At 48.0% G+C, this 121,896-nt stretch overlaps 1 protein-coding gene across 3 annotated transcripts; it reads left to right on the top strand.

The window, feature by feature from the left end:
- The first annotated feature begins 592 nt into the window (after window positions 1-592).
- LOC144773668 (uncharacterized) lies at window positions 593-106,757 on the top strand. Of its 3 annotated transcripts, none has more exons than XM_078658816.1 (6): window positions 593-765; window positions 24,660-24,777; window positions 26,177-26,381; window positions 40,590-40,721; window positions 69,362-69,551; window positions 104,757-106,757. In XM_078658816.1, the coding sequence occupies exons 2-6, from the start codon at window positions 24,689-24,691 to the stop codon at window positions 105,938-105,940; spliced, it is 1,800 nt and encodes a 599-aa protein (XP_078514942.1). In that variant the 5' UTR covers window positions 593-765; window positions 24,660-24,688; the 3' UTR covers window positions 105,941-106,757. The 3 variants fall into 3 exon arrangements, with proteins under 3 accessions (XP_078514942.1, XP_078514941.1, XP_078514943.1); XM_078658815.1 differs by having other exon boundaries at window positions 595-765; window positions 24,624-24,777; XM_078658817.1 differs by lacking the exon at window positions 40,590-40,721 and having other exon boundaries at window positions 595-765; window positions 24,624-24,777.
- The last annotated feature ends 15,139 nt before the right edge of the window (window positions 106,758-121,896 follow it).

Genomic DNA, 121,896 nt, shown 5'->3' with positions numbered 1-121,896 from the left:
CTCTTCATTGCATGATTTTTTCTTTGGCACAGAGTGCCTTTCTGAGAGGTTGTAATGTCAGTCAGTGTTGCAGTGACGTCATGCAGCTGCCTCTCATGGCCTCTGGGCCTCAGCAGGGAGCAGGCTGGAAGGGTCTGTGTGGAGTCAAACAACATCTGATGCAGCCTCTGTGTGGTGAGGATCAGAGGGACAATCAGTTCCTGTCCTCCTGGCCCCTAGGGCCAGCGGCCCCCCCTCAGGGACTCCTGCACTTTAAAGTCACTTGTCTGATTGACATGGTGGCACTGCCCACGGACTACAATTCCCGGCACGCCCCGCGCCTCGTCATGACGCAGGCGTGCGCGAGACGTCAGGCGCTCGGCGGTACTGGAAGAAGAAGCCTCGGAGCAACGGCCTTCACCTCCCGGCAGCCCCCCCCCACACCGCGTCATGACGCTAGAAACGGCCTACACATCCCGGCAGCCCCCGTTCCGCGTCATGACGCAGTCCTACGCGTGACGTCATGCGTTTACCGGTGCTGGAAGAGGAAGCCTCGGAGCAACGGCCTACACTTCCCAGCAGGCCCCGCGCCGCGTCATTACGCTGATCTACGCGTGACGTCATGCGTTTACCGGTCCAGTGGAAGAGGAAGCAACGGAGCTGGAGCCCGCGTCCTTCGAGAGGAGCCCGAGCCGAGCCGAGCCGAGCCGAGGAGGGAGGAGACCGGGGGAGGAGCGAGGGCACCGGCAGAGGGGGCTGGAGGGGCCCTGGACTCCACTGGCGGCGGTGAGCGCCGGGGGGGGGGGGGGTATTTACTGTTATGACCTGTGTGTCTATCCATGCAAGGGGGGTGGGGGGGCTGACCAGCCCCTCACAGACAGAGGGAGGAGTCCTCTCAGTGCCCCCCCCCTGTCCCTGCGGGGTTCCCCTCAGTGTGTGTGTATATAGGGTTTTGTGTGACGTCACATGCCCTTACCACTCACACTTCATCAGGGAGCGTGCCCTCACCACGCATGCCTCTGCAATGACACTCATTGGTGAAAGCATGGCTGTGGTAAAGGTGTCTCTATCCGCGGGTCCTTCCACACCCCCCCCTCTGAGAGCAGCCGCGCGCCCCAGGGATCCTCCTTGAGCCCGACGCTGTTCAATATCCATGCGTCACACCCGGCGCAGTCATTGAGGCCCGCGGGATGGAGCTGACGTCACATGCCCTCACCACTCACACTTCATCGACGAGCATGTCCTTACCACGCATGCCTCTGCAGTGACGCTCGTTGAAGCATGGATGTGGTAAAGGTGTCTCCACCCGCGCCCCCTCTGAGAGCAGCAGCAGTCACGCCCCAAGGATCTTCCTTGATCCCGACGCTGTTCAATATCCATGCGTCGCACCCGGCGCGGTCATCGAGGCCCGCAGGATGGGGCTGACGTCACACGCCGATGACCCACAGCCGCTGCTCGCGGTTCACAGCGATGGACGAGCACTCGCGGCCGTTTCCAGACGGGAACACTCGCCATCCGCTCCTGGACGGCTGAGGAGGTCTCCTGGGAGACAAAAGATCCCCTGCCCAGCTATGGCGCACCCTCCCCCAGCAAAGCCGGCCCGACACTACCTGCTTTCAAAAAACTTATAGAACCGGGCTTTTCAACCAACAAGCTCCATACTATCCGACCACTTCCTCTTTCAGTCCTCCGCGCCGAGACACCCACGGGTGTTTGCGCGCTCTACAAATTGCCTAAATAAAATAAATGCGTGGTAAAAAATGCGGAGTAAAGTCTACACGCTATAACGATTCATGCATTGTAAGGGCATGCGTGAAAACACCGCGTTGTAATGGCTGTTTCCCCTTCAGTGAGTATGTCTGTACAGGGGGCGGTGTGTATCCGGTCAGTGGCATTAACATTGATCCTAAAGCCAAACCATTCTCTGAATGTCACTATTTCTCAGCAATGGTGTTCAAGTTCATTCCTGGGTCTCTCGCCATTTGCACCTTTTCATCTCCATGCGTGGAAATTCCACTTTTCTTTCTGATACAAACTAAGTTCCCCAGTGGAGATGGAATTCCTTAAAATACTTGCTAAGGGTTCGATCACCAGTACGATGGGGGACAGCTCTGCTGTCTAATTCTTTTGCTGATGGAAATTAGCTGTGGCAGCAAGTTATTGCTTTTATTCTTGCAGTGGATTTAGTATATCAAAGTAGAAACCTACTTTTCTAATGCCTCAGCCATCCTCTCGAACACCCATGGGGAAAGGGCCATTCTATACAGTTAAGTACATTTATTAATGACAGTGGCTGGTGAGACTTTAATAGATCAATCAATCAAGTATTTATAAAGCGCACTACACACCCGTGAGGGTCTCAAGGCGCTAAGTGGAGAGGGGAGTGCTGCTACTGGTTGAAGAGCCAGGTCTTGAGGAGTCTTCTGAAGGTGAATATGTCTTGGGTCTGTCATAGGTGGGTGGGAAGGGTGTTACAGGTCTTGGCGGCGAGTAAGGAGAAGGATATGCCGCCGGAGGTTGTTCGTTGGATGCGGGGGACAGCGGCATTGGCGAGGCTGGCGGATTAGAGCTGGCGGGTTGGGGTGTAGAAGCTGAGTCTGCTGTTGAGGTAGGCTGGTCCGGCGTTGTCGAGTGCTTTGTGTTCATGGGTGAGCAACTTAAAGGTGATCCTCTTGTTGACGGGAAGCCAGTTTAGGTCTCTCAGGTTGGGGGGTGATGTGGCTGCGGTGAGGGATGTTGAGGATCAGTCAGGCAGAGGCGTTTTGGATGCGTTGCATGCGTCGCAGGTGTTTGGTCGGGATGCCTGCGTAGAGTGCGTTGCCGTAGTCCAGTCTACTGCTGACGAGGGCCTGTGTCACCGTCACTCTTGTTTCGGTGGGGATCCACTTGTAGAGTCTGCGAAGCATGCGGAGGGTGTTGCAGCAGGAGGAGGAGACAGAGTTGACCTGCTTTGACATGGAGAGGGCGGAGTCTATGATGAATCCTAGGTTGCGTGTGTGGTCGGTGAGTGCCGGTGCTGTTGTCAGTGATGTTGGCCACCAGGAGTTGTCCCAGGCTGAGGGGGTGGGTCCGAGGATGAGGACCTCCTTCTTGTCCGATGGACAAGACGGAGATTGTTAGATGTGGCGGTTTCCCAGGTTTCAGGAGAGTTATAACCGCAACCTCTCTTAATGTCAGAGGGAACTCGCTGTGCTTGACCACCTTACATACAACTAGGGGAGACGTGGGACCAGCTCTTCTGAATATTCTCTATAGACTTCAACAGGTAATCCACCTCCCCCCCCCCCCCACCCACCCAAAACTCAGGAGCTGAGACACGAACTCATTGAGATCCATGTTGAGGAGGCCAGAGGCACAATTTGGGCCATTTAAATCTGGTCTTACTTTCCTGAAAAGAGGCTTAGTGTCAATAATACCAGCTTAAGAACAAGAAGGGGCCTCACTAGTCTTATGCTCATATCTACTTAGGGTGACAGCTTTTTATGAAAGAATTTGCCTAATTTTGAGAAATAAATATCTGTGACTTGCCCGAAAGTTGCCTTTTAATCTGACAGAATAAAGCGTTGTGTATTTTTTTTTGTTGTTGAAAGTTTTATATAGTGCTAGCTCCACCCGAGGGTATCAGAGCACTTTACATTTGCATGGTTATAAACAAGAAAGAGCAACAATTGTTATAAGCGAAACAAATTATACAAGGTGGTCAAAAAGAGTAAAAAGAAAAATTTAGAGTATGTAGTGAGATGGGGAAGTAGAGGAAACACAAAACCAATTAAAAGAACAAATATGTTGTTACGTAATAACAATTTTACAGTATACCAAGGAGGGCTCGGCTGACATAGTAGGGCATGGGGAATTTAGGAAGGTGAAGAGTGGAGGGATGGAAAAAATGGGCTGGTAAGGGAGGGGAGAGGGGTGTGCAGGATGTCAAGAGCGGGGTGTGTGAGTGCAAAAGGTAGGGGAAGTTGCATAAGGAAGGACGAAGGAAAGACGTCAGAACAGAGAGCAAGGAATTAAGTTAAGTCTCCCAATATTTAGTGAGAAGGTGTTTTTTTAGGTCTCTTTTGAGCGGACATAAGAGGTGTTACATCGAAGGTCTTTGGGGAGGGCGTTCCAGATGTTGGGGACCTTGCTAGAGAAGGTGCGTGATTAGGAGGCATTTTTTTTAAGTAGTGGGGGTATGAGGAGAAGAGTTGGTGCTTCTCATCATTCGGGCGCAGCCAGCTTTTAATGAGTTTGGTTGAGAGGTAGAGTGGAGTCTTTTGGTAGAGGGCCTTGTGCGTAATGCAGGCAATTTTATAAGAGGATCTGCCTGCGATGGGGAGCCGTTTAAGATCCTTGAGGGCAGGTGAGATATGGTCAAAACTTTTACTGTTATTTGGATTACCATCCCCGCAAATTCTTCTTGGCAGGATTACGTTTCCTAATCTGACTTGGTAAACTCAGAAAAGAAAGAGGTTGAGATGCCCTCATGTTGTATTCCAGTTTTGTCTTTTGCCATTCAGAGTAATTTATCTGGATCTCTGTAATTTTGTAATGTCTGGACAAGGCGGAGCCCTGGGGACTGGTTGAGGCCCCTGTGAGCGGTGCGCTCGTTCAGTAATAAACACAACAATAGATTTTTTTGGCGAAAAACGCCAATTAGTAGATTTTCAACAGTCTCCCACTCGTTTTCTGGTTGACTCAGTGGTTCATAGGTTACACCTTCCTGAACAAACTTTTGTTTATGGCATAAGATTAGTTAGGCTAGGCTTATTTTACTAGAAGTGTTGATTTTCTTTTCTTGCAATGTGGCAGCGCACATTTTGGACTATTGCAATTGTGTGCTGTTTGGTCTTTTGAGTCTCTTATCAGATTTGTCTTGCATGTTCTTACAGTAGATTCAACTTCTGGTGCACAGGGGTAGGCTAGTGGTAACTTGAATTAGCTTTAACTTTTTCCCCTTTAAAGGTGTTTGATGTCTAACAATTTCATCTGTTGGTATAATGGAGCAGAGGACTCCAGGTTAGATGTTGGTAAAAGAGGTTTCTGTTGGACTAAGGCCCATAACTCAGAAGGAGGCTCTTTGCTCAGCAAAAGTTTAAAAACTGTCAACAATTTGCCTGTAGCTGGATTAGGGCAGGGATTTGGTGTTGTAATATCCATGTTTGAATGCGAGCGTTTCTGAACCTCTTGTTCTATTTTGGTGATTGCTTTGAAAGGATCACTTCATGATAACTGAGTTAATTTGTGCTATTTCCTTACAATTTCTTGGAGGGGTGGGCTATATGAGGGTAACAAGCGGTACAATTGGTTCTATTTCTGGAGGATTATTGTATAAAAACTTTATGGTGAGCCTGTTAACAAGATGTTTGCTGCCCCATATAACTGTGTATCCCTGTAAGTGAAGCTGTAACTAAGTTATAGCTACTCGTAGAGTTTGTATTTTGAACGTTTGGCCTCATGACTCTAGATTGTTCCAATGTTTGTTAAACTATGGCCACTGCTTAATGCTTTTACTTCTTCCCCAGATCATGTAAGACATTCGTAAGGGTTTGTAGTTTAATTGGGGAACATTTGCAGGTCTTATTGTAAGGAACTCTCTCTTTTTTTTTGCCCAAGGTATAGGATTGTTCTGATGTTCTAACTTTGTATTGATTCCAGCAAAGTACTTGTCATTAATATGTAACAGAGTGGAAGCTTACAGATGTTATCGTGGTGTTGTGTGTACGCCACAGGGAGTTCAATTCGTGGGATTAGTCCATCGGATCTGAGGCTCCCAAACGCTGCGTCTGCTGACCTTCGAGTGGGAGGGGTCAATAAAGGTGTTGACAGGAAAGCTGTAGTTTGTCAATAGATCTATAATGACTAGATTGTATTCACTCGTTCCAACAATTGCATACTATTTAATTGAATACCATATATGCAGGCCCAACAATGATAATAGCAACAAGCATTGGCATAGCCAATAGGTCTCGCCTTTGGGACATTACAAGTGTTGAGCCATGCAACAGTTGATGTTGTTGCACCAACTATATTGTGCTGGATAACCAAACACTTACAAGGTCTCAAAAGCAAGACCTATTGGCTATGCCAATGCTTGCTGAAGGATAGGCAGAGCGTAGTCCATGAACCTGGGATGGATGAAATCCTCAGTTAGCCCCCTCGACATGACAAACCACCAGCCTCACGCCGCATGCTGAGTTGTGTAGCATTTGTATTAACCCAGTGGTCTGTGTTGGATAACGGGGCTGGGGTTGGGCCAAATTAGCAGACATTTTAAGTTCACGCTGACAGATTTATGTGGTATTAGTGAAAGTGAAGCACTGTGCCTGACCTTCGTTCAGTTGCCTCCCAGGCAGTCTTGCCTTTGCAGTGCTAGGTGTCGTGGCTGTCGCTACTGCAGTGCGTGTTTGGCCCCAAACTTTGCCCACAGCAGGTAATTTTGCTTCTCATAAGCTACGCACGCTATACTAGTTATATGCCTTCTGAAAAATTTAAAAAACTAACCCCGCCGGAGTAAATGTGCACCAATATTAATGTGAATATTTAGTATTCCAGACAAAAACAAGCATGTAAAAAAACCCAGATAATCCTGTATTAATGATGACCAATCAGTACTCGACCTTGTCACATCACAAATCCGGTGCAAAGCAGAAGGTGATGGAGCGCACTCCTGCAACATCAAACCAGACGTTTCCTACACATTTGGTACCACACCAAAAGCAGCGAAGATATGAAAAATGCAGGAAATGCCATATCTATATATATTTTTTTAAATATTTACAAAATAGCGCAGACTTCAAAATAAGATACATACAATGGCAAAAGCAGATGTATATTTTGCGTATTATTAAAACATTCAATAGAATAAAATATGTCTAGTCAACAAAACCGGCTGAGGAAACGTCACCCGTCACATAACATCTGACCACTAGTGACACATTTGCGTTTCTCCACAGAAGGTAGCTGTATGTCTCTGGCCCTGGCCAGCTCTCCCACTACTTGTTGTCTCTTTAGGTCTCGTCTATTTATCCCGGAAGGGATAATAGACGAGAGTATAGAGAGCAAACCAAGGTCTTAAACCATCGCGTATTTCATACAGTTCCTGTGGTGCACTCGTGCGGAAAGCGCGTCCACATCAAAACCATCAGCCCCCCTCCCACAGGCATCTGAAGCTTCCCCCCCAGCGTGCGCTCGGCCTCAGGCATTCAAGCCTGAAGCTTCCCCAGCACGCGCTCTGTCTCACTTCTCCCCCCTAATTCACCCCTGCTGTTGCTTCCCAGCCGCTTGTTTGTTTAGTTTTCCTGCACTTTTTTAACAAGATTCTTTTTTAATCTGTAGATTAGGCAAAAGAAGGTTGGTTATGTGAATAATATGTGACAAATCGCTGTTGCTTCCCGGCCGCTTGAATGTTTACACGGGCTGCCACGTTTTAGCAACTTTTGATCAGTTTTAACTAGATTTTTTTTTAAATCTGTAGATTAGGCAAAAGAAGGTTGGCTATGTGACAAATCCGGCAAAGCTGTAATTATGCGGAAAAACCACGCCCGTCTGCTTTAGCTGAGCTTCAAGGACGTCAACCTCGGGTCAGTTTTAGGTCTCATCAAACACACAAAAGGCAGGGGATGCTTGTCTTTCACAGGGTCCCATCTCTCTCCTGTCCCTCCTCTCTCCTGTCCCTCCTCTCTCCTGTCCCCCTCAGCCCCCCTCTTCTGCCTCTCGTGACCCCAGCTGTGCAGCAGATGTTTTCACCGCTCTGCCTTCAGTGATGATGCATTTCTACCACCCTGTAATCTAAGCCGTGCCGTTTGGGGGTCTCTCCCTGCAGGCACCATCACAGGGCGCCCTCCCTCCCCCGCAGCGATTCACAGGCCCCAAGTGACGCGAGATGGAAAACAACGAAAAGACAAGAAAAGGAAATGAAAGTTTAATCATCAACAGTGTGGAGCACGGAGACTGACACAAGGCTCCGCCATTGCACCTCCATCTTGAGCTCCAGGCAAAGATAGCTGAGGTCCGGGGGGGGGACATGCACTACTTTCTCTTCTAATAGTGAGAATGCCTGGAGTGATGGGGTGGGGCGGCACACCTGCGTGGTTGCCTCTGCTGCACTCTGCCCCCTCCACCATCGGCCCAACCTCTCTTGTAGCAGCCGCTTCTCACTTTCAACAGACGAGGTGCTAAATGCCCGAGGGGCAGCTAATCCAGAGGAAACCAGCTCTTCCGGGGGTGGGTTGGGGTCAATAGATATGAGTGTCTAAACTGATATGGACTGGGAGGCTGGTGCGAGCTTTAGCCGCAGCTGTCTCTGCCCATTTCTCTTCTGATCCAGACAGTCCAGGGCAGGTGAAAGATAGATTTTTTCATTCTCTGGAGTTCTCGTTCAATCCATAAGAAACTGCTTGTTTTTACTTGATCTGCACATCGCCCATTACTCTGTTATTACTGCCTGATAGAGTTAGGAGATTGCAGTGGACACAGATAAAAACGTCATCTGTACATTTGCATTTCCTGACCCCTAATGGGGAGTGACATATGGGTCCCTGAAGGGACGACATTGATGAGTGATGCAAAGACTGAGCCCTAAAACCCAGCTTGCACGTTTCAGCGCAGTTTTTCTGAAGCCTTTGTATTTTACCACCCACACACAACCAACCACACCCATCCACACCCAACTACATCCACACCCACACCACACCACACCCAACCCAACCACACCCAACCACACCCACAGCCACACCATCAGTGCACACTTTCACCAGGCACAGACACCATCAGTTGTCCGTGCACACTTTCACCGGGCACAAACACCACCAGCTGTCAGTGCACGCTACCACCAGACGTTCGTTCACGCTTCCATCAGGCACACACACACCACCAGCCATCAGTGCACGCTTCCACCAGGCACACACACCACCAGCCGTCAGTGCACACATTAATTGTTAACGCATGCACAATTAACTATTGTAGCAATCGCAGTATGGCGCACTTTACTTTTAAACATATTCATCTAAAGCGCAGCATGCCACCATTGCTACAAAAATAAGTACAGATTTATTTGGCCTACAATTTATAGACTTTTGTTGCAATTAGTGTTGCAATATTTAACAATGCCAATAGCTCAAACGTGATTAATGCAAGACCGATTGCATTGCAAATGCTTGTTTTATTTTACTGAATAGAGATGGTTTCTCAGCACGTGATTATACTGATGAGGGTGGATCATGACCTGCCTGTGTTCTAGGTGCCTGCTTTCAACTTCAAGAAGTTTGGTCTCTCACTAGTCTAGTATGTGCATTTAGGGCATGTTGTGTGGTTGTGCAGGAAGGGAAGTGCAATGCCCTGACTAAGTAGGTGTTGCTTTTGGAGTGACATGAGAAGATATTTGTATTTTACGCGTATTATGTCAGTGCTCCTCGTGCAAGTCAGTCTCCCTACTATGATGATATACTAGCTCAGTAAAACAGAACACCAAAAGGTTCTGTTTTGATTGGCTGTGAGCACCTCCGAAAGCCATATTTATTTATTCAATTATTTGATTTATTTATTTGAAAGTTTTATAGAGCGCGTACAAGACCCTTGCAGGTATCAGAGCGCTTTACAGTAGAGAAGTGTATAGGCATACAAACAATAAAAATAAGCCGGAACATAAGTATAGCATCAAAAGCAAGGGACAAATCGAACATTTTAGCATAATCCGGACCAAAAGGGTGGCAGAAGAGAACAATCAATAGTTAGAAGGGAAAGTCAGGTAAGGTGCAACACCGTACCGATTGGGTTTGATGGACGATGACAATACATTGAAGGTAAAAATGCCAAAAATAAGTGGAGCAAGGCTGTACATGTAAGATCCAAGCATTAAATGGGTGGGAAAGAAGAATGGATGGATGATGATAATACATTGATGGTAAAAACAATACGTGGAGCAAGGCTGTACATGTAAGATCCACTGTCATGTGAGGCAAAGTTTATGTGAATTTAGCCATAAGGATGCGTTTTACTTCCAGTTTGAAGGAAGAGGAGGAGGGGTTCAGTCTTATTTCTGGTGGCAGGGCATTCCAGATCCTAGGTGCCATTCCTGAATAGGAGCGATTATAGGTTTTTTTTCTTTTTGAATTTTTGTGGTTTCAGAAGGAGGTTGTCCGCACTTCTTGTTGATCTTGAACCTCCAGATATTGTGAGTTTTTGTGTGAGATAGCTGGGCACATTGAGATGTAGATCCCTGTGGGTCATGCAAGCTATTTTCAGGTGGACTCTGGCTTCAAATGGCAGCCAGTTTAAAGATTTTAGATCCGGGGAGATGTGGGCCAGTACTTGACCCAAGCCTCGTTCTAGACACAAACCACACATCACACAAAGAAATGCCCACAACAATTTCTGAAGATCAGAGATCCAACGATGAACTTGAGTGCCGGCACTGCTCACAGAATAAACCAGCACAGGGAAATGTACAGCTTTGTGTAAAATCTTTGTACTTAACAGTTGAGAAGAAGTACTCGCTGCATTTTAGATAAACTCTTACTCTTGATAAGCACATATGGAAAAAAGGCAGTAGTTTTAAAAACGATCCCCTTATTGTTTGTTTCAAGAAGCAAGATTTCCCTTTGGTGGCTAGGTTCAACATTTAACAAATTGGGCAACTGGTATTAGGGCAAATGAAAACTAGGCGGCATCAACCATTCCAATAGAGAAACCTCTTTAGTGTTTTTTCTCAAGGATCTGAGAGGCAACAAGACCAACATAAACTGGATTAACAGCAAAATTGCCAGGTACAAACAGATGAATTGAGAGGTGTGATATCTTTGAATATTTGATCCTTTAGTTCATGACAAAGAGGGAAACTTGAATACAGCCAACGCGTTTCACTAGTACACACACTCGCACCGAGGGGTGGATCAACAGCCGCTGCGTGTCGAAAACATCACGTGACCCGCCGCCTCCCTGTGTCACGCAGACACCTCCAGGGCCTCCAAACTGCGGGGAGGGCAGGGTGTGCTGGCGACAGACGAAGGACGAACGTGACGCGCCTGGACACAATGGCTGTCTCCTGTCTCGGACCTTGTCTGCGCCATGGCAGGCAGAGGGATTCGTTTCTCAGCCAGGGATTAGAAAAATACAGTGGGGAGATATTCAGAGAACCTGAAATCTTTTTTTGTGCACTCCGCAGATAAGTGCACCGTTAGTCTAGGCATCTATCTTATTAAATGTGTTCAAACATATTTGAATGTACACGCCCAAGAAAGCACGGTCTCGAAATTGTTACTCTTTCTTTTACTGACTCTTTCACTGGTCTGTCATAATGAAAAATTCATTCGAGTGTTTGCAGTCTTTGCTTGAATATGGCTTCCTGGCAGGCTCAAGGTCCACCGTCTCCATTTTTACGTCTTCTTTCTTCGTCTAAAGTAGGTGGAGAATGGGCAAGGCATTCCAACTAGAGGCCACAATGTACTGGCTACCCGGGGAACCAATAACAAAATAAAAACTGCCCGACCAGCAGTGCCCGCCTTCTCAGTGAGACCAACAACCCCCCTAAACGGGAATGAACCCAGTCTCATTTTCAGCAAACTCAGTGGGACAATCCCATGTTTGCAGAAGAAGGGGTGGGATTTGATTGAAAAATACGCTACAAAACGTTTCCTGTGGTCTATTCATTTTATTAAAAAACAATTCACTGCACAAATTGATTAATGAAGCACAATTGTACATAAAAACGAATCCCGTTGTATACCTACTTAAAAACACTGCTGGTCATAACTAGAAATGGTGTATTTTTATTTGTTGATTAAGGATCTCTTTCACCACAAGATATTTGTTACGGTGGTGAAGAAAATGTATTGTGTTTTTAAGTAGGTATACAACGGGATTCGTTTTTATGTACAATTGTGCTTCATTAATCAATTTGTGTTTTTATGTTTTGAATAAATGTACCAACTGAAAAAGTGAATCGTGTAAAACAGAAATTGTTCATTTCTCTTTTTTTAAGTGTTAGTTTGACTACTTGTTATCACACTGTATTCTGGCCAAGGGAATTGTTTATTAGTAAGGTTTGTACCTCATTTCCCTTGACAATACTAAGGGGTCCCGCTCATATTTTCTAAGTCTATTCATTTTATAACAGGATACCTGAATCCCGCTCCATGATTGGCTGCTTGTGAAAAGAAGGGACTCTCATACTCAACTTATTTTTTCCAGTTATAAACAAGAAGCACAGTGCTATCTCCCCCTCCCATAAAATAGCGCATTGTGTCATGCCGCCAGTGAAGCCTCTAGTCTGCGTGCACATCTTCTGTCCCACCGCGTATTGATTCCAAAAGGCCCTCGTATGGCGAGAGCAGCGCTTGCGCACTGCTAACGCCAAGCAAGACCTAAAAAAACTGAACACTTTAATCTCGCAGCAAAAGTGACGCCTACTTGAATGTGGTTACAATTACAGGATTTGGAGCGCATCCACCAGTTCTCGTGAAGGGCCACACCAACCACAGTGGTTTTTTGTTGCTCTAGGAAGATTTACAATATCAACGGTAATTTATGACATAAGCCTTGTTTTAGCACAGTAGTAGATGACTTGGCTGGGTAGTTCCTAGGTCAGTACAACTCTTCTTTAAGTTAACCGAGTTAGAAATGGCAAAGGTTTGGATTCTAACAGCAGGTTCACCTTTGCACAATTAGGACACAGTCTTTGTAACTCAAGGTCCTGTGTTAAATACTCAGCGAAGATGTGGCTCTTGCGGTGTTTGATGATGCAGTCGGCAATCCGGTTACCTTCAGGGTCTGCTCTGGCACTGTACAACCACGGGCCCTGGTCTCATTTTTCACTTGTCCAAAGGGGTTCAATAACTGGACAGGCCTTCTCAGCAGGTTCCCGTCTAAGCAGTTGCAGCCTCTGGGCCTGGTGCAGATGGGTGCTCGTCGTGGGCAGTTTTGGCCTCCAGGCTTTAAACAGACTCCCACTCCTTAAGTTCCCCTAGTACACTTCCAAGGGTGCCAGACGGTATGAAGCCTTTCTGACTCGTACCTATTTCAAGCAGTTCACTGTAAACCTCTCTGGGAGCCCGAAGGACCCATCACGACTTGGGCCAACAGTGGCTTGGCTCCTGTTGGCTGCTATGCCTGGAGTCCGACACTCTCCATCATGCAGGGCTTCCTCTTTGAACACACTCTTTCCCTGCCTGCAGGATCAGGCACTATCCTTCCCTCTCTGAGCTGACAGGCAAGAAGGCTTTTAAGCACCAGCCCGCCCCTCAGCAAGATGCAATGACTCCAGGGGTTGTTCACCAGCCGTGGTCACAAAACCGCTCCTGGATACTCTGGAGCACTCCCTTCCTTGGTCAGGAAGAACGTGCAGCTGAAACAATGTGGGGTCGTTTTGGTCCCACTTTTATACTAATATTCCAGACAAGGTATAGGAAAGGGTTTAAGGCGGTTGATTTTCAAATATCCTCTGGCTGAGGCACAGACACATCGTTTGTAAAAGGGGCGACTCGCACAAAAGTGTGATGATGGCAGCTTCAAGCAGGAGAATCCAAAACATGTGCACCATGAGGTGTGGAGACTCTGGACCCGGTTGTCGTCTGCCTTCTTGAAGAGGCAAATCTGGACAAACAAAAAAGAAGGCCCCTAACTAGAAACGTCCCCAACCTTTTCAAATCTGACTCGCCCCCTTCTCTCCTACCATCCACCAGATGGCAGTGCTCAGAACTATTGAACCATCAATCCTGCTGAAAGGGAATTTCTCAGAGTAGCCATTTCTCCAGCCTCCCCTCACTTCTGGGTCTCCACCCTCCATCTTGTTCAGACTTAGGAGACATCCAAACTGGATCTCGCTGGTCTCAGTAAAGATAATACATTGCACATTGTTCAACTTGGACCTTTTTGCAGGGTCATCCCTGAACTTGTTGCCTTCCTCCTGAATTTTGTCTGACCTGTTTTTGTTGGTTTTATGACTGAGCACTTTACCTCTGCTGATCAGTGCTGAAGTGCATATGCCCTCCCTATGGTAAATTGATGTATGGATTAGTGATTCCATGTTTGGCTGGTTTGGTATATTTGTCAGACCCTAGTACACTGCAGTGCGTGTGCCCAGGGCTTGTAAATGAAATGCTGCTGGTGGGCTTGCAGCATTGGTTGTGCCTCCCACAGAAGCAGCAATGTGAAGTGTGTATCCGGTCTACCATTGCAGAGCCTGTGTGCAGTCTGGTACTGCCATGCTGACTGGGCAAGTGCACACACTTGCCAGTCCCTAAACCTTACCTTTTCTTCATATCAGACACCCCTATGGTAGGCTCAGGTAACTAGGTAGAAATGAGAGTTTAGTATGCCTGAACTCAAAATGATAAAATACATCTTTTAGTGAAGTTGGTTTTAACATTGTGTTTGAAAATCCACTTTTAGAAAGTAGGTATTTTCTCGTCTAACCATCCAAGCCTGCCTCTGCTAGGTTGTGCATTCCTTGTCTGGAGTTTGAGTGACAGGGGCTGGGGGATTCCAGGAGACAGGGCGAGTCAGCACAGGGCTGACTAGAGCGATCTACATGCAGATGGGAGGGAGGAGTTGCACCTGGGACCTGAAAAGGGCTGTGCCTTCCCTCCACAATGCTGGCCCAACCTCCTGTGGTGCGTCTGATGTCTCTGCCCTGCACTGTGAAAGGAAAGGAGACAAGTAAACAGAGTGCTCCAGGACTGACCAGAATAATAATAATCCACATTTGTAAAGCGCAAACAATCACCCGTAAGGGTCTCTAGGCGCTGGAGGCCATCGGGAAGATTAAGCAAGCTTCACATGGTGCTGAGCTAATATGCTGCCGGCGAGGGGATGAAACCGTGATCCCCAGATTCCAACGTCAGTCGCCCTGGCCGCGGCGCCACACCTCTCCCCCGAACCGGTGTGGACTAGGAAAAGGCCTCTCTGCCTTCAGAGAAAAAACAAACTGTGTATATAAAGGGGGCCCAGAGAATTAGATCACTTTTGGGAAACAAGAAGAAACCTTTGCTGAGGAGAGGAACCAGCGATACTGATGAGACTATCCCTAAGCTGAAGTACTGCTTGGGGGATTGGCCTGCAGTGGTTGCCTAACTGCCGGAGAGAGGAGCTTTGTGTGTACTTTCATCAAGGGCTTGAGAAAGAGCTTGCCTCCTGCTGAAGTCTCAGGGACAACAGACTTAACCCACCAGCTCGCCAAGAGTTCTTTGGAAGTACCTGCAGTTGTGTTGGCTTTCTGAGGGACTGTGTGTCGCAAGTAGCTGGAAGCGCGACTCTTGAAGAAGAAACGCGTTGCTGCCACAGCTGCTGTCGTGGCATCAGCGGAGAAGATCGACAGTGCATCAGACGCCGCCGCATCAACTGAGAAGCGTGTCGCCGCCACTGCATCTGTTGCATCATCGCTGAAGTGCCTCGCATCGCCGGAGAAGAGGATCGACGTTGCACCAGATGCCACTGCTTCACCGGGAAGCGTATCGCTGGGCCTGTCGCAGCTCAGAAGAATCGCTGAGTCGCCGCACGGCCGTCTGGCGTGCACGCATAGTGTTGCATCAAGAAGGAGGCACCATCTTTGTTTCTTTGCACTGGATCTTCATCACAGCGCTACTGGTCACATCGCCACAGACGCATCACCTCCTCTCGCAGAGAAGATCCGACGCATCCCCTATGCATCAGTAGGGACCTGGCGCAACACCGTTCTTGTGTGTAAGGAACCGATGCATCACCTTCCCTGCAACACTTTCGTTGTATAGCGTTACCCATACTAAGGTCCATTGAACTCAGTGTCGCATTTTTACATCTTAAGAGAACTAAGCTAATTCTACCATTTCTGAAGTACAGTATTGCGGATTTTTGTCGTTTGGGGTCTTGTGTTAAATCTATATAAAGAATACTTATTTTTAACATATAACTGGTGTGGTCTCCATCTATAGTGTTGTCGCTGGGTTACTGTATGTGGTCACAAATGCTTTAGACACTGCCTTTGAGATAAGCCTGTCTGCTCGTGCCAAGCTACCAAGGGGGTGAGCAGGGATTATTTTAGGAGTGTACCTACTTACCCTAACTATAAGCAAGGGTCCCCATTTGGTCAAAGGTACCTACCTCTGCCAACTAGAGGCTCCCAAATCTAATACACATAAAGTATATATGGGACACATGCTCAATAAACACATGTGCAATACGCTCAATCTATTGAGCCTAGCTCCGCATTTCCTACTGTTGCAACAGAAGCATTTGGCTGCGCTAGTGCCTTCTCCAGTTTATTCACCCAGGGGGCCGGCGGAATTCAGTGATGGCGCTCACCAAAATAGCAATTAACTGAGCCATATCACTCGGCTAATGCTGCTCCTCGTGCATTAACAAAACACACAAACTGAGCCTGAGCACACCTCTTAACAATAATGTACAACTTCGATAAATCTGTCGGTATCTATAGCGAACTGTTGAAAATTAGTACGTTTTGGTGAACATTATCTGCGCCATCTTGCCTCTTCCCCTGATGCCACACTTTTGTCGTGCGCGCCCGCCATTTTCTAAGATGCCCCGATCAGAACGAACCCTTTTGCATGCCGCTGGCCCCTGACATAGCCCTTCGCCTTCACTAAGCCTGCACGCTATCCACCCCCTGCTTGCACCTGCCTTGAGTCATAAACCCCTCTTCGGCGCTGCTCTGCCCCAGGCCCTCATCCTGTTCCCAGCGCGACACCTCCCTGCTTTCCTTTCATGATCTCCGGCCCTTAGATGCAAACCCCTTTTTCCCCGTGTGCCCGTTTTGTCCTCCCCGTTCCCAAGCCGACACCCAGCTCTGCCGATACCATCCTTGCCCCTCCCCGTACAATAGAAAGCTTCCCCCATCAAAGAATCCCCGGGTTGATCAAAGCCCCCACCCCATGAGATCCGATCAAACCCCCCACATTCCGTGAATCGGCGGATTATCCAGCTGCGCGATGCTCATCACCTGTTGTGACTAGGGTGGGGACTTCAACTGTAAATGTGTGTGGGAACGGGCCCAAAGGGGAGTTCCGAGAATGTCTTTTCCGTACATCAAAGCTTTAACATGTATGTGTAATCTACAATAAAGTCATAAATGTGTGTATAAGAGGCCAGGCCTCAGGAATACAGTTAGAGCACCTCAGAACGATACCTTCTGTCCGTTTCGTTGTGTTCTCCTCCGGAGAGAATAAAAACCCTTGTTTCCTGCTTTCCAGTCTCCAGCGCCTGCCTCTTCATTGATTTAAATAACTAGAGGGTCACAGAGGCAATACTGCCGGGCAAATATCGATTGTCCCCGACCCGATTGAACTTTTTACAATTGGCGTCCCAAGCGTGGGGCCCATCAGCGACTCGTGGATCCAGTGGGAGAGGTCCCGACGACAGAGTGAACGACTGCAACGATCGGGAGAGCTCTTGCCCAATAGACCCTCGTCTGGCAGCCGATCATCCGAACTTCACTAGTTCCGAACAGACCTCTCTCGAGTGATCTACGGTCCTGACTGGGAACCATCAGGAGTGCCGTGAGAAATACGAGAAAAAGAGGACGATCGGGCGCTGGATTCGGAAGACAAGAAACTGTCCATGCGGTCCGGGTAAGGTCGTGTTACCACGACAAGTTGCGAAAAATTTGCTTGTTTGTTTGTTCAAAAATACTAGTATTGCTCTGTTTATTTTTATTTGGAGATTCACTGTCTGCAAACGGAGAAACAACAGGCTCTCTCTCTCTTTGCAAACAGTGGAGGATAGGTAGGGTAGCAGCCGTGCTTATTTTTTTCTCCCCCACTCAATAATTGCTTGAAACTGAACTGTTGTTCGCAAACTATTGTTTCCTGGAGATTCCCTGTCTGCAAGCAGGGAAGAGACCACCCTTTTTGCAGATAGTGAAAAGGGTAGGTAACGCAGATCTTTGCGGACCTACTCATTCTCCCCATTGTTATTTATTGGTCGTTTGGTTTTATATTTTTTTTTGATCCATGAGGTATTCACTGCCTGCAAACAACGTTGAATAGAAATATTCTGTACGGTCTTTGCACCTAGTGATAAGATAGGCAGTGCTGACTTTTTAGTCCCTCGTTACGAGCCGTCATGTCTGTCTTCTCCCCACTGATAAATAGCCTGTTTAGTCCGGACCGCGTATTAGAGGTGGACCATATAGCTCCATTAGAAGGCACCCCTAATAAGGACATGTTCATAAACTATGGGTTAGTCACCATAGCCTATAATAAATTATGGCACAGGTATACCGAAGAGAGTCAAGACAAACAGTGGCCACTGGCAGGATCCTTTGACCTTGATAAAATAGAAACGTTAGAAATAGCCCTTCGAAATAATAAGACAACGCCAATTATGCTCGACAGTCTCGGTATGTGGCGCAGAGAGGCTACGAAACGACAGAGAAAAGACGAGGATAAACCAAGTAGGGAAATATACCGACAGGACAACCCCAGGACACCGCTACCCACAACTTATCCCCCGACACTATGCAAAGGACGACCAGACTTAGGGTCAGACCAATGCGCTTTTTGTAGGTATGTCGGACACTGGAAAGCCCAATGCCCGACTCTACTGAGCGTGAGTAAAGGCAAAGGGCCGACAAGAACGACAGACCGACAGTACGAGAAAAGGCGCGAGACAAAGAAGAACCCGACTTACATAGACAGACCAGACAGAACCACCACGTTTGATTATGCCCGATGGCACAGATTTCGCCAGGAAAATCTCAGCGGCATGCTCACGTTCTCCTAGGTCGGGCAATGTCAAGACGGGAACCCAGCCTTGTTTAAAATTCACAGACGGAAAGAGATAATTATGACCAATAACTGTTTTTATATTTGTCTTGGGTCTTTGTATGTCGTACTTGTACTGTCCCCCGTCTGAGTTTGTGTGTATGTAATGTGCAAATCTGCGTCATCCCTCTACACGTGTTTCCGTGTTACTCGACCTCTGTTAGCAGAAGCTTAGCATAAAAGCAACCTGGAAAGAAAGAAATGGTAAAACAAAATCCGTAGACCATTAATGAACTTGAACTTTTAATTTAACACAACAAACAAGGAATAATAACGATAAACTGTAGAAAATGAGTCAAACAGAACATTCGCCCCCCCCCCCATTCTGGAACCTTCCAAAGTAGGGCAGGGTTACGGCTACGCCCAACCAACGGCAACCCATATAAGGCGAGCCCGGCCGCCAACTCTTGGTCAGGAAATCTTAACGTATGGGGGAGCCGGAGGAGAGGCAGGAGCCCGCAGCCTGGGCATTTGCAGGTAGTCCCGCCACATGTCTCCTTGGCCGGCCGCAACGGGCCTGGAAAGACTAAGGTAGTCCCGCCACATGTCCAGAGGAGAACGAGGCACCTCTTCCTTTTCTCTTCCGTCACAGCCGCAGCAGTCCTGGACGGCGGGATGTCCTGCACGTACCTCCACAACAATTTGTCCAAGTTGGGCTGGGAGGGAGAGGCGACGCGGACGAGCCTCTCCCACCTCCACCGGTAGGAGGTTTCCCAGCCCCCAGCCCGACGCCGAACACCCCCAGTCAGGCGATGGTGCCAATACTTCCACAGCACCGAACGTACAATGGTGGCACCCCAGTACTTGCGCAGCACCGAACGTACAATGGTGGCACCCCAGTACTTGCGCAGCACCGAACGTACAATGGTGGCACTTGGGGAACACCGGATGTGGAGAGGCCTTCATGCGGGGCGATGAAAAGGAGCGGCATGGAGTACACCGGGAGAAGGAGACGATGCGAACGAGTCTCCCTTGCCCCCAGGTGGGGGCATCACAGCCGCACCCCAGCCGAACGTCCCGCTTTCACAAAACAGGGACCTCTTCCTTTCACTCCGAAGGGTCTCTTCCACTCTTGCAAACTCGACGAGAGTGGCCCCGGTAGGGCCTCAAAATGGCGTCTGGGTCCGCTGGAAGGTGGGCCCCGGCCACTAGAGTAACTTTGACCAGCAATATAACTCGAACATTTGCCCTCTGGAGCACGAGCCCCCATCTCCGACAGCATCTCCGCAGCCTTGAAGATCCTACAAGGGTCCCCGGCGGAACCTTCGGCCTTTGCAGGTTTCCGGTAAGGGACGGCTGCCTTGATCGCCAACGAAACAAACATGACATTGCCACACCTTCTGTTAGCGTGAATTCTAGAACTGCCGAAAAGGACTCTGGTCCAAACTGCCAGTAATGGAAACATTTCCCCCTGATGCTGCTTCCGGACTGAGCCGGCCCCGCCCAAAATGGCGCTGGTATCAATCGGAACTTACGAACACCTCGTGGTGTTCCTTCGCACCAATATAAACTTGATGTTCTGAGATTTTATATGATCCTTTGTACACTTGGCTAGAAAAGACAAGGAGAACTCACTCGACGAACAGTATGAAAGGATCCCCGTTACAAATGTTGATCACAAATGTACAATGTATTATATTTTTATAACTGATGTAAACCCCATTTACGACGCACACGTACGGTATGCATATAGGAAATCTGATTACAACTGTTATGATTATGCTTCTAAATTATGAAAATATATGCCCCCGAACCCCCAGCCAATTAATAGACGTTTTAGTCTCTTACAAATGAATGAGTAAAACTTTCCGATGTTTTTATTGCTGCAAACGACACCCCCCACTGTACGCACTTTAGCCATTGCCACGACCGGCCAAATACGACCGCACCCTCATAATCCATATGCTGAAATGATTTTGCAAAATAAAGTCTTTGAAACTATGGACGGGTATTGCATGCTTTATTTTAAAAAAATATGGGATGGGTGGGAAAGTTCTTTTCTGTGCACCCTACTCTGCTCTCTCTTTAAGGTTAAAAGAAGATGGTTGCCCAGCCCTGGAGGACGGATCGGATCGACAACACGACACTCCGCCTTCAAGGTACGCGACTGACTCATGAACTCTCGCGTAGAGGAAGACCTTGACTTCCAAGGATGGGTAAAACGAATGGTGTAAATGAGGGAATGTAAAAGGAGGGTGAAATTAAATAATGTAAATATTATAAAGTACAACGTTCCAAAGTAGCAGGGACCCAAGAACCGAAGAACCTTAGAACGCCACAGCGTTGAAAGAGGTTTAAGGACCCCGATAGTGAGATACATCCTTTGACTAGATACCTCGCACTAGGCACCTCTGGTTTCCTTTTTATGTTTCCCCGCACACGCCCTACATGAACACACTACCCCCCCCGACTCCAGAAACCATATCCCCGGGGACCCTGCCCCAAGGAGGAAAGACGAGTAAGAGGTAAGTAAAGGACTTATGAATCCATGTATTTGAATGCGCGCGAATGCTGTCTCCCCCACCCCCCCCCTTTTTTCCTCCTTCTGCAGGTTACATCAGAGATTACAGCCGAGGTGTGGCGAAGATCTGAAGCCTTGCCACGTCTAATACACGAAGCGGACTAGCGCCGCAAGGTGGTGTCTAAGCACGCCTGCAGACTACTCACGTACCGAACAAACCCGAAAAATTAGCACAACCTGATAAAAAGTGATCACCCTTAAACCAGACCGGACGAATGAACCCATGTCACGTATGATGCGAAACTATGAAGGAATGTGTGTGTGTGTGACTGAGGCGTTGGCCCAACTGGTCGAAGGACCGAGAATGCGAGAAAGTGCGACAACATGGTACCTCCTTTCTTCTTTCCTTTTTCTCAAGGCACGTCCCCTCTACCCTGTCTAATGCTCAAACTGCATGATTACAAGATTCTAACGCAGACTCGTGAATGCCCTTTACTGTGTAATGCACTAAATAGCCTTTCTTGAATACACTGCCACCCTCTCTGTTGCACGTGTACTATTTAGCCTGCCGTTGCACTCTCTCTCTCTCTCTCTCTCCCTCTATTTTTGCACTCCCACTCTTCCGAGTGGTTAGCCCCGAAATTGGCAGACTGCCACCCCTAGCACCCCACCTAATTGGCTTCAAATACCGTCAGTATTTGCACAAAAACTTGTCTTTAATACAATCACCCTGAGACCGCGTCATTACCTCTCCTTTTCCGCTAGAAGTCAATGAACCCAGGTTGGGCCGTAAGGGAAAGGACAGGTAAAACGACAGAGGTTCCCTAATCTGACCCGAAAATAAGGGAACTACATGTCAACGGCTCCTATAGTATAAGACAAGGACCTCAGAATACGCGACCCTCCCCTCCCCGAATTGTCGCAATACCCAAACCGGAAAAATGACCACCCCCGTTACCTCCCCTGTATATGTCCCTGGTTGTTTCCCATAAAACCCCTGTCCTTCCTAATTAAGTAATCGGGCTGTAAAAGGTTACGTAGGACCCAGAATGATGTTTTACAAGGTTAACAGACTAGTTCAAGGTAAAGAAATCATCGAAATGAACCCCGCAGTAGTTGCAAAACAGGATGCACCGATAGAAAGGAAATGTTTAGCCATGTTCGTCTCTCAGCAAAATACCTGTGTAGTACCATGTTGACGACTCACTGCACCCTTTTGTAAATGTAAAACTCTAGAGAACGGCATATCTTCGCCAGATTTGTCTCACAAGGGTGGGTTACCATCAGATGAACTGCCATGCCTGTAATAAATAATTATGAAGGAAAGTCATAGTAAATCCAACAGAACCCGTCACCAGTCATTCATATGCCAGTTGTGAACACTAAAATAACGGGCATTTTTCATTCTTTGCCTGGAGCTGGGAGAGAAATAGACTGTCTTTTCAAACTTGTTTAAGGGTACTGCTGTTGGAGGAGAAAAGGACCGGATGTGGGAGCACGAGGCCCGACTGCAGACTAAGGAACACCTGCGACATTAGCCAAGGCGAGACCACGACTGAAAAGAGCTGCAGGACGAGGCACTGTTTTCGACAACATGAGAAGAAAGGGTCGACCTGATGCCCCTGCTCGATGTCCAATGCCTGTCGACAAGTCCCCGCTCTCTGAATTCGGTCACACGCCCGCCTATTTGAAGTCTCTCGTTCCCCTAGTTTGTTCCTAATTTGGCCTTGCTCCATCCCCCTTTCCCTCTGACCTACCCTATGGACTGTTTTGTACGCTCTTCTTCCATCCGAACTTTCTGACAATCACCTCAAAGGACACAGGGCGAAAAGGACCTTTCCGACCAGAAACGCGAGGAAAGGGTCGTGCCCTGCAACGCAGAACTTAGAACAGAGCTGGACTTGTAGCTCCACCGCCGGTGCTCAACAGCGCCAACGAAAGACCACAAAGAACAATGAGAACTCGTAAAACTTCGAACATTTGACATCCTCAATCACCGTTTTTTATGCCTCATTTCTCTCCCAGCCGCCATTGTATTGATCCTGCTCCAATCCGAATCTGAAATATGTATTAACCTGCCAGTTCACGTTATGATATGTACTTGCTGCTCGCCGTTTTTGTATTACATTCCTATGACTTTCCTGCTGAACAAGTTTATCAAAGTTTATCAAATAGGCCCGCCTCCTGAAAACTAGAAAAGTTAAAATGTATCGTTTACAACTCTTTTTATCTAGGGTTCCTACCATTTTCCTTCTCATGCCCACCACAATAGAACCGAGTAGAAAATGAACCAGCAAGATGTCTTGAATATGTTAAAGGGAGGACTGTTGAAAATTAGTACGTTTTGGTGAACATTATCTGCGCCATCTTGCCTCTTCCCCTGATGCCACACTTTTGTCGTGCGCGCCCGCCATTTTCTAAGATGCCCCGATCAGAACGAACCCTTTTGCATGCCGCTGGCCCCTGACATAGCCCTTCGCCTTCACTAAGCCTGCACGCTATCCACCCCCTGCTTGCACCTGCCTTGAGTCATAAACCCCTCTTCGGCGCTGCTCTGCCCCAGGCCCTCATCCTGTTCCCAGCGCGACACCTCCCTGCTTTCCTTTCATGATCTCCGGCCCTTAGATGCAAACCCCTTTTTCCCCGTGTGCCCGTTTTGTCCTCCCCGTTCCCAAGCCGACACCCAGCTCTGCCGATACCATCCTTGCCCCTCCCCGTACAATAGAAAGCTTCCCCCATCAAAGAATCCCCGGGTTGATCAAAGCCCCCACCCCATGAGATCCGATCAAACCCCCCACATTCCGTGAATCGGCGGATTATCCAGCTGCGCGATGCTCATCACCTGTTGTGACTAGGGTGGGGACTTCAACTGTAAATGTGTGTGGGAACGGGCCCAAAGGGGAGTTCCGAGAATGTCTTTTCCGTACATCAAAGCTTTAACATGTATGTGTAATCTACAATAAAGTCATAAATGTGTGTATAAGAGGCCAGGCCTCAGGAATACAGTTAGAGCACCTCAGAACGATACCTTCTGTCCGTTTCGTTGTGTTCTCCTCCGGAGAGAATAAAAACCCTTGTTTCCTGCTTTCCAGTCTCCAGCGCCTGCCTCTTCATTGATTTAAATAACTAGAGGGTCACAGAGGCAATACTGCCGGGCAAATATCGATTGTCCCCGACCCGATTGAACTTTTTACAGAACGTTCATTCCTTGAATGTGTTTCGAATGCCTTTTGAATGTCATTAACAAAAACTGAAATTGAATGGCATGGTAAGCATAAAGAAAATATGTCAATTATATTATCGTTTTTAGGATGACTTCTCAAACATGCATACGTCAAATGCGTAGTGCAAACAGCTTTGCCAGTGATATGTTTCTTCATGCAACAAAGACATGCTGTATTGTATTCTATTGCTGATGTAGTGTGGAACTGTTTGCTTTTTATCCTCAGTGCTGTGACCGCTGTGGTGCTACGTTTTATCCTCAGTGATGTGACCGCTGTTGCAGTGCGGAGGGATGCCTACGTGCTGCGTTGCTGTGAACTGCAAGAATGAGAGTAACTCGTCAGCGGTGGATGAACAAGGCAGACCCGTCACGTTGCACCCGTGAGTTTATGAAGTTCATATCTGCAGCACAGTGGGACTGAATCATTGGTTCATTAAATCTAGGGTTGGTGCTGTAGCTAGAACGTGGTACGAGATGTCCGTCTGGTGACTGACCTTTAGCTCAGTCTTTGGGTCCGGTGCAGCACTTGCGAACTGTCAGGATGTCGTTTGCCAGTGCTACAATTGTGGAATCTCTGGATGTAGGCCCCGGCTGCACTTGTGAGCACTCACAACAAGTGACAAATACTGCATTTGTGAGCTCAGGATGTAGGTCGGGGGCTGTGATTATTAGCTTCCAGGATGTGGCTGACAGGTGTATTTGCTTTGAATTCTTAGGATCTAGAGTTGGGCGTTACATGTGAAATCCCAAGATGTAGGTCCTCTGCAGCTCCTCTGAGCTCTCAGGATGTGGATCTGGTATTAGAGCTCTCATGTTTCAGGATCTATCGCCACAGGTGTGCCCTTGTTCCCTGTAGCGTTGTCTGCTGTGACCGGTGTGGGGTTTTGACATTCATGGCCACATTGACATCTGTTGCCTTAGCTGTGCCTTGGAGACCTCTAGAGGTGTCCTAGCGCCTGAAATGTGGTGTTGCTGTTTACGGGCTTGACCCTGCATTCAAGGCACTGGACTCGGTGCCTGGAGCAGGACTGTGATGTGACCTTTGATGCTACAAACGGAGAAAATGAAATATGATGGATGGCGATGCTTGAATGAATCTTACCCACTTGTAATTTCTCTAACCCATTCCTTGAATGCATTTCTTGGTCTTTATACCATCAGAGATGATGGGCACCTGCCATATGCAAAGATTGTTTGACACCTCTCAGCAGGGTCCATTCAGCCTGAAGTGCGGGGCCAGTTCCCCTCAGAATAGGAACTCCAGCAGCCCCAGATTTACCCGGCCTTATTGGGCTTCGAATTATGGGACCCAAGTCTGGACATTCCTACTCCCTTGGGGCGACTCACCGCTGGCAGTTACTGCAAATTGCATCAAGTTCCATTGGTTGTGCTCTGTGACATTCTAGCAAGAAGTTAACGTTTTGCTTATGACTGCTCCCTTCCTGTAATGGCCCAGACTGTCTAAAATTGACAGAATGGGATGTGCACTGACTTGCGGACAGCAGTCCAGTCTTTTTCAAGTCTCTGCACCCTCCACTTTTGTGTTGCCAAGTGCTTCACTTAAAGTGGGTGATCCCGGACATGGGTTCGTGCTGTGCTGTAGAATCTTGCGCTACTCCCCAGAGGCAAGGCCCCAAAACTTCTTACATTTTCCTGGGCTCTGTGTGTTCTCGTTCAGAGGGGAGATGGCCGAGCAGTTTCGTCTTCACTAGTGTGCTGTCATCTGTCTGCTCATTCTCCCTCACGAGGATTCATCCTGTTTCTCTGTCTTTCTCTCAGATTCCCGAAGGACCCTGAGTGGCGGGAGCAGTGGACCCTGGCGCTGCATCGGAAGGGTCCTGGTGGCATTCCCTGGAGACCCTCTCGTTTTAGCAGGCTGTGCTCGGCACACTTCACGGAAGAATGCATGGACCGGGCGGGGCCTGCTGTACGCATACGGAAGGGCGCTGTCCCAACACTGTTCACTCTGCGGAAACGCCTGAAGGTCAGTACGGTCTGTGACAAATGGGATGTTAATGGGTAATTGATAAAGGACAACGACTTGGACCCCAAAGGCAGATAGGTGAAGAGGGTTGTTCTAATGCTAAATGCATGAAGGTCACTGTCTCCGTCACAAATGTGCTAATGTCTGTGTGAGTTTTAAATACCCTTCAGCCTGGAAGATTAGCGGTACTATTGTAAAAGAAGAGCTGCATGTTCTGGTCCTCGCTTACTCTTATGTGTGTGCACAGCGCTCCTTTGGTCGTATCCTATCGTCAGGGTTCCCACCAGTTGTTTCCACGGGTGACCTCTTTCCATAGACCGGAGAGGCTTTTTCCATGTGTGGATTTTTTGCGGTCTGTGGCTTTTATTAACTCTGTTTCTCCCTTCTTAGGGTAGAGGTGTCTGTGGTGCCTGTCTGTTTCTCAGTTCTCTGGCTCCTTACTGGGTCGTGTGAGCAGGTACCACCCACACTGATTCTTTTCCAACCTCGTACATGATTTTTATTCACAAGACGCCTAGCACAGCCACACAGCAAGCGTTCCCTTCAACATACGTAGGAACTCTGTCTTCTACAAAGGATTGAGCTTTTCTACCCCTCCTCGCCACCACTTTTGAGGTCCAGAAACATGAGTCTGTGTTCCTTTCTTGCTAGGACCCTAGCAGCTGTACAGTCTACCCTTCTGCTGGTTCCTGCGCTAGCCGCTGCTCGCATGGGCCCTAGCAGTCGTGCAGTCTATCCTTCTGCGAGTGCCTGCTCTAGCCCCTGCTCGCATGGGCCCTAGCAGTCGTACAGTCTATCCTTCTGCGAGTCCCTCTGCTAGCACCTGCTCGCATGGGCCCTAGCAGTCGTACAGTCTATCCTTCTGCGAGTGCCTCCTCTAGCACCTGCTCGCATGGGCCCTAGCAGTCGTACAGTCTATCCTTCTGCGAGTGCCTCCTCTAGCACCTGCTCGCATGGGCCCTAGCAGTCGTACAGTCTATCCTTCTGCGAGTGCCTCCTCTAGCACCTGCTCGCATGGGCCCTAGCAGTCGTACAGTCTATCCTTCTGCGAGTGCCTCCTCTAGCACCTGCACGCATGGGCCCTAGCAGTCGTACAGTCTATCCTTCTGCGAGTGCCTCCTCTAGCCCCTGCTCGCGTGGGCCCTGGGTCGTATAGTCTATCCTTCTGCGAGTGCCTCCACTAGCCCCTGCTCGCATGGGCCCTAGCAGTCGTACAGTCTATCCTTCTGCGAGTGCCTCCTGTAGCACCTGCACGCATGGGCCCTAGCAGTCGTACAGTCTATCCTTCTGCGAGTGCCTCCTCTAGTCCCTGCTCGCATGGGCCCTAGCAGTTGTACAGTCTATCCTTCTGCGAGTGCCTCCTCTAGCACCTGCTCGCATGGGCCTTAGCAGTCGTACAGTCTCCTTCTGCGAGGGCCTCCTCTAGCCCCTGCTCGCATGGGCCATAGCAGTCGAACAGTCTTATTCTTCTGCGAGTGCCTCCTCTAGCACCTGCTCGCATGGGCCCTAGCAGTCGTTCTGTCTATCCTTCTGCGAGTGCCTCCTCTAGCACCTGCTCGCATGGGCCCTAGCAGTCGTACAGTCTATCCTTCTGCGAGTGCCTCCTCTAGTCCCTGCTCACATGGGCCCTAGCAGTCGTACAGTTTATCCTTCTGCGAGTGCCTCCTCTAGCCCTTGCTCACATGGGCCCTGGGTCGTATAGTCTATCCTTCTGCGAGTGCCTCCTCTAGCACCTGCTCGCGTGGGCCCTGGGTCGTATAGTCTATCCTTCTGCGAGTGCCTCCTCTAGCCCCTGCTCGCATGGGCCCTAGCAGTCGTACAGTCTATCCTTCTGCCAGTGCCTCCTCTAGCCCCTGCTCGCATGGGCCCTAGCAGTCGTACAGTCTATCCTTCTGCAAGTGCCTCCTCTAGCCCCTGCTTGCATGGGCCCTAGCAGTCGTACAGTCTATCCTTTTGCGAGTGCCTCCTCTAGCCCCTGCTCGCATGGGCCCTAGCAGTCGTACAGTCTATCCTTCTGTGAGTGCCTCCTCTAGCCCCTGCTCGTATGGGCCCTAGCAGTCGTACAGTCTATCCTTCTATTATATGAAACTTGTAACGCGCTCAGCTTACCCGGGGGCATCCCGGCGCGACAGACCAAGAAGAAGGAAAGACTCGATTACTCACTACTGTGGAAACAAGTAGGTCTTAAGAAGTTTCCTGAATAGTAGGATCTTGGGCTCTGAGCGGATCTTAAGGGGCAGAGAGTTCCACAGAGATGCCACCTGTACCGAGAAACGCCTGCCCCCAGTCCGAGCTCTCTTAACTCTCGCAGATCGCAAAAGATGTTGCTGGTCCGAGCGCAGAAGACGTGGAGGTTTATAAGGACGGGCCATATTAAAAAGGATGGGGGGGCCTTTGCCATGTAGAATTTTATGGGCCGTACACAGCGCCTTAAATTTCACCCGCTCCTTAACAGGGAGCCAGTGAAGCGCTTTGAGGGCCGGGACAGCAGACTGCCTTCTAGGGATCTCCATCACGATTCTGGCAGCTGCGTTTTGCACCTGTTGGAGAGTTTTAAAGGTCGCTTCGGGGGCACCAAGAAACAGGGCATTTCCATAGTCAAGCCTCGAAAGGATTAAACCACGCATCAAAAGCTTCTTAGCTGGATCCGGAAGCAGTGGTAGCACCTTTCGGGCTGACTTCAGTAGACCGAAGCAAACCCCTGCAGTCTTCCTGGCGTGAGTCCTGAAGGACAGATCTTCCTCCAACCATACTCCCAAGGACTTGATCTCTTTCTTGGGGGATGGTGGGTCGCCAAGAGACCGGGGCCAACAGCTGGCAATAATGGAGGGACTGGAGTTACCCAGGAGCATCAGCTCAGTTTTTCCTCCATTGAGCTTAAGAGCCGAGTTGGACATCCACTGATAGACATTGGCCAGGCAGTCATGTAATACATTGGGTTGCTCCGCCAGCTGAGTGAGCCCCACCACCAGCTGAGTATCATCAGCATAGCTGATGATCTTCAGCCCCGAAGGGGCTACCACTCGTTCAAGTGGAGTCATGTATGCATTGAACAAAGTAGGGCTCAACGATGAGCCCTGCGGGACTCCACATTGAAGAGGGAATAGGGAAGACTGCTCTGCCCCTTCCCAGACCTGGTAGAAACGGTTGGAGAGGAAAGATCCCAACCATTTCAGGGCCGTCCCTGAGACACCTACCTCTGACAGGCGTTGGAGGAGCACCTGATGACTCACGGTGTCAAAGGCAGCACTCAGGTCAAGGAGGATCACTGCCACTGATCCTCCAGAATCAAGAGTGCTCCTTGCTTCCTCCACTACCGCCAGCAGGACTGTGTCCGTTCCCTGGCCGGGACGGAAACCAGTCTGGGAGTCTCCCAACAGGTGGTTGGACTCAAGATGGTAGGACAGCTGGCGGTTAACCAGCTTCTCGGTGATTTTAGAAAACCCCGGCAGAAGCTAAATTGGCCTGAAGTTGGTCAAGTTGGCAGGATCTAAGCCTGTTTTTTTCAGTAAGGCTTTTACTACAGCCCTTTTCCATCTCTGAGGGACTATGCCATGCGAGAGAGAAAGATTAATAAGGTCGGTCAGCGGAGCTGACAGAGTGCTAGCCACAAGTTTTAGATGTTTCATAGGCACTGGATCACTCGGAGATCCACTCTTCATCTCCAACAAGACCTTTATGACCTCCTCTTCCGAGAAGGGGCCAAAGGAGACCAGTTCGGTCGGACAGCTTATTGGGCCGGCAGCCGGCTCAGAGATTTGAGGCATAGCGGGCAGAGAGGATAGGATAGTATCTATTTTTGAATGAAAGAAACTAGCCAGTTCCTCACATTTATCTTTAGGATTAGCATGCACGACTGGCGGGACAGGGGCTTTCAAGAGTTCTTTAAAAATTTTAAACGATTCTCTTGGAGAATTGCTTGCCCTCTCAATCCTATCACTAAAGAACTTCTTTTTGGCATCCTTCAGTGCACTTTTATATTTCCTCATCTCTCTTTTATAGTTAGCCCGGCTTTCTTCCGTCTGCTCTCTTCTCCATGCACGTTCAAGCCTTTTGCAAGAAGTTCTACAACTCCTAAGTTCCGGGGTGTACCAGGGGGCAGAGGCGATTCTTCTCTCCCTGATAAACCTCCTTTTTTTAGGAATCGGTAGATCAAGAGAGTTAGTGAGCCAATTGGCCAGGTGTTGATCAGCAATATTAGGGTCATCTACAGGGTCAGGGCGAGAAATAGCTAGCTCTTCAACCCACCTATCAACCGGCAGCCTCGACCAGAGTCGTTCCACAGTATGTTGTCTAGGCACGGGATCACCCTGGTTCTTCAACAACCAGCTAAAAGGAATAAGGTGGTGATCCGTCCAGGGAAGGGCCAACATCTGGAGGGCTTGCAGGTTGATAGTGTTGGCCAGAACAGCATCAAGCTGGTGACCTCTGTTATGAGTGGATCCCGAATGAGCGAGGTGAAGATCAAGTGCACCAAGCGAGCTCAGTAAATCTCTTGCTACAACATCATTGGGGTCCTCAAAGTGAAGATTAAAATCCCCAAGAAGTACAAAATTGCACGAAGCAGCAGCTATTGGTATAATGGCCTCAATGAGAGAATCAACAAAGTTCCCCAGCGTGGCAGGAGGCCGATACAAAAGGAGGCCGGAGATGGAGGCGGAAGAAGATATGCCGAGGGAGAAATGACAGCTTTCAGAGTTGGTAATACCGCAGTCTACAGCCTTGCACACGAATGTGTCTCTATACACGATGGCCACTCCACCCCCTCTCCCATCCGGTCTATCAAGATGGAAGATGAGATATCCCGGCGGGAGAGCACTGACAATGTCGGGACCCGAACACGCGGTCAACCACGTTTCCGTCAGGAATAACACATCCAGACAGTGGTCCAAAAGGAGGGAGTGTATTTCCATCGCGTGACAAGGCAGTGATCTGCAATTAAGCAGAGCCATAGTGAGTGAATTTGAAATCACACAACTATCCAAGACAATGTCTGAAAGCAGTACCCTCAACCCAGTAGTAACGGCAACTAGGCAGTTTAGGTGCGCGAAGCGAGAGCAGTGAGTCCCGTGAATACCTGTGGGGAGGGGCCAGAAGTCTAGATGGATTGAGCAGAGTGGCATGCACTGAGCCCGTCTGTGCCCGGACGGGCACAGACGGGCTTGACTCTGGCGAAACTCCGGCGATATTCCGGCATCCCCGCTGCACGTCTCCGCTGCGCGTGGACATGGCTGATTATAAACCCTAGTCGCCTCCTAGAGAGAGAGGACTAGCACGTACAACCTCTTACCCAACCTAAGATGGCCGCCGGCAAAAAACGGGGACGAAGGGACCCGCAAAGAGCGGTGGTTCCACCAATTAGAGTGCGAGTGAGGGGATATTATTGCAGGTAGGCGAAGGCCAAGGCCAACTAAGTTAAAAGCAGGGTAAACAATTTAAACAAAATTAACACAAATACCAAAAACGGGCTTTTAAAAACGCTAAGAAAGCAGCAATCAAGAGCGCGCTGAGAGTAGGAGCGCTGCTAATGGTGCGCTGATGGTCAAGCGCACCATTAGCTTCTCCTCTAGCACCTGCTCGCATGGGCCTTAGCAGTCGTACAGTCTCCTTCTGCGAGGGCCTCCTCTAGCACCTGCACGCATGGGCCATAGCAGTCGAACAGTCTTATTCTTCTGCGAGTGCCTCCTCTAGCACCTGCTCGCATGGGCCCTAGCAGTCGTACAGTCTATCCTTCTGCGAGTGCCTCCTCTAGCACCTGCACGCGTGGGCCCTGGGTCGTATAGTCTATCCTTCTGCGAGTGCCTCCTCTAGCACCTGCTCGCTTGGGCCCTAGCAGTCGTACAGTCTATCCTTCTGCGAGTGCCTCCTCTAGCCCCTGCTCGCGTGGGCCCTGGGTCGTATAGTCTATCCTTCTGCGAGTGCCTCCACTAGCCCCTGCTCGCATGGGCCCTAGCAGTCGTACAGTCTATCCTTCTGCGAGTGCCTCCTCTAGTCCCTGCTCGCATGGGCCCTAGCAGTTGTACAGTCTATCCTTCTGCGAGTGCCTCCTCTAGCACCTGCTCGCATGGGCCTTAGCAGTCGTACAGTCTCCTTCTGCGAGGGCCTCCTCTAGCCCCTGCTCGCATGGGCCATAGCAGTCGAACAGTCTTATTCTTCTGCGAGTGCCTCCTCTAGCACCTGCTCGCATGGGCCCTAGCAGTCGTTCTGTCTATCCTTCTGCGAGTGCCTCCTCTAGCACCTGCTCGCATGGGCCCTAGCAGTCGTACAGTCTATCCTTCTGCGAGTGCCTCCTCTAGTCCCTGCTCACATGGGCCCTAGCAGTCGTACAGTTTATCCTTCTGCGAGTGCCTCCTCTAGCCCTTGCTCACATGGGCCCTGGGTCGTATAGTCTATCCTTCTGCGAGTGCCTCCTCTAGCACCTGCTCGCGTGGGCCCTGGGTCGTATAGTCTATCCTTCTGCGAGTGCCTCCTCTAGCCCCTGCTCGCATGGGCCCTAGCAGTCGTACAGTCTATCCTTCTGCCAGTGCCTCCTCTAGCCCCTGCTCGCATGGGCCCTAGCAGTCGTACAGTCTATCCTTCTGCAAGTGCCTCCTCTAGCCCCTGCTTGCATGGGCCCTAGCAGTCGTACAGTCTATCCTTTTGCGAGTGCCTCCTCTAGCCCCTGCTCGCATGGGCCCTAGCAGTCGTACAGTCTATCCTTCTGTGAGTGCCTCCTCTAGCCCCTGCTCGTATGGGCCCTAGCAGTCGTACAGTCTATCCTTCTGCAAGTGCCTCCTCTAGCCCCTGCTTGCATGGGCCCTAGCAGTCGTACAGTCTATCCTTTTGCGAGTGCCTCCTCTAGCCCCTGCTCGCATGGGCCCTAGCAGTCGTACAGTCTATCCTTCTGCGAGTGCCTCCTCTAGCACCTGCTCGCATTGGCCTTAGCAGTCGTACAGTCTCCTTCTGCGAGGGCCTCCTCTAGCACCTGCACGCATGGGCCATAGCAGTCGAACAGTCTTATTCTTCTGCGAGTGCCTCCTCTAGCACCTGCTCGCATGGGCCCTAGCAGTCGTACAGTCTATCCTTCTGCGAGTGCCTCCTCTAGCACCTGCACGCGTGGGCCCTGGGTCGTATAGTCTATCCTTCTGCGAGTGCCTCCTCTAGCCCCTGCTCGCATGGGCCCTAGCAGTCGTACAGTCTATCCTTCTGCGAGTGCCTCCTCTAGCACCTGCTCGCATGGGCCCTAGCAGTCGTACAGTCTATCCTTCTGCGAGTGCCTCCTCTAGCCCCTGCTCGCATGGGCCCTAGCAGTCGTACAGTCTATCCTTCTGCGAGTGCCTCCTCTAGCACCTGCTCGCATGGGCCCTAGCAGTCGTACAGTCTATCCTTCTGCGAGTGCCTCCTCTAGCACCTGCACGCATGGGCCCTAGCAGTCGTACAGTCTATCCTTCTGCGAGTGCCTCCTCTAGCACCTGCTCGCATGGGCCCTAGCAGTCGTACAGTCTATCCTTCTGCGAGTGCCTCCTCTAGCACCTGCTCGCATGGGCCCTAGCAGTCGTACAGTCTATCCTTCTGCGAGTGCCTCCTCTAGTCCCTGCTCGCATTGGACCCCAGCAGTCGTACAGTCTATCCTGCTGAGAGTGCCTCCTCTAGCACCTGCTCGCATGGGCCCTAGCAGTCGTACAGTCTATCCTTCTGCGAGTGCCTCCTCTAGCACCTGCTCGCATGGGCCCTAGCAGTCGTACAGTCTATCCTTCTGCGAGTGCCTCCTCTAGCACCTGCACGCATGGGCCCTAGCAGTCGTACAGTCTATCCTTCTGCGAGTGCCTCCTCTAGCACCTGCTCGCATGGGCCCTAGCAGTCGTACAGTCTATCCTTCTGCGAGTGCCTCCTCTAGCACCTGCTCGCATGGGCCCTAGCAGTCGTACAGTCTATCCTTCTGCGAGTGCCTCCTCTAGCCCCTGCTCGCATGGGCCCTAGCAGTCGTCCAGTCTATCCTTCTGCTAGGGCCTCCTCTAGCACCTGCTCGCATGGGCCCTAGCAGTCTGACAGTCTATCCTTCTGCGAGTGCCTCCTCTAGCCCCTGCTCGCATGGGCCTTAGCAGTCGTACAGTCTATCCTTCTGCGAGTGCCTCCTCTAGCCCCTACTCGCATGGGCCCTAGCAGTCGTCCAGTCTATCCTTCTGAGAGTGCCTCCTCTAGCCCCTGCTCGCATGGGCCCTAGCAGTCGTACAGTCTATCCTTCTGCGAGTGCCTCCTCTAGCCCCTGCTCGCATGGGCCCTAGCAGTCGTACAGTCTCCTTCTGCGAGGGCCTCCTCTAGCACCTGCTCGCATGGGCCCTAGCAGTCGTACAGTCTATCCTTCTGCGAGTGCCTCCTCTAGCCCCTGCTCGCATGGGCCCTAGCAGTCGTCCAGTCTATCCTTCTGCTAGGGCCTCCTCTAGCCCCTGCTCGCATGGGCCCTAGCAGTCGTACAGTCTATCCTTCTGCGAGTGCCTCCTCTAGCCCTAGGTCGCATGGGCCCTAGCAGTCTTACAGTCTATCCTTCTGCGAGTGCCTCCTCTAGCCCCTGCTCGCATGGGCCCTAGCAGTCGTACAGTCTATCCTTCTGCGAGTGCCTCCTCTAGCCCTGCTCGCATGAGCCCTAGCAGTCGTACAGTCTATCCTTCTGCGAGTGCCTCCTCTAGCCCCTGCTCGCATGGGCCCTAGCAGTCGTACAGTCTATCCTTCTGCGAGTGCCTCCTCTAGCCCCTGCTTGCATGGGCCCTAGCAGTCGTACAGTCTATCCTTCTGCGAGTGCATCCTCTAGCACCTGCTCGCATGGGCCCTAGCAGTCGTACAGTCTATCCTTCTGCGAGGGCCTCGTCTAGCACCTGCTCGCATGGGCCATAGCAGTCGTACAGTCTATCCTTCTGCGAGGGCCTCCTCTAGCACCTGCTCGCATGGGCCCTAGCAGTCTATCCTTCTGCGAGGGCCTCCTCTAGCCCCTGCTCGCATGGGCCCTAGCAGTCATACTGTCTATCCTTCTGCGAGTGCCTCCTCTAGCCCTGCTCGCATGGGCCCTAGCAGTCGTACAGTCTATCCTTCTGCGAGTGCCTCCTCTAGCCCCTGCTCGCATGGGCCTTAGCAGTCGTACAGTCTATCCTTCTGCGAGTGCCTCCTCTAGCCCCTACTCGCATGGGCCCTAGCAGTCGTACAGTCTATCCTTCTGCGAGTGCCTCCTCTAGCCCTGCTCGCATGGGCCTTAGCAGTCGTACAGTCTATCCTTCTGCGAGTGCCTCCTCTAGCCCCTGCTCGCGTGGGCCCTGGGTCGTATAGTCTATCCTTCTGCGAGTGCCTCCTTTAGCCCTGCTCGCATGGGCCCTAGCAGTCGTACAGTCTATCCTTCTGCGAGTGCCTCCTTTAGCCCTGCTCGCATGGGCCTTAGCAGTCGTACAGTCTATCCTTCTGCGAGTGCCTCCTCTAGCCCCTGCTCGCGTGGGCCCTGGGTCGTATAGTCTATCCTTCTGCGAGTGCCTCCTTTAGCCCTGCTCGCATGGGCCCTAGCAGTCGTACAGTCTATCCTTCTGCGAGTGCCTCCTCTAGCCCTGCTCGCATGGGCCTTAGCAGTCGTACAGTCTATCCTTCTGCGAGTGCCTCCTTTAGCCCTGCTCGCATGGGCCTTAGCAGTCGTACAGTCTATCCTTCTGCGAGTGCCCCTCTAGCCCCTGCTCGCGTGGGCCCTGGGTCGTATAGTCTATCCTTCTGCGAGTGCCTCCACTAGCCCCTGCTCGCATGGGCCCTAGCAGTCGTACAGTCTATCCTGCTGCGAGTGCCTCCTCTAGCCCCTGCTCGCATGGGCCCATAGCAGTCGTACAGTCTATCCTTCTGCGAGTGCCTCCTCTAGCACCTGCTCGCATGGGCCCTAGCAGTCGTACAGTCTATCCTTCTGCGAGTGCCTCCTCTAGCCGCTGCTCGCATGGGCCCTAGCAGTCGTCCAGTCTATCCTTCTGCGAGTGCCTCCTCTAGCCCCTGCTCGCATGGGCCCTAGCAGTCGTACAGTCTATCCTTCTGCGAGTGCCTCCTCTAGCCCCTGCTCGCATGGGCCTTAGCAGTTGTACAGTCTATCCTTCTGCGAGTGCCTCCTCTAGCACCTGCTCGCATGGGCCTTAGCAGTCGTACAGTCTATCCTTCTGCGAGTGCCTCCTCTAGCACCTGCTCGCTTGGGCCCTAGCAGTCTTACAGTCTATCCTTCTGCGAGTGCCTCCTCTAGCTTGTCCTAAATTAGGAGGGGCGAACTGAGCATACAGTCTCCGTGAGAGGGGACTACGGTCTGTCGCCGGTTTCATGCATCGAGCATGCTGGGGACGAATGTATGACATAATATCGACAGACAGAATATCTACATACAAAAATATCGACACAAATATCAATCAAAAATATCGGAGTCATATCTTCATAAAGGTAAGTACAAAAATATCGAAATTAAAAATATCGTTTTTTTAAATGTATTAATAATAATGTAAAAATAATTTTAAAATACATATAATTTAACAAATATTAAATAAAAACATTAAAACATAATTAAAACGAATACATTTACATTTAAAATAAATTAAAAACTTAATAATTTAATGTAATTTTATTTTTTTAATTGCATTTAATTGATTTAAATTAAATTTACATTTATTTTATTTTTACCCTGTACGCCTGTACCCCAAAAAACCCAAACTGACCCTGAACCCTAAAAATACCCCTGTACCCCAAAAACCCCAAACTGACCCTGAACCCTAAAAATACCCCTGTACCCCAAAAACCCCAAACTGACCCTGAACCCTAAAAATACCCCTGTACCCCAAAAACCCAAAACTGACCCTGAACCCTAAAAATACCCCTTTACCCAAAAACTGAAAACTGACCCTGAACCCTAAAAATACCCCTTTACCCAAGAACTGAAAACTGACCCTGAACCCTAAAAATACCCCTTTACCCAAAAACTGAAAACTGACCCTGAACCCTAAAAATACCCCTTTACCCAAAAACTGACCCTGAACCCTAAAAATACCCCTTTACCCAAAAACTGAAAACTGACCCTGAACCCAAAAAATACCCCTTTACCCAAGAACTGAAAACTGACCCTCAACCCTAAAAATACTCCTTTACCCAAAATTAACATTATTTAATTACCAATTAATTATTAATTAACAATAACAATAAAGTAAATATATTAGCACATTAGCTATAATTAATTTAATTTACTAATTAATATTAATTTTCCCCAAATAATTAACAATAACAAAAAATTATATATATTAAAAAATGACTCTAATTAATGTAATTAACTAATAATTACCAATTAATTATTAATTAAAAATATGTGCAAAATTATATTCACTAATTAATATTAATTAATTACTGATTAATTATAAATGTGTACAAAATTATATTAATTAATTAACTAATTAATATTAATTAATTACCAATTAACTTTTAATTAAAACTATTTACAAAACATATATTAATTAATTAACTAATTAATATTAATTAATTACCAATTAATTATTAATTAAAAATGTGTACAAAATTATATTAATTAATTAACTAATATTAAATTACTTCCCACCCTATTCCCCTATAAACCCACAACCCGCTCTAATACTAAAACGCAAAATGTTAACAAAATTACTAATTTTCAAACATACATTTCTAAACATATTTAGCAAACATATAAACAACAAAATAAAATACATAACACTAAACAACAAAATTTCGATATTACTAACATACCTTAATCTCGATATTCTGTCTGTCGATATTATGGCACATCGATATACTATACCATCGATATTAAAACATCGATATTATTGTATATCGATATTTTAATTTCGATATTTTGTCTGACTACCGCTGGGGACAGCGAACCATGGTTGCTTATAGTAATAGGCTTTTTCCGGTGAGACATTAATTCACACTAAAGGACACCTTAATCTGCGGTTTTGCTGCTCACAATGAACCCAGAATCCTGAATTCAGACATCCCGTTTGCTTTATATGTGCGAGGATTGATCGCGTGCCATGCAAAAGTGATACAGTCCTGGAAGCCGACGGCCTGAACCAGAGTAAAAAATGGGGGAGGGTTGCGTCCTCTGGACAGCAGAGGAGCATTGCTGGTGTCACCTAGATGGAGAGCGGGAACACAGACGCTATAGTGAGGTAAGAGGAGACTGTATTTCCTTACAAGTGTCCGGGTCCTTCTGGATGCATTGGGCTGTAAGTTACTATGAATGCAGTTGCCGTAGATGGCAGACTGGTGCCGGCCAAGGCCTGCAGTATCTGTTAGGGAAAAAAATCCTGTAAAGCGCCACAGATAACTCATTTTGCAGTTGACTCCAGCAAAGGTGGGCAGTCGAGGTTTATTCCAGGTGGTAGAGGGGGTTCTAAACATAGATTCGATTTGGTGCTTAAAATAAGTCTTGATAACATCCATGTCCAGTAGTCTACTTTAGAAAAAAAAATTACATTAGTAAACACTTAAAAAGTTCAGATAAAAATAAGACCTACAAAGAATGCCAAAAGGAGTCATGTGCACAAGTGTAGAAGAGAAAGCTAGAGGCACAGACTTCTCTCCTACCAGAAGGTGCATTCAACAAAGTCTGTAGAGTTTCCCAGTTGCCTGGACTGGTGGAGAGCAGGAGAGTTTAGGAGCTAGCTCGAGAAGCCGAACTGCACCTACCAGAATGAACCCGCCTTATCCGCAAGAAGGCGTATCGCACTCAAAGACGCATGTGGAAGACATTGACCGATCGTACCGGAGCCACTAGTTCCCCACAGGTCTGCTGGCCAGGAAGTGACTGTCACCAAGAGCATCATATGGGGCAGAAAGCTGCTCCCAATGTCTCCTCTCTTTGAAGGGGAGTCTACGCTGTTGCTTGTGGACTTCTGATCTCCCTCGGTTCCACCCCAGAAGTAGCTGGTGGCAGTCGATTTTGTTCGGTTTTGGTAGAAGGGTCATGTGCAGTACACTTTATGCCTCAGACACCAGTTGATTGAGTGCAGTATGTGGTCCTCTCCAACCCCCCACCCGCACCATATGCCTTTGTGAGCCAAAGCTTGAGCGTTCACACCATGTGTGGAATGTAGGAGTTAAAGCAAACCCTTAAAGTCTTTTGCTCAAGAATACCCAAGTACAAATATGCTCTTTGCTGTGCTTCTACAGATGGGGGAGGGAGAGATGGTGGGGGGTGGCGCAGTGTGAGGACGGTGATTTGAGGGCAGTAAATCGGCACACAAGTTAGAGCGCTAGAAAACCATATGCACTGTTGTGGAATGTTAAAAGAAAAACATAAGAGCAGTTCAGCAAACGTGAGCAGTGGAAAGATACAAGTCAGCCAATCAAAAGGTTTGTGAAGATGCTATGCTCAAGGGGCGGGACAAACGCAAGAAGAGGAAGGTAAGCCATTGAATAAGAAACCAGGGAATGTTAGTGCAATAAAGCCAACCAATGGAAAGCCACGGGTGGGTGTAAGCCCACTGTAAGTTCACAGCGGTCCTTTTGCAGCCAGATGGCTTGAGATGTTCAGCAGGGGAGACGTAAAAAAGACTAAGCAGGACTGCTCCCTGCCTTCATGCCTCGTTCAGCACGATTCTCTCCAGCAGTTTACCATGAATGTTTGTGCAAAATGTCTTGGGTGGCTTGAATGAAAATAGTCCTTATTTGTAACTCTCCCTCTTGACCAGTCTGCACAAACCCTTTCAGGATCAGTCTTGGTCGTATGTTTTCTTTAATTAAAATGATTTGCAGATTTTTCAAAAAGGGTCATAGTAGTGGTCCCAATAATAACTGCAGCGGATGTAAATTAACCTCCACTGGCTCTGTTTTTCATTGTGTTTCAACTTAACTGTTTATTTTCCTTTTTTTTTATTGTATTTGAAATTCAATGAATTGGTGTGTTATAATCATTTGAGGCCAATCAAGGGTGGTAAGCCAGTTGCACTTTAGAAAAACCCCAAATAAAATAAATATACAAAATCTAAATTGCATCAAAAATCTGAAGCCTTGCGTTGCATAAGCCAAGGGGTGCATAGTGCCATTGGTTTTTTGTTTGTACCGCCAGCCCAGCTTTACATGGCCCCACAGGAGAGGCTTACGTACGCCTTACAGCGCGGGCTGTTTATCTGGGGAGTTGCCGATCGTGTCACTCTTGCTGAAATCATTCTGTATTTCTGTCTTCCTCCTCTTTGTTTAACGTAGAGACGTGTGATCAAACACGATCATGCCGCTAATGCTCACAGTGAGGATTCAGAATCCCAGGGTGAATTTTCGCTGACCACGGTGGAGGAAATGTCCCAGTCCATAAGCGACATTAAGGAGGCCCTTGACAAGGTATGCTTTGTTGGTTTCATCATGCTGATCCTGGTTTTAGTTGACATTTACAGAGAGTGAGGCAGGATACTTGCGCGTCCACCTTTCTCCTGTTATAGGATGTTCACAAACACAGGGAAGAGGAGGGGGGGGGATTATATATCCAAACTTGCATGTTACGGATCCACCTATTTTCTTAAAGATCAACATTTTGTTTCAGAAAGTACATTTGAACTGATGCTTGTCTACGAGCAACGTTTTTAGTGTTTTTTTTAATTAAATTTTTCCAAATTCAATTTAAAGCTTTTCCCACAATCCGGTCCGTTTTAGGCCTCAGCGAGACCGTGCATGCGCTGCCGCTTTAAGTCATTGTTGTTCACAGTTAGTGGGTACAGCCCGCCCGCAGGCTTACCATTTATTCGCTTCCACGTTGCTCTCGAATCCTTCATTCGCACTTGTCCAACCGCTGCTCCTTTTTAAAATTTTCACTCTCCTTTTCCTTCTCCTCCCCATCTGTTTTTTCTTTACCTCCAACTCCCGCCACCCTTTGATTGTGTTTAAGCTCGCTGAGTGCTTGCCGCACAGGTTCCGTTCCTATTTCTTTTGCAATAACCAGCAAATTTCACGGACTCCAAATTCCATGTTGCTTCCCCAACCCACCACACTCTCCTTTGCAGTCGCTGTTGTTGCTTCTCCTTCGCACTTGGAAGCAAAGTTTTCCCAGAAGAATGTGAGCGGCAGCAAAAAAACGCTCACTGTAAAAAGCCCTGATCTGAAAAGATTTTAAAGTGAGAGCAACTTTAAAAACCAGGACTCACTGCCCGTGCACTCTGCGCTATCTACTGGCAAATTTGAAACCTATCGCTTGTGTGGCTAAATGACAATTAAAAAAGAGGAAGCCGCTTAGATCGGCAATTGGCCCATGGTAGTATTGGCATGCAAAGGAAACCTGGACCGGCTTTCTCGGTTTTGCAGTTACAGACTAAGGAATGAAGCGGCTATCCAGTTAAACACAATTGTTCAATATCGCAGTATTTTGCCTGGAGCAACACACATTTCAGTCTACCGCACTCCTACCCCCCCACCCCCCCTACCCATCTCCACAACAATCTACACAACTCCAATTTACCCTGCCTAATCTATCCCAATATTCCGCAATTCAATCTACCCCACCCAAATTTACACCAATCTCCCCACTTGCATCCATTGCACTCAATCTACCACCCTCTCCCCCACTCAGTCTTCTCAATGACAGTCTAGCCCAATACAATCTACCCCAATTGACCACACTCCAACCTACCCACACCAATCTATCCCACTGTAGGAAAGTAGGATATGCTTCTTATGGTTAACCCCGTTTTTTTGTCTGATGCAATGTTGTTGTTTTTTTGTGTCGTAATTCTTTATTGAGAGATTAAAGGTATATACATTCATAAAAGTAGAATACATTATAGTAGACCCATAAAAGTCTAGGTATTGAAGATATTTAGTATATATAATATTGTGAAAAGCAGCAACTCTCCTAAGACCACCAATGCTGCTCGGCACAAAACACCTTTAATTCACTTCTAGTTCTTTCTTAAAATAAAGAGGCAGGCGCTGGCAACTGGAAGGCAAGAAAAAGGTTTATTACTCCAGAGGAGAACACATTCCCTCAGACACCGGGATGTCTCAGGGAGGTGCTCTAACTGTGCATCTCCATGGCTCGGCTTTTTATACAGTTCTTTGGTATGTTGCATAAGTTTATTAGCATGGTTACACATCCTTGAAATCCCCGCCAGATTCCCACACAAACCCAGCAGACATCGTCCCCCACCCAGATCTAACAGATAATCGCTATCTCGCAGCTGGACATTCCGACAGGATCTAAAAACACGTGGGATCGGTCACATCTAAGGGTTTGCGCCATTGATTAAATCGGGTCCCTTTGTTCAGCGAAACAAGTCCTGCCGTTTGTGGGTAATAAACCATGTCCGCAAGGGTCGGCTAGTACCTGGGACCGGATTGAGTAGCCAGGTGCGGTGAGGGAGGTTATCAAAAGGACTTGTCCGTGCACGGAGATGAAAGGACTAACCAGTTTGGGGCGGGAAGTGGCACCGGCGCCTTGTCATGATGATAAGGTTTTACAGCCCCCAGCACATCAGTCCGGTTTAGTCAGAGCGTTTGGGGATGATAACGAGGTCAGAGTGAAACATAGGTGACCAGCAGAGTACGAAATAGCCGCGATGTCTAAAATGGTTGCCGCATATGCGCACGCAGAGGCTCTCGCTAAGCAAGATGGCGCAGGCAATGTTCATGTTTGTCGTTTTATGTGTAACAGTCGCCCCTTTGAACATAACTTAGCCAGCTTGTCAATTTATTTCAATGTCCATAATGTCCTGTATCTCTTTATCGTACATCATTCTTATTTTTGTGATTTGAGAGTCCATAGTCTTAGGGCGCAACAAGTTTAGACAAAGAGAACACAAAGGTGGTATAAAGTGTATCCCCAAACAGCCACATATTGCAAATATTGGAACCAAGAGGATCATTGCTATTTTCCAACCCCATTCTTTCAAAATGCCCCAAAACCAGCTTCCAAGTGTCCAAGTCTCTGATCCTTGATGGATTTCTGACGCCAGTCTGTGGAGATGTTCGATTGCTTTGTAAACCGAAGGTGAATTATCAGGAATGTAAATGCAGCAACTGTCACTGATGATGCGGCATGCTCCTCCAGGGTCCGCTAGTACTACTTCCAGTACCATGCGGTTGTGTAAAGCCACCAGGCGGACCGCCTGGAGCTCAGTAGTGTTGTTGGTGAGGATGCCAGCTGTGACATTCAAGGCTGTTTCCACTGCTTGAGACAAATGTCTGATAGCTCGGCTAGTTGCCATCGGACCCCATAGCGGCACAAGCCCTTTTGCTGCATCAAGGAATTGTGATGCGGCAGAGTCCGCTTGGTCTGTGTCTTTGGAACGCCTTTCTTGATGGTACTCTGCAGGCGCTGTGTAGGTTGGAGGTAGAACAAAGGCGATGAAGCACTTGCCCCCCCCCAGCCTTTTGGGAGCCAGGCGTATTCTTTGGTACCACAGATAAAGTAAATGTTGAGTGATGCAACAAATGTAGGGGGGTCAGCAGTGTTCAGATTCCATGTGATATGACAAATGCTGTGACCCACAATCTTAGTCCCGTGGCCCTCAATGCATACAAGACCAGAGACATTCACCACAGATAGGGCCACAGTCAGAGCTGCAGCAGTTCTTTTCTTCAGATAGGAAAAGGTAGGTCTGGCTGGGTTGTTGAAAACTTGCATTTCTACTCGTTCTTTGGAGGGGATGTTCATTGGGAAGGTGGCAGTGAGGTGTGAGGGCAAAAGGGAGCTGTTCTTCCTGTTGTGTTCAGCCAGAACTCGTTGTAGAATTGTTTGATTGTCCCATCGGATGTGGCATTGTCTTTGTAGCCCTCTTGTAGGAGCATCAACGAGGCGAGGCAGGATCCATGAACGGAAAAGGGTGAAGGGATGAAGGGAATGGAATGTTCAGAGGCATGTGGTAGCAGGCCACAGATCCAACAGTTGGTGGCATTTGCGGCAAGATTGTGCTGGTGCAGTAGCTGTACGAAAGAATTATTCCAGAATTCTTTGCGTCGTTCTCGGAGACGTGATGACCGTGACACCAGGTAGTGTTCTTTCTTGGTGGTGGGTTGCATGGTGGGTGACATTGTTCTGTATGCCGGAGCACTCTCTTCAATGATCCAGACTGTGACCATTAGCAAGAGACAGGTGAGAGATGCTGCTACAAGTGCGATTGTATTTATGCTGTGCAATTAGGCGGTTTTGAAGTCTTTGCTGTTATTCTTCAGGCGTCCGTTTTCTTCCATCATCTTCAAGGGGCTCAATGACTGGCAGGACCACATACTTTTGTCTAGCGCTTTTCCTGGTAGCATTTGTAGATTTAGCTACCGATCTGAGACTTTGTCTCCGTTAGTGGCCTGGTCGTCGGAGCACCCTCCTTTCGTCGATCTCAAGTTGTACCCCTTCTTGGATGGTACTGTGGGGTCTGGAAACTACCAGTTCAAGTCTCTATTTGCGGGTAGCAACTCTGGGCTGGTCGATCTTTTTTCAGCAGTTCTTCTTGCACTTCCACTTCTTCGCAGGTTGTCAGTGTTTGGGAGATTTTCTTACAGTTATGAGCGTGCAGCCAGTTTCGTTTTCCTCCCACTCAAAGGGCAGTTTGTGTGGTGATCAAGACTTGCCAGGGACCCGTCAACCTGGGTTCCAGACTCTTCATCCTCTGGAAATTATTTGTCAGCACGAAATCTCCAGGCCTGATATCATGTCCCGGGCCCCTGGATACGTCTGGTACGGCTTGCTGCACCTGTTGGTGGATAAGTGTTAGTTCGTTCGTCAGTTTATACAAATTATCGGACATTAATATGTCCGGGACATTATTAATGGAGGTTGGTTTTGGTGCTGCCCAAATGTTCAGAGGCCTGCCGAAGACCACCTCCTACTGGGTCAGTCGGTGTTTGGTTGGAGCTCATTGATAGCAATGCCAAAGGGAGGGCATCGGGCCATTTCAGCCCAGTTGTGGCTACTATTTTGGCTAGTTTCAGCTTCAGTGTGGCATTGTCTTTCTACCAGGCCGGCTCATTGGGGTGGAAGACGGCATGCAACTTTTGTTTTAACCTCCACCCCTTTAGTATGTTTGTATCACTTCTGCTACGAAGTGGGGGCCGTTGTTGCTCCATAAAATTCTACAATCGAGGGAAGAATTCTTTCAATAATACCTTTGCAGTGGCTAAGGCGGTATTGTCGCAGTTGGGGTATGCCTCCATCCATTTGCTAAAGGCGCACACGATCACTAGAACATATTTTAGACCATGGCACCGCTCTAGTTGGATGTAATCCATTTGAAGGACTTCAAAGGGGTGGTCGGGGACTCCAAACCCTCCCCGTGGTACTACTGTCCCTTTCCCTGGGTTGTGTTGCAGGCAGACTGCATTGTTGCACTAGACGTTTTGCCAAAGAATAAATCCATGTCGGCGAGTGTCATGATGGCTGATCCCAGAGCGGTACCTAGTTTGCTGTAAAAGTCGGTGGGATTCTTTCGTAAATCCGGTAAAGATTTACGGAACGTCAAAATGTCCTGTCTGTCCCATGGCTGATATACCCAATTGTAAACCACCCTTCCTTTAGCGTCCTGATGGTTTATATCGTCATTAGTACCTTGTCCTCTAGGGGGGGGGGCCCAATAAGGGGCAGCTTCCTTTATCGGCATCATGTTATCTGGTTTTTCTATCGGGGGGCCTTGCTGTTTAGATGTCTTATCCTTAACTACCCGTCCGTGTTCTATGAGCTGGCGGAATACCTCTAGTGTGTACGAGAAGAGTTCTGCCACATCAGTCATTCTCATCTCCCGTATCTACTTTCCTATAAAGAGCCATTAGTCGTTCGGGCCCTACATCTTTGTACTTCTCTTCGTAAGCAGTGAGAGTGTTGTAACAGAGACGTACAATAAAGTGTTGTTTGTGGTTCTCGACATAGGAGTTGCATATGTCGGTTATGTACTCTTCTGTCTCCTTCCTATCTATGAGGGTTTTAACTATTTTTTCGATGCCTGCTCGTTCATTTTTACTCAATCGTGGGACCCTAGGCAGACCTTTCTCTTTTGATTCTACTCCTACTATCGTATCTTTTGATGAGGCATTTGGCACAAGAGACTCTGTCCGTGCAGAGGAAGTGGAGACAGAGGCAATGGTGCTATCTCCAGCTATGCTTTGGGATTCCTGGCGTTGTACTACAGGATGAGAAATGGGGCATAAGGAGGTGGCATGTATATGATCGGTGGACCTAATAACAAATCATCGTCTATTCTTTGTTTCGCCGGTAACTCTGGGTAAAGAGTCGAGGGCGTTCTAACAGGGTATTGACCTGAAATCTTTGACTCTTGTTCCTTTCTATCGGTTTCTCTTTCTTTTATCTCTTCTTCTAACTTTTTACAGGCTTGGTAAGCTGATTTTCGCATTTCTTTATCTAATCTAGCTTCGTCTCTTTTCTTTCGTTGAGCTGCTTCTTTCTGCCACAAACCAAAACTGTCAAGCATGGCTGGCACAGTTTTCTTTTTGTGGAGAGCTATTTCTAGCGCTTCCATTTTAGCAGGGTCGAAAGATTCAGTCAGTGTCCACTGATTTACCCGGTCCTTCCTAGTGCCTTTATGCCATAGTTTGCTATAAGCTACGGTGGCTAATCCATATTTTACGTACATGTCCTTGTGAGGGGTGCCTTACGGTGGTGCCTGATGACTGACCTCTAAAAAACAGTCCGGTCCAAAACAATTACAAAACAATCTACATAACGGGCATGACGTATTTATCGGTCAACATGAATATCTCAAATAAGTTTAGACAAAAGTCTGCACTACCTGTCCTTCGCTGTCTGCAAAGAGAGAGTATATTCCTATTCTCTGTTTGCAAGCAGGGAATGTCTCAAATAACTTCAAAGAGGAATACTAGTATTCGATCAAACAATTCCAAATCAATCAATAACCGTTGTTTTTCACGACCTTACCCGGACCATATGGACAGTTCTTCGCCTTCCCCTTCCAGTGCCCGATCTTCCTCTTACTCCAATTTACTGCGGCACTCCTGTGAGGTCCCAGTCAGGACCGTAGGTCACTCGAGAGGTCCGTTCGGAACTGGTGAAGTTCAGTTGATCGGCAGCTAGACGAGGGTCTTTTTCGGGCGGGTACACTCCAATCGTTTAGATGTTCACTCTGTCGTTAGGACCTCTCTTACCGGACCCACGTGTCGCTGAAGGGCCCCGCGTTGGGACACCAATTGTGAAAAGCAGCAACTCTCCTAAGCCCACCAATGCTGCTCGGTGCAAAACACCTTTAATTCACTTCTAGTTCTTTCTTAAAATAAAGAGGCAGGCGCTGGCAACTGGAAGGCAAGAAAAAGGTTTATTACTCCTGAGGAGAACCCATCGAGTCAGACACCGGGATATCTCAGGGAGGTGCTCTAACTACATCTCCGTGGCTCGGCTTGTTATACAGTTCTTTGTTATGTTGCATAAGTTTATTAGCATGGTTACAAATCCTTGGAATCCCCGCCCCCGGCAGATTCCCACACAAACCCAACAGCAATCGTCCCCCACCCAGATCTAACAGATAATCGCTATCTCGCAGCTAGACATTCCAACAGGATCTAAAAACACGTGGGATCGGTCAGATCTATGGGTTTGTGCCATTGATTAAATCAGGTCCCTTTGTTCAGCGGAACAAGTCCTGCCGTTTGTGGGTAATAAACCATGTCCGCAAGGGTCGGCTAGTGCCTGGGACCGGATTGAGTAGCCAGGTGCGGTGAGGGAGGTTATCAAAAGGACTTGTCCGTGCACGGAGATGAAAGGACTAACCAGTTTGGGGCGGGAAGTGGCACCGGGGCCTTGTCATGATGATAAGGTTTTACAGCCCCCAGCACATCAGTCCGGTTTAGTCTGAGCGTTGGGGGATGATAGCGAGGTCAGGGTGAAATATAGGTGACCAGCAGAGTACGAAATGGCCGTGATGTCTAAAATGGTTGCCGCTTACGTGCATGCAGAGGCTCTTGCTAAGCAAGATGGCGCAGGCAATGTTCATATTTGTCGTTTTATGTCTAACAATATGAAGAAGAAAAAATGTGCATTTAATCAAGGAAAGGGGAGGAAATAGGAGAAATGAAATAAAAGACAAAGTTTAAAGAAGAGAAAAGGGGAATAGTGGACATTGTATGTTAGGAAATCTAACTAAGGCTAGATAGAATCATGGGAAAAAGTTAGACAAATTAAATAATGGGGTGGGTAAATATAATTTAGAAATTGTAAAATATGTTGTGTATATATTATGAAGAATGATATATGTATACATATGAGTGATGGAAGTTCATGAAAGGTATAAAAAATCGAAATAAGTTAAGTAGATGAATAATGGGTAAATAAACGGATAAATAAATAAGTGAATAAATATTTGAGAGAGTAGATGAGCAATAAAGTGAATAAGGAAATGGAAGAATGAATAGAGAAAAAAAAGACAGTAGTGAGACCTCCTTACCCGGAAAGAAAAGGAAGATAGAAATGGGACTTGAGGAGTAAAAAAGGAAATGGGCAGGGAAGAAAACAATGAGAGGGAATTATTTAAGGACCTCTGAGAAAAGGAGTCCATACTTGTTAAAATATTTGTGCTTGGTCTTGTAATTTGTATATTATATGCTCCTGTGATGCTGTCTGGGTCAGTGCAGCCATCCAGTCCTCCTTAGATGGAGGTCAGGTGATTGCCACATCCTTAGAATGCAAATTCTGGCTGCGGAGAGTGCAGTATGTAAGAGTCTGCGCTTAGGACGTGTGACATATGTTGAACTTCCAAGAGCATGCAATAAAATAGTGGAGGCTGTAAGAGGAAGCTTAAGAGGTATAGTTTCACTTATTAGGTCTCCTATTTGTGTCCAGGAATCTTGTATAGAAGGACATTCACAAAGTATATGTGCTTCACGGGTGCCCTTGTCCAAGGCTTCCAGAATGTCGGGCCATGTGTTTTCGTCAGAGATATGTAAGCGTTCTTGCCATTTCCCGTAAAGAGTTTTAAGAAGTGGTTGTGAGTATAGATGATTAGTTAGAGTATGATATAACCCTGACATTACTCCTTTAGCAATGCTGTTTTTGACTAGTCTGACTGGGATCCTGCTAATCGGGCACCCCAGTCAAACTGCTTTTTCCCTGAACTTTTACGACATGTACTTGGGTACACGCCAGATTGGATACTGGGGTACCCTGATCAGTCCCTACCATATGGTACCCATGTACCCAGGGTATAGGTACCCCAGAAGCCTCTCGGGGGCTGAAGCATGTATTTTTCCACCCATGAGAGACAATGAAAAATGGAACTACGTGCCTACCATTGCAGCCTGTGTAAGCTGGTGCCTGCACCTCTTACTAAAGATATAGGTTTACTATATCCGCCTCCGCCTGACCCAGGACCACCTCGCCTTCAGGAAGCAGCTCAAGACCTGGCTGTTCGAGCAGTAGCGGTCCCCCCCTCCCCCCCCCCCCCCCCAGCGCCTTGAGACCCTCCGGGTGAGTAGTGCGCTATACAAATGTTCTGATTGATTGATTGACTATATCTAAGGGTCACTGCACTTAAAACCTATAAGTCATCCCTATAGCAGACCTTGACAATCCTGACGGCAGGGTGCTGGGTTCTAAGTGAGAGTGTGCCACTGCATGAGCAGGACCCCCCGCAGCCTATGGTGTCCATTCTCCCAGGTTCAGTGTAGCAGCCATATACTAATTTAGAGGAGCATTACGAGACCGCTTGATGACCAGCTCTAAAACAGCTGCAACAAACCCTGTCGTGTTTGGGATCCAACATCTTGGAATCATATATGATTCCACCCCTCAGAAGTGTCCTTCGTGGGGTCCCTGGTATTCCCGGTACCAGCCTTCTAGCTCCCGGCAGCACAAAATGGTTGCTGCCGACCAGAGACATTTCTGCCCTCCTGCTGCTGAACCAAGCTCGTACAATAGGCATCCTGTCACAGGGAGGTGTGACCACCTCTCAGTCAGGATTTTGTGTATTGGCGCTGGGTGGGTGTGCTTGCCAGCGCCAGAAAGTCTGCATAAGGGGCACATTTGGGGTCACTGTGCATTGTCCAGCTCAAGCCAGTTCTGGGAGCCGTTGGCTCCTGCTCTGGCGCGAAACTGGACAAAGGACATGGGAGTAATATCCCCACTGGCCAGACCCTCCCCTGGGAGGGACCCCTGAATCTGTCCAACCTTTTCCTTAGGGGTGACTCACCAACCTTCTGTCCTCCAAGGGGTTTCTTTGAAATCCAGTGGGAAAGATCCAAAAACTTTACAATTCCAACCGCAACTTGCACATAGACTTGTATGGAGCACGCAGTCTTGTTCCCACACTGCACCCGTCCTTCGTGGGGTCCCTGCTTACTCACCGTGGGTGGTTCCTTGGGGTCTCAGCAATTCTCCTCTTGACATCGTTCTGTCTCGAGTCATGGTTCGTATACCACTTTCTTGATATATGGTTTGGTCTCCCACCTGCGTCTCTTTGTGTAGAAGTGATATTTACTATAATTTCTGTACTTAAGTATTGTGTGCTTTATGATTATCTCTGTGTAGGAGATACTGTGTCGTAGTAGATGGTGTTATTTTAATAAATACATATTTTTATAACTACTGTGCGGTTCTCCTTTCCTTTAACCAATACTATAAGGTTGCATTCTGGTAAAACAAGCTGCTTTACATTCCTTCAAGACTCAGCCTGAAGGCTGCTCTCCCCAGCTACCACTAGGATAGCTTTCTATAAAAGTTAGCTTTAACCTAATCATAAAAAAGGACTGGTGCAAGGTGCCCACTTCAATTGGTGGACCGCATATACCAGGCCAACTTCTCACACCCCTCTACCCCACTGCAACTACTCCAATCTACACCACTCTAGTCCACCTCAATTTACCATATCCAATAGACTCAACTCCAATTTACCCAAATCTACTCCACCTCAATCTGCCTCACCAACCCTACCCCAGGCCACCCAACTCCAATTTACCACAGCCTACCCAACTCTAATCCACCACGGTCAATCTACTGCAATATACCACACTCCCCACTCCAATGTACCTTGCCCCATCTACCCCCACCTTGCCCAAATTTACCGAATCGGCCCCAATCTTCCAGTATGAGCGCTTGGATCTTGCTCACACACCTCCGGGAAGTGTCTGCAACCAGGAATATTACTTTCCAAGACACAAATTGGAGAGTGTTGAATTGAGGGGCTCAAAAGGGGACACCAAAAGCTTAGTGAGGACTACATTGAGGTTTCAGGATGGGAGTGTGGGGTTTCTTGCGAGGGATAATCCTCTTAAGTCCCTCCATAAACGCTTTGATAACTTGGACTCTGGTTAGTGAAGAGTGTTCCCTGTTTTGTTAGGATGCCGCAACTGCAGCTAAATGTAAGTGAATGGAAGTGTAAGACAGGCCCAAGCATTGCAAGGGCAGCAGGTAACATACAATGCCCTGCACTGTTGGCTTTAGTGGATCAATGTGTTTGGCAGGCAGTAGTGAAGGTTTTTTCCCCACGGTCTCTCATATCAGGCTCACATCATTGGACGGCAATCCTCCTTGGGCATGGACATACATTTAGAAGGCAAATTAAGATAACCGAAATCTAGAACCTCAAGAGCCAGATCGCCTGGTCGGGCTGCCTGGTATTGGGATGCCGGTGCCCTGGGGCGGAGCGAGAGGGTCCCATCCTATTGGGGAGGTTTGCATGAGGGACTACAGACCATTCGAGGACGGGTGTGAACCACAGCTGCCGGGCCCACGTGGGCGCGCCACTAGGCACACACACAATGAATGAAGTTGAGACCAAATTAGAAAAATAGTACTTCTTTTTATTAAAATATTAGATCAAAAACTTAAGGTACAGGAAAAAATACTTTTCGCAATACGTGAAAATTACAATAAAAGTAATGTCTACTGTTGTGCGCAATTACACATAATCGATTTCCTAAGGGAGGAAAAAGGCAAGTAGAAAAGTCAATGCAATACAATTGTGTGTGTGTGGATCACCCTCTGTAATGCCCACCGCCTTGGGGAGGGAGATGTAGACCTCGCCCTGATTGGGGGAAGTCCTGCCGTCTTCAAGATGGCAGGCTTCACCTCGCCTCCAGCACCTGTGGGGTGGAGTTGGCTGAGGGGGCACGCCTCCTATTCTAGCTTTGTTTTCCCACCTGTCTTTCTTCCAAAGGGGTAAGGACAGGAAGGGGGTCCTGCTCTTTCTAACCGGAGAGGCTGGGGTCGCATTTCAAAGGTGACGGGCGTGTGAAGCTTCCCGCCACAGAGGGCTCTTCTGACCGCGCTGAGCCCTGAGCAGTCCTTGTTCTCGACCTCTGATCCCGGAGGCGCTCACCCTATGGGGTCCAAACTCTGTCTGTTGGTAGCAGGCTCGCTTAGACCAGTCGGAGAACTCACGAAGGGTTGGTAGGATTTCGGGGGGGCCTCTAAGGTGTCCACTGTGCGCAATTTTTAATGAATCGGACATTGGAATCAGTGCAGGTTTATTAAGATGAGATGTTTGTTATCAAACATACCATTATACAGTGAAGCCATCTTGGATCTGGGGAACTCGTAAGGACGAGTGTCCAGCCCATGCACTACTTATTGCTCCGCTGTTCACTTGCAATATCCACGAATCAACATAGATACACAAGCTGTACGCAAAGACGGCTCTGGCTGTATCGGACACTGCCGAACTGTTGACAACATAAGCACTAGATGCGGAGACGGCATTTGACGGCCACGTGGGACTTCCTAAAGAGGGTAAGGAAGGCTTACAATGGTGATGGGGAGGACTGGCTCCAGATGGCAGGGGCTCCCGACCGTTCACCCTTGGCCGACATAGCAATCGACAGCATTATGTCAGGAGCACGTATGTCCCGCTGCTCTTTGCAGTAGCTATAGAACCGCTGGTGCAACTTCTTTGCTCACACGCGAGGAACGGGAAAATAGAGTTCAACAGCAGACAGCGGGATTTTATGCATAGTTCCTGCGATGTGCTTTTATATATTACACACCCAGTGACCTCCATTACAAACTTAATGGCAAGTCTACGAGGTTACTGGAGGTCATTGGGATGGAAAATAAGCTCTGATGAATCAGAACTGCAATTGGAGGAAGAATAGAATACAGGGATGTTTCAAGGACACTCCCACACTCATCTTGCCCCAAAAAAAGGGTAAACACCAGCCACATAACGGTACATGTTGGATATATGACTCCATAGCAACATGGTACCCCCTGACATCCTTTCTGTCACCATACCCTGCCACAGAAAACCATGTAGAATTCTCTCCGGCCCGGATAGGCACCTCCGCAAGGCATGGTTGGATGAGCACTGCAAAATGTTAGGAGATCTGTTGGAAAACGGGAACATAACCTATTCGAAGACTAAAAAGACATACTAGCTAGACGAATCAATGAGATTTGGATATCAGCCACTGCGGATCGTGCGGCCTACCGCCTCACACACAAGCTGCAACAGGAGAACTGACAGAATTTGGGAAAAAGTGTCAAGAGTCCAGAGAGTGCACAGGGTGCTGTCTCCAAGATTTAAAAAATCTTTTTGAAGTATATTGTGACCCAAAAATCTGAAGCAATGGAGTGAAACTCGACGAATAAAGATAAATACGCAACACGTTTTAACAAGTCTTTCCTGCACAGAGAGGCTCGACTTAAAATGATGTTCTTGCACCGTAGCACAGATACACCGAGTAAATGCTACAGCAATGTGTGGACGCCTGTTGGAGAAAATGCGGGTCCTGTTCATATCTGGTGCTTGTGTCCTACTCAGGCAGTGTCTTTGGAGGCGCTGGCAGCCATCAAAGGCTCACTGGGACTTCTATCCCTGTAAACCCCCAATGGACAGTTTAAGAAACGAGACCAGCGCACTGGAAGAAAGTACAGGACAAGCATTTGCAACGCGATAGGTCTCGCATTTTAGAAACTTTGACCTGTTAGTATCGTAAGTGACAATGCCTTTTATTATTGTAGGTGTTTTGTAAATGGCATTGTCATTTACAATGCAATGAGGTCAATATCTCGCATTTGTAAGACCTATTGCTTTGCAAATGCTTGTTTTTCCAAGAGCCAATGTGCGGGGAAGGAGAAAGAAGAGACCGGACATGAAACCACTCTTGGGCTTTTGAAGGGGCAGGGCGGAGAGAGAACGGGAGCAGGCTGCTGACTTTCAGTATGCTTGCAGTGCCGTAAACAGTAAGCCTGCTGCACACGCACTGGGAGAGACTGCGACATACTGCACACAAACCACCTGCCGCAACTGGATGTCCTGCTATATTCAGACTCCATCTGAGACACGTATCTTATATTCTGCAAATGAATGAGCCTCGGGTGCACTGCAAACAGAGACCTTTGGGCATTCTGTACTCAGTGTGATGTGTGTTCAAACAGCACAAAGACCGCTCCACGCGTACTGAGTCTTAAGCCTGCTCCTAGACAGCAAATAAATGGAACCCAAGACGTGACACTTTTGCCCCTGTATGTCTGTAGTTAAAGGTTTACCCTACTGGACGAACCGATAAGTAAAAAAATTATAAAATGCAGTGCTTCAGCCAGTTATTAATTTGAGAAATGAGTCACTAAGTCTGGGATACAAAAAAAAATGTGTATCTGGTGCACACAATGAGTTTTTTTTTTATTTAATCAGGTTTAGACTAAGTTAATAAAAATGTGCATATAAATATTTGCATAGCCAATAATTCCCCAAAAACTGATTTAAAAAGTATACAGGTTATCTTTATTTCGGAGTTGATTATTTTAATGATTTTAAATTCTACAAGACAATTTTTCAAAACCTGTTTTTTTTTTCTTTTTTTTTTTGTATTGAGTAGCAGCTCGGGCCTAAACAATGCTTGTGTCGGAAGGAGATAGAATGGTGTGTAGAATTTTAAAGTTATTGCAAATGTGGGAAAAACTGTGTTTTGTTCGTAAAGCACAAGCAAAGCAGGGGAGACAGCCTAGTTTCTGCAGCCCGACAACAAAATCTATAAGCCTCGAAGCAAAATACCAATTGCGGTCATATTTACCAGGATACTGCACAGGCGTGACCAAAGCTGCTCCAAATGATAGCACGAGCACCCCTACGCATTGAGTGCAATCAGAGCAAGGCAGTTGGTGTCTAAAAAGTGGCCTCCTCAAGGGAGCTTAGCTTAAGGGGAGACCTGCCATTCACAAGATTTTATTCTTTTTTTTAAAGTTCAAAATCAAGTTTATTAAAGAATAACATGTTAATAATACAAATCTGGAACAATACTAATAAGGAAGCAATGATGGAGAAATAATAAGGAGGGAATGGGGGGGGAGGGGAAATAAAAATGTACAATGATGATACAATAAATAAGAAGAACAATTCAATGCAATAGAATCATTACAATAACAAAATAGAGAAGTGAATCATAATAAGGAATGCACAAAAATGAAGGATATAGTAAATAAAGAATATAATAAAATGCAAATACGGCAATGCAGTAACATAGAATGGTTAAACAAAAAGTAACGTGAAGGGCATCACGGAGGTTTAGAGACCTCCTGCTGCGCAGGTCGAGGGCGAAAGGAATTTAGTGCACACTTATCTAAAAACAATGTAATAGGAAGCCATAATTCAGCACGCTTAGTAGCCAGCTGCGGAGGAAAAACAAAAGCAGTATCGAGTCTATGGTTATGGCAGACATTATACCACCAAGCTTTAAAAGTAATACTGGATGTAGACTTCCAATTGATTGTGATCTGTTGAAAAGCAACTGCTAATAATAAGTCAACAATTCGAACACTAAGGTCAGTATGATCCCAACAAGGGGATAGGCTACCTAAAAAAACATGAGCATTCGAAAAGGGAATATTAGTGGAAAAAATGACATTGATTTGACCCCAAACTTGCAACCAGAAGGCATGAACATTCTTGCAAAGGAACAACATGTGAAATAGGGTGGCGTGTGGGGAAGCACATGACCAACAAGTATCGGGTGTGTCGGGAAAACGTTTGTGAAGGGTGGAAGGAGTGTGTAATAATCGGTTATAAATGAAGAATAGGGATTGGACCAAGGAAGCAGCCCTGGAGGATTTACGAATCTTTAACCAGAGCCTATCCCAAAGGGGGATCGGCCAGGAGAGGGAAAAGTCAGTCTCCCACTGCTCCTCAACTTTGCTTTTAAGTCTGGGAATAGTGTGTACATGGAGCTGTTTATAAAGAACAGAAGCCTTTGGAAGGGTAAGTAAAGTGGAGTGAAGGTGTGCGACAGGGTCTGGAGTAGGTGTAGGAGGAGGAGAGGCAGGAAGTGTAACATACACGTCCATAACTGATGCCTTGAGGAGAAGATACTGGGGAAGACAGGAGAGGGGTAAGTGAAAGGTGAGACGGAGAGTGGAAAAGGGTATAAAAGTGGAGTGGGAAAATAATTGGAAAACCCAAAGCAGTCCTTTGGATCTCCAAGACTTCCATAGGATGGGTTTACCTCGGATCAGAAGGTATCGATTATTCCAGATAGTTGTGGAGAGGAAGTCAGCAATACAAGTAGGAGCCGGAGGATGAGAAGAAAGGAGGAGTTTGAGGGTGAACTTATGAATAGGGGTAAGGAGCGAGGCAGGCTTGCGGGAAAAGGAGATGCATTCAGCAAAAGAAAAAGGGGAAAGGAAGAGGCGCTCTACCTTCGTCCATAAAGGACATGGAGACTCAGGATCTTGCAACCAGAAGGAAGATTGACGTAGCAAAAAGGCCTTATGATAAGCAGAGAAATTTGGAAAGTTTACTCCACCTTCGGAGGTGGGACGACTAAGTCTAGCTAAAGACATTCTAGGTTTGTTTTTATGCCAAAGAAAGGAAGATAAAACCGAATGTATTTTTTTGATGAGTTTGGCTGGAATAGGAACAGGAATGTTGGACAAGGTATAAAGAATAATAGGGGTGAGCATCATCTTGATGGTATCAAGGCGACCCCACCAGGATAAGTAAAGGGGATGCCATCTAGCCGTGAGATCAGCTATTTTCTGGATGCACTTGGTTAAACAAAGGGAGATGGTGTCACGAATGGAGGGGGTAATATGTAAACCAAGGTATTTAATATTGGAAGGGCTCCAGGTGAAGTTTGAAGCAATGAAATCATGTTTAAAAGTAAACTTTGTTAAAGGTAAAATTTCGCATTTGTCATTATTAAGTTTATAACCAGAGACTGAGGAATAATGTTGTACTTCTGTTAAAAAAGCAGGGATGGAAACAGTAGGGTTTGAAACAAATAACAAAATGTCGTCCGCGTAAGCAGCCAGTTTTATGGAGAGCTCAGTAGTACTGAAACCAGTAATATTAGGGTTTTGACGAAGTTTGGATAAAAAGGGTTCGAGGGCCAGGTTAAAAAGGAAGGGAGAAAGGGGACAACCTTGACGGACACCTCTACCAAGATTAAAATAAGGAGAAATTTGGCCATTAGCGAAAACTGCAGCTCGGGGATGAGAGTATAACAATGAGACTAGGGAGATAAACTTAGGACCGAATCCAAACCAAGTTAGGGTGTGAAAAAGGTATGGCCACTCGACCCTGTCGAATGCCTTTTCAGCATCTAATGCTATGGCTGCAAGGGGAGATTGGAGACGAGAAGATTTCGTTAAGATGTTGAATAGGAGCCGTGTATTATCTGTAATGTAACGGCCTTTAACAAAACCTGATTGTTCATCTCCAAGCAGGTCAGGAAGCAAATGATCCAGTCTGATTGCCAATAATTTAGCAAAAATTTTGTAATCTATATTAACTAATGAAATAGGTCTGTAATTTTTACAATATTGGACGTCTTTTCCGGGTTTGGGAATTAGACAAATATGGGCGTCAGAAAAAGTACCAGAAGAAGTGCCCATGTCAGTAAAGGAGGATATAAGGGAGTGAAGTTTTGGAATAAGAAGCTTCGAAAAGTGAAGATAGAACTCAACAGTGAACCCGTCAGGGCCAGGGGCTTTGTTCAATTTCAAACGATGGAGAGCAGCAAATAATTCCGTTGGTGATGCTTCAGATTCTAAGGAGGAGAGGTCAAGAGGGAAGGAAGGGGGAGCTCGAATAGTGGAAAAAAAGTGAGTAAGAGACTGAGGAGAAGAGGGTGTATCTGAAGTGTATAAAGACTCATAAAAACGTGAGAAAGTAGCAAGAATGTCAGCATCTTTATGTTGTAAATGGGCATTATCATCATAGATTGATTCAATATTGACCTTATTCTGTTTGATCTTTAAGTAATTAGCAAGAATCTTCCCGGCCTTGTTCCTACCACCATAAAATTTGGCACTAGATTTAAGCAAGTACAAAGAAGCATCTTCAGTGGACCGTTCATTAAATTTAATCTTGGCAGCAACCAGAGATGTCAGACTATCTGAGGAATGAGAAGTGAAGTAGGCGTGTTCCAATCTTTTAATGTCATGAAGAAGGGTTTTGGTAAATTGGCGGGCAGATTTACGTTTTTTAGCAACATAAGTAATAATAAAATCGCGAGCCGCTGCTTTAAAGGTATCCCAGAGGGTATGTTTCGAAACGAGTGGGGTATCATTGAAGAGGAAAAACTCATCAAAAAAGGCAGAGAAAGAAGCGGAGAAATTGGGATCCAAAAGAAGGGCATTGTTGAAACGCCATCTTTTAGGACCGTCAGTTTTGGGTAAAACTTCGAGACTGACCAATACAGGGGCGTGATCGGAAAGTAAAATCGGGCCGATTTCTGCTGCGTGGAGGGTTTGAGTGAGTGCGTGGGAAACAAAAATGTAATCGAGCCGTGATTGGGACCGATGGTGGGGGGAGTAAAAAGTGAATTCTTGTAAAGTTGGGTTGCATAAACGCCAGGAGTCCACAAGCTTATGTTGTGAGATAGCTTGGGTGAACAATTTGTGTGATTTCGTAGGAATATAATTGGCATCAGACTTCCTGTCCAAAAAAGGATCATAAGGGTGATTGCAATCACCCGCAAGGATGAAGTTATCGTCCATGAATTGGGTGATGCGGGGAGAAAGATCTGCCCAAAAAAGGGGTTCACCGGCTGTGGGACCATAGACATTAAGGAGAGAGATTGGAACACCTCTAAGTGATAGTCTGACATGAATCCATCTGCCATTGGTATCTGACTCTTGGGAGATAACCGTTAGAGGAAGTGACCTGCGACATAAAATGGCAACACCATTACGTTTCCCATCACCCTGTGAGAAAAAGACGTCACCCACCCAACCTCTCTTAAGTTTGTCAGATTCTAGGTCCGAAAGGTGAGTTTCTTGGAGAAACGCAATGTCGATATTCAATTTAGCTAAGTGAGATAAAATGCGTTGACGCTTAATTGGGGAGTTAATACCCTTAACATTCCATGAAACCAAATTCAGAGACATAGTATATACATAAAAGCCATATAGTTCTTGAGCAATGATTCAAAAAAGTAATGAGAAATAGAAAAAAAGAAGGTAAAAGAAAATGAAAAAACGAGGAAAAAGACGAAAAAAGAAGACAGGAAGCTGTGGAGGATGGGAGAGATATGCGTAGAAATAGAAATGAGAGAGAGGGAAGAGATCAAAGAGTGATGAGGAGTAAGTGAGAGGCAGAGGAGGAGTACAGAAGCATTGAGATAGGGGTAAGAAGTAAATAGAAAAAGAAAGGAAAGATGTAATATAACCGGAGGTGAAAAAAATCATCATCATAAAGCAAAACATGTAGTCATTGTTAAAGAAAGGGGAAATAAGGAGGAATAAAAAACAAGGAAGGTACATAGGACATGAAAACGACATACTTACAAAGGGGAGGTACGAGAAGAGGTTGGGGGGGGAGGAGCCAGGTGGGAGAGGCAACACAACCGAGGGCTTCCGGCAGGGAACCAGGGAGACGACATCGTACGATGGGGAGTTCCTGCAGAAACAAAGACGGATTAAAACTGAGAACAATAACACAAAGAGCAATAGCAAAAAATGAAGAGAGGGAAATGAAACTAAGTAAAAGCATTACTGTAGTAAAAAGGAATAGGATAAACAAGCAATCAGAAATTTCCAAAAAAAAGGGAAAAACACGTTAACTGAACCTAGGAGGAAAAAGAACTATGCCAGCAGAACCAGGTAATCAGCCAAAAACAAGAGGCAAACAACAACATAGCATTAAAAGAACTGTAATGTGAGAACAAGTATGTGATGCGAAAAGTCAACCAGGAGAGGAAGACGAAGGACCAGAGGTATCCATGGTAGAAGTACGGTGTGCATTGATGAAGCTCTGCAATCGCACAGGATCCTCGTAAGTGGTGGTCTTATTATTGTAGGTGACCTTAAACAGACACGGGTGATACAGGCCATATCGGGCACCCATGACTCGGAGGGACTCTCTCATGCTGAGGAAGGCTTTTCTACGATTAGCAGTTGCTTTGGCATAATCCTGGGCAAAGAACAATGGAGAATCGAGCCAAGACAATTTGGGAATAGCCTTGGCAGCTGCTAGAACTTTCAGGAGGTCCGTGTATTCCAGGAAATAAAGAATAACCCCTCTTGGCTTTTGTGACATGGAGAGGGAAGTAGGCAGACGACCTAGACGATGCGCCCGTTGAATGTTGAGAGAAGTATCCTGTGGCATATGTAGCAATTTGGGAAGGAAGGACTTGAAAAAGGCAGGCGGGTCAGACCCTTCAAGATTTTCCGCCAGGCCGTAAATGCGAAGATTATTACGTCTGCCTCTATTTTCCAACTCCTCCACCTGCTTCTGAAGGGCACCTACTTGTGAGGACAGGTGCGTAACTTTAGCTTGAGATTCTTGAAAAGATGCGACAGAGTGTTCTACCGTAGAGACTCTCGTTTCAATTTGAGACCAATTTTCTGTCAGAACTTGGAGTTTGGTGTTAGTTTCCTCCATGAAGGGGCGTAGGGTCCCAATTTCCTCAAGGAAAGGACGAAAAGAGCGGATTTCTTCCAATAAAAGTTCCATGGATACAGGTGACGATGATTTAGGTGGAGACGGAGGATGTTTTTTGAGCCGTTTGGCAGTGACTTTTGCTGAAGAAGTGGGAGAAGGCGCTTCCATGAGTGACTCCGAGTCTGAGGGTGGAAGGGAGTCTTCCAGTTGGGATAAAGCCGAAAAAACTTTAGAGTTCTTAACAAAAGCCACTTTGGCAGGTACCTTCGGTGAGAAGCGAGACATTTGTTGTTGTTTGCCCATGTAGAGGAGCCCAAACGAAGAGTGGCAAACACTTGGTGATAGCGCTCAAGAACACTAGCCACAGACTTTGTAGAAGCACTAGACCACCTCTCCAATTATGAGGAATAAAGCCTGAGGAAACGAAAGAGGTAAAATGGATAAATACATGCGATGGAGGCAATAAGGAGTTGAGTCATTGAAGAAAATACTGCAGACAGGGAACATGCACCATTCGAGGAGGAAAACACCCAGCCATTTGCATCGCGTTGAACAGTAAAACCTTCACTGAGAAACAGGGAGCATGAAATTGTAAATGAAGGAAGAAAATTGTCCAACTCAAAAAATATACATTGAGAAGTGTAGCATCATGGCAGTGCTAAGAGTAGAAGCAGGCATGTGAGGAGTGGCTGCAGCATAGATTCAAATCTTAGGGAGAGAAATGTCACTGTTGAAATGAGTCTCGAGGTAAGACATTAGCTGGCAGGGATAATAAGTAATCAACTACCCCTGCTGAAAAATAGCTATAATTAAGGCAGAAAAAAACAAAAAAAAAAAAACAAACGTTGTAGCAGGCAACCAGACAAGAATGCGTCATGTAGAGATTAAGCCTGGAGGCGGAGTTGAAGCAGAAAAGACATACTGCTGTTTAAGGTGAAATAATCCAGAGCGCACAAAATGGCGGTTGCGCTGTGAGGAGAAACAAAGAGAACTGCCGGCATGAAGTAGCAATTAAGCAGAATAGCAGGCTTGTACCTCAGGAAGGCTGGAGAAGCATTCCATAAATATCGCAGCACACGCTCTGGTGCTGGGCAGGCGAACCGCTCACATCGCCGTCAGGGGCCGCTTCAGGACGGGACTCGCGGAATGGCGTCTGTGGACGCTGGAGCGCCCTCGCAAGTAAAACGGTGATTACTTGCTTCTCCGACGTCAGGAATGAAGATGCAGCATCACCGCCTCATGCCAAAGTTAGTCCGACGGCTACACAGGGACGCAGGGCAGGAACTGCGCGCTGACAGAAGAAGGTCTCCCGGTGCCGCTTCGGAGCCTCACGGAGTCGCCGCCATCTTCCACGGCGCCAAGCCACGCCCCCCACAAGATTTTATTCTTAAATGGACTCAAGTGAGCCACCAGTCCGTCCATTCCCAGAACATGAGTTTCAGAAAACTAAGGTAGCTACAGCTGAACCCCAAGGACCCACCACCCTTTATTATCAAACGTGTCATCAGTGGAGTTACAGAGGCAGCCTCTGCAGGTAGCCAAGCCCCAAATAAGCTAGGCCACGACCTCCGAACGAGCAGTCCGAAATTACAAAACCTCCTAACACAGTAGTCCTCAGCCTGTCGGTCGGGGTGCGTTCGCATCAAAAAAGGTTGGTAAACACTCAAGTAAAGAGTTGGGTAAAAGAACTGGTCAATGAAGCAAAGAAATGAAACGCTTAAAACAGGCCCTTAAGCCCTAAGTGACCTCTGACTTGGAAGTAGAAGGCATAAACAGTGACAGAACCGGTGGGGAAGTTGTATGTACTGGTTTTCAAATGCGTTGCACTTAACTTGGCTAATAAAACAAGCGCCCCTTTTCACTTGCACATCATTTAGAATTGTAAGCCCTGAACAGGTGAAGTGTTCACTGCGGGCACACAGTGATGCTGCGTACACACCCAAATTAACCTCAGTGTTTAGTGAATGTACATTACAGCCTATAGGTTGTGACCACATTAATAACAGTACACTGGTAATGGGCATATCAAAATTGTGCTCACGATTGTGAAAACCGCAGTGGGGCTTGCACGGAGCTAATAACTATGCCTTCTGAGCAGCGCATATGCCGATGACTCCTTTTACGTTTTCTCAAACCTACATAATCTATTTTACTCTTCCACATGCTGCTAAAGCGAGTTTACAGTGCAGTGTTGTGCACAGACTTAGTTATTAAACAGCAACACTGTCCACCATCTTGGAATGTTCCGGTCGAACCACAGCTCCCTAAACATTTCTACTTACTCGTGTAAGTGAAATCCGACTCCGAATGTGATCCCGTGGAAACCAGCAGCAGCGAGCAGATGCCTTCTTCCGGTTCCGAAGATGGGTGGGGGGGGGTCAAAGAGAGAGATTGTTGAAAAAGCGTCTGGTATAATAGCGTGACTTGATTACAAAATAAAAAATAAAATACCAAACTTTAAAAGGAGCAAGTTCCTCAGTAATTAAAGGTGCGTGACTGCTTGAAAGCGGACTGCGCCGTAAAATAAATAAATAAGCACGGCTGCTATAGTTGAAGCGGACCGCTCTCTAAAGTAAATAAATACATTAAAGGTGCTGCAATGTCATGGGTGCAATAGGGGAAGCTCATTAAAGAAAATAGTGCTCACCAACTTAAAGAGCAGACCGTGTAACACCACCATTAAAAGATCCAGTCCTTATGGACGGTTACAAATGGAGACAAGGCGGTACCAGGAAGGGATTAAGAAGCCTCATAATGAATCGGAAGCCAGCGTTAATGAAGGACAAGCCAATTATAAATATGGGCGGAGAGTGGGCTGGGCTTCTAGTGCATACCCTAATACAGTATGCCTCGCAGAGTTGGCAGAGCATGCGCGCTGACGCTAGGCTCGACCTAAAAATGAACGCACCTTGATAAAGTAATTGCTGCTCACGGCTAAGATTGTGATAGCATGACTATGGAAACACACGTGCCTCAACTTTAAACGTGGGGTATCATAAGATCTGGGAAACTGTAGTGATGGGGTGACTGCCTAGACATCTAATTATAGACTGTAGAGATGGCGGAGTACGTCCTACTATATTTTAAAATTATTCTTTGTCAATTTATCAATTTTAGTAGCTTTGCGTTGTAGTATACAGAGAGACACGTATCTTATTTTATTTGTGGAATTGCTTTTTAATTCTCAAGATCGTGATTTTCATCATGTTCATAATATCAGCATCAAGGTGGTCATCTTTAACACCCAACACGTGGTTCGCCCACTCTTAGCCATGTTGCCTGGGGCTTTCTCAAAGCGCTTAAACATTTAGCACATCTTATTTTTTGACCAATGCATTCAGGGTCATTAACCACATGTTTTGCGGCAGAAAAGTGAACTGAAGATGTTTTTAGAGTCGCTCATTCGAGTTGATCAAGAAATAAGATGTGTTAAATATTTTGAAGAGCCTTGAGAAAGCCCCGGGCAACCCGGCTAATAGTGGGCGAAATGCGTGTCGGCTGCAAAAAATTATCCCCTTGTTGTTAATATGAACATGACGAAAATCGCTATCTTGAGAATTCAAAAGCTATACCACAAATAATATAAGATGCATGTCTCCCCTTATACTAAAATTGAAAACAAGTAAAATTGATCCAAAATATTTTAAGAGAACATACTCTGCCATCTCTACAGTTACTAATAATAGGGGTGAGGAAGGTCCAAACCCGAGCCACGTTCTACCTTGCTCATAAAAGAAAGGGCATTATGTACCCAGTGAGCGAGTACTTGGACCTTAACAATCAATCACTGTCATCTAATCAAAGACAGTGGAGTTCCTTGTGCTAAGGCACCCTTTATTGCATTATGTGGACAAAGGGAGCAGAGAAGGAACTTGTCCTTGAAACTACCAGCCCAATGCTTGATTGAAAACCTATAGAGAGACGCTGCTGAACTTTGACCCACAGGGAGTGGAGGGAGGGGGAAGTGAAAGTTATTGCTGCTGTCCATGTGATTTGATAAAAATGTGTAAAACGCTGTTAAAAAAAAATAATAATCTCTGCCTCTGAAACCCCAGACATCTTGCTGACTCCTTGACGCGCAGAGAAGAGTTATATGGTGGTGAATCATAGCGTGATGTTTTCTAGACCTGTAGCCACCATTATTTATTTATTTATTTATTTATTTATTTATTCAAAGTTTTATATAGCGCGAACAAGATCCTTACAGATATCAGAGCGCTTCACAGATACAGGGGTAGGGGCAACAGGAATGAACAAGATAATGGGAGCAGCATAGTAATCACTAACATAGTAGGATAACAATAATGTACAGAAACATATCAAAATACAATCAGGTAAACAAGTAATATAAGACGTCACAAGTCATTGCTCCCACTACAGAAGGGTTTAGGTAAAGCCTTGGATGTGTGGATGGCTTATACCAATTTCTTAGGATAGAGAAAGCACTGGGTGGGGGCATCGGGAGGGTGAGACAATACACCAAAGTGTCACATATATTGGTCGGTAGTAAGAGAGTAGCGTAGTAGTGACATCATAAAGTAGGAGTATAGTGCCAAAGAACAAGGTGATCAGTGATACAGAGCGATGCAGAGTCTCAGATCCAGTATCTATAAAGTTCAGGAGATCTTGGCCAGAAGGATTGTTTTCACCTCTTTCTTGAAGAGTGCAGTGGAGGAGATAAGCCTGGTTTCCGGAGGGAGCGCATTCCAGATCCTGGGTGCCATTCCTGAGAAGGAGCGCTTGTATGTTTTTTCTTTCCGGAATCTGCGAGGTTTCAGGAGTAGATTTTTTGTACTACGATTGGATCTCGACCCTCCTGATATAGACAACTTTTGCGCGAGGTAGTTGGGTGCCTTGTGGTGCACGGGCGAGTGTGTCATTACTGCAATTTTTAGCTGTATTCTGGCTTCAAAAGGCAGCCATTTTAGAGATTTTAAGTCTGGGGATATATGCGAATGTTTTCTTGAGCCAGTAATGAGTCTCGCGGCAGCGTTCAGGGAGGCTCTTAGGGGTGCTGTTGTGGATAGCGGGAGTCCGCTGAGGGCCACAATTCCGTAGTCTATGCAAGGGATGACTAAAGCTTGTACAGCAGTTTGGAAGTCTTTGGCAGGGAGGAAGGGTTTAAGTTTCCTCAGTGTGTTGATTTGAAAATTAGCCCCTTTTGTGGCTTTGCTAACGTGCTGTTGCATGTTAAGCTTGGCGTCGACGGTGATGCCTAGGGATTTCGCTGAGTCCACGATAGTAGGTTGGACATTGAGTGCTGTTAGGTTATTGAGCCAAGTTTGGGTGGTGGAAGTTTTCGCCGGGGGTGAGATGAGTAGGAACTCAGTTTTCAGCGCATTTAGTTTGAGGTGATTATCGGCCAACCAAGATTGAGTGTTGCTAAGTGTGGAATTCAGAAGTTTGATATCTTCCGGGGATTGTAGCTTTAGGTAAAGTTGTGTGTCATCGGCGTACATATGGAATTGAACATTGGATGCTTGGAGCAAGGTGGCGAGCGGTTCCATGACGAGGTTGAACAGTGTGGGGGAGAGGGAAGATCCTTGTGGAACACCTAGATCTGCAGGCACAGGTGTGGATAGCACATTGTCGATCTTGAACTTCTGCGACCGGTTATGAAGGAAGGAAGAAAACCATTTGAGAACAGTTCCCGATAAACCCATTCTAGTGCTTAGCAGCTCCAATAAGTTCTCATGTTTGACCGTGTCAAATGCTGAAGAGAGGTCAAGAAGGATGAGGAGGCAGGACTCATTGCGGTCAAGGATTTGGAGGGTGTCATCAATTATGTGTGTCATAGCTGTTTCCGTGCTATGTTTCTCTCGGAAGCCTGATTGGTGAGGGTTGAGGAGGTCAAATTGGTCAATGTGTTTTGTTAGTTGGAGTTGGACACATTTCTCCAGCAGTTTGGCCAGGGTGGGGATATTGGTGATGGGCCGGTAATTGTTCAGGTCCGACGGGTCAGCTGTGGGTTTCTTGAGTATAGGTGTGACTTGCCCCACCTTGAGGGAGTCTGGGATGAGACCTTGTTGAAGGGAGCTGTTGATGATTTTGGTCCAAAGAGGGAGGAGCAAGGGGATGAAGTCTTTTACTGCATTAGCAGGTAGGGGGTCTGTGAGGTGATTAGAGGGCTTCAAGGTGCAGAGTAGTTTGTGTATTGCTTCTTCCGAGTAGGTGTCGAAGTACAGCCAGGATGCCTTGTTTTTAGGTTGAATGTTAGACATTCTGGTGTGGTTGGGGAATCTGCTTAGATCCATGACGAGGTCGTTTCTTATGTTGTCGGTCTTTAGCTTAAAGAAAGCAGAGAAGGCTTCACAGTGTGGGGTGTCGCTTGTTGCGTTGTTTGATTGTAAGGGTTGTGTCTTTGTTTGAGTCTTAATTAGTTCAAACAGTTTTCTTGGCCTGTTTTTTGCTTGGTCCAGCTGGCGGCTAAAGAAGTCCGACTTTGTGCGCTTTATTTTCCTAAAGTAGGCATTTCTCTTGTTTTTAAGCGTTTTTAGATGCAGTGATGAGGGGTCAGATCTCCAGGTACGCTCTGCCATTCGCATAGTACGCCTGTCGTCATTGAGTCTGCCATCATACCAGGGGTTAGAAATTTTGTTGGAGACTCTTCAGTTGCAATGGAGCGACTTCATTGACTATTGATTTCATAGAGTCAAGGTAGTGGTCGGTCCGTAATTGAACATCCGAGACACCTGAAGGGGGAAGGAGGAGACTGCCGATATGGGGAGGCAGGGTAGTGGGGTTAAGATTCTTCATGTCCCTTTTCCAGGTTTTGGATTTGGTGGGTTGAACCGGGTTAGGTTTAACTTTTTCGTTAATAAAGAAGGTGATAATGTGGTGATCTGACCAGTCGCAGGGTTGGATCGCCTCCAGTTGGGTAGAGTCCTCTTTGGCGATGATGAGATCGAGTATCGAGCCTTTGTCGTGTGTTGGTCTATCGCATATTTGGGTGAGGTCAAGCGCATTAAGGAAAGTTTTGAGACTATTCACCTCTGTGTCTTTCTGATCATTCCAGTGGAGGTTAAAGTCACCCAGGTAGACTTGGGTGATCTGCCGACCGGCATTGGATGTGATCGTGTCCATGATTTGTTGGGTGAATATGAAGTTGTCACCAGGCGGGTGATAGATGAGATGTAAAGCACAAACTTGTTTGCCCTCGCTGGTGATATCGAGGCAGAGGAGTTCACAGGAGCTAAGGGAGGGGGAGGCGGCTTTAGTAACGGAGAGGTTGCTCCTAAAAATGCATGCAATTCCCCCGCCCGTCTTGACAGGCCTGTCCAGTCTAATGATGTGATAATTGGGGGGGACTAATATGTCCATTATCGGGGTAGAGGCTTCAGTAAGCCAAGTTTCAGTCAGAATGGCTAGGTCCAGATCCATTGCTGAGACGAGATGAGCGATGTCGGAGGAGTGTCTCTGGGCCGATCTGCAGTTGAGTAGGATGCATTTGAGTTTGGGAGTGAGAAGGGTGGTCGAGCCTTCTAGAGAGAGGGGGACTTTTCTGAGGTTGTCGCCATGATCTGAACACTCAGACATAACTATTGTGTTTGCTAGGAACATTTGTATGCCTCATTATTTAGAATAAGAAATATTTTAAATAGTTTTTTATTTGGAAGTCAAGGTCTGTGTCCTGAATGTAGGTCATGTGCAGACGTGTAAGCTTTTGTGTGTGAGAATGGTATGAGCATGTGTGTGTGGTCTATGTGGGGGCTTGCATCGCGTTGAAATCCAGCTGCTGTCATGTGTTGTATCTACTGTTCGTTTTGTGGTGGAAGGTAGGTGGTTGTAACTGGTAAACGCAGGATAACTACGAGTATGGACCTGATTTAGGCCCATGTGGGGAGGCCGGGATAAACAGGTGCTTGACTTATTACTCTTCCGTGGGAGTTGTCTTGTTAGCAGTGGATCTGTAGGTGCATGCATAAACATGACTTTACAAACTTAGCAAAATGTTTCTAATGGCATGTAGGAGATGGTGGTGGTGCATTGGGACACCAGGTGCCCTGAAAACCGCCTCACTGAACTTGGTTTCACCCTGAGCACTGAAGGGGCATGTAGTCAGAGGCTGAGTAAATTATGGTGGAGTTGAATTCACTTAATTTGATAATTGGTAATTAAATTCTTTATTTAGGAAACAGTAGTGTTAAGTTCAAAGCTACAACTGTGTCCGAGTGTCCCGGCTCTTCACAGAGCTGCTAGCGAGCTCACTCAATTATGCTTTTCTTTCAGGATCACAATTACTACTGTGCGAGTGACTCCAAGGCATTGAAGATGGTCCTGGACACCTTTCTGCAAACGGAGGAGAAGCTGTTGAAGAGGCTGCGGAACGTCAAGAAACGGGAGAGCCGACTGAGTGATCGGGTGTGCTGGCTCATGATGCAGCTGGAGAAGAAGCAGCTGCAGGACCAGCTGTTCCCAGGTGAGCACCTTCCTGCAGAACTCATAGGTGTGTGTGGGAGAGGCCTGCTTTCATGGAGGGCTGGGTGTGAGAGGCATGCTTTCGTGGAGGCCTGTGGGAGAGGTGTGCTTTCATGGAGGGCAGTGTGGGAGAGGCGTGCTTTCACGAAGGGCTGTTTGGGGCTGTGTGGGAGAGGCGTGCTTTCATGAAGGGCTGTGTGGGAGAAGCGTGCTGTCACGAATGGCTGTGTGGGAGAGGCGTGCTTTCATGAAGGGCTGTGTGGGAGAGGCGTGCTTTCATGAAGGGCTGTGTGGAATAGGCGTGCTTTCATGAAGGGCTGTGTGGGAGAGGCGTGCTTTCACGAAGGGCTGTTTGGGGCTGTGTGGGAGAGGCGTGCTTTCACGAAGGGCTGTTTGGGGCCGTGTGGGAGAGGCGTGGTTTCATGAAGGGCTGTGTGGGAGAGGTGTGCTTTCATGAAGGACTGTGTGGGGGAGGCGTGCTGTCACGAATGGCTGTGTGGGGAGGCGTGCTGTCACGAATGGCTGTGTGGGAGAGGCGTGCTGTCACGAATGGCTGTGTGGGAAAGGCGTGCTGTCACGAATGGCTGTGTGGGAGAGGCGTGCTTTCATGAAGGGCTGTGTGGGAGAGGCATGCTGTCACGAATGGCTGTGTGGGAGAGGCGTGCTTTTATGAAGGGCTGTGTGGTAGAGGCGTGCTGTCACGAATGGCTGTGTGGGAGAGGCGTGCTTTCATGGAGGGCAGTGTGGTAGAGGCGTGCTGTCACGAATGGCTGTGTGGTAGAGGTGTGCTGTCACGAATGGCTGTGTGGGAGAGGCGTGCTTTCATGAAGGGCCGTGTGGGAGAGGCGTGGTTTCATAAAGGGCTGTGTGGGAGAGGCGTGCTGTCACGAATGGCTGTGTGGGAGAGGCGTGCTTTCATGAAGGGCTGTGTGGTAGAGGCGTGCTTTCATGAAGGGCCGTGTGGGAGAGGCGTGGTTTCATAAAGGGCTGTGTGGGAGAGGCGTGCTGTCACGAATGGCTGTGTGGGAGAGGCGTGCTTTCATGAAGGGCCGTGTGGGAGAGGCGTGGTTTCATAAAGGGCTGTGTGGGAGAGGCGTGCTGTCACGAATGGCTGTGTGGGAGAGGCGTGCTGTCACGAATGGCTGTGTGGGAGAGGCGTGCTGTCACGAATGGCTGTGTGGGAGAGGCGTGCTTTCATGAAGGGCAGTGTGGGAGAGGCGTGGTTTCACGAATGGCTGTGTGGGAGAGGCGTGCTTTCACGAATGGCTGTGTGGGAGAGGCGTGCTTTCACGAATGGCTGTGTGGGAGAGGCGTGCTTTCACGAATGGCTGTGTGGGAGAGGCGTGCTTTCACGAATGGCTGTGTGGGAGAGGCGTGCTTTCATGAAGGGCTGTGTGGTAGAGGCGTGCTTTCATGAAGGGCAGTGTGGGAGAGGCGTGGTTTCATGAAGGGCTGTGTGGGAGAGGCGTGCTGTCACGAATGGCTGTGTGGGAGAGGCGTGCTTTCATGAAGGGCTTTGTGGGAAAGGTGTGCTTTCATGGAGGGCAGTGTGGGAGAGGCGTGCTTTCATGGAGGGCAGTGTGGGAGAGGCGTGCTTTCATGGAGGGCAGTGTGGGAGAGGCGTGCTTTCATGGAGGGCAGTGTGGGAGAGGCGTGCTTTCATGGAGGGCAGTGTGGGAGAGGCGTGCTTTCATGGAGGGCAGTGTGGGAGAGGCGTGCTTTCATGAAGGGCTGTGTGGCAGAGGCGTGCTTTCATGAAGGGCCGTGTGGGAGAGGCGTGCTTTCATGGAGGGCAGTGTGGGAGAGGCGTGCTTTCATGGAGGGCAGTGTGGGAGAGGCGTGGTTTCATGAAGGGCTGTGTGGGAGAGGCGTGCTGTCACGAAGGGCTGTGTGGGAGAGGCGTGCTTTCATGAAGGGCTTTGTGGGAGAGGTGTGCTGTCACGAATGGCTGTGTGGTAGAGGCGTGCTTTCATGAAGGCCTGTGTGGTAGAGGCGTGCTTTCATGAAGGGCCGTGTGGGAGAGGCGTGGTTTCATGAAGGGCTGTGTGGGAGAGGCGTGCTTTCACGAAGGGCTTTGTGGGAGAGGTGTGCTTTCATGGAGGGCGTGTGGGAGAGGCGTGCTTTCATGGAGGGCCGTGTGGGAGAGGCGTAGTTTCATGAAGGGCTGTGTGGGAGAGGCGTGGTTTCATGAAGGGCTGTGTGGTAGAGGCATGCTTTCATGAAGGGCTGTGTGGGAGAGGCGTGCTGTCACAAATGGCTGTGTGGGAGAGGTGTGCTGTCACGAATGGCTGTGTGTGAGAGGCGTGCTGTCATGAATTGCTGTGTGAGAGGCATGCTGTAATGAATTGCTGTGTGGGAGAGGCGCGCTTTCATGGAGGGCTGTGTGGGAGAAGCGTGCTTTCATGAAGGGCTGTGTGGGAGAGGCGTGCTTTCATAAAAGGCCGTGTGTGGGAGGCGTGCTTTCATGGAGGGCTGTGTGGGAGAGGTGTTCTTTCTGCACCATCCCTCTCCACAGACCCTCCAGATTTTCCGCTGGGGCGCTAGTTTGTTTTGTTTTTAATGAAAGAATTTAGGCCCGCTGCCCAGGGGCATGCATTGGGACCTGCTGGGGTCAATTTTTGTTTTGGTTTTAAAAAGAAACCAATTATTTTCCGCTAAATTTAAATTTTTGTGCTGCTAAATTTGTGTTTTTGTGCCGCTAAATTTACCAATTTATTCAGCAATATCCTGGGGGGTCTGATTTTAGAAGGCATCTCCAATGCCTACCTGTGGGAAAGTTAGGCCTTGCTGCAGTGAAAAACTAATTTAGAACTTTTTCATTACCAGGCTGTTGGAACCTGGGATGACAGGTTACCTAGGGTAGCCTGGCCTAGGGGTAAGGCATGCAATTCTAGAGGCACAGTGCAAAGGTTGCAAACCACCCAATAGTAAAGCCACGCAATAGCACACAAAAACAACACTACACCAAAGTATAGGAAAATAAGTACTGCTTTATAAAAATAATATATATGTTCTGTTTTCTGGTTCAAAAATGCAGTTTAGTATTTTACAGCTTATATTGAGAATAAATGTTATTACTTTCCAGGTTACCAAATTAATACATTACTGGCATCACAGTTCACTTTAGTACATTTTCAATTTCAGTAGGAGTCACAATAGACTTTCTATGTGCTACAATTTCATAACATTACAATTCAAATAAAGGGAAAACGCAGGTCAATTGATCACTGAAGAAATCAACTGTAACTCCCTCCACATATAACCCCCTGTCCCACACACTTTATAGTAACAGAGGTTACAGTCATTAATCCATTGACTTAAGTGGGGAAGATCAATAATCACAGTTAATCTAGGGGCAGACTGGCGAGGTCAGCAGAGGTAGGTTTCTTCCAGGCAATCAACCCCAGATGACACCCAGTAGGTTGATTGATTACTCCTCTGATATCTCTTGATCAGACTCTTTAGGTTCCTGTCTGCCTGTAATCCCTGAGGACAATTGGTAAGGTTTCAGAAATCCCCTACAGACTCATGGACTCTTTGCTGGTAGAAGAGGTTCCCTGCTCATCAACTTTCTCACACCCCCACTCTCCTTACTTCATTGATGATCCCCTTTCCACACTGCACAGTACTGCTGGGGGTGGAGAGGAACAAAGGCTCGAATGAGGAGCTCCTCGAGGTCGGCTTGCTTTCCCTGCCGGTCCCCTTCAGTGCAGCCACGCTACCTTGTCACAGGGCTAGGCGAGGGCTCCCTTGGCGGCAGGGAACGAGGGCAGAAGAGCAGCTCTCCGCGTCCTGCTGAGACGCTACACAGGAGCCTGCGCGTCTCCCTGACGCTTCTCACACATGTTTCCAGCCGCTTGCACACTGAGGCAACTCGCCTCTGAGACACCTCCTCTCCCGGCCCCGCCTCCCGCAGGCCTCTCGTCACCGGCTCTTCCTTCACAGTCACGGAGCGGGGCAGCGCGGGCGCGAGGGACTAGTGTTCCCGCCTGGCGCCGCCTGTCACCGCTCTTATGCCCACAGTCTCTCAGCTCACCTGGCTCCACAGAAGGCGCTGTCAGCGCGGAACGCTCACTCCCCCAGGCCACGAAGGCTCGGCAGACGCTCGCCTCCCCCTCACAGCTGCAGGGAAGTACAGTACCCGGCTTGGATTCACTCCCTCCACAACGCTGGTAGGCAAAGCTCCGCTAATGGGGGAATAGGGTGAAGTCTCTCAGCAGGAGCGTCCCACAGTGGTCACTGGGGGCCAGGGATTAGAGGGGGGGGGGGGGGACTTCAACCGCAGGTAGATCGATCTTTGCAGTAGAAGAAGGCGGTTGGGAGGGATTGGTCAGGGGTTGAAGGGGGAACGTCTCCCTGTAGTGGCTGTCTGTCACAAGGACAGACTAACTGCTCCCAGTGCGTCCTCCTCCTCTCACCACTGCCTCACTCCTCCACACTCTGGTCAATACAAAATGGCCTCCTGACCCCTGCCCTTTTATAGACAATCCACCCAGGGTCTAGTAGGGTCCAGAACGTTCTGGAAAGCCTATGGTTATCCTATGGGGCAGTCTAGGATGTGGCAGTTGAAAACAGTTAGAGCCCTCCATTTTGTGAATTACTGCCATTTCCTGACAGAATAGGCCTCTGGGCCTGAGGGGAAAAACCATGAGGGGAAAAAGAACACCTATCCCCATGGCCAACACCTATAAAAAGTAGTAGACACAAAAATATTAAGGGAATGAGGGGTAAAAAGGGGACAAAATAAATAATAATGAGGGACTGCGCAAAAAATCCAGACAGGTCTAACACGCGTCCCCCCCAGCTGAAAGTGGGGAGAACTACCCAACCCCTTGGGAGTCCTCATCACTAAGGCGGAAATACCTGGAGAGACCGTCTGCATTGGCGTGGTCCACTCCAGGCCGATGTTCCACCCGGAAGTCCATTCCCTGTAGGGAGATGGACCATCTCAACAGCTTGGGATTTTCCCCCTTCATTTGCATCAGCCAACGAAGGGGGCGGTGGTCAGTCTGAACCAGGAAGTGCGAGCCAAAGAGGTATTGCCGCAGCTTCTTCAGAGCCCACACCACCCCATAAGCTTCCCTCTCAATTGCACTCCACTTCTGTTCCCGGGGAAGCAGTCTCCTGGATAAGAAGACCACAGGCTGATCCAGGCCCTCTTCATTTAGTTGCGATAACACTGCCCCAATGCCATGTTCGGATGCATCTGTTTGGACAATGAACTCCTTGGAGAAATCGGGAGCCTTCAGGACCGGTGCTTCACACATTGCCTGCTTCAACTTTTCAAAGGCTTGCTGACAAGCCTTTGTCCAAACTACCCGTCGAGGTTGTTTCCTGGAGGTGAGCTCTGTGAGGGGCGCTACAATAGTGCCATACCCCTTCACAAAGCGACGGTAGTAACCTGTGAGGCCCAGGAAAGCTCGGACCTCAGTCTGTGTCTTGGGGGGTTCCCAGGCCATGATTGCCTCAATCTTCGCCTGCAGGGGCTGCACTGACCCCCTACCCACCAAGTGTCCAAGGTACACAACCGACCCCTGCCCAATCTGGCATTTGCTGGCTTTGATGGTCAATCCAGCTTGTTTCAGAGCCTGGAGAACTGCTTGCAAATGTTGCAAATGGTCCTCCCAACTGCTACTGAAGACAGCAATGTCATCCAGGTAAGCAGCAGAGAAACTCTCCATTCCAGAGAGGACCTGGTTCACCAGTCGCTGAAATGTGGCAGGGGCGTTCTTGAGCCCAAAGGGCATCACACAGAACTGGAAGTGTCCCTCAGGCGTGGAGAAGGCTGACCTTTCCTTTACTCCATCTGTCAAGGAGAACTGCCAGTACCCTGAAGTGAGGTCAAAGGTACTTAGGTATCGGGCAGCTCCTAGCCGGTCAATTAACTCATCCGCCCTAGGGATTGGATGAGCATCAGTCTTTGTAACTGAGTTCAGTCCTCGGTAATCCACACAGAACCTCAGTTCTGGTGTGGTGCCCGGTGGGGCGGCTTTTGGGACAAGCACCACCGGACTGGACCAAGGGCTGCTGGAAGGTTCTATCACTCCTAGCTCCAACATCTTGGCAACTTCGCCATGGATGCTAGCCTTCTGCTGGAAGGTTCTATCACTCCTAGCTCCAACATCTTGGCAACTTCGCCATGGATGCTAGCCTTCACCTTATCCGACAGCCTGTAGGTCTTGGACTTCACTGGGGGGCTGTCTCCTGTGTCCACATCATGGGTACACAGGTGGGTTCTTCCCGGGACAAGGGAGAACAGCGAAGAGTACTGCCCCAATACCTGGCGGCAATCCTCTCGTTGCTCAGGAGTTAGGGATGGGGAGAGAATCACTCCCTCCACCGACCCATCCTTCTCTTGGCATGAAAAGAGATCTGGGAGAGGCTCGCTTTCTGCTTCCTCAGCACCATCAGTCACCAGCATCAGGATGACCTCTGGCCTCTCATGATGGGGTTTGAGGCGATTGGCATGCAACACCCGTAGGGGCTGCCGCGGGGTCTTAAGATCCACCAAGTAAGTGGCCTTACCCTTCTTCTCCAACACCTCAAATGGGCCTGTCCAACGATCTTGAAGGGCACTTAGCTCTCCAGGTTCCATCACCCAAACTTTCTGGCCAGGCTCCAACTCCACCGGGTGAGCATTTTGGTCGTACCATTCCTTCATGACTGCCTGACTGGCCTCCAAGTTGTCAGCAGCCTGCTTCCACAACTTGGCCATCTGGCTTCTGAAGGCCAGCATGTGGCTCACCACATCCTGGGGAGGTTTTCTGGGAGACTTCTCCCATCCATCCTTCACCAGGCTGAGAGGCCCACGCACAGGGTGCCCATACAACAATTCAAACGGGCTGAAGCCCACTCCCTTCTGCGGCACCTCTCTGTAAGAGAACAGCAAGCAAGGTAGGAGGACATCCCACTTCCTCCGTAAACTCTACGGCAGACTTCTTATCATGCCCTTCAGGGTCTTATTAAACCTCTCAACCAGTCCATTGGACTGGGGGTGATAAGGAGTGGTGAACCGGTAGGTCACCCCACACTCCTTCCACATGGTCCTCATGTAAGCTGACAGGAAGTTGGTCCCCCTGTCGGACACAACCTCCTTGGGAAATCCTACACGGGTAAAGATTCCCATCAGGGCCCTAGCCACCACAGGTGCAGTAACAGTCCTCAGAGGGATGGCCTCTGGGTACCGTGTGGCATGATCCACCAGAACCAGGATAAACCTGTGACCAGCTGTTGTTGGTGGATCCAATGGCCCTACAATGTCGATGCCCACCCTTTCAAAGGGGGTGCTAACGACTGGAAGTGGTTCCAGGGGAGCCTTTAGCTTCACCCCTGTTTTCCCAGTAGCCTGGCAGGATACACATGTCCTACAGTATGTGGTGGACGCCACTTTCATCTGTGGCCAGTAGAAGTGGAGGACAAGCCGTGCAAAGGTCTTGTCCTGGCCTAAGTGTCCTGCCAGTGGTATCGCATGAGCCAATTCCAGCAGAAAGGCTCGATATTGCTGCGGGACCACCAAGGCCCTTGATGAGCCAGGTAAGGGTACCTTGGGTTCACTGTAGAGGAGTCCATCCTCCCAGTAAAGATGGTAGTGTCCCGTAACATCACCTGCTGCCTGGGCTTCAGCCTGACGCCTCAGTCCCTCAAGGGTAGGGCACTCCCTCTGCCCCTTACAGAATTCCTCTCTGGTAGGTCCTCCCTCCACATGCCATTCAGCAGGGATGGGTAAATCCTCCAGAGAGTCTACTCCCCCCTCCATGGACTCCTGGCCTACCACCGCAGGTGGCCGATCTGTCACATGGGGCGTGGAAGCCGAAGCAGGCTGTCCCTGTCTCCGAGTCTGTCCCTTTTTGGCAGCGGGTTGGGCCATTGTTCCAGGCTCCAACCCAGGCGAACTCCCTCTCCGGGCAGTCGCAGACCGTGTGCTTACACAGGCCCAGTCAGGTGTACCCAGCATCGCAGAATGCGTCCGGTATTCCACCTCTCTCCAAGTGTTGTGCTCCATGTCATTCCCCAATAGACAATCAACTGGCACGGCAGGGCTTACGGCAACTCGAAGTGAACCTGCAACCCCTTCCCACTCAAAGGGAACCTCAGCCACTGGATAGTGGCCCATTCTGCCGTCAGCCATCGCGGCGGGGTGGAGTACATTAGGAACAACCTGCTCTGGAGACACCAGTTGACTTCTCACCATAGTCATACTGGCTCCTGTATCTCTCAGAGCCTCCCCTCTTTGGCCATTGATGGTAACCCATTGCCCATACTTTGTAGTATTTGGGGGCACCTGGATCTTTGGTACCATCTCCCGCTCTCCCAGGGACACTAAGGTGACACCCGCCCACTCACCCCCCTTATCTAAGGGCAACTCCTCCCCGAGCGCTACACTAGCTACTCCCGGTGACTTTCCTCCGGTGTAAGGGGGTGGTCTCTTTGGGCATCTGACATCTCCCTTATAATGTCCAACACCACCACATTCAAAACAGTGGAGAACCCTTGGCTGCTGGCTTTGGCCAGGATTAGGGTTTCTGGGCGGGTTTGCCCTAGGGGTGAAACCTGCTCCCTTACCTTGGAAATTATTTTGGGAACCTTTGGAGAACTCCTTCTTTTTATCTCCTCCCTCCTTCTTCTGGGGGGCGCCCTGTCCGGCTTTTTGAGAATCCCCTCCAGTCCCCTTTGAGGACACCCGGGTACTTGCCCAAGTGTCCGCCTCCTCTGCAAGCTTCCGGGGATCGGTCAGCTTGCTCTCCACCAGGTGTTGGCGCAACTCGGGAAAACATTTCTCGAGGAGGTGTTCTTTCAAAAATAGATTGTACAGCCCCTCATAGTCTTTCACCTCGCTGCCCTTGACCCAACCCTCCAAAGCTTTCTTGGCGTAGTCTAAAAAGTCTACCCAATTCTGGGTACTCATTTTGTGACTTCCCCTGAATTTCTGTCTGTACCTTTCAGGGGTAAGTCCAAACTTTTTCACCAGTGCCACCTTCATTGCAGGGTAGTGGGTTTGCTCATCCTGCTCCAGAGCCAACAAGGTGTCTCTGCCAGCAGGTGGCATGTATTTATACAGCCCACCTCCCCAGTGAGTTTCTAAGATCCCATGAGCCCTTAAAGAAACTTCGTAGGCGGCCAACCACTTGGCAATGTCATCACCTGGGGTGTAGCTAGCGATGACATCTTTAGGTAAATAGGGTCGGGATTCCCTGGTGTTCACTTTATTTTCGCTGCCACCATTATCAGGATTGGGAGACCTTCTTAGTACGGCTTGTAGGTCCATCTCCTTGATGGTTCGCTCATGAGCTAACCTCCTTTCCTCCCTTTCCATATCCATCCTAGCTAATTCCAACTTCATTCTCCTCTCCTCCCTCCTATCTTCTAGCTCGGCTTCAGTTAAACCCCTGTCTGAGACGCTACTGCTTGCCCTTGAAGGTATCCTGGGACCTGTCAGCAGATTCCCACTTCCCACTTGGTTCAACAATGCAGCCTCAGGGACAGTGTCCCCGTCACCCTCTTCAGTTTCTGGTTCCTCCCTTAAATGAGCTTCCACCCATGCCCTTATGCTTGTCAGCAACTCTCCTTTCTTGGCACCTTTATTAAAAAATACCCCTTGATGCGGACACCAATCTCTAAGTTGGGCCACAGTATTGGCTTCCAGCTCGTTAAAATTCAATTCCATCTTTCGCTATGGGATAGAATCAACTCACAGGAGAAAACCAAGAAGTGACCTGAGGTTAACCTCCACCCACCACCAGAAATAAATTTAGAAAAAACAAAATTCAAATTAGGAGGGCCGCAAGGAGAAAACTCCTGGTGTAGGTTAGTGTATTGCGTTGAATTACTAGTGAGTAGCTGCAACCAAGTCAGTATCCCACCGCTGCCACCAAATGTTGGAACCTGGGATGACAGGTTACCTAGGGTAGCCTGGCCTAGGGGTAAGGCATGCAATTCTAGAGGCACAGTGCAAAGGTTGCAAACCACCCAATAGTAAAGCCACGCAATAGCACACAAAAACAACACTACACCAAAGTATAGGAAAATAAGTACTGCTTTATAAAAATAATATATATATTCTGTTTTCTGGTTCAAAAATGCAGTTTAGTATTTTACAGCTTATATTGAAAATAAATGTTATTACTTTCCAGGTTACCAAATTAATACATTACTGGCATCACAGTTCACTTTAGTACATTTTCAATTTCAGTAGGAGTCACAATAGACTTTCTATGTGCTACAATTTCATAACATTACAATTCAAATAAAGGGAAAACGCAGGTCAATTGATCACTGAAGAAATCAACTGTAACTCCCTCCACATATAACCCCCTGTCCCACACACTTTATAGTAACAGAGGTTACAGTCATTAATCCATTGACTTAAGTGGGGAAGATCAATAATCACAGTTAATCTAGGGGCAGACTGGCGAGGTCAGCAGAGGTAGGTTTCTTCCAGGCAATCAACCCCAGATGACACCCAGTAGGTTGATTGGGATTACTCCTCTGATATCTCTTGATCAGACTCTTTAGGTTCCTGTCTGCCTGTAATCCCTGAGGACAATTGGTAAGGTTTCAGAAATCCCCTACAGACTCATGGACTCTTTGCTGGTAGAAGAGGTTCCCTGCTCATCGACTTTCTCACACCCCCACTCTCCTTACTTCATTGATGATCCCCTTTCCACACTGCACAGTACTGCTGGGGGTGGAGAGGAACAAAGGCTCGAATGAGGAGCTCCTCGAGGTCGGCTTGCTTTCCCTGCCGGTCCCCTTCAGTGCAGCCACGCTACCTTGTCACAGGGCTAGGCGAGGGCTTCCTTGGCGGCAGGGAACGAGGGCAGAAGAGCAGCTCTCCGCGTCCTGCTGAGACGCTACACAGGAGCCTGCGCGTCTCCCTGACGCTTCTCACACACGTTTCCAGCCGCTTGCACACTGAGGCGACTCGCCTCTGAGACACCTCCTCTCCCGGCCCCGCCTCCCGCAGGCCTTGCGTCACCGGCTCTTCCTTCACAGTCACGGAGCGGGGCAGCGCGGGCGCGAGGGACTAGTGTTCCCGCCTGGCGCCGCCTGTCACCGCTCTTATGCCCACAGTCTCTCAGCTCACCTGGCTCCACAGAAGGCGCTGTCAGCGCGGAACGCTCACTCCCCCAGGCCACGAAGGCTCGGCAGACGCTCGCCTCCCCCTCACAGCTGCAGGGAAGTACAGTACCCGGCTTGGATTCACTCCCTCCACAACGCTGGTAGGCAAAGCTCCGCTAATGGGGGAATAGGGTGAAGTCTCTCAGCAGGAGCGTCCCACAGTGGTCACTGGGGGCCAGGGATTAGAGAGGGGGGGGGGGGGACTTCCACCGCAGGTAGATCGATCTTTGCAGTAGAAGAAGGCGGTTGGGAGGGATTGGTCAGGGGTTGAAGGGGGAACGTCTCCCTGTAGTGGCTGTCTGTCACAAGGACAAACTACCTGTTCCCAGTGCGTCCTCCTCCTCTCACCACTGCCTCACTCCTCCACACTCTGGTCAATACAAAATGGCCTCCTGACCCCTGCCCTTTTATAGACAATCCACCCAGGGTCTAGTAGGGTCCAGAACGTTCTGGAAAGCCTATGGTTATCCTATGGGGCAGTCTAGGATGTGGCAGTTGAAAACAGTTAGAGCCCTCCATTTTGTGAATTACTGCCATTTCCTGACAGAATAGGCCTCTGGGCCTGAGGGGAAAAACCATGAGGGGAAAAAGAACACCTATCCCCATGGCCAACACCTATAAAAAGTAGTAGACACACAAATATTAAGGGAATGAGGGGCAAAAAGGGGACAAAATAAATAATAATAAGGAGGGACTGCGCAAAAAATCCAGACAGGTCTAACACAGGCCATGTAAAACTCACAAGTATGTGGCCTGCCTTTTAAATGCGCTGCGCCCTGCCCATGGAGCTGCCTAGGGCCTACCTTAGGGGTGCCTTAAATGTAATAAAAGAGAGGGTATGGGCCTGGCAAGTAGATGAACTTGCCAGGTGGAAATGGCAGTTAACTGCCCCCCAGGCTCTGCAGAGGCGGGCCTGAGAGCGGTTTCAAGGGCTGCTCGTGTGGGTGGCACGGTCAGTGCTGCAGGCCCGTGTACAGGCCCCGGGCACATTCAGTGCACGGTTCTAGGGTCTTACTAGTAAATAAAAGATGTCAACCCTGGAGAAAACAAATCCCATTGCATTTTAGACCCAAAGCACAGGCACGTTTGCAGCGGGCAGCAGCGGTAAAGTGCCCAGAGTCCTAAAACCAGCAAAAACAAAGTTCAGCACACAGTCAAAAACAGAAGGTCCAAAACAAAAAGACTGCAGTAACGACGCCAGAAGATGCCAGGTCTAACACCGGGACATACCAAGATTAATTTTTCTCATGGACCGAGTATGGTAGTGACGTAGGCGATAAGTCAGGCAAACATCTAAAAACTCCATTTTTCTCGTCCTGCAATTTTTGGCAGATCTGTCCCGCCACAGATGGCATAACCCTCAGCGAGGGGAGCTATTGGTTTGTTTTTCTTGTTGATTACTCCTTTTTTGTTTCTCATCTATGTTCCGACTGTGACGTCGCCCTCCCTTCCCCATTCTTTCATGCTTTTTTTCAGTTCAGTTTAAAAAATATATATTTTTGTATGGAAGAAAATGGCGTTTGAAACGTCCCCTGGAACCTTAACCGGTTGTTAGTTCTTGGTATTTCCTGTGCTTTTGCAAGTTTAGAGTTAGCGATCGCTTCCTCGTACAGTATTCTACTTCCAACAAAAAAGAAACTTTAGGGGCCCAGGACATCTCTGTGGAGCGAGATAACCACACAAGCGCAACCTTTTTACAAAACTGCCAATTTCACAATTTATTTGCAATCCTGGAGGATCTGCTTAATGTCTAGAGCACCTCGTGGCCTGAAGCTTTTGTTGGATTCCTGTGTTGGCTTTAAGACCGCATCATCAGCATATAAAAGGACAGGGACACGTTGACCGTCGGCGTGTCCTTGCCCGCAGCAGCCAGGGCAGTGTCCAGGCCATTTACGCACAGAAGAAATAGAATCGGGGCCAGGCCGCAGCCCTGCTGGACACAGCATCCCAGGCCAAAGCTCTCAGTGCATTCTCCATTCAGCCCAAATCTGAATGGCATTGAGTTCAAAGTGGAGAGCACGTAAACAAGCATTTGCAATGCAATCGGTCTCGCATTACTGAAAGCTTGAACTATTGGCGATGCATTATTATTTGCAACGCAAATGGCTCAAACTTTCAGGAATGTGAGACCTTTTGCATTGCACCCAGCTGCACTTCTGAAAAAGATGACATTTTAAGTCAGTATTTTTTCGATCCATTTAACAGTGGAGCAAATAGAGGAAAAAGAGGAAGAGCCATTTGTTGAAAGAGCGAGTGAGAAAGAAGGGTAGAGCAGGCAACAGATGCCTATAGAGGGTTTTTTGTGTACGTAGAAGACACCCTAAGAAGAGGAGGAGAGCATGCGTTTGAGGGAGTGAATGTTTGAAAAGGCACGTTTTATGTTTTTAGCCCGTACATATTTCCTGAAGAGCAAAGTCCATTATGTTCGAGGCATGTGGGCTGCTAAATTCATATCTTAGCATTAGATCGCCGCCTAGTGTTGGGTCCGGATGATCGCACATTGTTGTCCTGGAAGAGTCTTCGAAGTATCCTGAGATGGGTGGCTCCTCCCCTGGACTACAGTGCGCATGGGCATCGGCTCCATCCCCAGATTGTTTTTTTCCGCCATTGGGTTCGGATGTGGTCTCGACGTCTTTCTGTCGAAACCGAGAAAACCTTACTTTTAGCGGCCAAAAGGCCTCGATTTTTTGCGTCGGTATTGTTTGCGCACGGTCTCGAGTCTTCCGTCTCTTGGAGCCGGAATAAGCGGAGTTTTCATTCGCTTTCTGGACTTTGAGGCCTTCTCATCGCAACACGACTGCAAAACTTTTCGGACATGGAGCGGAGCCCGTTTAAGTACTGCCCGCTTTGTGGGTCCAAGTACCCACACATCGATCTACACCCCGTCTGTAACAAATGCCTTTCGCCTGACCACGACGACGGCAAGTGCAAGGCATGTGCACAGTTCCGCTCAAAGAAGACTCTCAAGCTTCGGCGCGCGGTGCGCATGGAAGCTAGACAAGCGGCCCCGGATCCGGAGAACATCTTCGGAGACCAGGAAGAAGAGGACCAGGGTCATCATCTTCAAATCTCCCCACCCGAGACGGAGGTCGAGGCGGATCCGGGAGACGACGACGGAGTCGTGGGTCAAGGCCTTGAATACGTCGACGAGGTAGGGGACGACGATGAGATTTATGGGGCCGCGGCAGATAGCTCGGGGGACGAGCTCTGCCCCGAAGGTTACGAAGATACCGACCGGGTCACGGGATCGCCTGTTGGCCTTACCCAAGACCCGTTGCCGCAAGCCACGGCCCCGCCTTCTGGCCCGGCCACGGACTTACTTGCCGAGCAGACTGTTTCGAAACCGAAACCATCGGGATCGACAACACCTAAGATGGCCGACCCGAAAACGAAACTGAAACTTAAGGACTCGAGTGTCCCTAAGATGGCTGCCGTACCGGCAAAAACGACTGTGCCCGCTACTCCATCGACTCCGTCGACCTCCGGTCCGCAGAAGTCGAAAAAGGCCGTCGATTCCGCCGCTGCAAAATCGAAATCGACGCCAGTGGAGGGGGCCTCTAAGAACGATGGTCGGCACGGATCGACGGCTGCGCCGCCGTCCAAGCACGCCAAAGCCAGCTCCAAAGACGCTACGCAAGCGCACGGGTCGAAGACTGCCACGTCGACGCCCCGGTCCCAGGAATCGGGGTCGGTGACGACGGGATCCGCGCCCAAAGCGCACAAGGCCCACAAAGACGTCGGATCCGAGGGAAAGATCAGACCATCCTCGACGGCGCCAAAACAAACTGTGAGTGAGACGTCCCCCATCGCCGAATCACTACAGCGAATCAGGGAGAAGGCCTCTGCTCCGTCGGCTCCGATACCATCGCCGCAGCCGCAAAAGGACAATCCAGCAAAACCTTCTGGGAAGCTTCTCTTTATTTTGCCGCCGAAGGAGGCGCCGAAAGCCTTTTCCACCAAATCGGCGCCGAAACAGGTGATTTCTTCACCGGCTGGCCCTCTTCCACGTCGGGTACTCGAATCTGAGGATGATTCAGAGCATTTCATCGACGCTGACACAGGGAAACTGACCCTCTATAAGAGGAAGATCACTTCGGAGTCAGTGGACTCATATGTCATCCCACTGAAAAAGAAGAGGGTGCCCCTTGATGCTTCAGGCCTCATGGAACCAATCCAGCCTCCTCCGAGACGGAGCCCTACTCCCTCACCAGAACACTCTGCGGGTGAGGGGTATGATGAGGACGAGCAATACAATTTCCCTATCAACGAACCTGATGCGCAACAGGATTCATATGATGACACTGGTGACCAAGGCACCCACAGTGTGGGGCAAGACCCGCAGCTCTTTAATGCACGTGCATCCCCAACTGAGGATTCAGCAGGTTTTCATGCACTACTCGAAAGGGCGGCAGCCAATCATGATGTGGACATGCATGCTGACCCGGTTGAGGAAGACTTCCTTTTCGACACATTTTCAGTCTCTGAAAGGACAGTAAAGACTCTGCCTATGCTTAAAGGAGTCCTCAAGCATGCTGGGGACATATTTAAGGAGCCTACAAGAGCAAGAGTGGTCAATCCACGTATTGAAAATAAGTACAGACCTGCACCTGCAGACCCCGCATACATTCGGGGACAGTTGCCACTGGACTCTCTTGTGGTCGCCAATGCCAGGAAACGTGCCAACTCCCAAACCACGGGTGAAGCTCCTCCCCCGGATAAGGAGTCTAAAGTGCTAGAGGCAGGGGGCAAAAGAGTAGCTGCGCAGGCATCAAACTTTTGGCGCATTGCCAATACACAGGCACTCTTAGCGCGTTACGATAGGGCGCACTACGACACCCTAGAACAGATTATACAACACCTGCCTCCACAGTTCCAAGAAGGCACTAAACTGCTTATTGAGGAGGGGAAGCTAATCTCAAACGCAGCCATCAAGTGTGCCCTTGACGCAGCAGACACAGCTGCTAGAGCTATCAACACTAGCGTTATGCTGAGACGACAGGCGTGGCTACGCATCTCAGGGTTTAAACAGGATATTCAGACAACAATTCTTAATCAGCCAGTCAATCCTGATAGTCTGTTTGGTCCAGATGTTGACACCACCCTAGAGAAAATAAAAAAGGACACAGAGACTGCTAAGTCCATGGGGGCCCTACAGTCACAACAGTTTCGTGGCAGCAATTTTCGTCGCTCAGGTGCACGTGGAGTCACCAGAGGACAAATGGGTCAACAATCTCAGTTCTCAAAAGGAGGAGCACAATCCTCGTTCACGAAACAGAACAAGGGAGGTTACAGAAACAACAGCAACAGAGGTCGCGGCAGAGGAAACAGCTCCCGCTCCTCTACCCCAAGCAAACAGTGACTCTCTGTCACTGCCCCCCGACCACTTAACACCTGTCGGGGGGAGACTGCAGCAGTTCCTGCCCGTCTGGAGAAACATCACCACAGACAGGTGGGTGCGACAACTAATCCAGTATGGTTATTGCCTAGAGTTGAAATCCACTCCACCCAACATCCCGCCAAGGCAAAGACCTATGTCCGCAGAGCACTTGCTCTTATTGCAGCAGGAGGTAGTGGTGATGCTGCAAAAAGGCGCAATAGAGCTCGTGCCGGTGGGAGAGGAAGGTACAGGGGTGTATTCCCTGTACTTCCTTATTCCGAAGAAGGACGGATCTCTCAGACCTATTCTAGATCTACGTCCCCTCAACCTGTATATACTATCAGAACATTTCCACATGCTCACTCTCCAACAGATTCTTCCCTTGCTAAACCAAGGGGACTTCTTAGCAACCTTAGATCTCAAGGATGCTTATTTCCACATTCCACTACACCCGTCCCACAGGAAATACCTCAGGTTCACTATTCAAGGCGAGCATTACCAGTTCAAGGTACTACCCTTCGGAGTCACCACAGCCCCAAGGGTGTTTACCAAGTGTCTGGCGACAGTAGCAGCGCACCTCAGGAGGCGGAACATCCATGTCTACCCCTACCTGGACGACTGGCTCGTGCAAGCCAAGTCGGAGCAACAGTGCGCCGCGGACATGTCGACTACAATTCACCTTCTTCACAATCTGGGTTTCTCGCTGAACTACCCAAAGTCGCATCTACAACCAGCACATGTCCGGCAGTTCCTAGGTGCGACGATCAACACCCTGACGGCCATGGCTCAGCCAAACCAAGTCAGGATAGACAGCATGCAGTCTCTGATCCAAAAGTTCAGACCACAACACTCGCTTCCAGCGAGAGTGTTCATGCAGTTGATAGGCATGATGGCCTCCTGCATCTTCATAGTCCCGCACGCACGGTTACATATGCGCCCGCTCCAGGAGTGCTTAGCGAATCAGTGGACACAGGCTCAAGGGCAATTGACAGACCTAGTGTTGGTTACCAGTCGGGCATACGACTCTCTGCATTGGTGGACTCCACACAACCTTTGCAAGGGCCGACTGTTCCAAGAGCCAGTGCCACAGATTACCCTGACAACGGACGCATCCCTCCAGGGATGGGGAGCTCATCTGCTCGATTACACAGTGCAGGGACTATGGACGACGCAGCAACAGAAGATGCACATCAACTATCTGGAACTGATGGCAATCTTCATGGCAATAAAGTCCTTCATTGTACATCTGTGCAACAAGGTAGTGTTAGTCCGGACGGACAACATGACCGCGATGTACTACATTCAAAAGCAGGGAGGCACCCACTCGCCACAGCTGTCTCATCTGGCTCAGAGCATGTGGAAGTGGGCCATTCAGAGGAACATTTTCCTCATGGCAGAACACCTCCCAGGGAAGGACAACCAGATGGCGGATCTGCTCAGCAGGTACAGCCATCAAATGCACGAGTGGGAGATACACCCATCTGTCCTCCACCCGTTCTTCCAGCAGTGGGGTCATCCGGAGATAGACCTGTTTGCCACAAAAGAAAACGCAAAATGCCAACACTTTGCCGCCAGGTTCCCTCACCCACAGTCGCAGGGGAATGCGATATGGATGAACTGGTCAGGCAAATTTGCGTACGCTTTTCCGCCAGCCCCTCTGATACCGCTGGTGGCAAGAAAGCTAAGGCAGCACGCGATGACTCTCATCCTAGTTGCTCCAACGTGGGCGCGCCAAGCATGGTACACCACGTTCCTCGAACTCTCAGTGGTGCCGCATCAAAGACTGCGCCTCACGCCCAGTCTTTTAACGCAGAACCATGGAGAAATTCAGCATCCAGATCCGCAACAGCTCAACCTGGCGATCTGGCTCCTGAAGTCCTAGAGTTTGGATACCTTAACCTACCTCCAGAATGCATGGACATCATCAAGGAGGCAAGGAAGCCAACTACCAGAGCATGCTATGCTGCGAAATGGAAGCGTTTTGTCATTTACTGTACTACCAATGACATCAACCCGCTAGATGCATCTATCCCTGACATCATTTGCTACCTGTTGCATCTTTACAAGTGCAATCTAGCGTACACTTCCATTCGGATACATCTATCCGCCATAGCGGCTTACCTTCAAAACAGGCAGCACCTCTGTCTTCAGAGTGCCTGCCATTAAAGCCTTTCTTGAAGGCCTGAAACGAGTCATTCCCCCAAGAACACCACCAGCTCCGGTGTGGAACCTCAATGTGGTCCTCACCAGACTGATGGGACCACCTTTTGAGCCACTGCACTCGTGTGAACTCCAGTTCCTAACGTGGAAAGTGGCTTTCCTAATAGCTATCACGTCACTGAGGCGTGTTAGTGAGCTACAAGCGCTCACAATCCAAGAGCCATTCATTCAGATTCATCCAAATAGGGTAGTGCTACGCACTAACCCCAAATTCCTTCCGAAGGTGGTGTCACAGTTTCATCTCAACCAAACTATTGACTTACCGGCATTCTTTCAAAACCCACAAACGGTGGCGGAAAGAATGCTCCATACCTTAGATGTACGGAGGGCGTTGATGTACTACATAGACAGGACACAACCCTTTAGAAAGACAAAACAACTCTTTGTTGCCTTCGCACCACAACACAAAGGCAACCCTATTTCCAAAGCAGGAATAGCCAGGTGGATTGTTAAGTGCATCCAGATCTGTTATCAAAAGGCCAAGCGCACTTTAACGATACCCCCAAGGGCGCACTCCACACGCAAATTGGGGGCATCCATGGCTTTCCTAGGGAACATTCCTTTAGAGGATATTTGCAGAGCAGCCACGTGGGTTACACCACATACCTTTACAAAACACTACTGTGTTGATGTACATTCCAAGCAGCAAGCTGCTGTAGGACAGGCTGTTCTCAAAACACTTTTTCAGGTTTCTGCAGCTGGCACAGGCTACCGCCGCTGATGGAGGGACTGCTATGTGTTCTATGCTAAGATATGAATTTAGCAGCCCACATGCCTCGAACTGAATATGCTACTTACCAGTATGCATCTGTTCTTGGCATGTAGGGCTGCTAACATTCATATCGCCCGCCCTCCTCCCCGGTGCCTGTCGCAGCTGCAGATATACTATTGTATTTATTCATTAGCATGGACATCCTTTGCACTTTTCACTCCATCTTCTGCCACAATGGCGAAAAACAATCTGGGGATGGAGCCGATGCCCATGCGCACTGTAGTCCAGGGGAGGAGCCACCCATCTCAGGATACTTCGAAGACTCTTCCAGGACAACAATGTGCGATCATCCGGACCCAACACTAGGCGGCGATCTAATGCTAAGATATGAATGTTAGCAGCCCTACATGCCAAGAACAGATGCATACTGGTAAGTAGCATATTCATTCCTGTTTATGTGCACTACTTCCTTAAAGAAGCCGATGCGCGAACAGGAACAGAGCTCTTCGGAGAGAGCCAGAGAGCATACCCAGCCATGGTTTCCGTGTTTCCGTTCTGTTAATGTAATGCTACAAGTCCCATAATGCAAAGGTAGAATGCGTGCATGAGCTCCCAAGGCATGGCTTGAGACAACAAGAGGTATGCTGCCAACCTGTTTGGGAGCCGAGGGTTGTGCTTTCCTACAGGCTGTTGCAGCTCTCTGATTTATGTTTTAAACTGTGAGGAGATACACGCGGCGCCTTTAACAATGAAATTCACCTAGTCGGCACCAGCGGGACTCTGCTGATGGCTGTGAAGAGCTAAAACAAGTGTCCTGTTTGTATTCCCCTAAATCTGCTCTAAAAAGCAACGTTGAATGTTTCCTGTTGATGATTAGCATTCCCTTACAAAAGCTGACATCCAAACTGGAGCAGAGCTCTCCCGAGAATGGGGGTGGCTGAGAGCTAGTGCATGTCCGAAAAAGAAAATGAAAGAAGATTTGTGAAAAAAGGAAGACCGAGTATTCACGTGATCGCAGGAAAAACAAGAATGGAGATAAAGCAAAAGCGAGGACTGTAATGCAGCCCCGAGTTATTCAGGTTTGCTTGTAATAATTCCACCGGTGATGGATGCGTTTTCCTATCGGCTTGAGTTCCTAGGCTCCAAACCAAGGATGATTTTGATTTGACAGTTGAAGCTACCAAGGCATAAATGCATTCCTTCCATGGCAGGAGTGTGGTGTCCCAATGGGCAGCAACTTCAGTGCCTCGGCTTCCAGCTAGTGCGTGGTTTGACGCGGGTGCTCTAGCGCCCGAACACCGCTTCTGGTGGGTCTCCATCTCTCCCAGCCATGCCTGCTTACAAGTAGGGCACCTGGAGGACGGATACAGAGACAAATGGTCCATTTCAGAAGACCACAAAGTATAAACTTGATCAGTCTCGGGCCTCCTTGGACAGGAAGTTACTACTGCTTAATGGAAGCAGTTTCTGAACCCACCGCGAGGAGAAGTCGATAACCACCAGATAAGAATGAGCAAGAGTCATGAAGTAAGTGTGATAACAAACGTGTGTCAGTATTTTTGATTGCAGCAGGCTTAGGAAGCACTCTTCCATGGTCGTCATAAAAAGTCCAACGTGTTTTAAGACCACACTTGTACTCACTGTTGAGGTTGTGTCCATGATGACTCTCCCCACATGTGCAGAAGAGAATAGGAGGTTCAGAAAACGTATCTGTTGTACCTTTCTTGAAGATCTTTTGCTGATCTGATAAAATATATCACACCATGCAGAACTGACAACTGGTGCAAGCAACTTTAATATCAATATATCAACATTATGCGACTCTTAGGAGCTTGATAAGCGGTTTTGGGGTGAGCTAATAAAATCGATGGAGTATTTTCTTTTTTTTTTTTGCAGAGCGAGAGGTTTTGTGTTCATGTTTGGAGGGTAGAGCACAAAGAGGTTGACACACTTCAAAGAATGGTGCGTTCTGCGGTTTTGATAATGCAACACCTTTCCTATCTTTTGGTGAACGACATTGGAGTCTGGGACTTGTAGTCTCACTTCTATCTTTGTAAACAATAGACTCAAAAAACAAATTACACATCCTAAAGCCCACTGGCAGCAACGGAACAACGAGGGATGGGGGCTCAATCCTGTTAAAGGGACACTTTAGCAAATAGAAACATGCTCAACTCCCTTCGACCCGGCGCACACACCACCGCTTGAAAACTCTTTGCATTAATAAGAAGCGGCAATGTATAGAATACTTCCTCAGTAGCAGCAGCTCTAGACCTCGAAGAAGGACTAGCGTGGAATGTGCTTCCAGGATAGGAAAGGATTAGTCAACGTTTGCCCTGAGGACCTCATTAGTTCAGGGGCAGCCACAGCATGAAATACAAAATGATTTCTAGACAAATTCATTACTTTATTTCAACGATTGAAATCCAAGCGGACAGAGGTTCAGTGGTGCTTTATTTTATGTTGCTTTTGGCTATATCCTGTTTCACTCCGGTTAGGCAAAGTGAGAGGATGTGGTCTGACTTCTAGATTGTCGACTTTGGTGCTGGAGACCAACGTTCGCGCCCCAGGGTCACGTCCACATTCAGTGATTTTAGGCAAATCACTTAATCTCCCCGTGCCTGAATGTGTATTTGTGTAATGTAACCGGTGCTCATATAAAGCGCTCCAATAGTCGAGTTTGCGCTATATAAATCTGCATTAAAAAAAAAAGCACTTTAACAAAAGCGAACAGAGTTGCCTCCGAACAAGTTTCCCTCAAAGTAAAAAAAAATAATCAAGGCACAAGCGGTAATATTTCAGTTGTTAAAATTTCATGCACTTGACTCCAACTAACAATATTAGAAAAGAAACATATCAAATATAACAATATCACAGATTACGTTAAAGTACAACAACAAAAAACAATGGTGCTTGCCTCACAGTCTGCATCACCCGGTGCCTAAAAGCAAAATACAAAATGTATGTACTGACGTACCGGGAAATACATTGAGCAGAGACGCTAATATTTCAACTGTTACACTATCACATGGTTGACTTGAAATAATGTGGTTCCTTGAAAGAAAGAAAAAAAAAAGCAAGGCAAATTTAAAAAAGAGAACCCGGAGAAACAGACCCCGAAAAAAGCAACAATAATACCAGTAAAGGGGCCAATAGCCATAGGCGTGCCCAACAGGGAAAAAGGAGGGACATAACACATACTTAACCAATACCAAGTAGGACATTTTGAAAGATACACTGAAAAACAAATAGGAAAACCGAGGCGGGGACTGTTGGTTACCAAGTACATGATTCTCTTAAGAACAACCCTGCCAATAATGTACACTGAACAGTCCAAAAGGGATGTAGGCCTATAATAAGGAGATGCCATGTTTCTTTTTTTGGATGATAATGTCTGAGCAACACGACTTGGGCCAGCTGGTCTTGCATGCTAAATTGGCAGGGTTTGTTAAAATAGGTGCCCACAAATCCACCTCCAACTTATATGGGTCCGGGTCTTTGTGCATGGAACTTTAGCGTATAGTTTCAGCTCCTTCGTCCACTAAAAACTCAAAGGAAAGGAGGGCATGCAAATGTCTGGCTCCCCACTGACTGGATCTGACGTGTGATAAACTTGTTTCAAGTGCCCCACCCAGGTGTCTGCACTAATGTTGGCACAGATAATCTTAGAATCAAGTTTGAAAAGTTTGTTATTGTTAACAGATCTAAGTGCTCACGCATATTCGCGTTGTTGGAGCGCGCCTCGTTCTGCAGCGAAAGCGAATTGGGATGACGCCCAATGATGAAGCATGCTACAAGGGGCAACCCTGGTGGGTGAGGGGTTTCTAAGAAAAACTATGTTCTAAACATTACATCGCGGTGGAGAATTCGGCGCTCTTCCCCTACTGGGTTTCTATTTTTTTGAAGTAAATACTAATGAAGAGGGTGAACCCAGTTTTTCCTCTTCTGCCCCCCTCTTTTGATGATGATGATGATAAAAAAAGATTAACAGTATGTCAAAACAGGCAGGGATTTCTGGTCCTGCTGGAAGTGACCAGTGTTGACCAGGCGTTCTCCCATAAGGCCGCCTTTCTTCTACATACAGCTCTCTTCTACTGGAGGAGACCACCGCTGAGTCCCGAGGAAAGGCCCTGATGGCACTTTTGTAGGCAACAGTTGGCCTCTCTGTAGACCTTATCGAACCAAGAATGGACCACGGGCCGTTATTTGAGAAGGGCTTTATAACGTGTTTTGATAGTGGCCCCTAAAGAACAAAGGAGTCCACACTACATGTGGGGTCATAAGTCAGTCTTGGACAACCATAGAGTGTGCGCAAATGACCAGAGCCTGCTGGGTGCATCCTTCAACTAGACGACCTCCATGCAAGGCCGAGCCCATCACTGCGTGGTTGAAACTTTGTGCCCCCTCTGCCATGGCAGTACCCTGAGGATACAACACAGAGTGATGGGGAGGGGGTAAATGCCATCCCTGAATAATTCATGAAAGTCCCCACTAAAAAGAATGAGCGAGATTCCAGCCCCTCCTCTAACAGTAGGTGTTAAGACAATGTTGCTGCAGCCGTTCGCACACATTACACAAACCATATTTATGCAAATCTGGCGATAACTTGGATCCTCTGCAGTTCCTATGGCCAACAGGGACGGCCATGGAGAAGGAATTAGACCTCTGCGGTTCTAGAGCAGTGGCACCACCCACCGCCGAACCCAGTTTTGCACTGAAGTTCCCCAAAAATACGATATTTAAACTCTAATCATCATGAGAATAGCTAAGTTCCAGATCAAATATGAAATCAAAAAGGGAAACCAGGTTAGCATTGAACTTGGAAAAATTGTCATTGTAAAAATCGATTAGAAAAAAACTCAAAGATTTGGACCACTTGACCTGGAATGCTTGAATTAGCCTGCCGTGAGTTGGAATGGGAGAAATAGTGGGGTCTGGGGAGGTTGTAAACCAGACTGCAAGCCCTTCCCATGCCAGAAGAAAGGGCTGGGATGGAATAGCAAATAAACACATCACAGTTGACCTCATTTGGGGCTCGATTCTCCTGTAAGATGACCATTCCATAAAGTGAACTAAAGTCTACCCAATTCTTAACTCTTAGTTTTACCAAGGAGAACAACTACTTCCAGCGTAACATCTTAACCTTACTAACGGGCCTTTCAATGCCAGTGGGGCGTTGTTATAGATCTGATACACGTCCTAAGACAGACACGTCTTGGTGGCGTCGTGCTCGCCCTGTCGGGGATGGTAACTTCAACACAATCAACATTGGGCGACAGGAGGGTAAACCTAAGTCAATCAGTGCCGCGGTCACCAGATAAACACTGGCACAGAATAATAGTCTTTCATAGTCTGCTCAGGGGCATTCTTTTCCCTCATTACCCCTCCTCCTGTACCCAGGTCTCTGTAGAAATGCTGTAATGGCAACAGCTTCACATTGCTTTGTCATGCTAGGCCCAGGTAGGATGTACGATTCAAATCCCCAGTGATTGATTAGCAAAGTTGACAATTATGCAGACCCCCCAATCCCCGCCCCCCCTTCACATATTTGTTTCTCATAAAGCCCACCCAAGGTACTCTGAGCAAACAGAATCAGAAAACAGACTAGATTGGCAGCCTGAGAGAGTGTAGCCATGGGTGGCCATGTTCGTTAGCTGCTCAGTACTCTCCACTCTCCATCGCCAGGGGCTGAAGTCTGGGGACATTAACAAGACTCACAACAAAGGGGCAAGCAGCTGGGGGTAAGTGGATCACTGGTGAGCGGCCCCTAAGGCGGGCCGAGTCTGGTGGAGATTGATTAGAGACCGGCAAAATCATATGTTGAGGGTTTCATGGTGGTGATGAGACATTCAAACCTCAGGGGGAGCTCGAGACAGTAGCAAACTAGGAGACATGGGACATTGGGAACTAGTCCGAAGCATGTCCGGGGAGGGGGTAATAATCTGTAAAGCTGCAGTTAGAGCAGTAGGCTTGAATTTCTCCTTACAGCGTGCTCCATCGCCAAGCCCCATAGCCTCGAGCAGCTTGCTTTCTACAGCGGTCAAATGAGCAAGCACAGGAGGGAGGCAGGGAGATCGAGAAGATTCAAGTGAGTCAGTGAGCCTAGTAAGGAGATCGTTGAAGTCCTAGAGCACAGAGAAGTTGAAGGGCCAGGGACATTGCTGGTATGCAGGGGGTGGGGGCCGGCTGAGGGGCCCATGGTCCAATTTGTTTATCTTTCTTCGTGCTCTTTGCCGGGTGAGAACTAACTGCAGGGTACAAAGTCAAAATTGAAGTTGAGGGCTGGCCTTGGGAGGGTTGAGTCGTGATTGTAGTCGCCAGTGCTACTACGTTGAGCCTCTCCAGCTGGTACGGGATAGTCCCTATGAATTGGATCTATCAGTAACAAGGGATAGACAATAGGTTTCCTCTCCAGGGAGGTGTAACCATCTTCCTAGACAGGCTTTGTGTATTGTGGCAAGCTGGGTGCATTCACTGAATGCTTTTCAGACAGTGCCTGGGGCACACAAGGTGTCCCCGTGCATTTCTCAGTTGAAACCGGTTGCTGGGGCACTCAGCCCATCTCTGGCGCGAAACTGGACAAAGGGGAAGGGGAGTAACCACCCCCTCCCCAGGTCCTCCCATCGGTGGGACCCTAGAGTTAGTCCAACCCCTAAACTTAGTATAAGTATAGGAACCCAGTCCCTAGGAATTTAGATTACCCTAGACGAAACTCTGAAACCTATATCTTGGACCTTTGATATTCCATTTCAACTGGAAGACTGAAGAAATCTCCCTTGGGGTCAAGGAGTGACTCATCTATTCAAACAGGCACCAAAGAAGCATCTTACCGGTCTACATTTTCGAGGTTCCCGAAGCATCAGCGACACGGGACATGGACTTCCAGACATCTCCGAGGCCGACACGAGTCCCCAGCAAAGCTGAGACCCACAGCCATCATGAGACGTGGGACCGGAACTCCTGCACATCCAGCACATTTGCTAGTGCATCCACTTCCCAAGCTTTCCCGAAGTTCTGCATAGGGCTACTTGTAGTCCAAGCCCTGAGCACCTTTTGCACCTAAGCTTGTGGGCCTACACTCCACGAGTGTTCCGTGGGCACCTTCCTACATTTCTGCTCGAGGCCCCTTCGTGATCCCTGGTCCGTCGACTGGTGGGTCCCCACAAAGGAATCTCTTTTGTTTCTTGGGCTTTCCTGGTTGCTCCAGACGTGCTCTGACTCTCCTCCAAAGGATGAGTCCCTCAGACCTTGCTGGTCTGCACCAAAGCCAATCTTTCCATTCTGTCTGGGTTGCTGTTGCCAAGGCATGTTGGGTCCAATCCGGATACCGACGCAGCACTCGACATCCAACATGGGACAGCTCGAATCCAGCTCCTGGTTGTCATCGATGCCTCCTGGTCCTCGTGGCTGAAGAGTCAAGCTTCACCTACATTACCTGAAATCACCAGACATCGGCTGGCATCTTCTTGTTGCCTCCCTGGTCACTGGCTAGTGACCCAGACTCTGTACCCTCTGCTTTCAGGTTCTTTAGAATTCCGATCCACCCTTGGATCCATCCGGACACTCTTCACCTGGTCGCCTGTAGCACTCCTTTGCAGCTCTCCATAGGAAACGACGACGAAACCGGACACGAAAAGACACCTATGCACCCAGCTTACCTGGGTGAGGTAACACTAGTACTCTGGTGCTACCGTGGGTCTTGACTCTCGAAGTGTCCAGTACTGAAGAGGTTTGTTCCTAGTCCACTCCTAAGTGTTCTTAATCTTTAAAAATCTAATTGCGGACAGGAGATAGTCCGGATCCATGATCAGCAGGTGGACCTACAATCACACATGGAAGACCTAGAGAATCATAAATAACACAACTGAAAAGGGTTTTTGAACATTGTTGAAACCTGCCATCCTTTTTTCTGTTTAATATGGCCCACTTCAGAAATCAATATGAACTGATATATTAACCCTTTGCGCTACTTTATTAGCGAGAAAACTGCTACTAAACTAAATGCTGAACTCGAAATACAAAAGTACAAGTTCCACATGTAAAGAAAAACGATCTCTGTGAGAAAAGTAACTCCCAGGTATTCTCAAACCTCATAAAATACAGTTTGCGAATATTCAGCATGATTCATTGTACACATACATGTTCCGACTTACCAGCAGGGATTAACCCTTTGCGATAGTAAATCATCGCAAGCCAACTGCCAGTACAGTATACTCCCAGTAGAGCACTCCGTTCGGCCTGTAAAAATCTTCTTAGTTCCCAGATTCGCAAGAGCTAGGTGGGGAGGCAGAGCCTTCTCCACCCTGGTGCCCAAGCTCGGGAACTCCCTCCCTCCAGCACTGGTAGAACAATCCTCTCTGGCACTCTTCCGCAAACTACTTAAAACTTGGCTCTTTACCGAGGCCTATCAGTAGATCTTGGATCCGGTGCCCTGAGACTATGTGTTTTGTCCGTTGTTGGCGCCCTGGGCTAAGTTGCGCAATACAAATCTCCATTCATTCATTCATTCAGTACTCTAAAACTTTGACATAAACATTTATATCAATGTAGCAGGGTTAACCTGTTTAATTCTTTACACTTATCGAGCGTGTCTCTGAGTCACTGGGGTTGCAGGTGATAAAATAAAACCTAGCTGCTGCCGATGGCTGGGTCGCTAACTGTCTGTCACAGTCCCTTGCTGCAGACAGGTGCTGGAAGTTTGCACAAGTGGGAGTAGTCCTCGCACAGCGAGAGCAAGGAGCTTATGCAGTGCGTGGCACCACTTGGGCTTGCGAGCCGTGCCTGTGTCTTTTAAAGACACTCAGCACGGACTACCTGCCCTCACTCATAACATTCGTGATCGGACGCAAGCCTCTGGAAGGCCAACACACAGGATGGGCAGCAGCACCGGTAGGACAGGAGGTCAGTTCTTTGCCACTGTCGAGCAGTTTTTTAAAATGGTTAATTTAGGGTCTTCTATGTAAGAGTGTGCATTAAAGAGCAGGTTAACATGGCAGTAATTAATGTTGTTGGGAGTCCTCAAGTAGCACAGGCCGGGCAGCCCTCTTTGGTTACCTGGGCTCCGCACTAACTGCTCACTTTTTTGGTATCATATGTTTAACTTAGCAGGCTGTAGTGGTAGGCTTTGCACTGGTGCCCAAGCACGTATGCTCCGCCATCCCCCGACAGGCCACAGGGATCGGAGTAACCAAGACTCTTATGGCCGGCTACTGGATGGAGTTCTTTCTCAATTCATCTCTGCGCTTCTAATGATTATTTTAATTTGAGGGTAACTTTCAGCAGGCACCTTCAATCAACTAGCCAGGCAGTTTACTCACAGTGTTACCAGTACCTGCTGGTTGCGACGTGATCCACGGGACTCATGATTACCCCCAGCTGAGGCAGGAGCTCGACTCACTGTCTCGCTCAAGTCCCCCACCGCTTCGAACGACCAGGGACCTCACTTCCTGTGTTCAGGCAGCCGGACGCGAGGTCATATCCTAGTGGTAGCTGTGGAGAGCAGCCTTCAGGCTGAGACTTGGAGACGAGTTGACTTGGAGACGAGTTAAGCAAGTTGTTTTACCAATTATAATCTCTTGAATGATCAAATGAAAGCACACAAGGTATATATCAAATATATATATGTATTTATTCTAAACACAACCCCTGTGCACTCTTTAAGGTCAGAGGTATAAGTACAATACAAGGAACTTGATTAGCATACGAAAAGTTTCACAGTATACGTTATGCCCTAAGGGCCTCACAAACCATATACTAAAATAGTGGTATTAGAACCACGTGAGAGTTAGAAAGCAGGCCTAGGGCCTGTGGAATCGCTGGGGCTGCCTAGAACCACCAAAGGTTAGGAAGTAGGAGGCCCACGGGAGACGCGTGCAGTGTATAAACAGTCGCGTGTTACCATTGACTTTCTATAGAGAACAAACAAGTTACAAAGTTACAGTTTAAGGACACTTCTAGGTGAACTACGATGGAACCCTTTTAGACTAGGACACTTCGAGAGTCAAGACCCACGGGAGCACTGAAGTACTCGTGTTACCTCACCCTGGGAAGCCGGGTGCATAGGTGCCTTTTGGTGTCGGGTTTCGTCGTCTATTCCAATGGAGAGCTGCGAAGAAGTGCTGCAGGCGACCAGAGGAAAAGTGTCTCAGTGGATCCAAGGGTGGATCGAAGATGTGAAGAACCCGAAAGCAGAGGGGACAGAGTCTGGATCGCTAGTGGGCTAACATGACTAATTTGAGACCCATTTCCCTTTTACCATTCTTGGGAAAGCTCATAGAAAAGCATGTCAACAAGCACTTGTCTAATCACCTGGAACACACTGGTGCACTAGATCCATCTCAGTCGGGCTTTAGACCAAAATACAGCACGGAAACAGCATTGCTGTCAATTACCGATGATCTGCGCATGCTCCAGGACAAAGGAACATCAGCTGTCCTGGTGCTGCTGGATCTATCGGCAGCTTTTGATACCATCTCACATGAAATTTTGGTTGAGCGCCTGACTGAGACTGGACTAGGGGGCATGGCATTGGCTTGGCTAAAGAGCTTTCTTCTGGATCGAACCCAATGTGTCACCATGGGAGATTTTCGATCCAAGGAGACCAGGATTACTAAGGGGGTGCCACAGGGCTCTTGTTTGAGCCCTACATTATTCAACATCTATGTGGCCCCCCTGGCGAATATCCTGAGAGCCTTTGGTTTTTGCCCAGTGTCATATGCGGACGATACTCAGCTGCTCTTTCCCTTTGACCATCTAACTCCAGAGGTATTACATTCTTTCTCTGAGGGGATGAGAGCAGTTTCCCAATGGATGTCTTTGAATAAGTTGCAGTGCAACGTTTCAAAGACAGAGGTTATGCTCTTTGGGGAGGCTAAAATCTGCTGGGCTGCTGACTGGTGGCCTCTAGATCTTGGCCCAGTCCCTGAGCCTAAGCAGATAGTCAAGAACCTAGGGGTCTGTCTGGAACAAGAACTCAGCCTGAAGCAGCATGTTACCAACATTGTGGGGTCCTGTTTTCGAACTATAGGACTACTGCGCAGAGTCTTCCCACTGCTTCCAGACACCATTAGAAAGACCCTGGTCCAGGCGCTGGTTATCAGTCGTCTCGACTATTGTAATGGTCTCTTGTTGTCAGCTAATGAGGAGGATCTGGACAGGTTGCAGGTTGTGCAGAATACTGCAGCTAGGCTGGTGGTTAATGCTCCTCCCAGAACACCATCAAAACCACTTCTTGCCAGGCTTCATTGGCTCTCCATTCGTCAGAGAGTCACCTTTAAGATATGTTGTACGATACATAAAGGACTTCATGGTTTGGGTCCCTCTTATCTGGCAGACAAGTTTGTGCCGTATGTCCCTTCCCGTGCTCTGCGGTCCAGTGATCAATTGCTTCTTATGATTCCTAGGATCAAGCGGGCAAGGCAAGGGGGTAAGGCTCTGTCGGTAAGGGGACCGAAGATTTGGAATGGCCTCCCTCTCCAGCTTAGGCAGTTTGAAAATCATCTGGCCTTCAGGAAAAAGCTGAAGACGTTCCTGTTCCAGGGCTAACTATACCGTCTCAGAATTGGATTGCAGTTATGTAACTTGTTCTCCTGTAGGTTCGACAGTCATAAAGCGCGGAGATACTCCCCTGGGAGTCTATTCTAGCGCTCTACAAACACGCAAAATAAATAAAATAGCCAGTGACCAGGATGGCGATCGGAAGATGCCAGCCGATGTCGGGTTGATTTCAGGTGAAAAGGTGAAGCTTGTCTCTTCAGCCACGAGGACCAGGAGGCGTCGACTACGACCAGGAGCTGGATTCGGGCTGTCCCACGAAGGATCTAGTTGACTGCGGTGTCTGTATCCGGATTGGACCCAACAAGCCTTGGCACATACAATCCACGCAGGATGTTGAGATGGGCTTCTGTGCAGACCAGCAAGGTCTGAGGAACTCTCCCTTTGGAGAGGAGTTGGAGCAAGCCTGGAGCAACCAGGAAAGCTGAAGAAAGTGAAGATTAGTCTTCGTGGGGGCTCACTAGCCAACGGACTAGGAACAGCGAAGACTCGTCGAGCTGAAATCCACAAAGCGGGTCCACAGGACACTCGTGGAGTGTGGGCCTCTGAGCTTCGGTGCAAAATGTGCCCTGGGTTGGTGCTTCAAGCACCCCAATGCACAACTTCGTGATACCTCAGGAAGTAGGTGCAGGTTGCAAAATGCAGGATGTCCAGGAGTTCCGGTCCCACGTCTCTCGTGTCCGCCACAGGTCTCAGCTGTGCTGGGAGCGCAGGTCAGCGTCCGAGATGTCTGGAAGTCCGTGTCCTGTGTTGCAGTTTCTTCGAGATCCGGTGGGAGCCTCGAAAATGCAGACCAGCAAAGATGCAGTTGGTGCCTGTTTGAACAGGGTGTTCACTCCTTGACCACAAGGTAGATTTCTTCCGTCTTCAAGTCGATATGGAATGTCGAAGGTCCAAGATATATGTTGCAGAGTTTCGAAAATGGTAATCTAAAGTCCTAGGGACTGGGGTTCTATACTTGTAGTAAGTTTAGGGGTTGGACTAACTCTAAGGTCCCGCCTATGGGTGAACCTGGGGAGGGGGATGGTTACATCCCTTCGTCCAGTTTCGCGCCAGAGCTGGGGCTGAGTGCCCTAGCAACTGGTTTGAACTGGGAAATGCATGGAGCACCTTGTGTGCCCCAGGCAGTGTCTGAAAAGCATTTACTGAATGCACCCCTCCCGGCCCCAATACACTAAAGCCTATGTGGGGAGGTGCTAGCACCTCCCTGGACAGGAAACCTATTGTCCAGGCCTCCCCTGTCGGAGTTTCGTCCAACAGCAGGAGTCTGTGGCAGCAGCACCCATATTTTTGAAGCTGGGGATCAGTTTAACTTTAACCGGGTTTAAAAGTAACTACATGTCTTCTCCCTCTAGAAGGGTGGAATCCTACCCTCGCTGCCAGAACTGGCGAGGGGGTAGTATTCCAAACTGTTTGACACCTTACACAACATGTTTTGATAAAGCCAAACCTCATTAACCGCGAGGATTATAATGCATTTAAGAGTATATGGTATGGCTATATCAGAGAACATCTATAAGGAGATGGTTCTGAAAACTGCAGAGGGGCTCAGCTCATGCTAGGGCACCATCTCACAGAAAACCAAGCACTCTGCCTCCAGGATTGTCAAGGTCTGCCATAGGAGTGACTTATAGGTTACTATGTGTCTATATATAAGGTAGATATAGATATACTATATCTATGTAAGGGGTGATTGACACCACAGGTTTGTACTTCCAGCCTGGGTAAGGTGGTGTAGTTTGGAAGGCTAACCAGGGGTGGCACAATACATGCTGCAGCCCCTGGTAGGCCTAAGGTGCACCTATGCCCTGGGTACCTAGGGTACTCTATTCAGGGGCTCACAAGGGTGACCCAGTAACCAATCTGGTATGTGCCTAAAGTATGTGGTATCAATCTAGAGAGAGTACAGCTAGGCTGTGGGCCTGATTAGCAGGGCCACAGCCATACTAAAGTCGAAAAACCAGTGAATCACAGCAAAAAGTGGGAGTGTCCATAGGAAGCAGACCCTACTCTCCTACACTTATCGCCTGTTTATGTGAAGACTCGAAAAACACGGAACAGAACACAATAAACAATCGGGAAGGTGTGCCGGTTCACACTGAGTCTAGAGCAGTGGTATCATTGTGAATGGTACTATGGCACTGGTGCAAGCCCGCAGGTCTCACTCTCCGACAAGGCATCCGGCTGAACATTTTCTAAACGCGCGTTCAGTCACATAGACTCCTAAGTTCTAAAGATGAACAGTAGGGGTGCCTGACACTTTCTTCACTGGATGTCGCTAATGCGAAGAAGTCTGCAGAGGACACTGGTGTGCCTGAAAGGAGTCCTATACTGGCCCACCTCCTGCAGCTTTCTTCGTTTCAGGATTCCCATGGGCCTTTGCTGATGAACCCCCTCCCCCCTCTATATGTTTCTCCCCCACAGTATGAGGTTTTCCAATCCGTTTGAACAAAACATAACATTGAATGTTTTTCAAAAATTATAAACCAAATTCTGATCTGCTATCCAGTAATACGAAATAGACATCATGTCAGCTTCAACACCCAGGTACAGACCGTAGCTGCCTCTTGCTTTGCTAAAATTAGAATAATCAAACGGCTTATTAACTATCTGCCAGAGGACTGCCGTAAGACTGTGATCCAGGCACTAATCATTTCCCATCTTGATTATGCCAATGCCCTCTACCTTGGTATCACAGCCGGCCTGTGTCACAAACTACAGACGGTCCAAAATGCCGCTGCTCGGCTGGTGGAGAGAATCCCCGCCAGACACCACATCTCTCCACATCTTCGTAAACTTCACTGGCTACCCATTGCGAAAAGGTGTGTCTTCAAGGCAATGACGCTGGCCTTCCGTGCATCTAAAGGCACTGGGTCAGCCCATCTGAAGACCACCCTGCGCCCTTACGCTAAATCCAGGCTACTACGCTCCAATGCCCTTTCACTGCTGGAAACTCCCCGCTTTAAACGTTCCCGAGCAGGTGGCAAAACCTTTGCGGTTTGCGCCTCTCAGCACTGGAACCAACTCCCCCTAGCCCTTCGCGCTTCCCAAACAGAACCCGCATTTCGTAAATCCCTGAAAACCCTTCTCTTTTCTTCTTAGTTTGGTTACCTTACTGATTCCTCCTGATGTCAGAGCCTTTTTGCTAGCGCCGGGATGCCCCGTTGGGGTCGCTGCGCGCTTTATAAAATACACAAATAAATAAAAATAAATAAATAAATAAAATGTTGGCATTATGAAATGAATAGCAGCCACTTAACCGCTGTCTTAACATATGCGTATGGCGTTCTGGATATAATTTCACCTGTTCCTTATCTTCTAAAAATGCCCTGAGATGTGCATGGCATTCTAAACCTGCTGTGACATTTGTCTGTTCTGGACATGCTCAGATGTGGAGAAGTGTGGCTCAATGGGTAGATCGGCAGATCCTGATGCAGAGTTCTGGCCCGGGACCAGGGTTCAATTCCCGCCTCGGCGGGTCTTGGGCTCAATTTCCTTGGACCTGTTAATTCTCGCCTCGGTGCCTATTCTAATCATGGGTCCCACTCTGCAACTCCGGGCAATAGCTTGCTTAATCTCCACAACGGCCCCAACAGCGCTGGGATGCCTGGCTTCACCTTGGGGGTGCCCAGGAGTGGACATTTCACAGGGAAAAGCCAGGAAGGGTTCCTAAGCGGTATACGGACAGCGCCGCGACACTTCGGTTGGAGGTAGCTGTGCGCTTTACAAATGCTGACATTTATTATTTTCCCTCTGTGACTGCCGCTTGCAAGCCCTGTATTTGTCTTTTAGTGTCACCGGTTCCGTAGAGTTATCCAGCTTCCCTTGCTGGAGTATCTACAGTGGTTTGTGGAAATTCAAGAAATACTTAACACATAAACTTGCCATGTTTGTAAAAATCAGTGACCCTCCAGACAGGAACAAGCATTAAAAATCACATCAGTTAAGATCTCGCGTAGCCCTCACAGCAGAGAAGACTGATGTTGAATGGGCATGGATTGTTTTCCTCCCTCCAGCTGTTAAAGCAAGGTTGATTAATAGCGGTGTTGCACTGTTTGGACTGCTGCTGTTTAGTTTGCCCGTGTTCTACACATTTTGCCATTAGTATTGTGATTAACTTTGAATGTGCCTAAGTATCAATGAATCCCTTCCAGCATCACTGTTCTGATTGTCTTAGCACTTCAATACGTTCAGATTTGATTTTGAATTCTCTTTCCATCCAACAGGGACCGAGCTCTGGAGAGTGTCTGAAGGAGATAATCAAGTGATTCCGGTCAGGCGGCACCCGGACCACACGTTGGTCAGGAACGAGGTCCTTCCGTGTTCACAGCAAGGAATACATAAAAGTGTCTTCGAAAATAAACTCAACCCCTCCCTTGATTGCGAAGGTAGTGATAGCTCAACCAAGCGAAGGGGAGTGCCCACAGAAGAACCCCCCCAAATCTGTAGCAGGGCTGACAGTTGTGATGATGAGCCGGGTCCGGACAGTGATACCGACAGCTCGGATGAGTTGACACCAGAAGCACGTGCACAAAGATGTCTTGAGAGCAGCAAAAGCATCAGACAGTCCTCTCCCGTGAGTCGGAAGCATTTCCGATGTAAAATAGGGAAATTCTTTCAGTGTAAAGAATGTGGAAAGACTTACAGCTTTTTGAGAAGTTTGAAGCTGCACCAGCGCAAACATTCATCCACTGCAAACAAGAAAAAAGATGCCAATGCTACGACACTAAACCAGAGTGGCATTAAACCAGGAAGTGTGATTAAACCAAAAAGAGAGAAGCCATTTGAATGTGATGAATGCGGAAAGCGCTTTTGTAAAGAGAAGTTTCTTAACAGACATAAGAAGGAGCACACTGATGACACTGTGCATGAATGCACGGTATGTGGGAAAGTATTTGCACAGGCGTCCTATCGTTTGCATCACGAGAGACTGGTGCATGCCAAAGAGAAGGCTTATAAATGTGGGGTTTGTGAGAAGGCGTTTAGGGGGCCATCTGACCTGAAAAGACACCGTAAGACTCATTCCGGAGAGAAACCCTACGAGTGCAGCGAGTGCGGGAAGAGTTTTAGTATGATCGATTATCTGAAGGTGCATCAGAAAATCCATACTGGGGAGACACGCTGCATATGCAGCGAGTGTGGCAAATGTTTCTCCAGAGTGTCTTATCTGAAAACGCACAATCGAATACACACTGGAGAGAAACCGTATACCTGTCCTGACTGTGGGAAGAAATTCATTGACACTTTGCGTCTGGCCAGGCATAGGCTGACGCACAAAGGAAAGAAACCCTTTCAATGCACTGAATGCGGGAAAAGCTTCACTAGTAAAATTAACGTAACTCGACATGAGAGAAAACATGCAACCAAACTCCTGGCTGAAGAAAAAAATCTAACTATAGAATTAAAATGATGCCGGAGAACTTGTTTTCACAGTGGATTTGCTCTTGCTTCAGGTTATCACATAAGTGCAGAAACAACACAAGGATTAATAGACACATTAAAGGTCACAGACAATCTGCACAGGGTTGTGGCATTGGATTACTTCTGAAAGCAGCTTTGGTGACCTGCACATTCAGAGGAGAGTTCTTGAAGTATGTGTAGGAGCATAAATGTATCTGCACGCACGCCAGAAGAGTATTATCCTTCTCCCAGTAAGAGAGCAGTGCGGAGCCCCTTCAGCTGTGACCTCATTCATAAAAGGTGATTATTCTTGTCATAGCAGGAATCGGAAAGGAGTTCCGTTGTAAACTGAATCCCGTCTGGAGACAGAACCCAACCTAAAGAATAATCCTCAAAAGCTCCATGATCCCCGCGACATCATCCTCTACCCAGGTGGATTTCGAAGGCATAGCAGTACGTAATACAAGAACGCACACACAAGAGATCACGTGTTGATGGCCAAATGCCCACGTTGGTTCTCATTGTCGAACATGGGAGTCCACTGTGTATCTTCCCCTTCCCGGGAGGACACTCAGAAATGTAGAGAAAGAAAAGAACAAGATCTGCAAAGTATTTAAGAAAATGTTTAATTTATCAACTGAAACGAGAGTTAGACTTTGGAACCCAACTGTTTTTCTTGAAACAAGTTAAATAGTTAATGCTCAGACTATTTTAAGATTCAAATTTCTGTTTCATGTTGTCTTTTATGAGACATACAGAAATATTAATGTAGAATCCATTGAAAGTGTTGCTTTTTGTAGAAGTAAACGTCATTATTTGAAAAACAATTTTTTTTTCTTCTATTATTAGCAGTTTAATAAAAACACGTACCAGACCCGGGGTTGTCAGAGCTGTACACATCTATAGGAAAGTTTCAAAAAAAAAATAATGGATTACTGAAGTATCCTAGATGCTGGGGAAACTTCATAATTTTAAAGACAACTGGAGCGGAACACCCAGATTATATTTGCAACACAACATTAAGTTGAGATCAATAAAGCAAGTATCCGTACTAGTTTTACGTTCTTGATGGCATTGAGCGAGGGATTTTTGTGTAACTCTAGAGGAATTTTGTTCCATATTCTTGGTGCACTTAGCAAGAAGGGAGCAGGAGATGTATTTTTTGTTTCTTGAACTTGGGAGGTCCCAGAAGTAATGATTCGGCAATGTGAAGAGTGGCTACCCTAAGATCAGGATGTTTTTGAGCCAGATGTTTTGGGGTGCCACGTCGCATGGTTTTGAGTGTGGTGAAGATTACCTTGAAGATGCATGTGACCTTAATCAGGAGCCAGTTAATAGGGATGAGTACTGGAGAAATGCGATCAAAGCGTCTCAGTCCAGATTTCATTCTAGCTGCCGCATTGAGAACAGCCTACTTTGGTTTAGGAGGCATATTTCTTCAAATATGAAACTTTTAGATAGTCCAATTATCTTCTATATAAAAAATGGTGGGCGAGTTTCAAGTGATTTAGGAGGGTGGTCAGAAGCTCCATGTAGAGGTTCAAAAGACCTGGGCATGGTATGGAACCCTGCGATGCCCTTTGCATGACAGAAGTCTGATTTGATCCGGTCGTATTCAAGTTAATTTATTAGGACTGGTTCTTCAGGTCTAAGGAGAAACAGCTTAGGTCAGCAGTGTGTTATCCCCACTCTGTTCTTCAGAGTGTTTAGTGGCATGTTGTAATTGACTGTATCAGAAGCTATAAATAAGTTGAGCTTCAGAAGGCAAGAATCAAAAATGGCCTTGCTATCGTAAAGGTAAGTTTACATTCTATTAACGCAGAGGTGAGGATTACGCATACACTTTTTCCACTTTATTCTCCAGCAGCTATATATAAGAAGTATAGATCTACAACTCCCATGAACACTGGGGAAAAACTGAATATTGCCAGTATTCCACATCCTGTTATCCTAGAAGAAGCCAGCCTACTTCTGCTTTCCCTCGGTTTCGCACGTCTGTTGTGAACTGAGAATTCTTTCATTTATCCAGTCTTCTGATCTATTCCTGCAAACTTAAAAATATTGTCACCAATTTCTTAACCCCTTCAAGGATCATAATCCACATACACTAAATTAAATCCCTTTAAGAGAAATTCATAAAGCAATCTAATTCAGAAACCCATTGTTTACATTGATTCATAGAATTAATAGATATCTGCTGAATAATAACCTGATAACTTTCATATATATGTGAATCCCCTACTAGGGGGGCTTTACGTTAGAAAACAAACACAGGGTAGGATAATCCTCGCCTCCGTGTCCTCAGAAGAATTTAAACTTTCCTTTCTGCTAGGAATATTTTGATTGTCGGGACCGAAAGCCAGGGGCTGGATCTGAAATATGACCCTGCAATTGGACGTGGTGCTCCTACTCCGGTTGAGTCTATCAAATCTAAGGTCCTGACATCAGAGATCCTCCTGCAGGACACCGAGCACAGTTACATACCCAACTTGCCTGACGACCCTTTCAGCTCAGATATTTTTGTTCTGTTGCAAAAAGAACTAAATTCACGACTGTACGTGTTCCACAGAGTAGAGTAGAGTAGTGTGGGGAAGGTAGCAAAGAGGTGAATGTTCCAAAGAAGTTTTTGCACCATAGAGTGCTCAGTCACATATTGGGAGATACACTGCTGCTCATACAGAATATAAAATGTTTACCAACCTGTAAGCAAGGCCCTGAGAACCAGTTCCAACTAAACAACAAGCATTTGCAATGCAATAGGTCTTGCATTACTGAAAGTTTGAACTTTTGGCGTTGCTAATAAAAATGCAAAACTAATAGCTCAAACTTTCAGTAATGCAAGAGCTAATGCATTGCAAATCGAGCGCCCCACCTGCGCTTTAGCTTTAAACATCTTAAGGCAAAGCGCGGTGCCGTGATTACTTCAAACGTAAAGAAATAGACAAAATGTATTTATATTTCTTTACTTTTGAAGCAATCGCAGGTCTCGCACTTTAGTTTAAGGTGTTTAAAGCTGAAGCGTGGGTGCCGCCATTACTACAAAAGTAAACAAATAGAAAAATGGTGGCCACGCTCTTTTTTTACTTCTATTTATTCACTATTATGACCACAACACCAAACTCTGACAATTTGGGGAGGGAGATTGGGTATTCTCACTGGCAAGGCACATATAAGATACAGAAAAGGATCAATAAAGTAACCTATCACTAAGAAATTCCTGGTAAAAGAAAAACAAAAAAAGCTAAATTTTACATGTATATCTCCTTAGAAAGTTGGAGGGTGCTTCTCAAACAGCCACAATAGTGCTCTTCATCTTCCCTCCAATGCCCTAAATGATTTGAGGTTATTCCTAATCTTTACCTAATTTGTTTAGAAAGTCAGGAGAGAGTTTGTCCCTTTAAAAAGACGAGTCCAGCTGCAGACACCCAGTGCCTTATGATCTATCCCACCCGTCTATGGATCCCACTGGAAAAAAAAAGAAACATATAGAAAGCATCTGACTTAGTGTTTCAGAAAAAACCTAATCAACCTTAAAGCTTGTTCCATTGCCACATCCACATTGTTACTTGAGTTGGAAATCCCTTAAATAACAGAAGACAAAAGGCGTTTGACAAAACTGGAACAGTTTGTTTGATTAAACATAACGGTCAGGAGAACATTAACAGGCACAAGGTCTGAGCACCGTCTCAGTGTACACTTGGTATGAGTCCTTCTTGTATACAAAACCGGATGGGTTATGTAAGTTTGCTGTGCACCTTATATGGCCAGCAATGAGGGTTGCTGCCTTTGGAATCAAACATTGTCTAATTGTTACTACAGGTGGGTCTCGAGCTCGTGCGCACACAATGCGGCCAGTAGATCACATGTCCAGATATCTGGCATGGGGAGCGTGTGATCACTGCTTGTGCTTGGCCCTGATTGGTTATGGTGTTTTAAGAGTCATGTACCCCTCTGGCTATGTGTGCTTTTTTGGGGGACTCGCTCTTGACCTTTATATTGTTGCTGCATCTATCCGTGGGATTGATCAAGAGTTTCCGGACTAGCGTTTGCCTGCCTGCTACGCACTCTCCACCTGTGACCTATTGATCAGCAATCCCGGGCCTTGGTCTCGGCCTGCTTAACTACATATTTGTGAGTCGAGGTTGATGTGGAGTTCACAGCAGGTGAGTCTGTTTAATAAGGAAGAAATGTCATATTCATCTATGATTGCAACGATTTTCATATTAACATTCCCTGTGTAGTTGATTCTTCAACTACACTACCTAACTCATGCATTTTGATAGGTGCTTTATTTGGGTTCTGTTCCTTATACTTTTTTTTTTTTTCTGTTGTAGTAACAGAATACAGTTCAAAAACATTACAACTGTAATAATTGATCGCATCCAAAAAACGTTGTCATCAACATAGTAAACCCCTCCATCCGGTTGGTTCGTACTGGTTTGTGTTCACCACCAGTCTCCATACAGGTCCTTTACACATTCCATCTTGGGTCTAGGGAACAGCAGTTACCACGCATCTACTAGCGCTATTGTTTTGGAGAATCGCCTCAAGGGGGTGGTTTGTGAGGGGTTTTCCCCCTCCTCCAGTGCAGTCCATTACATCATTAAAGTCTCCCCCCACTATATGGAGAGCGGACGGTGTTTCAAAGAAGGTGTCTACTACCTTATTCGCGGTGGAAGCTTGGAGTCTGGGTCGTGCATAAATGCATATCAACGTGACCTCTGTCCTTCCCCATTGTCCCATAACCATCACATTTCTACCCGTGGGGTCCTGCTAGAGGCTTCTGATCTGAAAGGGAATAGTTTTCCTTATCAGGATGGCCACTCCTCTCACCCCAGAAGTGAATCCTGCATGTGCCAATACCTTGTATACCCCACGACCTATAAATCCACATTGTGTGACTTTCAAAGGTGTGTTTCTTGGCGCAATGCAAAATCCGGGTGGATCCTTTTAATGAGTTGTCACTAGTCCCTTTTTGATTTAGTCCCCGAACCCATTAACGTTGCATGCCATAACCGTTAAATTTGGATGCTGGGCAATGTTGTGCTAACGTGTTCAGCGTCCGGGACCACGAGAGGGGAGCAGTTCTCCGTACCAATTGTTCTGTATTAGTTTCTTGTTGTGATGACCCCTGCAATCATTGAACAATAATATACACAGTTAAACCACAACTATGTTGTCTTCCATCTAGCCCTTCCGCCCCCTCAGCTTTTTGTCCCCCCATCAAAGGAAGCGACTCAGCCGGAGAAGGCAGGTTGGTCTGTTGTCACTCCTCTCCAACTACGTATCTCAAATCCCCAACTCTTACAAATTGTGGCTCAGTCTACAACAATAGTCTCGTTTTGAAGCTCTTAACGCTTCCTATGGAGCTCTGTGCTGTTTCTCGTTACCTTCCCACCGGTATTCATGTGACCGTTCCCAGTTCACTCTGGTCTTTCCCTAGAGGTATATTTCACTCTGTTGGCTTCTCGTTCTCTCCACTTTTCTCTAGGGCCAGGATTGCCACTGCTAGTGGATTCATCGATTCTGGCCCTGAGGACATTTCAGTGTCGTCTGAGTCTGTCTGTGGGTTTGGGGACTCAGTCCTTGGAGCAGCCTCTGTTTCAGACTGAGATCGATCGCCTTTTAACTACTCTTGGTGCCTCTTGTCGTGTGACTTTTCTCAGGGCATATGGAGTTCCCTTGCCTATTCTTCTCGAACGGCTGGCGGCTGGTGTTTCCGTCTTCGTGAAGTCACCTCTGTTTCTGCCTTGTTCTGATTTGTGCGGTTGATGAGTTGTTATCCTCCTGGAGGCCGGAGCGCTTGTCTTTCCTCAGCCCAGGCCTCAAGTGGTTTTTAAAAAGTAGGATTTTCCCTGGTAAATGACTTCCAATTTAGCCGGGAACAGAAGCATATATTGGATTTGGAGGGCCCTTAGTTTAATCTTGACTGAAATCAAAAGTTTGACGTGGTTTCTGTAGTTTTCGGCTGTAGTCCGGGAAAGTCATTATTTTTGAGTTTTCATAACTGACTTCCCCCTTGCAACGCATTCCATGCAGTATCATGTCTCTAGCTAGAAAGTTCCATAACTTCGCAATGATCAGCCTGGGCGTCGCTCCTGGGGGAGGTTTTACGCCCGGAGTGCGATGTTTGCATTCTGTGACTAAGCTTTGGGAAAACTGTTCTGCCTGGATGAAGTCGTTCAGCCAAGTTGCCAGGAATGTCGAAGCATTGTTTCCCTCCGGAAAATCCCACAAAGCGAAGATTGTTTCTCCGGGCTCGACTTACCACATCAATTCGCCATAGCATGTCCGCTGCGGTACTATGCATATCTTTCATCCCTTTCTGTATGTCTTTTTCAGCATCTTCCAATTCTGAAACATGAGTCTCAGCCTCCGTTGCTCTCTTGGATAACTTGCGGATGTCTTGACGGAGCAGCAACACTTCTGAGCATACCTCTCCAATCTTGCCTTCCAGGACTTCTCTGGAGTTTTGTATTGCTTGGAGGAGCAATGCTGTATCCGATGGAGGTTGTGCTGACTGTTGATTCTGCTTGCAGCTGGACTGTCTTAGTGTATTTGTCCATTTTCCCCTGTCTTGGGAGTTTGGGCTATTTTCTTTTGCCATAATATTGACTACTATCTCACTGGCCAGAGTTTAATGGCTCTGACTTGTTTATTATCCCGGGTCAGGCGAGGGGGGGGGGGGGAATGGGGTCTATTCTCTTATGTCAAGGTCAGAGCTGAGGGTGTGTTTCCTTCTATTGGTATACCACACACTCTTCCTTCCTGGTGTCTGGTCTCTCGTGGCCTTTCGTGGTGCTGTCATTTTCCTGGTCTTTTCTGGCCCCTAGAGCCTCTCCGAATCCTGTCTTGGTCACCCCACCAGCTCTTTGCTTCCCTGGGTTGTGCCTTTCCTTTTCCTCAGGGAGAGGTTTATCTCCTGTGTTTCCGTCGGTTCCTGGTCCTCGCTCTGTGTCACCACCTCAGTCTGCCTTCTGGTGCTTTAGGTATATCCAGACTTTTATCTCCCATGTAGGGGATTGGTTGTCGGTAATATCTGGGTTCTCCAGTCCCGTCTGCGTCTGACGTGATAGTTGAATTCTGCCCTAGGGTAGAAGGGCTTCTCTTGTGTTTCAGGACCCTCCACGTTCAAGTATATCACCCAGGCCATTCGGTCAGGCCCCGTCAAGTCGCAGCGAGAGTGGTATTCCCCCGGGGAGTCCACGGCTCTTCACTCCCGCCTTTGTCTGCTGTTGCCGGAGGGCATTGCCCCCTCCCTCTCTCCTTGTAGGGATTTAGCGAGCCTCCGCACCGCTTTTGGGCCTCTGCTTGCAGGTAGAACAGGGTTCTCAGCGCTGATGGCTTTCCTTATACCATCGCCGTGGTCTTCAGTGGGCTGTCTATTCACCGTGAAGGCCGCTACCCTGTCCCTTCTCATGGGGCCTGTAACTTGGCTGCTGATCAAGTGTGTGACGCCCGGGGTCCATGTACAGTTTACCTGTCCCTTTGGTGGAGAGACCCAGGGCCTTAATTCACGGTGCTCCGCCATTTTGTGTCACCGACTACCAGACTCTCCACTACTCTGCCTCTGCTGAGCTCCGTCTTCAGGTTCTTGACGGGGCCGCAGGGCTTCTTCCGAGTCTCTAGGCCACCCGCTGAGTGCTCTTTCAAGCCCCGGAGGATCATATTCTGGGGGCCCACGTCTACTCGCTACTGGTTCTGTCTTGTGGTCTCCTTAGGGGGACCGCTACCCTCTCTATCTCCTGCTTGCCGCGTCTACTCCTGTGGGTGCTGGTATCATTCAGCGTGACAGGCCGGGTTTTCCAGTGACCGATGGCCTAAAGCATCGGTCTTTGGGTTCTCCCCTCGGGTCGGCCCTCCGGCAATTCGCCGATTAACTTAGGAGAGAAAGCCCCTTTGCCTCTACTCTCCAGAGGCCAATCATGCCTGGGCGACTCTGGGTCTGCTTTCGGTCCGCCTAGTGTCTTTGGAGGGGCTCCAGAGCTCTTCATTGTCGGTAGGCCACCATTTTGGCCCGTCAGCGGCCGGACGATTCTCCGACCAAAGTCGCTTGATTGTTCCTCCCTGCAAGAACTGGGATCACCAGTTCTCCGGGGGGTAGCTTGGCTCGAGCAGGAAGGCAACCAGGGGCTTACGTGTAAAGTAGCTACACAACACACTCATCCACTGAGACAATAAGTGGGCGCAATAATGGAGACCACACCAGTACTTTTGATTGAAAAGTAATAGCTTTTATATAGGTTTCAGATTAAGGTAATCCATTCATCAACATTTCCTAGAATACTTCATTAAAGCATTTTTATCATGTGAGCAAAAGTAGCAAATCATCACATAACACAGCCTATTGCAATAAACTCTTCAGCAGGCAAAGGGGGTACTTTCATGAACCATAAACTGGCATTTCAGGAAGCAGTCATGAACATTTCATCTTGTAAATATAAACAGTTCAATACAGGTAACCATTTCATTGAAATTGCAAGGGGGGGGTAGATCAATCAGCATTATAGCACATCCCCATAGATACTCTAGGAAGCCCGCCCCTGCACGAATTTCAGTACAAGGCATAAATCCACAGCTCAATTAGCAGGCATGTACAGTTAAATTGGAATGAGCCGGTCTTCAGGCATGCACAGTTAATCTGCCCGAGTCACCTAGATGCTCAAACCAGGCCTCCCAGTCACTCGAGGCTCATTGAGGCCAACGGGGCCCAGTCTCAGTTTTCCCCGTGGGAGGGGCGAACTCGGGGCCTGGACCGGCCTTCCGCCCTCCTCCCTGGGGGTTACCTGCTGTCTTCGGCCCTCCGGGGCCCTTGCAATGACTCTGGCGCAGGGGGGAGGGGCTCTGGCCCTCCCGGGGGCAACACTCGGCCCAGCGCGGTGATGGGGACAAGTGCGGGGCTCTGGCGCCCGAGGGGCAGGCCCAGCGTGTGATAGGCCGTCGGGGGAGACCCGCGCTACCCTCGCGCTCTTCCCGGTGCTTCCTTCTCGGCCTCAGAGCAGTGTCCGCTTCCTTCTCGGCCCTTAGGAGGGCCCGGGACCAATCCAGTGCGTTCTCGGGAGGCAGGGGGAGTCGTCCGCCAATCGCGGCGTGGCCAGTGACAGGGCCGGGCCGCAGGACCAATGGCAGCTCAGGAAAGGCGGGGGCGCAAACAATGACGAGGCCGGGTGCCCCCGTCACGTGGTGGAGGTGGTGATGGCTTCAGGCCTAGCGAGGCCTGACTGGAATACGCGGCGGCCTTCCTTTTAGCTGCGGAAGGCGCCGCGGGGCCTCCTCCGTCGGGTTGGGCCTGACACCACGGCGGCGGCCCTCTCCTGGCACCGGGGGCTGCAGAGGGGGACCACAGCACTTAAGTCCCAGTGCGTCACAGGGGACTGCGGCGGTGAGTGGGGGAATGTTAGCGCCTCGTGAAAGGCAGCGTCCAGGGGCCCAAGTACAGCGCTAGCTCGCGCACCGCAGTCCGAGGTACCACAGCAGGTCCTGACAGAACGGCACTTCCCAAGGGGGGGGGAGGGCACAGCAACCAAGCGTTTTGGGTGACAGTTCACTCAGCTCAGGGAAGCGCTTGAGGACACTCGATGTGGGGCACTCAGAGCAGCTCGGCAGGGCTTAGGGCAAGAGCGCTTGGCAGGCAGTCTATAACACAGCGCTGTGCAGGGGAGCAGATTACAGTGCTTTTCAAGCGATACAGCAGGGAATGCGGGCAGATTGGAGATCAGAGCATTCCAGTCAGGGGGAGGCAGGCAGGACAGGATAGGCCCAGATGGAGGCAGGGAGTGCGCAGGGGCAGCACAGTCCAGTACCTGGCCGATCCCCCGGTAGTCTCTGTGGGAAGGGCAAGTAGTCTTCTCGGCGCTTGGATGGTTCTGCACCCTTATGAGGTGATTTCTTGAAGAGGGGGGGGGCTTGAGTTGGAGGCTGGATAGGTTTCCTCAGGTCACTGAAGATGGACCCTGGGGTCCCCTAACGCTGGGCCAGATCAGGGGGCTAGTCTAGGATACCTCACTCAACTTAAGAGGCAGCACCTAAATCCTGTCACTCCCAGTGGCATAAGTCCCTGACTAGGCCCTCCCGCCTAAATCTCCTGCGTGGGTTCCCCAGGTCCGTGATGCCCCAACTGACTAAAACAGTTCCCTCCCTTGCTTAAGTATGCCCAGGTCAGGTGACCACTCTCTAAGGTGGCAAAAATAAGCTCCGCCTTTCTTCTGGAAGGTTCTAGGAGCTTTCCCATTCTACCTATGGACAGGGGATGGCAGGCTGGCATTGCAACAATGTATGGGGATCCAGCCAGCTCCTGGCAACTAGGGTGCTACACTAAAAGACCATGCTACAGGAGCAGGGGCCAGTGGCAGCCATGTTTGTAGTAAAGAGCACCTGCACCCTAACATGGATTAGCCATGAAAAGGTGCCCGAAGACCTAAGGGCCAACGAGAAGAAGGGAAAAATGAGGCAAGGGCGAAATAAATAGGGAAAGACCACCCTAGGGCGGACAGGTCTAACATGCGTCCCCCCAGCCGAAAGAGGGGAGAGCTACCCAACCTCTAGGGAGTTCTCGTCACTAAGGCGGAAAAACCGGGAGAGACTGTCAGCATTGGCGTGGTCAGCTCCGGGCCGATGTTCCACCCTAAAGTCCATCCCCTGTAGGGAAATGGACCACCTTAGCAACTTGGGATTTTCGCCTCTCATCTGCATGAGCCAGCGAAGGGGACGGTGGTCGGTTTGAATTAGGAAGTGAGAGCCAGAATGTTATGGCCTCAGCTTCTTCAAGGCCCAGACCACAGCGAAGGCTTCTCGCTCGATGGTACTCCATCGATGTTCCCGAGGGAGGAGTCTTCTGGAGATGAATGCCACAGGTTGGTCTTGGCCATCATCGTTGAGTTGCGACAGCACGGCGCCTACGCCATGCTCTGAGGCATCTGTCTGCACGATGAAATCTTTTTGGAAGTCCAGAATGGCCAGCACCGGAGCGGTGCACATCGCGCGCTTCAGTGTTTCAAATGCCTCCTGGCAAGCAGCCGTCCAGATCACCTTGCATGGCTGCTTTTTGGACTTCAACTCGGTCAAGGGGGCCACGATGGTGCCATATCCCTTGACGAACCTGCGGTAGTAGCCAGTGAGGCCGAGGAAAGCTCGGACCTCAGTCTGAGTTTTGGGGGGCTCCCAGGCCATGATGGTCTCAATTTTGGCCTGGAGGGGCTGCACCTTACCCCCGCCCACCAGGTGTCCCAGGTGCTGTAGTGTAGTTCCTATTATCCCAATAGGCTCTGCGCATTGGAATAATACCTTCAATAGTATAGACCTAGGACGGAGGTTAACTAGGTCTTCTACTGACGATATTAGACTTAAAGTTTTGGGTTTGCCAGCTAGCTCAGAGTTCACTAGAAACTTTCTCGAATAGGCAAGGAGGAGTTGAACCTCCCTGGATAGACAAGAAGGGATTTAGTTTCTGACAACCATAGAACATGACAACTTTGCTCTCCCCTAATCAAGAGTGTATCTCTAGAGTCGTGTGAAAACAAAAGACAACTTATTTTACTCAGTCAGTTCAGTGCATTCTTAGTTTCACCAGATTGTAGAGAAAAGGATGAGACGGGCGTGTTCAATAAAAGATGTTATTTATTGATCAGTCTCTTTTCTCGTACAAGAGAAATGAATCGATATTATTGCAATATTTATGGTTAAGTAAAGTGCATACAATAAAAGCAGAAGTATAAAATAATACTGTAAAAACATTTATATGGTTTCTAAGCCATATGGTGGTTTAAAATAGATACATACATATATACATTTGACTAATCGTACTCAACTGGTGCTTCTAACTACGCCTACCCCAGTGTACCTGACCTAAGCCTAATACGTGGGCGGGAGTAGATAAGTAGCAGTTTAAGTTAAGTTTGTTTTGCCAAGTGACTGACTCAAGAATTCTCTGCAAGGGGTTATTCAGTTCTGTACCTGAGATCTAGAATGGTTGAGGGCTGGTATCTCTCGTCTTTGGTCTCGATATTCCAGGCTGCCTGCAAGGGCTGCTTGGAAGCGCCGGAGCTGGATTTCTCGGCAGGAGAAAGCAGCGTCTCGTTCTCAGCGCGTCAGGAAGGCGGGGCAGCGCCAGCGGGGTCCGCTCTGTGCTGGCCTCTTCGGCAAGTCTCGCTGCTCCGATCTCGTCACCACCGCGTGTGTTTGCTTAAGGCAATGTCGGTAATATTTATACCTGTAAGGTGCCGAGATTGACGTAAGGATGGACATAGATACGTCAATAAGGATGTCATACGAACTGGTCGTTAGCACATTCTTTACTGAAGTTCTCGGTGAAATCAAAACAATGGCCGCAGGGATTTTCCCAGGTTGTCATAGGTTTGATTTGTTTTGAGAACTCCGTATGCCTTATCAGGGGCTGTAGGAATAGTGCTTGCCTAATTAGATGGCAAGCGTTATGACCTAATCAGATAACGCGTTCCTGTGCCGTGGTGTGGCTTAATCCGATAACGGTTTTTGCATCACGGGATGGCTGCTAGTTAATTGTTAACCAGAACAGGGTCAGGAATAGGGGGATCGATACAGAAGCTATAGGAATACATCACACCCACTCCACGCTAACTATGTCCATGTTTACAAATCTAGGCATAGTAAATATACAGTGACGTATGTGTATACCGTACCACCCCAAAATACATCCATATGCATTTTGAAATTATGAAATTATGTAATATACGAGAAAAATATAATCATATGCACTATATGCACATAAGCAGTAGAGGAATGCTAATTAATCACGCATATGTATACATCACTATTAATAAGATATGAAAATGACACATGAAATGGCTCTTAATACAGAAGAAAGTGCGAGACCATTTCATCACAAAATAAAATATCCATGAACATACCAGCGGGCAGCTAATGTCTCTAAAGTTCCTAAAATAGAAATTTAGTTCTCTAAGAATAGTTTCTACTTTAAGCAGAAGATAAGTGTCCCGAAAAAATCATTAAAATATTTTGGGGGTTGTGAAAAAATCTGCAGTCCGTAGACTGGAGAAAAATTGTTCACGTTACTTTATCATTAAAGTTGAAGGCCAAATTCACGGTGGTTGGAACGCCGCGTGCTAGCTTGCTCAAAAGTCATTATTTCTGCTCTGGTGAGAACATCATATCATTTAGACTGTCGAAAAAGCTGTCAACAGCTTCCTGTGAAAGTTCCACTAACTCGGAAAAAGTGGTCACCATGCATTCATGAGCATGATTGCCTCCATTGATGTTTTGATCAGCATAGCTGACAGAAGGTCGTACCTGATCGATGCTGCTTTCATCTTGAACCTCACTACCCCTCAATCGTAGTGGTGAAGTTTCCACGAATGCCGTCATCAGGATTGGTAGCCGCTGGGGACAGCACAATGCATGAGCCGTGACCGGACCCAACAAAGTTTCTGCATCCATTGGCGCATCCGATTGTAGCGTCAGACAGGTGTCCAACACGCATTCTTCTCCGCATAGCAAGCACCTTAATACAGGTAAAACACATCTTTGCCACATTGGTCTAAATGAAAGAAACCAAGTCATGTTCAGGTCTCTAAGCCGGGATAGTCCAAGGATCTTAGATATCCGGTCCCGGTATCCAATGGCTAGGATTGTTTCTTCCCTTGTCGCAGGTGTTTTGTCTGTGACACGGTCTGCCATAGCGAAATAACAGGATCAAAAATAGGATTCCTGCCACTAGTCCCAAAAGGAGAGGAAGTCCACCAAAGATGGAATGGACAAAGTCCGTAAAAATACCCAGAATGGCTTTAAATGGTGTTAGAGCCCCCGAAAACACTGTCTTAAATACATTTGAGACTCCACTGGTATCAGAAATATTTAAGATTTCGTTCAGGATTTCTGCGAAATGTATGGGGGAATTAGTTGATAACAATGAATGAATCTCTGCTGTTGTCCTTGCAACTTGGAGATCATACGTTTCTTTTGATGACGTGAGCCTGGTCGGCGTCTGAAGGAGCACTGTTTTCATTCTGCTTAAAGTATCAATTCGAATAGAAGCAATTTTCAAGTTCGGCCATAACCTTGCCTCCCTGTCTGGCATTGCGCTGGAGAACAATACTTGTTCACAGCACATGACCTTAGCAGTCGTAGTTACGAGATAAGGTACTCCGGGCACCAAACTACAACATCTGCGGTCTACAATTACAATGTAACTCCCGTTCGATAGTCTCCTAAAGAATGGTTCTATTTGTGCTGCAGGTGTGCCTAGCTGGTGGAATGAAAGGTTATTTGAGGACCCTTCACAGGCTCCGTGTAAACTAATTCCATTACACAGAAGTGTACCGCTTAGTGACATCGCACAATTATTGCCACTAAGAAACACTTTCTGGCCTTTATTACTGACACATGCATGTGAATAGGGCAAGTTCCATGTTGACTTAATGTACCCTTTACCCAATTTTTCGTACATGCCAGCCTGTATATATTTTTGGCAGTATTGAAACCTGAAAGTAGATATTGGAATATTAATTATCCCATGTATTATCCATTCACTGACAGGTCGTTCTGACATTGTCACTGGTAATCTCTCGAGTTTCTCAATGCTCAGGATTGTATAATCAGCACCCTTCTGTGCCATACTGATTTGTTTATCAGTAAGGTTAAAGATATTGAATAGTGACGTTGTGTTGATTAAACGCCAAGGCACATAGCCTGAATGCAGATTTTGTAACGTCCAGCCAAGCTGTACAATAGAACGCAATTGGGACTGACCGTGTTGTAACAACAGTAAGTCTTGCGATATTATGTCGATTGCTGAAGACACAATGCTGTCCAAAGAGTATATTCTGGAGGACAGAGTCATTAACCCATTGTCCACTACAGAAAGTGATTTTTCCAAATTAATACGGTCAATTCCCGTATTCTCTCTGATGTTTCAATTTGAGTTATTTTCCAGGCTTCGTTATAAGCTGCATATACAGAGGCTGCTATGAAGCGTTTCTGACGCTGTTTGCGCGGTCCCATAATGAAATCACGCAAGTCAGCACCATCAGTAAGTAAAGTTAGGTGTTGCTTAATTTCTGCCAGTGTGGATGTTTGTAGCCATTGAAGGCAGAGCTTGCCCACACTGTACGTGGTAATTATCCCTGGGTGTTGCCTTTGGGAATATCTAGGGTCTGGCCTGGTCAATGTGAACCCCTGTATTTTGTTCAGGAATCTGTCTTGACAGTTATTAGTATCTGTGGGCCAGATCAACCACTGTTTCCAATCAGGATGTGTTCTGTTTTGGCTTAATATATGGTTTACGTCTATCTCCTCATCTATAGAGCTATTACTGTTCATTGTTGGCTTTGGAATAGACGGTTTGTTTAAGTCTTTGATTTTGGCTAGGCCAAGACAGGTAGTTTGTTGAATAGTGTCATTCAAAAATATAATTTGTTCTGGGATCATGCAGGCTCTAAACAATGATTCTATACCTTGTACTTGCCATTCTTTTGTACCCCAAACACTTTTTACTTCAACATTTTTGTCCCAATAATCAAAACCAAATGTACTCATTTGCTCAAAAAATGAGTCTGAATATATCAATTTAGTGTTTGTAAGCATGGTCTTCGTACCTGTCTTATTTGACAATTTGAAATAAAATGTTTCTGCATTACTTGTGTTGAACCCTGAAAAATATGAATATTTGTCATAAAAAGTTCTTGAGCTACCTTTTGGAGGGGTTGCACAGTGTTCCCATTGATTATAATTTAAAACATTTCTAGGTTGTGCAGATGTATGCAGATAATGGTTACCAAAGTGAGTATAGCAGAACATCTTATCATAATTAGACGAACCCTGCAAATCATGTTTTGTAAATTTAGCAGACATTACTAGGTCAGACATCATATCATTAATACTTTCAAAGTCCCAATCATCAGCAAATGAGCTTGGTTTTACAAAGTCACTCAATGAGATCTTGATTTGATGTGGATATTTCAGGATTTCAACCGG

Source organism: Lissotriton helveticus, chromosome 8, assembly GCF_964261635.1.
Source record: "Lissotriton helveticus chromosome 8, aLisHel1.1, whole genome shotgun sequence".
NCBI lineage: Eukaryota > Metazoa > Chordata > Amphibia > Caudata > Salamandridae > Lissotriton > Lissotriton helveticus.
This window is presented reverse-complemented; position numbering and strand designations above follow the sequence as displayed.

Excerpts from the sequence above, each read along its gene's own strand:
- LOC144773668 (XM_078658816.1), top strand. The coding sequence starts at position 24,689 with ATGCCTACGTGCTGCGTTGCTGTGAACTGCAAGAATGAGAGTAACTCG. Across the intron at positions 26,382-40,589 it reads CTCTGCGGAAACGCCTGAAG|AGACGTGTGATCAAACACGA; the intron begins GTCAGTACGGTC and ends TGTTTAACGTAG. Across the intron at positions 40,722-69,361 it reads TTAAGGAGGCCCTTGACAAG|GATCACAATTACTACTGTGC; the intron begins GTATGCTTTGTT and ends CTTTTCTTTCAG.